Source organism: Ptychodera flava, chromosome 16, assembly GCF_041260155.1.
Source record: "Ptychodera flava strain L36383 chromosome 16, AS_Pfla_20210202, whole genome shotgun sequence".
In the NCBI taxonomy this organism is placed as follows: domain Eukaryota; kingdom Metazoa; phylum Hemichordata; class Enteropneusta; family Ptychoderidae; genus Ptychodera; species Ptychodera flava.
The window spans coordinates 2,389,533-2,533,711 of record NC_091943.1 but is presented as its reverse complement, the minus strand read 5'-3'; the positions used below and the strand labels follow the sequence as shown (position 1 = coordinate 2,533,711).

The following is a 144,179-nucleotide window of genomic DNA, read 5'->3' as shown; positions in this document are numbered from 1 at the left end:
CAATATGTTGATTATTCCAGATGAACTCGTTCTCATCAGTGATATGTCTTATTGCAGACCAAGCTGAAAATACATCTCTATAGCAACTTTGGAGATTACACCCCAAGGTATTGACATTATAGTAACAATGAACCAGGAAATTAGCATTCCCTATGTTGTTGAGATAATAACTTAAGAAAAGTTTCCATCCACTTTGATTAGATTGAAAATACCTTATAAGCCATTTTACTCTCGAAACCAAAACCATATTTCTTAAATGAGGTGCATTAAGACCACCTTTACTAATTCTACCAACAAGAGTACTTAGTCTAACTCTCTCATTTTTACCGTTCCATATAAAATTAAAAATAAGTGTATTAATATGTTTCAGATATTTTTCTGGCAAGTTGGTGAGAGATGCAACATAAAGGAACTTTGAGACAATAAATGTTTTAACTATTTGAATCTTTCCCATTATAGTAAGATTTCTTATCTTCCATAGATTAAGACACTGTTTTGCAGACTTTATTTTCTCCCCATAATTAATTTCGTTTGCTTTTTCTGTCTCATAAGATAGACAAATTCCGAGAATACGAATTGGACCACTTGGCCATGAAATTCCTAATGGCTTGTTCTGACAATATCTATTACTACCTAACCATAGTGCTTCAGTCTTTTCCTTGTTAATCTTCAGGCCAGAGATGTTGCCGAATGACTCAACCATTCTGAGAAATTCTTTGGCAGATTTCAGATCTGATAAATGCCAGTGGTGTCATCTGCATAGTGTGCAATTTTTAACTCATTTTGGCAGACTTGAATCCCCTTAATTGCTTTGTTATGACGAACGGCGATGGACAAAATTTCTAAAACAACTACAAACAGATAAGGTGAAAGAGGATCGCCTTGTTTTGAACCTCTGTTAACTGGAAAGTTACTAGAGGTGACACAATTATTAATTACACAAATGGAAATATTACAGTATAAAACTTTGACCAATTGAATAAAAGATTCACAAAAATTAAATTTCTTTAAAGCAAATTAAAGGAAAGGCCACTCGATAGAGTCAAATGCCTCGGCAAAATCAACACATTGAGTCTAAAATTGTGCGAACAGCGTCGCCGATGTAGCGACCTATTACATAAGCAGCTTGATTTGGGTGAATTATTTCCAGCAAAATCCTTGAAATACGAATTGAAAGGGCCCTGGCAGCAATTTTGTAATCAAAATTTAAAAGAGAAATAGGTCTCCAGTTTTTCAGCTGAAGTCGATATTTTCCTTTTTCGTCAATCAAAGTAATGATTGCTTGTCTTTGGGAAATTGACAACTCTCCATGGACGTGTGCATAGCGGAAACTCTCTACAATTAAATTACCAAACCAGGGCCAGAAACACCTGTAGAATTCAACACTAAGGCCATCGTTCCCCGGGCTCTTACTATTAGACATGTTTTTCAAAGCTAAGTAGCACTCTTCGAGACTCAAATAACCACCATGAATATTTTTCTGAAATTCTGACAGGAACATACAAATCGCCGGTGAACTCCTCTGCTTTTTCTTCAGAAAAACAATGTGAAGTCTGGTATAAATTTCGATAAACTCTTTCTGTGTGTTTAAAATTTCGTTTAAATCTGTAGTAACAGTACCAGTAGATGTTTGAAGTTTACGCATGTGCTTTTTGTAATGATTTCTCTTTTCAAGCTTCAAAAAATAAGCATTACTTCTTTCACCAAGCTCATGCCATCTGACTCTGGCACGTTGAATAATACCTTGTGCTTTGACTTCGTAATATCATGTAAGGCCCTCTGAACTTCAACAATATCTTTCCTTGTTTTCTCTATTTCACTTTCTGTATTTAACATGCCTAACTTAATTTCGAGGTCCTTTTTGTTGCTCCAGCTTTTTTCCTTGTTTCTCTGATACTTAGTCCGTTGTTTTGCTGTATTTTATACAGACGTCATTTTGACCACAATTAACCTGCCGCTCATGCATTTATGGATTGCACCTTTGCAGTTGAAGCTTGAAAGTTTTCCAATGAAAATCTTAGAGTTACAAAAAACAGCTGAAGATACTGAATAGGTTTTTTCTGTTTGTTGAAATGAACATGCAACTGCGTCATCCATCTTTAAATTCCCAATACATCGAAGAAGCTACAATCTAGTGCAGGTCCTTGACTCCGTGTCACTTAATTTGTCCGTTTTCCTGAAAGGCACCAAAGCAAACTTTTTGGCCTGTCGAAGTTCTTTCATTTTCTTTATCTGAGGATCTGTCTCTTTTCTCTTACTCTTTGGCTCACGTCGTCCGATATGTAGATTTTCGTGCCATAATATTCCTTCCCTCGCAATTTTTTACCAGCCGACTTCAGGATATCTTTTCTGTCACTCTAGGATATCTCTTCTGTCTCTCCAGTGTAGTATTCTTGACACTATTTGTCTTGCTTTTCCACTTTCAAGCTGATAAAACAAAAAGGGGTTCTTAATGAGCTCGTTCTACCTGTATCATGTCACCGTTGTCTCTCTTTATACCGACAAAATCTCTCAGAAAAAGGTGAACAATAGACTCACAGGCAGCGGCGTCTTCTTCGGATTTTTCAGGCACAGTAAAGATGACAATATTGTTTCGTCTAAGACGATATAAATTTCCATATCGTCAATTTGTTCAAGAACTTTTCTCAGGTCTTCCACCTTTGCTTTCTTGTCACATTCACCCGATACTTCGTCAACACTCTTACCTAAACATTCTGTACCAGCTTCCAATTCTTCTTGGTCTCTCTGGCTTTTAAGTGTAGATTCAATGTTGCCGAATCTAATTTCTATTTTAGCCGCGCTCTCTTCCAGGACGCTCAGCTTTGAGAAAACTAGATTGAGCTTTTCGTCCATCGTAGATGGCAATGGTTCGTACGATGTGTCACTTTGTCGGTCGCCATCTTTGTCATCTTTGTCTCTGCCACGCTGTTCACTGCCAGACTTGTTCGCTTTTTCGATGTTTGGCGTGTTACCACAGCTTGTTTTGACATGTCGGTAATCCAATGTAACTTTTCTACTTGGAGAGATAAAAACTTGCTTCTGTTTCCACCTGAAAAGTGGGAAATTCTACTAACACAGCAGAGCGTGCCGAAACGACGTCTTACCTGTAGCTCGTCATGTCACCGACTCTTGACGGCTTGAGTTAATGAGCTCTCCAGCAGTTTCAATTTGCTAGATCAGCGTAAAAATAATCACTTGAATTCATTCGCTACTAGCAGTGGGAACTGAAGGCTTGAACGGTCTGCTGATTGATCATTGAGGGGATAAAATTTGTGTGAGATTATGAGAGGATCACAAAAGTGTCGCAGTCTGCTGGTTTTCTGCTGTCTGTTGGTTTTCCGTTTGAATTCCGTTAAAGCACCAATAGCTACAAATGTGTAATAAACCGATCTCAAAATATCCTCTCTTTTCCAATAAATTTCTTTGAATAAGACCTATTAAAGACTGTGTATAATACGGGCATAAGTGTCAAAAGTGGCAAGTAAATTCAAATGAATTAACATCGTTTTAGTTTTCCCGTCGTTTTCAAAAATTAATCACGTGGCAGAGAAAATAAAGATTACAAAAACAAACGTTGACGATCGTGTGTTATGCATCCAAGTAAATGGTTTTATGCTTCTTTCTTGTATGATGCTGCAAATACTGTAATTTTTGTAGTTTCTCGTGGGGACGCCATTTTATGAGTGCGGCACCCGTTTATAATTTAACCTTTTAAAACGCAGGCATGGTTCAAACCAGCGAGTAGTGATACCTCGATACATGTCCTTCAGTCAGCACATTTACACGAACCAACTTTGGTGTGAAAATAAAATCATGAAAATAATGTATAAAATTTGCAGCTACTGGGGTTTTAACGCTTGACTTAAATATAATGGTGTTTTGATAAGAACACACGTGCTATCAAAACATGTGTTATCATTAATCTTGAAAGAATGCAAATGAGTCATTATTCTATTGATTGACAAATTTTGCTATTTTAAAATGTTTTTATAGACGATAATAATAATAATGATTTATTGTTATATATACATACGCTATTGCACATACAATGAAATACATTCTTGGTTTTGCGACACCAAAAGGACAGACAGTTAGATCAAAAAAAAGGGAATAAAAGAGCAATACACAAAATATAACAAACAGAATAAAAAAACATGTTAAAGTAAAAGCGCCGACTTCAGATGTACAAAGTGTAGGAACTATGAGAGACGAGATGTGTGAGCTCTCACAGTACTCGATTTACATTCATTTAACATGCGGACTGCTGTAGGGTGAACACTGTCTAGGGACCGATTTGAACTTGACTTGATGGAACGGTAACGTTCGCCAGAACCCATAAGCTTAAGTTTAAACAAATTGTGTGCAGGATGGTACTGATCATTAACAATGGAGACAGACTTTTTGAGAACATGGTCCTTGTAAAGAGTGTCTAACGATGGAAGATTACAACCAATAATCTTGCTAGCGGTACTGACAATCCGGTTGAGTCGTTTCCAGTCGTTCATTGTGATATTACCATATTAGACAGTGATAGCGAATGTCAAGACACTCTCAATCATTCCGCGATAGAACCTAATCAGCAAGTTCTGACTAACACGAAAACTCTTCAACCTCCTCAGAAAGAACAAGCGTTGCTGTTTTTTCTTGATTATGAAATCAGTATTGGTTTCCCATCTCAAGTCAGCATATAATAGACACCAAGAAATTTGAAAAAATTAACTATTTCCACTTCGGTACCATTTATAGCAAGAGGCGTAATTTCTGATGGATTTTTGCGAAAGTCCACTATTATTTCCTTCGTTTTCTTGACATTCAGTTCCAAGTTGTTATTGGAACACCATTTAACTGTGTCGTCCACTTGTTTCCTTTATGATGATTCATCAGATTCAATAAAACCGCCAAGGGTGGTGTCATCGGCGAATTTTACTATGAAATTGTTCTCCTCAGAACTCACAGCACAATCATGTTTTAACAAAGAATAGAGGATCGGTGACAGGTTACAACCCTTGGGTGTACCGGTGTTTAGGACGATAGAGTTTGAAAAGTTACTGCCAATTTTCACGACTTGGCAGCGATTCAACAAGAAATCTAGAATCCATTTACAAATCGAGGGATTATCTGTTACAAACATCATTTTGTAAGAAGTTACCAAAAATCAAACATCACGTTGCTGTGTCTAATACAGACTAGTATGACATCAGTGTGTTCGGACTAACTGGGACCCTGTCAGTGTCCTGTTTAATCAATAAAATATCACGATGCTTTCAAAGTGTCTAAACGACATGGGAAGGTGTTGGGAAATGTGACAGATGTTTTATTGTTTATGAAATCGATTCAAACAAACTATGGATAAATATAGTCATGCCATGCAGCTAAGGCCAAGAAAAATATAAAAACTATTTGTTTCTCATCCTAGACATATAAAAAAATGATGCGGTGCCGCGGGTTTTTGTTCTCATTTTTTTATTCTTCAACCAACAAGAACGCGCTCAACCCCCCCCCCCCCCCAAAAAAAAAAAAAAAAAATCATCATGAAAACAACATAGGTATGCACACAGAGATAAATGCACAGCAGTGTTGCTTTAGTGTTTTTGTATAGCAACAGTTCTGTGGTTTGGTTTTTAGTGCAGCAATGCACAGTTTTGACTGTGAAATATGTGTACAGTTCTGAATGGAATGTTAGTGTCGATTATTTTGTTTACAGTTCTATTTTATACAGAACTGTGTTATGCACTATCGTCGCGTATTTTTGCGGGATTTTTCATTTTATTTCCCAGTGAGCAGAACAAAATGTTGACGCGTCGGGTCTGAATTGACGCGCGCGAGGATGAGAAACACACTTTTTATTTTTCTTGGCCTTATCGAAGATTGGAAGCCAATCTGTAAGCTGACGGATATCCTGTGGTTTGTAAACGCCATGAAGATATTGCGAACACATATTTTCAACACATCTCTGTTACTATGTTAATTCATAAAAACCAAAAAAGCGTGGATTTTGACACCAAAGGTATCTATGAAGATAATCAGAAAAGTGATGCTTATCCATTGGTCCGTGAAAAGACTGGGTGCGAGGCCGAAAATACTTGCAATTTAAATGCGCATTCATCTATACTTTGTCATGTCAGCATTGTGCCAACCATCAGTATTCTCATCGTAACAGACAACCAGTTGAGTCTGAGATCAGTGAAACCTTTCAGCGATGACGTCATCACAATACGCTTGAAGACATTCGCAATAGCAGCTTGCAATTTGAAAGTTAATTAATAATTCTTTAACTATTGTGGCTCCATACCCGAGCAAATATCTGTGACATGCTACTTTCCGAATTTCAGGTTTCTAGACGTAACGGCAAGAATGTCTTTTTAGCTTCTGATGTCTGTTTGGGAGGTCGTGCGCTGGCATGAATTCAAAAATGTGCAGACTAGACTGTCATGCAATAGGCGGACACACAGACATGATGGCATGGTATAAATATAAATACTGACAGATACAGACAACGGAGAGCAGTCTAGGCTACATAAAAGTATAATGTGAAAGGTGGAGCAGTTTTACAAATTAGTACTTAAAGACGGGCAAGTTGAGCCCTAGACATAGACTAACTCACCAGTGGTTTGGCGTTTGGCGTTAGCAGTACTGGATGGTGGCTGGCTCGCCAATATCAGAGGGTTTCGCGATCACCTCACCAATAACGCGACAATCTGTTGAAGTTTACTTTTTTCAATTTACTCTGTTTATAGAAGCCAGTTTACTCCAAAGAGAGACCTTACCAAAATTGCATAACAAAAAAGAAGAACACATTTACTTCCATCTATTCCTATGTAAATGCGCCTCAGGGACACATTTTCGACTTGTCCAGACACATTTTGAAGCTCAAAGGGTAGATAACATTTTCACCGGCTTATTCTTGTGAAAATTGAAACTTATTGTTTCCCCATAGAGTAAAGATAATAACATAGGGATGGCGGCCATTTTGAGTTTTAAGTGTCAAGTTCAATGTTGGATGATTTGTTTTCTCTAGTCCAAATTTTACACGATGCCTCCTCATTTATATACTTTTCCCAGTAAAAATGCATGCCAGCGCTATCCAATAGAATGAATACATTCTATAAACTTTGTAGTTTTTAAATGTCACACTTGCTCTGTCTTCGATTCAAGCGCGTAGGGTCTACAGTTCAAGGTAGTCATATCTGGATGATAAACCTATACGATTACCAGAATAGCTGAAGTAAGGGGAGATCTTGCAACTCAGTGGATGCAAACAGCAGGTGCTACCTACATTCTTTTGACTTTGTGCAATTGTGTACATGACCTTTGTGTTATTGTTGAAGTTGACATTGCGGCTAAAACTTGACCATCAAGAGCTGATACACCTATTGTCTGCTTGCTGGTACCAGGTCAACGACATCATAGAACGAGCTAGCTTTTTAGTTTAGGAATGCACGTCTACAAATATGGAGGTCAAAGCACAGCTATCGATGTGAGCTGCACTGAATTTGAAGGGCGCAGGAGTTTGCATGAAGCCTCGACATTGCTCAGACGACAATATCGAATATATCTCGCCTCTGGTATCAAGATTCGAAAATATTGATACCATGATGAGAGCACCACTATTGTCAATGACATGTTAAGCACGAAAAATACCTGATATTGCCGATTATATCGTCTGGTTAACTGACTAGAGCACCGCGATCGTCTATGATGTAAACCACGAAAAATATTACTTGGATGCTATCGATAAAATCGTCGGGCATCATTTAGTTTATCCATGGCGGCATATGCTTGTACCTCCATGGTTTGACTAGAGACCCGTGTCGCCTCTGACTTATAAAAAAACAAAAATTATCCGATAGTATCGGATACTATCTATAATATCGTCAATTATCGTCTAATTAATTTCACCACGGACCCATGTCGCCTGTGACTTGTCAAACTAAGAACAATATCCAATAGTATCGGATACTATCGATGTCGAATGCTGGATACGGATATGGATTTCGTAGAGTTTGACTTTTGATTTTCGTCAGTAGTTCCACAAAATTTCTTTTGAATACTGCCAGTATACCATGTCTTTTTCTTAAATATTAGTACGTGAAAAGAAATTTTATCTTATTTATGTGTTTCTACGGTAAAATGATCGACGACATGGCTTATCTCTCATCTTTCCACTTTTTCATGGAACTAGTGTAAAATTTATGAGGTGCGATATTGTCAGGATCCAGCTGAAGAAGTAACAAGCGACCTAACGGCCGATATAGCTGCGCTGTGTTTATGTAGAGAATAACTATTTTTGACACATGTTAATGAAGAAGGTGGAAATCTTTGATAGCTCATTTCAGTGGCCAGAAAAAAGAGGCTAAAATAGCTGCAAAAATACACAATTGAAGATTTAATAATTTGAATATATCACATTGGATCATCATCCCTAAGAACATGTCAACCAGAAAGCTATCTGACGATGAGTTTTTTGAGAATGGAATTTTCTGACCAAAAAAGGCAAAAATTGCCCCAAAAGTAAAAATTGCAGATTTCACCATAGTTTCAATGTATCATACATTCAAATAATCCCTTGGAACCAGTCTACCAAATATCAAAGCTATCGACTTGCAGTTTTTGAGAAACAATTTTTTTTATCCAGAAACGGCAGAAGTTGCCCCAAAAATACAAATTACAGATTTCATCATCATTTCAAAATATCACATTTCCTTCATCTGTAGGAACCTGCATATCGAATTTAAAAGCTATCAGACCAGTACTTTTTTGAGAAATACATTATTTGACCAAAATTGGAAAAAATTGCCCCAAAAATACAAAATTGCAGATTTCATCATTAATTTTATAAATATCATTAAGATCATCTGTAGGAACCCGTATACCGAATTTCAAAGTTATCAGATGAGTAGTTTTGTAAATACACATTTTTGACCAAAAATGGCAAAAATTGCCTTAAAAATGCAAATTTGTATATTTCTGCACAATTTGAACAATTCTGAAATAGATCATCCCTAGGGACCTATGTACCAAATATCGAAGCTATCTGACTGGCAGTTTTGAAGAAGAAGATTTTTAAAGATTTTTTTACCAAAAATGGCAAAAATTGGCCCGAAATACAAATATGCAAATTTCTCCACGATTTCAACAAACCTAACTGAAGTCACCCTAAGTAAACTGCATATCAAATTTCAAAGCAATCGGACAAACGCTTTCAGAGAAGAAGATTTTTTACCCAAAAAATACAAATATGCAAATTTCACCACGATTTGAACAAACTGAAGTGAGGTCACCTTAAGTGAACTGCATATAAAATTTCAAAGCATTCGGACTTGCGGTTTCAGAGGAGAAGGCAATTGTTGACGGACGTCGGACGACGACGACGAACCACGGACGATGACGGACGACGATGGAAAATCAACCTATTTGATAAGCTCCGCGTCGCTGACAGCGGAGCTAAAAAAACTCGCCATCGTCTCGTTTAAAAGCCTCGACGATACTAGACGATATTAGCGATAGTATCCGATACTATCAGATATTTTTGAGGTGCGACATTATCGGGATCCATCCAAGGATGTAAAGATATCATCTAGTTTTAAAACCTAGACGATAATAAACGATACAACTGGATATTTTTGAGGTGCAACATTGTTAAAAGGATGTAAAAATATTGTTTACTAGACGTTGTAAAGCCTAAACAATACTGGACGATTCAAACCCTGGTATCGATCTCTACAGTATAGATACTCGGCGGCATGTATGTCCGATATCACAGACACGGTATGCCTATGATGTATTTTCAAGCATAGATCCTCAACAAAGACACCTATGAAAGCATAGATCAAGAGACAAAAGCAGCGCATTTACTCAGGTAGTTACGCAACATTGCGTCAACCCATGGACGGTCGTTTCGCTACCGCTGTCCATGATCATGGAGACCCTAGAAATGGTCTAGGCTACTGTATGATCAACAGGACTAATAATCTATATGGGGGAAAAAGACCGAAACGAAATAGAAACATCAAATAATATTGAATGGAACGGAATCGAACAAATGATTTGTCCAGAAACCCGATGGATATGCATCTAGCCTGTCATAAGGTCGGTTTGACACGATCAAAATTGTTGCAGAATCGTACAAAATCAAAGAGGTAGCACACAATGTGCAATTTCTATCATGCATCAAGTAAGTTCAGCCACCATAAAATACAAATAGGAAGTCCTCCAGTTTATCCCTCCGCCGATAGAGCTACCTCAACCAGGCCCAATGAATACGATGTTCTGTGATCACGACAAAATGGACGTCAAACGGTCTGAACGGTGTTATACAATGGAACGATTTGTGGAAGGACTTTGAGTTGAACGATCGATCCCAGGAAAGATGACTCGCAGGGAGTAGCTGTGAAATGTCATGAATTCACAAGGGCCCCATTCGACCTTAGGTGAGGGTTGCAGATAAAATTTCGGATTCTGTCTGCCGACGCATAGAAGACATCATAAATGCATTGCTCTGTGCACAGCGCCGTCCTATTGATAACGTTGCCCGTGATAGTAAGACAGTAAACTCATGATCAGTATACCAACTCACCTCTTTTGATTAATATTAAGCCAGGCAGATGTGAGTGATGCTCTTAGACGCTTGTAAGTGAAAGTAACTCATCTACCGGCACTTAACCTTTGAAAGAGAAGAAACCTTTGAAAGAGAAACAGTTGGGTGTGCCGTGTTGCCAAACTGTAAATTTGGTTACTACAATCAGAAGACTTGTCTTTCGCACGTTTAATTGTTATGCAAATCAACTACTAGTATGTCATCAGTAAGTTACTGGTCAGTTTCTTCGGTCGAGGGGGAGGGGTGTAGTATGTATGTATGTATGTATGTATGTATGTATGTATGTATGTATGTATGTATGTATGTATGTATGTATGTATGTATGTATGTATGTATGTATGTATGTATGTATGTATGTATGTATGCATGCGAGCGCACACCTCCAACTTTCACTGAAGTGAACACAGAACACTCACCAGGGTGGAGCTAGGGACACGCACTTACACATGAGGGTGAGTGAGCCACTGCGTTCGCAACCAAAAATCATTCGTATTTTCTCTAAATTGAAGATTAACAGGTAAAAAGTGCAAAACAAACCGAAGGTCACCGGAGTAGCTTTGTGATAGTTATAGTGACTTGAAATGCGTTCACTTTGTACACCAAAACAATTGTGATGGAAATTTGGACACCGTACCAATAAAGCATTCTATACAAGGTGACATTCCACATGTATCTACATGTATCAAACACTTCTCTGATGGTTAAAATCTTTTACTTTTATCTCGGTCATGTATAACGATACGTCAAGTTTTGGAAAGTTTTCATGGATGAACTGAAAACTTGATTTTCTTTTTTGCAATTTATGTCCTCTCCGCTGACGACAGGCACATTTGCGTTAATTCCAATCTCCGATTCTGTCAATAAACTTCTTTGTCAAGGATATCGAGCACACTTTCCGTCCAACTCCAAACTATTTACGCACCACACCGGGTTGCCTGCAGGGTATGTTAATGCATGGGCATAGGCTTACTTACATGTAAAATCAGTTTGAACACACTTTTTAATCAGACCTGGTCAGAAAATTGTGAAAATTGCCAAAAATATGTTTCGCATTTGATTAAGTTGAAATTTATCATAATATATTACGTAAGTCAGGTCACGTGACTAAAATCTGTTATTTTCCCCGCCAAAATTGCATATTGCAAATAACTGAACAATCCAACCATTAAACATCAAAATATTTAAAATATTATTACCAATTAATGTATAATGGGATAGAAACTTGTGTTAAAACTACTGGCAGATGCAAAATTATTGAACTTTGAATAGCATTTCTTCACAAAAAACAACAAATACAATATTTTTGACGTTTTACATGAATGTTTTGAATGTCAGAAAGAAGTATAGATAGAATTTCATGAGTGCCATGTATTTTTGAAAGAATGTGATCGATGTTGTTTCCAAAAGTGCAGAGAAAATCCAGAAAATTTAACGGGTTACGGTTGGAATATTAAAATTAATAAAGACGTGAATTTTGGCGGGAAAATATCAGATTTGGTCACGTGACTCAACTCGTCAAGATTTAGGCAGACATTCTTTTAAAGAATTTAATAAATTCAATGATTTGGCCAAATATCGATCAAATCTGGTGGTTTTTAAAGATAATTGATCATTTTCTTACTTTTTGGCTTGATGGGTACAAACACCCATGCATTAACTTACTCTCTGCCAATTTCAACTTCAAACCAGAATAATTTTACTTTTTTGAGATACGAGTGTCCTGTGCAAAATACTGTTGAACTATTTACGGGGGTGGGGGTGAAGTCTGGACTAAACAATGATCTTAATGGCTGAAAGTTCACTTTCTGAGAATATCAGGACTGTAAAACTTGAAATATCATCGGTCTTTGTATTTTTGCAGGCAGCTCTGGTAGCAAATTATGTTAGGACGTATTTCAATAAATTTCGAGGTTTTCTCTTACAGCCAAGCCAAGTTAGGCTGCGTTCACAACAAATTGTGGTGAGGGAGTCTGGAGGAATTCAGAGGTGACTCGGAAATTTGGGGTTAGTTTTGCTCTGCCTGGAAGGGAGGGGGAGGCTGAAAATATTTTGTTTCCCGACATTTTGATATCATCAATTGGTTCTAAAATTAACAATGAATAACAAAATCTATAACCATTTTGTCGCTTTTAATCTAAAAATGTACTGTATGCAATTAAATTTTCGCAAAATCAATACGGTTGCCTTGTAACGGGACAGAACTGAGCTGCAACTGTTGATAATTTTTTCAATATTTCTATCATGTGATCTATCAAATACAGTTTCTTGCTGTCTCTCTACGATATGTTGAAACAAACAATATTCAGTTTGTCAACAAAGCCTGTATATTGGTGATTATTGAATTAGAGTCCAAGCAGTGTCACTGTCACTGCATATACTGGCAGTGACGACAGTGATAGTTTCTGACTCTGATGTAGTTGAAGAAGGGTTTGAGTCTTGTACACAAGATCAGGCCAGAGAGCAACACATGGAAGACCAGGAGACTTAACAGTTTGAATTCTGGCTTATGAGAATAATCAAATATAAGAGCGAAAAGATGGTCACCGTACTTGATTTTCTACAAATGTACGATAAAAAAATCACTGTTTTTCATGAAAATCACTTCAAGCTTAAAATCAATATATAACACCATTCATTTCAAGTTCATGCAGTGAATGAAATTTTCACATCTTATCGTACAATAACACAAAAGTTAAACTTTGAAGAGTAGGGACTCTAATCTCAATGAAAAAAATGTGTGATTAAATAGAATTACGTATTTTTTACCAAATTTGCCATTATTACACCCAAAATTTCTGAGATTATAACGTTTATTTGATGGAATATTTTAACCTTACACTATTGGCAATTTTGTAAACATTTATAAGTAGCATCAAAGTCGTATTCATATCTTTTAGTTTTGAAAAAAAAAATTTTTTTCGGAGGGTCACTTTGGTTAGTTTTTCACAATTTGGCAAAATGTAGCCAGAAATTCACAATTTGCATATTCTCTCATGATTGTCATTTTGCGTGCTCTTCAGCAGGTGCCACTGACCGCCAGGCTTGGATTTACTCACGTTGGTTTAGGCTGCATTCACAGACACTTCTGGGGAGAATTCACCGGGGGAGGGGGGACTTGAAAATATCCAGGGTATGTTGGGGCACTTGAAAAAAGGGACTTAATGGGGAACTCAAAACAAAACTGTTTCTGATTGATATGAAATATGTGTTGGGTTGTCGTTTGGCTAACTTTTGGGTGGTTTTCAGTTGTTTTGTGTATCCACTGCAGTTTCTTGTTCTACTCCCTGAAGCGTGATGAAAGTCCAGCACAGTCATATGTGTACAGTCAGCATTGTTATTGTTCAAAATTGAATTCAAGTCCGAACCAAGTAGAATTAATTTGTCATCAATAACAAAGATTATTACATAAGTACCACAGATTATTGCAGTCCATGACTGCAAAATAACATTGGTATTTTTCAATAGAGATCTTACAATGGAAAAAATAATCCCTCCCAACAATATGCATCTTCGAAAACTTACAGGTAAATGTCTAGTTCATGTATAGTGAACGTTATCTATGAAATCATAAATAAAATGTTTTGTACAAATGTACTTTTTACCTTCCATTTCAAGCAAAGTACATTTACATGAATTATCAAACATCTATAAATCTACTGATATAGCTTGTTCTTGATGGGAGAAATGTTAGTAGTTTGCCCAATAGACTCCAATGCATTATTGATATTTTTGAACAAAGCACTATATTGGTCACATTTTACTTCCTTTGCGGGGAGGGGGGACTTCAAAATTATGGTAATTCAGAAGGGGGACTTGAATGCATCGTGACTTTGTTAGGGGGCATTTGAAAGATCACTTTTTTTGAAACCCCCCTCCCCGAGGTGTTTGTGAATGCAGCCTTAGACTATTAAATCCAAAAGGTCAGCTTATGCATTTAAAAATTAATCACTTTCTTACCTTAGCAATATGGCTCAACAAACTTCTGATGATACGTAGACCTGATAAGCTGATAAGACGTAGTGTGGAACATCTTTGAGCGGAATATAAACTTATGTTTATTTTTTCTCTGCGTGCATTCCCAATACATATGTGGCTATATGATAATTTGGGAAGACTTAAATATTTTTGATCATATAGACAGGGGACTTCAAATTTTTGAGGGTATTGAGGGGAATCTGAAAAGTTAGATTCGATAATTTGCAGGACATTATTCAATAAAGGTGGGGAGAAATTATCGGGAAACCTCCAACTCATACGTAAGTCAGTCACTTCACATCATCGGAACACTGGCGCGTTTTCGCATCCTTGTTTTCCCTGGACATCAGTGACAGTTTAACATGTATACAAGCAGAAGCCATAATTGTATGTCCTGATATTTCAAGGGTTTGACAAACTAAACGGAGATGTGAAACGGTAGCTATAGCACAGGGGCCTCAGTCTCCGATGTTTTCTCGTTGTTTGCTTCTTTTTTTGTTTATTCGTTTATTTATTTGTCCTTTGTTTGTTTGTTTGCGTGTTTACAACTACATAGGTAGCTAAATAACAATAACATGACGATGTGTTTGAAGGAAAGCAATAAACAAAGCATAAAATGTAAAATTAAAGTCAGAATAGCGAGCACACTCTGCCCGAACAGTTACTCTGCCCGGACAAATACATAACTTTCTTATAGCTGAAAGCCGGGCAACCTATTTTAACTCACGAAATGAAAACAACCTGTTATTTACTACCGACTACAACAAAATGGGCGTTTAGTGAACTACTATTAAATATATTCTCGCATTTTGAGCCCTATAACTTTCCTATCGTTCTTCAACATCGCCGAAAAACTGAGATTTTCGACGAGTCGTACTACGTCGCGAACCAAATTTCAAGTCAGGTGCCTTTTCCTAGGCCAGGGTCTATGACAAAACCAAGTAAACTTTTTTTTCAAAAAAAAAAAAAATTTAAATTTAAATTGCACATCATAGATCTTCAGACTTATGGCAAACTGAGCAGACTTCAGTTCACTGCGGGAGATTTAAGTTAGGTTGAACGTGATGCAACCATGAGCTACGAACGTTGATAGCATGGACTATCTTTTTATTTCGCTGTCCGTTTAATACATTTCTAGTGTGAATGACGTGGGTTTATGCGCTTTTGGCGTTATAATAGTGCCCCTCTGTATCATACAATATAGATCTACAATGGCGATCATGGATCGATAGATACAACCAAATGCTATCCGAACGACATCTTTGCATCCGGGTGTTTTTTCAAATCACACTAACGTGCACCATATATCAGGTGTTGCCTGTCTAGTGACAGTGTATACGGTGTCTGTGTATAAAGTCAAAGGGTATAAAGATGAACGTTCCAATACACAAAGCAAACGACAACAGCCACTGTACGTGTAAAAGATAAAATATATCAATTATTACATTAAAAGAATGCGCCCAGGGCGCATCATACCTGAAAGTTTCATAAGGCTTGAAAACTCAACCATGAAATCATTGACAAAGTTTGCTCATTATTCTATAAATAAAAGTGCAACGTATTCATCCATCAGGATAAATAGCATTTCAGTTGCATTAAATTAGGACTGAAGATAAATCTTAATCCAATAAAGAATGATGAATTTCTCCCGTTTTAAATTGTGTATTTCACACAGGGAGTGGTGCAGTTTGTAACAATCGACGCCTTCTGTTACGCATCTTTTAACATCGGTGTTGCTGTTGACATTATGTTGCCAAAAAAAAGAAATACATCCTTACCAAATTCATGTACATATTTGCACTCAAATGAGGTGTGTATTAGGGTTCATCTAGGCCACAAAAACTAGTATAACATTTCCCATGACTTTGATCATGAAAACTTTTGGCAGCGCTTTCTGTGATTAGGCCTCTGTGCAATGTTTACTATGTTGCATACGATTCTTGTTGAATTGTTGAATGAGAGCGACTGAATAAAGAAGGGAAAGTAAGGTCTTCAGTCCGCTTTTCGGGTCAGTTTTACCTTTGACTTCATGACATTTCTTATCAACAAGTTTCCAGCACGGTGGCTTGGGCATCACTCTTTGTTAGACCGTAGTTCTTTGAGTCGAGGATGCCAGAACTTTTCTCATTTTGTATTCGTTTCTACGAGTCTGGAAATAGAATTTAGTACTGGTGTTGTATAATCTGTCTTAAAGTTCTAAGACAGTTCTCTGGCGGTTAATAAGCTCAGAACCCCCGTACATCATACATTTTCTAAAAGCCTAGAAATAGGGGAACATTTTGGTAACCAAAGGTTAACTAATATTTACATAACTATCACGTGACAGGTAATTTTCATAACCTTTCAAAAATAGGCTTTCCCTATATTTTGTCTCAATACTATAGAAATAACGGACGACGCGCTGACGTTTATTTATGGGCAAGGGCGACAGGAAAGCCAATTAACGGGCTCGGCGTTAATTTCTGGCTTTCCTCTCGCCCTTGCCCATGAATAAACGTCTGTTATTTCAATTATATTATCCACGAACCCCGAAAACCGTCAAAATTTACGAAAATTTTCCGTGCGAACGACAACGGGGCCCCAAAACCTGTCAGTGAGAAGTGCGCGCGCTGCAAAAATTTTGCAAATCCGGAGATTTGTTTGAAAAAAAGCGTCTAAACATGGCCCACAAATGCTCTATTTTATTTTGTGGTTGATTATGATCTTTGTACAAATCACAATTTTCGTTTTAGCCGTAAAGTTACTATGTTTACGATATTATTCATATTCACGGGCATGAAAACAAACCATATTATTACTGTGTATTTGTGGGCAGTCACGTGGTGCAGCTCGACCAATTAAAACGCAATGGACAGAGCATGATAATATAATTCAAAATATCTTACTCAAACTTGCTGAAATGCAAGCTGTCACAACGCTCTTCCAAAGAATATCTTAAAGCTTTTATATCTTGCCCAGTTTCTTTTGGAGCACAATTTTAAAGAAATCAACTAGGGTTAAATTCACCGCTCTGGCTGTGTTTCTAGCATAAAAATTGTTTCAGACAGTTTAAAAGAGTCTGAGACACGCTTTGGAAGATCCTTACAACATCTTGCACTCATACAAATTTCAGCCACACATATCGCAATTCATTGAAACAAACATAGGGAAAACCGATTTTTGAAAGGTTATGCAAATTACCCGTCACGTGGTAGTTATGTAAACAATGATGGCACTATAGTAACCAAAATGTTCCCCTATATCTAGACTTTCCAAAAATATATAATTTACAGGGGCTCTGAACTTATTTACTGACAGAGAATTGTTAGCTTAAAAAGGTCAATTTCTTGTCTTGGAAGCTTAAGTTCCGTCCTGGCCTCTTGTGTAAGTCTACTTGTACCTCTAATTTTTAAAATGATTTCCCATTCTTCAAGTCACGCATTTCTGTTATCATCCCAGCTGTCCTCAATCCGTATGATATTACTTGTCGACCATTTTTCATGAAAGAGGACACTTCCTGCATTCTTCATAGTATCGTTGTACCACAGAACTTCACTCAGAAGGTTAAGTTTTGATGTTGGCAGAGTCACTCTCGGGAGTCCTAGTGAAATCCAGTTATTCAAAAAATCACCACATACCATTGAGATCCGTCCCATGATGTAACCACAATTGTATGAGTTGCAGATTGTCCAAATCACTTTCTGCATCCAATTTTTCACTCCAGCATGAATGTTACTGTCAACATTGAAGAGTATTGATCTAAAACTGTTTAAATCTGCTGTATAACCTTTCTTTAGACTGAGAGATCCAGTCTAGACAATGGTTCAAGTCTGTGATTTGTGAAGGTATGAGTAGGGTGAACTCGATGAGTAGGGTGTTCTACATTGCAAATGATTTTACTTTTTAAAAATTCACCAACTTGATCAAGTCTGGATCCAGTCATGTATGGGTCTCTATCAAAAAACATCCAAAAATCTTCTTGGCAGCATAGCGCCCTCGGTGTCAGCGTAGACCCTTGACTTCTCAACGAAGAGCTAGGCAAAATACCACTGTGTGGCGCACCTTTTTGTTGAGGCAATGTATAACACAATCTAAGGTTTTGGTTGTTTGTTTAAGACCTTACGGGTCAAGTAAAAGTTCAATATTTCGACAAGGCCACACTCTACAATTCTACAACAGTCACACCGGAAGCTTCTGTAGAATTCTACTAAAAGAGGCCATAAGAGCCTGGTGACTTATTGCTGGTTCTTGTCTTTACATGTAACATAAGTGCGTCTTCGAGTGTATTTTTGACTTTCACAACTTCGTTCATCATGCTTACACGAAGCAATCTAATAATTTGCTGTTTAGCATGGTTCGACATTCTCCTGTTTGTAAAGATCCTCATAAAATTCTGCTTGTAAGTCTAATATAGAAGCTACATCTGCAACAATTTTACCATTTTTGTCCCTAACCTCTTTGAACAACTGCTCTTGCGAAGTTGTCTCTGCTCTGAGTCACAGACAAATAGTATAGACTGTCTATGTTTCTCTATGTCTGAGTATTGTATCCTTGGTAGCATAGCGCCCTCGGTGTCAGCATAGACCTGGTGCTGTTGCACAAAGACTTGGTGGTGGTGTACGTCAGTCAAGAAAAAGTTGCTCCAGCTAGCAGCTAAGGGCCGACCGAGTGGCGCCAGCCATGAAAATGTCGTTGATTCAGTGGCCTCCATATACCATCTCAGTCTCCGAGGACCAATACAATACAGCCTTAGGCTGTATTGAATTTTGTAGTACATGTGTATAGTTAGGCTGTATTGAATTTGCAGTGCAAACTTTGTTCTCTTCTGCAAATGCTATCAACAATAACAACAACAATAACAATAACTATAACACCACCACCAACAAATTTACTGAGTCAAAATATATTTTTATCTTTCTTCATTTTTAAATATTTAATCATCATCATCATCATCGGACACTGAGGACCCTATGCATATACGCGTAACAGCCTGTTATAGCATGTGTGATAACTCAATCTATTATCCCTTTTGGGCTTAAAACCCCTATATGTAGGGGTAGCTCTGGTAAGTTACCAGAAAGTCAGGCCTGAAAGGATTAATTTATCTGTGTTTAAAATATTGAGGCATTTAAGAGCGCTGCTATTGCTAATAATTGCCAAGGAGTTTTAGAACTCACAATTCCCATTTCAGAGTTTACCTGTTTTTACTCCATTTTCCTTGTTACCATGGTGATTCCCGGATCCCAGTGCGGTGTTCTTGTCCTATGAGTTTCGTTTTTGAAAACGAGGCCGAATTGACACATGCCAGGCCGTCGCGTTGTTGCGCTTATACGTATTACCGCATGCGTACATAGACAGTAGAGCCCCTCTGCCGTCTCTAGGGTTTGACACTAACGAGACAGGAGATGCCGTTATGGTCAGTCTTGGCTGTAGTTCACTGTCAAATGAAGCTTTCGAAAGACTTCAGGAAACAGGGAGAGTATACGAATAGGTTTGTGTTGATGTTTACCATAGTAAAATGATGTAGCTAGGTAGCAATGGGCCAGCTGTCTATTATGTGTACCGCTATAAAGCCTACACGAGCAGTGCAGCGCACGGCCCGAGGGGTATAATTACTGCAGCTATAACTACCCCAGTACACCGACAATGCAGCTTCGTACGTATTCACAGTCATACATACAACGACATACAGATAAATTGCTAGCCCCTGCGTGCGATGCTGTGTGTTCCGCTACAGCTAATAGCCCCGCTCACCACAGTGAGCGGGGCGGTTAGCTGTAGCGGAACACACAGCATCGTACGCAGGGCTAATAAATTGTATGCTGTCACGGGGGTCATGTCGTGCCGCGAAGGGTGATCGACTGGACCTTCCGGTGTTTATTCTTAGATTCGTAGAACAGGCCTAGGTGACTTTCCCGGTGCCATCGGGCTAGCCACAGACAAACATAGACTCTCTCTGTTTGTCTGTGGGCTAGCACACATGTCACAGTAGATGTACAGTCGACACGTGAACAGTTGTGTGATCCATGGTCGGCGTGTACGGACAATGGGTAGGCTCTAGAAGTTGACGAAGATGGGGTTAGATTTAACTAAACTAAAACTTCATTGAGCCACGGTCCCTCTGATAGAGGGACCGTGATTGAGCTAAGGAGGGCATTCGCTCGTACTTCACCTTCATTATAATATTATACCATGGAATGGATGTACAAAAATCTATTTTTGTATTTTTGTTTACATCCATGATTAAACCATGGTCTTGTCGTCAATGGAAGAATTCAGTGATTATCATGCACTCGTCGTTTGCAAACATCCGACACAGTTCATGGCCGGACGCGTTCGTTATGCAAGCTCCCGCGGCCCGTCTGTCAAATCTCCCACTTCCCCGCAGGGAGCATCACCCTGAGATAATTCGCACTCTGATATCATGCGATACTACATGATGACGCAAAGATGTGCTGTTGTTGCAATGGTATAGTGACCCCAGCTCTGCGTGGAAGGGCTGTGTGACGTGTGTTAACTGTTGTAGCTCCTATAGCCAGTAATAACAGCCCCTTTCCCAGAACGCAGAGCTATCGTGACCCCAACGTCTGTGTATCACGAGAGAAGCCGAGATTCACGCTAACACGCCCCGACTATTGACGATCAAACTGCCAACAGTGTGCATATATGATATACAAAATTTCTTTGTGATATTATATATATATATATATATATATATATATATATATATATATATATATAGATGTATTAGGCCTATATCATAAATGTTTCTTTGTGATAATATATATGTGTGTGTGTGTTCATCGTGTTCTATATTTTTTTGTATTTCTAAATTTTCTACATCCTTACGTAGATTCCATTTCTTTTCATTTTTTCAGTCCCCTTTATAAGTAACATAAATGAGTGTCCCAGTGGTTAGACCGATCACATGTAAATTTTGTCACTTGTAATAATGCAGTTAATCGGTTCGCCACCACTTGTTTGAGATTTGCCAGTCGTGTTTCTGATGCTTTTACCATTTAGGCTATAAATACATACATATTGTCAAATTAACTTTAAAAAGCTGACCCAGATCTAGATCGATCTGTGCCTGACCGCCCCCCTTCATTTCCAGGTCACAGTGTCGCTATTGTTGATAAATGGGACGTCCTACTGACATAGATCACCGTTTCTTAGGAAAGGGTTGTTCCTTCTTCAAGGTTGAGAAAATATGTGGATACGTCTTCATGAAGTTTGATACAAATTCCCTTTTCCTGTACACAATAGTGACCACTCTGATTTATTGCCAATTACTTGTGACCCACCCTAGTGTGTATGACAGTTCAGAGTAAAGATACGAAGCTCCGAACATCTTGAGGCTAAAACCACAGTCACTCGTGATCTATTCAGCTCTGGGACTATTCGCCCCATAAACGTGTGTACATTTGCGAGAAAAACCCCGCAAATGTACACACGTCTAATGGGCGAATAGTCCCAGAGCTGAATTGATCACGAGTGACTGTGCTAAAACCATTGCAGTACGGTATATCGAGGGTTTATTGCTTAAATAGACCATATTATGCTGGATTTTTTTCGTTTTATATCACTGAGTTTACGCTCTCCCATTTGCCTCCCGTTGAGGCGTAGTTCTAACCATGGAGGTAGCAGTGTTCTAACCATAGCGATATAGATCTCGAAGCAGAATGAGTGCCTGGTTGACCACAGTGTAGTGTCTGATAAAGCCTATCAGACAAATAAAGTCTGTCTATCACCACTTAGCTTTATCTACATCTGTAAACAATGATAAAGATTATTTGCACACAAACAATGTCCCCTCCCTGATGGCTGCAAAGCCCACCTTTAGGCTGTCGTTCAGTGCAGTGGCGGTTTAATGTCTGGCTACTTTTGCAAATTTTGCTCAGCCGTTGGTTTACATGTAGTGTGCAAACACATTTGTTCAGAGTTTACCATTGTCAAAATCTTTCGTTGGATCAACTCAAAATCCTTCCTCGGAATGTTTACAGAGGAAATGCAGAGAAACGCTTATGCAAGGAGAGGAAGTGCCATTCCTGGAAAAAAGAACAAGGAAGAAAAGATAATCAGTGGTGGAATATTATGTTTCTCAAGAAGGATCAAGACAATCTGATGATATGGACCATACCAATCTTACAGAGGGGTGGTCTGTATGATTAGTGTGGGTTACATTTGCTCAAGCGGGGTAAGTTTATATCATGTAATGTTCTTTGTATCGTTAGCTGTCGTATTTTACTAGCTGGTTTGATTGACATCAGTTTCTTCGTACTGCGTTGTAAATTTGTGACACCCTTCTCGCTGCGATGTGTGCCCAACCCCTATCTTGAAGAATGATCGATTGCCCCTTTGTTCTTATTTCCTGTTTACGGAGACACATGTTATAAAAGTTGGGTATCTTATCACAGGTCGCAATACTGGCCAGCAGTTGCCCTTGCGAACGCACTGTGACCAGAGCACTAATTTGCAGAAGCTGTGATTTGAAGTTGAACGACAAGAAGCACTTTGCGCACCAGACATGGGTGTTTTCACGCTTACAGGGTGTCTTCTACTGTTTGTTACCCTGGCAGCAGCCCAGAATGGGTAAGTCTCGTCTCTTTTATCATTTTGAGGTGTCCCAATAGTATTCGTATAAACTTGCACACATTTTTACTACGGTCAAAATGACTGGATTGGCGCATGCATCAGTGCATCTCAATAAACAGTTGACGGTTGCTGAAAGAAATGCACCTTGAACTTTGAATTTCAGATCATGGGCATAATCAATTGCAACGCGTAGTACATTAGCCACGGTCCCTCTACAGAGGAAACTTGGTGATGCAGTAAGCCGACCAAGCATAGTATCTACCGTCCAACTCTGATAATATCATTCGCAGTATTTTCATAAATGCGTTCCATCCAGAACTGAACACCGTCCCTCGGAGGGACCGTGATTTCACCTCTCAGCTCACTGTGAAGTGACTGCTACGCACATGTGCCTGGAGTTGCCAGTGTCGTATACATAAAGAGACGGCCCCTTCTCTTTTAATATGTATATTACACCATGGATCTATTTTTTTACATCCATGATTACACTGACAACTCCAGGCACCTGTGCTGTTACGTATCAATGTAAGGCGTACACGATAGTTGTGATATGTAGCAGTATTGAGACTCGAGATTGTTGGTCTTCAATGTGTCTCCTGCGCAGTATTATGTCTGTTGATGAGGAGAGTCTCAGAAGTTCTGTTCATCACTTCTGTGCAATTTTGTTTTTCTCGGGCCGTTTTTTTCTTGGGTGATGAGTTGGCAAAACTCTGTCCCGGCCCTGTCACAGGTGCTCATATCAACCAGTGATCACGAAGCCCCCTGTACGTTTACAGGGGCTTCGCGATCACTGGTTGATTTGAGCACCTGCGGGCCCGGTGGAGGGGGGGGGAGTATAACATTGAACTTGCCGGATGCCCGTCCGTCCGTTCCCCATCATCAAACAGAACCCCAAACCTCAAAGAAACTTCTTTGTCAACTTTGAGTTGCCTTTCACATCCACAGCGTGTACAGGTGCGCAGATTCGATCGGCCTTGAGAAACAGGAAATCTTTGACAAAAACTTTTACTCAGAGTGACTTGTGTACAATATGTCACAGCAATTAACCCCTCTTTTCTGAGAATGCCAGATTTTATGCTGAAAAACAGGATAACCTGAAAGTGTCAATATCCTCTGTACAATTGCTACATGTGAGTCATATCTGACCCCTAGAATGGTTATGATACCAATGACAAGCATTGCCACAAGCCATGCTGCTGTACGTAGTTCTCGATGCTTTCACCAACACGCTTTTGTTATAATCCCTACCTTTTTCATTAGGATTTGTGCATACATGGAAAGGGTAAACGATTGCAATTTCAAAGGAAAACAAAACGCACAAACACCTCATAATCTTCGGGGGGGGGGGGGGGGGGGTTTCCAGCCCTTTTCAAGCCAGGTCAACATCCAGATCTGTGCACTTGCAAATTACCATTGGTTTTATCTTGTCTCTTGATCAGCCTATTGTTATGTAGGTCATTTCCCCACACTCATCATGACCTGAGTTCAATTAGTCTAGAACATTCTCAAGGTCACTGCCCTTAATGACCTCACAACCTTGAATTCAATTAGTCATGTTTGGAATGTTCTGGAAAGTTGATTAGTTGTGTAAGAGAGATAATTTTAGAACAGTAATTAGCATGTCAATAAAAGTTCTAGATTGTTCTTATATGCCTTTATAAAAGGGACGTGCACAGCTTCCAGTCAGACTTTTGGGATCGTGTCTCTTGTGTGTTACTAAACTCCAGCAGTAGTCATTCTCAAGACTTTTCAAGACCTTCACTGTCAACGCTGGATTTATACTGTGGACTTTGTGCAGCTTCAAGCCTGCAAGCCAAAGGACTGTTCATTCATCCGACTGACTGTTACAACTCTGAGACTGGAGCTTTGCCGTCCCAGCTGAGATAAGTAGTCTGTACACTTTTAAAGCTTGTACTCTATCCCTGACTTAGCAATTAGTTTTATTTTCGTAATAAATTTGTTTAAACGTTAACTGCTGAGTTCACCCTTTTGTTCGTTTTCTCTGCACGTAACAAATTGGGGCTCGTCCGGGATACGAACATTTTGAGCCGTTTGACAACATTTTGCCAGCCTTTTCAAAACTACTGTATACTGTGAACTCAGCGAAATTTAATCATGGCGGAATTTAAACCAGAGGAAATGGATGACCTTGATCAGGACACATTTGATTCCCTCAGAAAAGACGACCTCATAGCACTGGCCAATTTCCTTAAAGTAGAAGTCAAAAGATCTATGCGCAAGAGGGAAATACAGTACCGTATTGCAAAACATTTAGTTGATTTAGGCCAATTTGAGGAATCCACCTTGAAAGATTATGAGCCCGAGTCTACTTTTGAACTAAGAAACTAGAAATACAGGCAGATTTGGAAATAAGAAAATGGAATTACAAATGAAAGAAAAAGAAAGGCAGGAAAGATTAGAAATGGAAGAAAGACAGAGAGAAAAAGAATTGCGATTAGAAGAACAGCGATTGCAGTAGAAATAAAACGTTTAGAGCTTGGACAGTCAGGAAAATTCTTCCCTTCAGACAAGTTTGACATCACTAAGCATTTCAGGTTAGTTCCCCCTTTCCAAGAAAGGATGTTGATAAATATTTCCTACATTTGAGAAAATTGCTCAGAGTCTGAACTGGCCTAAGGAGTCCTGGTCTATGCTTTTGCAGAGTGCTTTGGTGGTAAAGCCAGAGAAATTTACATTCAGTTGTCAGTAGAGCAGGCTTCAAGATTATGATTCTGTGAAGGAATTAATTCTCAAGGCTATGAGTTGGTGCCTGAAGCTTACCGTCAGAAATTTAGGGATTGTGAGAAGGTGAAGGATCAAACTTATGTTGAATTTGCTCGAACAAAAGAACAACTGTTTGATCGTTGGTGTTCTTCTGAAAAGGTCAGTCAGAATTATGACAAATTACGACAGCTTGTTTTGATTGAGGAATTTAAAAGGTGCATCCGGAGTGACATCAAGACGTTTTATCAATGAACAAAGGCAGATACATTGGAGGTTGCTGCACGTTTGGCCGATGATTATTCATTGACCCACAAATCTTCATTTCTCAGCAAACCATCCCAGTCCTTTCCATACAGAAACAATGCAGGTAAATTTAACTCCTCCTTTTCATCCAAGAATTTTTCAAAGGAGAGTAGGAAATCAAATGACAACAGTTCACAAAATTCAAGTAACACTTCCACATCATCAGATCCCAAGTCTCAATCTCCTTCTGACAAACAGTTCGGTACACTTTCTTGTAATTATTGTAAGAAAGACGGCCATTTAATGTCAGATTGTTTCAAATTGAAAAGAAAACGTGAAGGTCAAAGTGGTCAAAGTGGATCTAAGCCCACCGGCTTTATTTCTTCATCAACTCAATTAGAGTCTAATAATGTGTGCAACACATTTCTGAGGTTAAACCCCTCTATCCCCAATTAATGAGGTCAAGGTCAATTCTTCTCAAGATAGCATTATGGGTATTTTCGAACCATTTATTCATGATGGTTTTATATCACTTTCTAGTGATTTCTCTTCCGCTACCCCTGTCAAAATTTTAAGAGATACCGGGGCTTCCCAGTCTCTTTTGTTGGCAGATACCCTGCCGTTTTCTGAAAATCATTTTCAGGTTCTAAAGTTCTTATTAAGGGGGTAGATTGTAATGACTACATTCCTGTTCCTCTCCATAATGTCTATTTGTCTTCGGACTTTGTTTCTGGACCTGTGGCTTTAGGTATTAGGCCTTTTTTGCCTTTTGAAGGGATTCACCTTCTTCTTGGAAACGACCTTGCTGGGGACAAGGTCATTACTAATCCACTTGTGACTGATAATCCTAGTTTAGATCAGGATCCAGAGCCAATTGAACAAGAGATACCCGATTTATTTCCTTCATGTGCCATTACTCGAGCCATGTCAAACTTCCGAGAATCAAATACTCTCAAAATAATGTCACAGATGTTGACTTAAATGACACCTTTCTCAGTCAGGTGTTTGACACGGATCATTCCGTTATCCCTCGTGGATTTGAAACTTCCAGTAAAACTTCTGCTGACCAAAGTCAGACATTTTCTAGATCAAATCTCATTGCAGAACAACACAAAGACCCAGATATTTTGTCTTTGTTTGACAGGGTAGATGATGAAGGTAAAACTTCAGATAGCTCTGTTTCCTATTATACAAAATCTGGTATTCTCATGCGTAAATGGAGACCTCCAGATGTTTTGGTTGATGACGATTGGGCTATAAAACATCAAATTGTGGTTCCAAAGCCCTACCGTGCTGAAATATTGCGCCTGGCCCATGAAACGCCCTGGGCTGGTCACTTAGGAGTCAGGAAAACTTATCATAAAATTCTCAGTCACTTTTATTGGCCTAATCTCAGGCAGGATGTAGCACATTTCTGTAAAACTTGTCACACATGTCAAATGGTAGGAAAGCCGAATCAGACCATTCCAAAGGCCCCTTTACAGCCAATTCCTGCATTTCAAGAACCATTTAGTAGGATACTAATAGACTGTGTTGGGCCCTACCAAAACAAGATCAGGAAATGAGTACATGCTGACAATTATGTGTACATCAACTCGGTTCCCAGAAGCCATACCACTGAGAAATATAAAGACAAAGACTATAGTGAGAGCTTTAGTCAAATTTTTCACTTTATTTGGCCTCCCTAAATGTGTCCAGTCCGATCAAGGCTCCAACTTTATGTCTGGAATTTTTCAACAAGTAATGGATCAGCTAGGCATTAAACAGTATAGGTCATCCGCCTATCATCCAGAAAGTCAGGGTGCTCTTGAGCGATTTCATCAAACTTTGAAAAACATGATTAGGACCTACTGTTTTGACACAGAGAAGCAGTGGGATGAAGGAATTCATTTTCTGCTCTTTGCTGTTAGAGAGTCAATTCAAGAGTCTCTTGGTTTTTAGCCCATTTGAGCTTGTATTTGGACATACAGTCCGTGGCCCACTTAAGCTCGTTAAAGAGAAATTCCTATCAGACGATGATGATTGTCTGAATATTTTGCAATATGTGTCAGATTTTCGTACGAAAACTCTCTAAAGCATGTGAATTAGCCAGACAAAATCTTGAGTCATCTCAGCAGTCAATGAAAATCAAATATGATAAAACACCTCAAAACGGAAGTTTGAACCAGGTCAAAAAGTTCTTGTTCTACTTCCAATTCCTGGCAAACCACTCCATGCTCGTTACTTTGGGCCATATCTAATCGATAAGAAATTGAGTGATTTAAATTACATCATAATAACACCTGACAGGCGAAAACAAAAACAGCTATGTCACATAAATATGCTTAAGCCATATTTGGATAGGGATAATCCTACTAAAACAAAGCCTGTCAGTACAGTCAGTTCTGGCCATTATGAAGATAGTGATACTGAAACTGACTTGAGTGAAAATACTCTAAACTCAAAGCTGGGCTCGGTCAAGCTTCAGAACTCAGAAATCCTGGAGAAGCTGGAGTCTACAAAGTTGGCACACCTCCAGCCAGAACAACAACAACAGGTGAAAGAACTGCTCCATGAATATAAACACCTGTTTCAAGATGTTCCAACGAGGACAAACGTCATCTATCACGACGTTGATGTTGGGGACAGTAAGCCTGTAAAACAACATCCATACAGACTGAATCCAACAAAAGCGAAATATCTCCAGGAAGAAGTCAAATACCTGCTGGACAATGACTTATTGAACCCAGTAAAAGTAACTGGAGTTCGCCGTGCATACTTGTTCCCAAATCAGACCACAGTTATCGTATGTGCACGGACTTTAGGAAGGTCAACACTTTAACAAAGACAGACACTTTCCCAATCCCGAGGATTGATGACTGCATCGACCGAGTGGGAAAAGCCAAGTATGTGACAAATTTGACCTACTGAAGGGATTTTGGCAAGTCCCTCTGACGGATCGTGCTCGTGAAATATCCGCCTTTGTTACACCAGACGGATTGTTCCAGTACAAGGTGATGCCATTCGGAATGAAGAACTCTCCGGCAACGTTCCAACGGATGATCAACGACGTCATATCCGGGCTAGACGGGTGTGCAGCTTACGTTGACGACGTCGTCCTGTATAGTGACACCTGGGAGGAACACATCAAGCTCATGCGGAAGTTCTTTGAGAGACTGAGCAAAGCAATGTTGACTGTCAACCTTGCAAATCTGAGTTTGGTTGGGCTAGGGTAACTTACCTCGGACATACTGTAGGACAGGGTGAGGTAAACCTGTTGATGCCAAAATCAGTGCCATTTCAAGTTTTCCCATACCAAACTGCAAACGACAACTGATGCGCTTTCTCGGTATGGCTGGTTACTACAGAAAATTCTGTCCAAATTTCTCCACAATTACTGAGCCTTTGACTAACTTACTTAAAAAGAAAGTAAAGTTTGTTTGGTCAGAGCAATGCCAACAGGCATTTGATACACTTAAAGCCATACTGCAAAGTGCCCCAGTGTTGTCTGCACCAGATTTCACTTTGCCATTCAAATTAGCTGTAGATGCTAGTGATACGGCTGCTGGTGCTGTTTTATTGCAAGAGGATAGTCATGGTGTAGATCATCCTGTTTGCTATTTTTCACGCAAATTTAACAAATCCCAGAGAACTACTCTACAATTGAAAAAGAGTGTTTATCTTTGATATTAGCTTTACAGCATTTTGAAGTTTATGTTACTTCTTCAAATCAGCCAATAGTGGTTTATATTGATCACAACCCTCTTGTTTTTCTGCAGAAATTTAAAGGCAAAAATCAGAGATTGCTAAGATGGAGTTTAATGTTACAGGAGTTTAATCTTGACATTAGACATATCAAAGGCAGAGACAATTTAATTGCAGACTGTCTCTCTCGTATTTAGAGTTTATTGTTGTTCACTTTCAAGAAATTTTACTTTAGAGTAAAACAAAATTTGAGTACTTAAATCCTTTTCAAGATTACATTTGTAAAAGAAAGATTTTTCTTTGAAAAATTTTCTTTTTTGAAGAGGGGTGTGTTATGTAGGTCATTTCCCCACACTCATCATGACCTGAGTTCAATTAGTCTAGAACATTCTCAAGGTCACTGCCCTTAATGACCTCACAACCTTGAATTCAATTAGTCATGTTTGGAATGTTCTGGAAAGTTGATTAGTTGTGTAAGAGAGATAATTTTAGAACAGTAATTAGCATGTCAATAAAAGTTCTAGATTGTTCTTATATGCCTTTATAAAAGGGACGTGCACAGCTTCCAGTCAGACTTTTGGGATCGTGTCTCTTGTGTGTTACTAAACTCCAGCAGTAGTCATTCTCAAGACTTTTCAAGACCTTCACTGTCAACGCTGGATTTATACTGTGGACTTTGTGCAGCTTCAAGCCTGCAAGCCAAAGGACTGTTCATTCATCCGACTGACTGTTACAACTCTGAGACTGGAGCTTTGCCGTCCCAGCTGAGATAAGTAGTCTGTACACTTTTAAAGCTTGTACTCTATCCCTGACTTAGCAATTAGTTTTATTTTCGTAATAAATTTTGTTTAAACGTTAACTGCTGAGTTCACCCTTTTGTTCGTTTTCTCTGCACGTAACACTATATATAGTATTAGTGCTGTCAAATAATTGGTGATAAACAACCAAACTAAACATCCAAATGTTTACCAGTGTGATCTGAGCCCCTTACAGCTCCAGGTTCTCTGTACAGAGCAATGGACGTCCACTATATATGAGCATGGATGTTGGAATGATACAACTGAACACCTACTGGCAGTCTGACATGTTTAGAAGTCAGGGTGCATTGTATTTTTGTGTGCGTGTGTCTGTGTGTTCGTCTGTCTGTCTGTTCTAAAAACCTTCACAACCACTGCATTTTATATTGCTCTCTGAGGCTCATATCTGATGTATACTCAGTACTAGACTTGGTTCAAGTCTGTGATTTGTGAATGTTTTGAGTGGGGTAAACGCGATGATTTGTGTTCTTATCTGCTTTAATGTGACAATGTGAGTTAGGTGAGTGTGATGAGTGGGGTCAACACTATACAGGGGAGTTTCTTCCGGAATCCGGCGGAAACTACTGCGCAGACTCAAAGGTAACGCATTCAATCGCTAGGAAAACCTGGCCTGGGCTGCCAAATTCCAAATAGGTTTGTATGAAAAAAGAGAGACACATGAGAAACTACTGCAAACAATTTTATTTTTAGAAATTCACCGACTTGAACCAAGTCTAACTCATTACCTTTGGTGGTTTAGATGTGTCACTGGTTGAAGATAGGATTTTATTTAAATTAAACTATAGTTACCTATGCACTGAAAAATACTATGAAATCTAATAACAATGTGAAGCTGATGGGAAAAAACAAAACTCAGAATATTCTGTAAGTTTGGAGGTACAATACTTTTAGAAGGGTTATTGATACATTGCATGGTGACATTTGGAAATTTCAGTGATGGCTGCAATGTTGGATATATATATTTTCAGATTTATTGTCCTGTATTTACATGTTTTGGTGTATATAACTTTTTCAAAATCTCTTCACCCAATTGCTTTTTATGTACACTTCTTACTGTAAACAAGTAAAATACTCTTGTCTAAACTGAACAATATATTTCTGTCCCATCCACATAGCTGTCCATGTTAATGAAGCCACTTCAAAGTGAACAATTTTGTCAGTCACCTAAGGATTTAGTTAAACAGTTTTACTTTACTTTTAACATTTTTTCTAAGCGTAGACGTTGAGAAAGACTTGTCTGTCTGTTTTATGTAGTTAGCAATGTCATATTGTGTGTGATTACTTGAAATTCATTGTGTAGTTTCTTGAGGAATTTTCTTACTCAGATTTGTTAAAATAAAGATGAAATTACCAATTTTATACTACGAAAGTTATCATCAATTTGATGTGAAAACATTTTCCAATAAAACTTAACTGATTGTAATGAAAAGTGAGTGGTAACTTCTTAGGGTTGTTCTGTGTTAGATTTGCACATGGTATGGCAAAATTATGAGATCCATATTTCAAAAAATATTTGTCCCATGTTTTGGTTTATTAGTAAGGCTTCAGAGACTTATGATATCAGTGTGTTGTATTGTCTTGCCATTATGAAGTCATTTCTTGAAAACATCACAGCAAGCATTTTGTCAATTGAAATTCACACTGTGCATTTCACTGGAAGCATTGTAAAGAGCGCATCTATGACATTAATGGAAATTTAAGCGGAAAAGTGGCCGGTCATAAATTTGCAGATCCGGGTATACTTAGGTTAGAGTTTCAGCCACAGCGAATTTGATACTTGAACCCTGGAACTACATTCTTCCAGTGAATAAGAGAAACAAGCTATGATCGTATATCTAGGTCTGTGTGACAGTCTGCATTTTTTTGGTTGAAAAATCTTTGGAGATGCCACGTAAATACATGTAGCTCATCTGAAGGCTTTGAAAGTGCATGATGTGCTTGTGTCGTCATGTGGTGATGTTCTCATTAATATTGATTCATGAAGTTAAGAAATTTGATGTACTGTACTTCATCAGTATATTTTTGTCATCTTGGAAAAAGTACATGTACTACCATGATTACTGTGAAGGAATGTTCTCATGAAGATTGGCACAAATGATGAAATTATTTGTATTGTGTTATATTATATAGGATATTTCATCTACAAGTATGTATATCGTCAAAAAAATCTTTCCAGAAATGCTCTTCAACTGACAGTAAAACTATTATCTCTGGTATTTCTTGAGATGAACTGTTTACCAGTTCTTGGAATGTATTTGACTCATTAGTATTTTATAATGGCAAAAACTAGTACTTCATATTTCCAATGGTCACGGTTCGTCTTTTGGGGGGAGGGAGGGGGACGAATAGATGTCTTCATTAACTGTACACCTCATCGCAGTTTTTCTCCCTTAAAATCAATTCTCAAAAGTATCACACAGCATGGTAACAACCTTCACACTCTGAAAGTTCATGCTGTGGTTTTCTCTTGAAGCCTGTTTGAGGGTATCTGTGGCACAGTTTTTGGAAAATGAAAATTTAGCAGTGGTCATAATATGTTGATCCCGGATGTCATGAGGGATAGGATTTCAATTTCACAGAATTTGATGCTTGTATGGTCCAGCCAGGGCTAAAGGGTCAGCTTTTGCTGTGAAAAAGATAGGCCATTATAATAATATACCGGTAATCTCATTGGTCAATGAAGACTGGAGAGAAATCTGCTAGTCTGTTATCTATCAAAAAACCACTCAGATTTCACATTTGGCCCAGTTCTCATATGGTAGACCTTTGGTGATTTTAATTGTCTACAGTTGTCAGGTAGAAGTTTGACTCCCATCTCAAGTATTTGCAGTTAAATGTAACATTGGGCTGCACTGTGTACTTGCTAAGATATCATCAGGTCTGTAAATTGTACTTGTTGGTTGATGCCATTATATTCCCCATGCCCTTATCAGTCTCTAGTTTTCTAGATTACCAGGGTAGCTTCAGATACCAAATCCAGGGTCCTGAATTTCATTGACTCTTATTAGCCAATCACAGGCCCTGTAAATCATGCACTGTCAACTCAGACTGTGTACATGCACGGTCCCTGTATCACCACCAAACCACAAAGTCAACTTGGTGATCCTGTAAACTTCAGAGCATATATATCTGTGTCAATAATCACGATCAATATCACCTCCAGATTCTCTCTCTGTCCATTGTTCGCTACAGCCACTCTTTCTAAGCTAGCAAGACTCAAATGAGGTGACTATAAGGTCACAACCTTTGTGGTTAAAGAGGAATGTCGCAGGAAGTAACTACTTAATAGCCGGTGATTTATGGCTTCTAACAGGGCACCAGAGCTGCAATGTACATCCTATGTGATTGTAATGATTGTTATTGTGAGGGGTGTGAGGGGATCCCACCCATTAAACATTGATTCTTCTTATTCACTCTGACCAAAATGAATGACCTTTGGAGGCAGTTAGGTTTGATTGGAGTTGGATGAAACTTATCCTCTGTGGGCTGTGCCTTGTACATTTGAATTTTGAGGATCCTGCACAGTATACGCAGGACTTTGCTTTGAAAGTTACTTGAGTCTACCTAGACCAGTAGTACATGCCATGTATAAATGTCAGACTTCGGAAAAACTTGGGGGCATTCAACAGAGGGAAACATTAAAAACATGTTGCTTCTGGTCCTTGCACATTGTGGTATAGTTTTCGTCCAATTTGGAACAAGGAAACAATTGAAGTCAGGATGTTCCATGGGAACGCGGAAATTGTAACATGATATTTTTGTTTGTTGGCTGTGTTGGAAATAAAAAGTGCTGAGGTTGATGAATCGCTGCAAGGAAATCAGACCAAGGACATATGCCTGTAAATGCAAACTGGATCATTGTGAGGAAAAGGTTTCATCTTTCTTGCATGTGAAATTGAAAAGCAGGATAATTGTGTGACTCAGTCAGTAGATAGAAAAATGACGTTTTTTTATGGGAGAAGCTGTCCTGCAGTCACCCCTCTGTACATGTAATGAGGATTCCTTTTATACATGTAGCTGCAGTTACTCCTGCTTTTTCACTATTTTTGTTTTTAATTGTCAACTTATAGCCTGTACAATACATGTATGAATTGCATTGTCATTGTGGACAAGTGAATTCTGGTCTGGAGTCCATGTAGAATTCAAACATAAACATTAACAGTGCATATTCTACATGTGTGTTCATGATGTGTTGACAAGCTAATTCCTTTCTGTTTTCTGATGAACACCTGGGGTCACTTTGCTGATCATGTAGACTTTGTAGATAGACAGGTTTGATACGTACAGGGATGTACTTTAGGGGTGGTGTATGCTGTGATGTGGAGGAACTTTTGACTTAGAAATTTATTGTGAATGAATTAACTCTCTGTTCGGTCTTTAGATATTGTGTTGTCATATCACATTGGTAATATACTGCTATTGTGTAAAATATGCTAAAATCGTTTGGATCATGCTTTTCCATCAGTACTTTCTGGTTAAATAATTATTGCATGATTATTGCATGATGTATGGGAGTAGATGTATGCTTTCAATTTGGGATGAGTGCCATTGAATGTGTGTGCATAGACCAAGGTGAATGTCATGATTGACTTTTTCTCACCAGAATGTACAATGTTATGGATCTGACCCTTGCACAGTCTGGTACCAAACCCTTTGTAAGTCTTGTGGTCTGTTGAAATCTGTAAATTGTCTTTTCAAGGAAATTAGGATGACAGGGTATCCACAATTGCCCAATGGACCCAACTATGTTACACCTATTACATGTATGCTGATAAAGAATTTCACAACATCCCTTCACGTTCACTACAGTGTAGGTCGATTTTTTAAAGAGCCAACTTTTGCATATTCATGCACGCCTTTCTCTGTTTCCTTCAATTTTTCAGAGCAACTTATTTCATCTCTGCGCCGAATGTCTTCCGTCTCGGTGTGGACGAGACAGTGTCTGTTACTATCTTCAATGTCAACAACCCAGTAACCGTGAGGTTGTACCTTCAAGACTATCCCAACAGACAGAAGACTTTTGCTGAAGTACAGGGTGAATTTGTGAAAGGTACGCAAAAACAGTTACTTCTATCAGAAATTGTGTGCAATGGCCAATTCTGAAAGGTCTTGAGAGGGCGCCCTCTCATACATCTAAGGACCAATGAAGCTTCCTCTATTCAAGCCTGATTTTCCATTAACACTGTTAGCTTTGAATAAAATGGACATGGCAATGTGGGTTGAATCAGAATGAGTGGAAATATCTGTTCAATAGTTTCCCAATTACGGATACATCTATTCAACATCATGTTCAATTTATAATTAAAATGCAGTCATAATCAAGAAAGTGACAATCTTTCCAGATTAGCGTAATGATAAATATTTCTAAGCATCTACATGCCAAATGGCCATAAACGAACTGTAAAATAAGCTTTGCATGTAACTCCGTCAGCAATGTATTATTCACAAAAATTTTTTTCCTGAAAGTAATGAATAAATTTGATAATATTTCATTTGGTTATGTCTAGAAATCTAACCAACACGATTAATGTAGCATATACAAGCCCTTTCACATGTAGGCTTTGGTATGTGCTTGTTGCTCTCAATAGCATTAGTGGAGCCATGTACATTGTAAAGTGGTAAAATTGTTTTGTTGATTTCATATACATGGTTTATAAATTCTATTCCTAAGAAATTGACAAGTAGATCCAGTGAGCTATCTGCAATATAAGCTCTCTGACTCGATGTGACAGATCATAACCTCAATGAAGTTCTAAACCCCACTTTATTTGATTGTTTTATGTGTTTAGATGTACCCCAAAGTCTGAAAATGAAAATGAATTACGAGGACCTGCCGGAGAGGAAGTCGCATGAGGAAGTTGGTACCAAGAAGTACGTCTATCTGGTCGCCAAGTCCGATTCCCCCGAGTTGACCTTTCAGAAGGAGGAGGTCATCCTGGTCAGCTTCAGAAGTGGCTATGTGTTCATCCAGACAGACAAGCCAATCTACACTCCGGAACAGGAAGGTGGGAAAAATTCACCCTCAATTTAGATTAGAGTTTTCATCATTAGCTCTTGTATATGTCGTACCTGTGTGTATCACCCAAAGCTACATGTATTTAAACTTACATTCCAATGCATTGGAGGTGTTGATTGACAGATTTAAACTAACAATGTATCCAACATTTCCAATTTTCTGATTGGTAGCGATTATTACCCCAAGCATTGCAGCATGTTAGGATGGAGAATGCTAAAGCAGAATATCTCACTCGTAACCATCTCTAAAATAACTTTTCCAATTACCAAGAAACCTTCACAGCAAATTTTAGATTGAATATTTTCTTTAAAAGAGGGCTCCTCGTACCTATATTCAGCTGAAACCTGATATTGAATTCTTTTTTCTGCCTGGGTTTATGTCAAGTGCAGTCCTGCTAAATCAGTAAAAGAATAGTATTAAAACCTATTTAGTTTGTCTTATACAGAAAATTGTAATGCAATTGTGGTCAGCGTAGCAGTTTGAGCTCCTTAGAAACTCCACCCAAACATGGCAGGCGTCACTTCAATTGCTGACTGTTATATCGAGACATAATACTGAATTTCAAGAATTTTGGGTTTAATATTTGTTTGTAAATAAGCAGACAATAAATAAGCAGACGAAAAGGTGCCCAATTAATAGGACCACAACCAATGAAAGCCAATTGATTGAGGCAAAAAGTGTTGAAATGGTGAAATTATGACATACTGTACAAGTTGGTCATTATAGCTCATGCATTATCTTGTGTAATTTTCTCAGTGGGACTCAAGGAAAGATTTCCAGGACCATGATGTGATGTGCAGGATCATATTCTAGTTTCCTTTCCATTTGAAATAAGTATCCCTTATTACTTTTTTCTCTCTTTTTCAGTGAAAATGAGGGTTTTGCCTCTGAACAGTAACATGAGACCCAGTGAAGACCCAGTAAGTACATGCATGTAGTGTGATTCTTATACATGTAGCTCTTGATACTTCCGGTATGTTGTTTTGCAATTTTCTGCCACTTTTACATTTATGTGTCAAACATTGTGTCTGCATAATACCATGACAACTTATTTCATGACTGATATGCATATGTCTGATGGTCTATAGCATCCCACGCACATTGCGAAATTGACCATTTGTTTTGCTCTAAAGTATAACAGTTCCTCGGAAACTATTGGAGTGAGTCTGAGCCCATCTCATGAACCTCTTTCATAAACTTTACAGGTGGCTTAACCTCTTTACAACCATGATTTAGTCCAAGCCCATTGTTTTCAGTGGTGTTTACATTTTCAAATTTGAGAAATCAGTACCTAAACCATCTAATCCTTTTTGAATATGTATTGACACCTCTGTTTGCTCATGTTCATACACTTTCTTAGGTCCGTCTTGAAATCCTGAACCCGCAAGGCACCATTGTCGAAAGGCGAAATGAACTTCAAACAGATACCGGAATGATTGTCGAAACTTTTCTGTTCCCACTGTATCCGTTGTTCGGAAATTGGACTGTGAATGTGTTCTTTGGAGCTGAGGTAAATATACAGTATACTTCTCTCTGTGAAAAGATCTCTGTTTTTGGAAGCCAACACGTGAGATCTTTACACAATTTCTTTTTGATTGTACACTAATTAGAGTTCGATGTGTACATGTACCTCATATTGCTGTATGTACAGTATGAGAAAAATTGGTTGAGAAAGCTTTGCCATTGTTGATGTAGCAATTACGAATGAGTAATTTTGTGTTGCAATTTTTAAGAGTAGGCAATCAAAATAACCTGTGGATTAATTGAGATTGCTCTTTGAATAGTGGAAGAATATGTATACAAATTCATTATAAAATTTTCCTAGCTTCTAGAATGTTTACACAGAAGGAGAATTATCAGGTATTTTTTGTAGTTTGATAAACCCTGCCATTGCATTGAACTTTGAGGAACTCTGTCTGTTGACTGACTTGAAGATCCGTCACTTGGGTCAGTCCCTTTTAAAGAGAAAACAAGTGATGTGGAGCCCAGTAGCTCATACATGTATGACAAATCTTCTAGTCTGAATGGCCTGCAACACTTGATGTGTGAAGTAAATACTGATAACTGACTTTTGCCCAAATGTGATTTCACAGACAGAATGCGGCAAAATACAACAAATATTTGAGGCTCACTGCAACTGTCTTTTGTTTCTTTCCACAGTATGCGCTGAATGCATCTGTTCAGTTTGAAGTCAGAGAATATGGTATGTTCATACCTTACCGATTTTCTTTGCCTTTTTTTTTCTTTGGTCAAGTAAGTTTTTAAATTTCTCTTCACAGCTCCATTGACTTACCACCATTTATGGCAATACTCTTCTACAACTTATCATCCAAAAGGTTTTCATGATTACTGCAGTTAAAGCAATAAAAGCTGTGTCAGTACTGATATAACAGTCTGTCATGACATGATACCAGAATATGTGTAGGAAACGGTGGGCATGTCTCTATGTCATAGAATAAATGTAATAAAAGGGTCCCATTAAGTGCTATCATTTTTTCTAAAGGGCAAAGCTACCAAATAGAAAAAAACACTTTGATATCTATGTTTTGGAATTCTTTGGTCTTTATTATTTAATTTAGGTATATTAATTGTGTATATATGTTTATTTTTATCGTTCCAGTGTTGCCAACTTACTCAATAAAGATTCATGCCCCTCAGTATATATTACCACAAGCTCAGCGAGTTGAAGGCAGTGTTGAAGCAATGTAGGTGGAACACTAAACTTATTAACCCCTCCATTGCTATGGTTGGATTGGCCCAAACCCATTATTATTGCTGGTGATTTTGGACCTGTTTACTAGGAATAGGGGTGAACAGGTTCAAAGGCCAGCAGCTGGAACTTTAGAGGATTTTTGTGTATCAATTGCAAGTTCTTGTTCTACTTCTTCTGTTGAGAAACCCAGTATTTTACCTGTGAACTCAGCATCTATTTGTGTAAAATGCACTGTTTATAGCTTACATTTGAATTCTAGTCCTGACCAGAATTTACGTGTCAACAATAACAGTGCAATTTACACATGTACAGGCTGAGTTGACAAGCTGAATACTGTGCATCTCAACATGGTTTGGGGAGCAGAGCAAGAAATTGTGGTTACCATTAAAAACAAAAACAGTGAAAAACAAATCAAAAGTGATTATCAGGAGTACTGACCCTTCAAGTGGCATGAAATTCATTTGAAGTAATTCTTTATTGTTGATTTCATACAATTGTATTGATACTGTAAAATAATTATACCATATTTACTTCTCCATCACCTGTGATCAATTCTTATAAAGCAGTGACCTTGAAAAGTACAGAATATGTAAACAATCCCACATACCAGGGAAAGGCTATTACAAAAAGTGAAAACTCAGGGTAAATAAGATGGAAAATATACAATATTCCTGACCGTGCCAAAGTTGGGTGGTAAAAAATGTCCATGATGCATAAGGCTTATTTTCATCCTCTAAGTTGTTCATTTTGAGCAGTTTGACATTGTTAAGGGAGGGGTGAATTATTCAATTTGCCATCTTCATTTGACAGGTATGTTTATGGGAAGCCAGTAACTGGTTCTCTGTACATGAGATTTGGAGTGCAGGATGGACCACATACTGTGAGGATAGTCAGAGAACTTTCTTCAGGGGTGAGTTGAGTAAATATATATTGTGAGGGACTTCACCGGTAGGAGGAAAAAATCCACTTTGCTGTTTGAGAATATCTTGCCGATTCAAAATCTTAACATTTATTATAATTTTGAATGGTTAAAGTAAAATATGGATGTTTGTATTACTGCTGTTGAAGCTAAGCATGATTGTTTCAGTGCTCAATCAAACCAAAATTCATCAATTTTATGCTCATGTGCTCTGTTTTCTGTGACAGTATTCTTGCTTTGAATGTTTAACCCTTTGACCACTATGGTTTGACCAAAACCTATCGGTATCAATGGTGACTTAGACCTGTGTACTGGGAAATTAGGTCAAACAGGTTGAATTTCCTGATTTTAATGTAGAGCCAAGTCATCGACACTGGCCAGTTTTACCTGTTCATGTAATTGGCCATGGTGGGGCAGCTTCGTTCTCAGATTTCCAGCTGATTGTTTTCTATAGTGGTGAAAATGATTTCTTGTCTGCTCCAGAGTTTATGGAGTTTTCAGACACCGCTCAGCCCAACTTTTGACAAAAGTTGGCTTTCTAATCTTCTCTTCTCATTTCTGCTTGCCCATTTGTTTAGCCCTTTGAGTGCTGTATTTTTTCCCACCAAAATTTTAGTGCAACATTTTACTAATTTTTATGAACTTTTGTGTAATTTTTCTGATAATTGTAAACCAAATGAACACATTTCATAGGCCACAGTTTTTTATCAAAATTTTGGTTACAAAAATTGACTGAGGTATATTTTATAAGGGTGACAAAAATTGACTCTGACACTCAAAGGGGTAAATATCATCTTGCATCACATCTTAAATGGCAGTTTTAAAGAGGCAATCAGATTTTGCCAAGAAAATTTCACAGCATATTAATTTCAGGAGATAAATGTAGGGCAAAATGTTACACACACTGTATTGCCTGCAGATTCATCAAATGCCATAAATAATATGTGTGTGAATCCTTTTAGGTTCGTGAAGGCCATGGCTTCTTTGATTTTGACACAGCTGACCTTGGAGACAATTGGTTTGAAGACAATGAAGGCAAACGCCTGTATATTGAAGCATCCATTACAGAGGATGCCACCGGACTCATGGAAAATATGACGGATAACTCTCCAGTCTTTGCCAAATCACCATACAAGTTCCGATTCGACAAAACAGTGAAGAACTTTAAGCCAGGCTTGCCATACAGAATGAAGGTGGGTTGTTAGAGAAGTTTCATGTTTTCCTGAAAATTTTTCCTGAAAATAGTGCTACAGGACCTGTAGCTGTGCAACAAGCCAGGTATATCTGTCTCAATGAATATGGCATAAATAATTGTCACAAATTCCATTGTTTTTAGCCAGGGACCAGTGAATATTCTAACTATTAAATAATTGTTACAAATTCCATTGTTTTTAGCCAGGGACCAGTGAATATTCTAACTACATATTAGCACATAATTTTAATTTGTTTATTGCTTGGATCTATTTGTATAAGATTGTGCTTTTAGTAAAGGAAGTACGCACCTCGGAAGTGAGAGACTTAAACTTTTGCTCAGACTTTCCTCAATGAAACTTTTAACCATTGTCATACCAAATCAAGAATACAAATCAGGGGTCATCGTGCAAAGTTTGATGCTAGAGAAACAAATTACCACATATACACTGTGGTCAGATATTTTGAATTCAAAATGGCTACCATCCGTGCGTTCCCTTACGAAAGTTACCTGCTTGTAACAAACTTTAGACAAGTTATGTTTTCAACTTTGTGACAAGTGTACAGACCATATGACTCTCCACCTTGTCACATCCGTGTTAACAAGCTTGTCAACACGCTTGACATGAAACTTACAAAAGCGTGGGACAAGTTTGAATCTTACAAGCTTGTAACAATTCAAAAGGTTCAGGAAAGTGGAAGGTTGAGAATTACAAGCTTTTAACAAGGTTGTGGAACACTATGTGTGTCTGCTGGTATATTCATCTATCGAAGGTTGTATCAAGGTTGTATATTACCCATAAGCCTTTGCTTCATTGCCAGCATTATTGCTGACCGTTGCCATAGGCAACTATATTGAGCCCAGTTGGGGTCATCATGCCACAGGCACTCAGTGCCACATTTGCGGGATATTAAACAGATTTGACTGATTTGATAACACAGTGACTTCATTATTTATTAAAAGAACCAATATTGTATGTGTTAAGAGTGCAGGTTTGGCAATCAAGAATGAGACAACAACATGCTAGAGAGTATGTGTACACAAAGTATGTCCTCAATTATGGCTGGAATATGGCTCTCATCACCAAACCTCTATTTGAACTACCCTACCCAAAATCCAAAGTACATCGTTGGACTTAAAACTTACCTCTTACATCAACAGATCTCAATTTCAATTACCTTACCAAAATTTTAGGCCTCTTTCAAACTATTACTGCAAATTTGCCGCAAGCTTTGCAGTAAATTTGCAGCAAACTTTTTTCTGCAAATAAGCCGGCGATTCATTTTTCAGATGCAATTTAGGTTTCTTGTGAACTTGCTGCAAATATGCAGCAAACTCCCTGCTGCAATGTTGCTGCAAATTCTTTGCAGCAAATTTGCGGCACAATCCTTGCAGCAACTTCCGCCAAATTAATTTTAATGTTACTGAAAATTAGCCGCAAACTCCATACAGCACATTATTTTCCATGTTACTGCAAATTTGCTGCAAATTACACATGCAAAATTGCCTTCAAAAGTTGGTATAATTCCACAACAGTCAGCTCTGGATCAGTAATAGTAAGAAAACTGAATACATATTGAAAACCAAAGAAGCGACACAATTAAGAGGCAGCAAAATTTCTTGTATTGTACCACAAGTTTCAAAATTTTTATCTTCTGCAAAAATATAATAAGTTCAGCTCAGATGTGTACACACAGTTGTAAAATCACTTGTAGACATGGCCAATGAAAACCTGACAAATCTTAAGACAGACTGTGGACAGCACAAGATGTGTTTTATCAAACTAAGCTCTGAAATATCAGTTTCACGAGAAACAATGGTCAGCGCAAATAGTTATTATTTAATAAAAAGACAACAGAGAAATAAAAAGGTTAAATTCAAATTGTGGTACTTTTTTATATGCCATGTTCATTTCATGCCACATAAGTGTCTTCAAGATATTTTCTTTTGGCTTGAGAAGTTTCATTATATTTACATTACTGTCAAAGGCTGCGATTTGGCTTTCTGTTCTCTGAATTTCTTGTCCCTTTTAGGCTTTAATTAGAGAACCAGCAATGCATTCTGAAAAATACAAATCGTTCAGGGAAGAGTGTAAGTCTTTTACCGTTTGACCAAACATTGTAAATTTCATGAAAGAAATCAATAATTATTTGAAAATGAGACAGAGTCAAGTTGAAAAATTGATGCAGAAAAATGCATAAATATTCACGATCGTTTAATGATTTAATGTCCGACAACGGACAACTCGCCGTATGTTGTTTACATACACGACGGCGACAATCTGCAAAAATCTCGGCACTTAGTTACTGCATGGAGGTAGTACCACTTCCATGGTTACTGTAACTGTTGTGAAACGACAGTGAATTCAGTATGAATCAGTTCTCAACGAAAATTTATCTGTAGGTAAACATAGGAATGCAAGGATTACAGAACATAATAGCGATGTACAGACGGACGGTACATTGACTTACATTTGTGAACGGCTCGCAGACGCTGGAAGATTTTCGGTTGCAGGTCTCCCGTCACGGTCGACGGTCCCTCCACGACGACCGTGGCTGTACATACAAATATAGTCAGCATCTTTACTGCTTTTCGTGTTCACAAAATTAGAACTCCGTCTGTCCCTGGTACTGTATACACGTTTTTCCAGCACTGTGATATCATTTGGCTGGCGATTCCATAGAAAGATCACGAAATTGTCCACTAGATAGCTCCCTGATCACAAGTACACAGCCGATGGTACCAAAATCTAACTTCGCGCCGATCAAGCCTGATGACGTTAACGGAAGTGATATCTATATATCATTACGCGATTGATAATGTAGTTCCGATTTTAAACGCTGGAATTGACTCTACATCTGCACCAATCCGTTATATATCATACTTAATATAGCATTTAATTTATTAGTTTAATGAAAATAGTTATTTTTACCACAGAAAGACTAAAAAGAGAGTACAAATTCTTTCAGCATGAAGAATCAATATCAATACGCGAACTGAACTTAATGAACCGTGACCTCAGAGTGTAAACATGTCGGCTGGGCTCCTCGTCGCTGGATACACAGGACGTGTTTGACGTTGCAAGTAGCGCATTTGATTTGTGTACAGCGGCTCGGGATGGAGTGTAATCCTAAACCTCAAATTTGTGCTCGGCAATATAATTCTAACGCTGAACACATGGACAAAAGCCTTTTACCTCAATTCATGTCATCAGAAGGCGAGATTTTGTTAGCGACATCGATGGGACCATGGATGTAAAAATCTATTTTTTACATCCATGGTTATGGTCTGTACGGACACGTCGTAAACTTTTGTATACTGCAAATCTGTACCTTAAAAATATCGACTAATGAGAACTTTTCATTATTAGAAACAGACAAGTAAATGTCAATGCATTCAATGTTTGGTATAAGCAAGGACCCGCTACTCCCTCCAAGCAGAGTAGTGGCTGTGCTCGAAGCTAGCTAAATATCACATCATAGTAGGCCTATGCCATGCATGGTACGTACATTCAGTCCCTCTATCCACAGTGTGTGTCCCATCATGGATGTAAAAAATAGATAACAGACGCACATTTCGTTCGAAACTGCTTGCATTTTGGTATCATTCGTAGAACATACAAGGTGTAACTTGCAAGACAGACAAGTCCCTGTTTTAAAATTTTTTTTTCCAAAAAATTCAGTTGTCGATCCAAGCATGATTTACCCAATCGGATTGTCAAAGGGCACTATTATTAATGTCACTACGGTATACTATAGATGCGCTCTTATATCCATGCAATGTTGCCGAGTTATGCCAGCTTAACTGAAGTGTCAATTATATACCAGTTATTATTATTTTAACAAGAGGATTGTCTGTTACGAAAATAAATGAATATCAAATACAAATGAAAAATCAATTTTGTGTTGCTTGCATATGACAGGTCACGAAGTGCAATGGTACACACTATACTCCCTGGTAATGAAATAGTGGGCAATCTGTCAATCATGAGTTGCTGCATATTTGCAGCAATAACCTGGCTTGACTGAAGTGCTTGTGAAGTGCTTGTGACACACTTGAAGTTACAAACCTTGCAATTTAATTATCACAAGCGTGGTACAAGATTGTAAGTTTTCACTGTGATGTCTTACAACCTTGTCAAACCTTGAAACAAGTTAAGGTCTTGCCTTTAAAACTTGTGTGAAGGTTGTCGCAAAGTTGTACAAGCATGGCACAAGATGATATCTTTGGCAAGGGTACCTCCATGGGGAAAAGAAAAAAATTTCAATTTTTGAAAAAGTGAACTGTAACAAGTATGGGTCATCATGCAAACTTTGGTACTAGCAAAAAAATTACGGGTCACCACATAAATTTTTGTATGAGGGAGACAAATTACTTAACATTTACCAATAACATATGACATTTAAAATGGCTGCCATCCTTTTGTGAACTCTCTCTATGGGAAAGTTTAAGTTTCTATTTCCACAAACAATAAGACGTTGAAAACTTCACTTGCTCCACAAGCTATTAGCCCACACAAGCCGTACACAAGAAAAGTTATATAAAAATTTTGAGTCAGAATATATGTTTCTGAGGCACATATTCTACCGTATTTCGAATAGCATGGATTGCCTCTCAAGTGACGTTTGGTGAAGTGTACTGTGTCGCATTTTTTCCCCATGTGTTTGTCATCTACCTTCATGAATATTCATCAGTTATGGCACCAAATGATGATGAAATCGTCAAGCATCAGCAATAGAAAGTGATTCAAAATTGACTTTTTTCAAATGCCCATTACTTGCAGATTGATGTATTGTATGCAAATAACAAACCTGTCCGTGGCATCCCCGTGGTCATCAACACAAGAGCCATTACCCCTGGGGGAGAAATCGACCTTCTCGCCGGAGGTCAAAACAACAATGACAATGACATCAGCAATTCTGATGGTGAGACCAGCTTTGCTTTAGACATTCCTAGAGATGCTCAAAGCATCAGAGTTACGGTGAGTGTTATTCTGTCATACCAGTGTGCTAGAAATGCCAATACATTTGCCATGACACTAAACAGTCTTACATGGCCTGAAAGTTGAATATCTTCATTTCCCTGAACAACTTCCAATAGAAGAAGAATGACCAAGCTAAAGCCTAGATTGGTATGTCCTTACAGCGACTTTTTGGCACATCTTTCAAAGTGACCAGACCTTACAGGAATCTTTCATACCTCGGTTAAACTCAGTGATCCCACCACATCTTGTACTTCACACACACTTTTAATTCTAGTTTCATCAACAAGGTAACAGAGATAAAAATACTACTGTAATACTCTCTCTGTTATATTACAGGGTTTGAATTATCGCAGCTTTTGTTCCTAGTGTTATGAATCAAAGCAAAATGCTGTAACAGGAATGCTGTATAATTTGTATGTTGCATGAAACAAAAAAACTGGCCAGTAAACAAACTTTGAATGGACATACGACATGATGTTTGTTGAAAGCATCAAACCAGCTTTCCTATTGCATCAATTGGTATTGTTCTTGGGCCATTTATGTCAAAATACTTCACTGAATTATTCAAAAATTATTTGTGATAATGGATCTCAAAAGAGACTAGAAAGTTGAAGGTACAGCGCCCTCAACGAGTGCCTGCTTATTGTTATTGTGTTTTTTTCTACATCAGGCAAAGACCGGGGATGAGACAATTCTGCCAGAGCAGAATGCCGAAGCTGTTTTTATTGGCCAGCCTTATCAGTCCGCGAGCAACAGCTATCTTCTCATTAATTTAGAAGCTCAAGAGATCTTTGTAAGTTGTATCAATTGTTGGAACAGTGTATCCACAAATATTTATCAGGGTTGTGTATGCATCTGTGCACTAAAGTACAATCCCACATTAAGCAATTTTGGTATCAGATTTACAAATTGGCGCACTGGTATCTGTGCAAGTCATTGCTCATGCGCTCCAGTCTCAAGAAATAATGGCACAGTTTCTTTGACTGGCTGTTGTCTTTGGTCAGGAAAACATTTCAATAGTACTAGCAATATTGAAGCCTTTCACATCCAACAGAGCCAACAGTGAGAACCCATAGCTATGATTTTTGTCACTGCACAATGGAACAGCCAAGGCTATCCACAATTACCTATTTCAATTTTCCCACCTACTTCTGAAGTTAGCATCTGGAAAGTGACCATTAAACACTTGGCACCTATTTTGTATTTTGTTTATTGTCCTTTTTTGCCCACTCACGTAAATGTGTTGAATGTGTCCATTTATTTCCAGAAAGTGTCTGTTTATGATTACATCTTTAAATCTTTGAGCATTGTAGCTATGTGTGTTCTGCAATATGCCGTGTTTGTCATTTTCCATTAGGTTGGTGAGAATTTGGTTGCAAATGCAGTGGTCACCAAGGCAGAAGATGTTTCCAGAATTAATTACATGGTAATGATTTGCACTTGCGTTAAAATGACAATTCAGCACCTACAAATGTCATGTCCAGATGAACTGATTTATCGCAAAGTTGGCAAGAGAGAGTTTCACCACAATTATCACATTGTACCCTTTCCATTTCTTTCACCAATTAAACCATATGCTATAGAAGGCCAGCATGATATGTGTACATGTAGCGTCTACAATGTAATTGATTTGGTTTGAAATGAGTTCCAATATGGCTCACAAATGGTCACTTGTTCATTATCTTGATGTTCAGATATTCCAAACGTACCAATAATTCTTTGCCATGAGTTATCCAAACGAGTCAAATTACCTAACATGTATATCATAGAAAATAGGTAAAGGATTATACATTCCGATTTCTTTTCAATTGTTTTCTAGCCTTAATTTTTCTTCTCTCTTTTCAATGAAATAGGTTGTAACTCGCGGAAAGATAACCCACCAGGCGACCGTTGTCAAGGAGGCTGGAGTTATCTCCACGCTGTCGTTCCGTGTGACGTCTGAAATGTCACCATCATCAAGGCTGATAGTGTATTACATAAACCGACAGAATGAAGTCGTGGCTGATGCCCTCTGGCTGGACATTGAAGATGTCTGTGAAAATAGAGTGAGTGAGAAACAACTGAGCTGAATTATGTACATATAACTGTAGATACACATCATGCAAGTATAGTTGCAGCTGCTTTGTCCAAAAAGACTTGCCCATGTGAAGTATCCACTTTCCATATGCTTTCACCAGATAATTTTCATTCCCTGAAATACAATTTTGCAATATAAGTGAGTTAAAAAAGTCTCAGGCGGTTGATCTTTTTTTAAATATGAGATTTTTAAAGGTAAAACAGTTAAGATAATTTATGTGGAAGTAAGTTTAAGTTTATACAAGGAATTCACACCAAAAATTCCTGATAAGATTAAGAGATGCATGAGTTTCTCTAGTGTTAATAACAAACAGAACTTCCTGCCATGAATCCAATAATATTTTTGCTGTCATGAGTTAACTTTTAACCCAAATGCATTTCAATATTCTTTAGTTTGCCCCCCCCCCCCCCCCCCCCCCCCCAGCACAAGAAGAAGCTCTTTGCATTAGCGAGAAATGCCAATAAATTACAGTGGTATTTGCAACTCTCTCAATCATACTTTTAGCAATTATTCTATAATGCCAGTTCTTTTCTCAAGTATGTTGATACTCAGATCACATCCTGAAATTCCTATTTTTGTGCTACTTTGCAGATGGTGGTCACCGCCAATCATGCCCAGAGAAAACCTGGTGACGAAGCAAAGATCACGGTCGACGCAGACCCACACACTCTGGTTGGCTTGCTGGCTGTAGACAAGGCAGTGTACCTGTTGAACAATGCAAACAGGTTGACACGCCAAAAGGTGAGCATGGTTAACAGATTCTTCTCAATGCTACCATTTTTGATGCTTGCCTGTGACAGAAAATTCATTTGACTGGGCATTAACATAAAAACTTGAAGCCATCATTTCTGAAATTGTACTTTTGTTAAATTTCACAATTATAGTCACAGAATGAACGTACCCATATGAAATGTATCATTGACATGCTATCCTATTCAATTTTTCAGATGTTCCAATCCATGGATAAGTTTGATCTCGGTTGTGGACCAGGTGGTGGCCAAGACAGCAAGCAAGTTTTTGAGGTTGGTTTTCTCAATTTTCCACCATCGTGAGCAAATTTTGTGCGACTCTTTAAATCAACTTTGAATTCAAGTAACATCCATGTATCACACAGTGAGTGTTTAGTATAAACTGAAAGTGGACTGTACTAGATGCCAAGTTCTGCAGTTTGTGAGAGCCGCCATCAGTAGCTCATCAATGTTGTGGTGTATTTCTTTGGTGCATATCAAAAATAGCGTCGCAGTACTTCTGTCAGACATCTTATCTGTACACAGAGCAGAGGGCAACACTTGTCAACCACATCTTTCTGCAGAATTTAACTGTGTTGCGTAGCATTACTTTCCTGTACCTCTAAAATAATACAAATCAAACAAATGTGATACTCCAAGACTCAACATCGCCACTTTAAAAGTGACTTACTTTCTGTACCTCTGACTCAATAACATCAAGTCATTGCTCTTTTCGTCATCAGGACTCAGGTATTATGGTGTTGACCAATGCTGGCATAGACATGGAAAAGAGAGAAGGTAACAGTTATCTTTGAAGTCAATATTCCGGTTGTTTTTAAATAAATTAATTTTAACCTCCATGTTCTGTAATATATATGAACTGACTTTGTTCAACATTATCAACACTTTCATATCATGCTCAACAGTGGGTGATTGTATGCACTGTACCAGGATCATTTTCAACATTGTTCAGTGGGTCTTAAAATCCCAGCCATTCTTTAATTTTACATAGTTTCCATGGTAACAATGTTGCATGCAGATTTTTTGATACATAGAACATGTCTAATATAGTCCCTTGGTTTCTTATAATTTGTACATAGCATATGGTTGTATTGCTGCCGCTGCTGCTCGGAGGAGGCGTAGGGATCTCAGTGACTTGGTACGTACATATACAATGTCTTTACAAAATAGCTCTGACATTCATCATTTCTCTTGATGCATATATAGTGTACAGTATACACACAATTTCTTATGTTAGGATCGTCAGTCACTTAAAGCTGCATCTGCATACTTCAGTGAGGTGAAAAAGAGGCACAGAATCAAAGAAAGTAGACTTGTTGCTTCAGCAACAGTTTCCAAATTCACTCAATGTAGTATGTTCCTCAAAACTGGAAGACCTTAAAACTTATTATTATTATAATACTTCCCACTCAAAATCAAGAATAAAATTGGGGTCGCCATCTTCTTCGTGGAAAAACTTGAGTTTCTTTCTCAAAAATCTAAGATTGTGAAAACACTACTAAGCACTTTAAATTGACCCCACAAAAGTGGTAGTCCAGGAAAGCATTGTAAAAATTTGACAATATGAATATCTGCCCCTGAGGTACAATATTCCACCGTAATATATCAACAAGTTATCCAAAACATAGTGTACTCAGTTTTATTAGATTATTATTATGTATCAGAAATGTTTAAAATCAGTGTTACTGGTTTGTTCCTCTTTTTAAGGCCCAGTTTGTTGACAGTTGTAATTACTGTATGGAATATTTTTTTTACGGGAGAAGATGGTGATTTTAATTAGTGATTTTGAAATCCAACAAAGAACTTAGGAGAACAATGTAATCACCTCCAAAAATTTGGCCTGAATGTTTTTAATGTGACTGATATTGTTTTCCAGCTAACAGTTACGAAGGAGAAGAGAGAGATTACTGCATTCGTGGTCAGGAGCCTGACCCAGATCAGACAAACTGTGACAACAGAGCTAGGAGAATCATGGATCAACTACAGACCTCCGAGGAAGACGACAGGATTGCAGCATTCCTTCGTTGCTGCAAAGAAACTTTTGAACCTGACAGAATTGGCCGTATTGGTGGTTTTGAGGATGAGTGGACCAATCCAGACAACATTTTTGAAGACGAGTCTGATATACAAGTCCGATCTGACTTTCCAGAGACATGGATATTCGAGGATCATGTGGTGGAGTAAGTGAAACTCCATGACATTTTTAGTCCCCACCGACGACACGTCCGGGGGGACTTATAGGTTTGGTCATGTCCGTGCGTGTGTGCGTGCGTCCGTCTGTGCCGTCCGTCAGTCCGTTCACGCAGATATCTCAGATACGCCTCGAGCGATTTCATTCAAACTTGGTACATAGATTACTTCATATGTCATACATATGCACGTCGATTTGTTTTTTGATACGATCCAATATGGCCGCCAGGCGGCCATTTTATTACGATTTTTTCATGTACAGAGCCATTACTCAGGCATATCGAAACCGATTTTATTCAAATTTGGTACAAGGACATTGACCTATGTCATACATATGCACGTCGATTTGTTTCGTGATACGATCCAATATGGCCGCCAGGCGGCCATTTTATTACGATTTTTTCATGTACAGAGCCATAACTCAGGCATATCTCAACTGATTTTTATTCAAAGTTGGTACAAGGACATTGACCAATGTCATAGATATGCACGTCAATTTGTTTTGTGATACGATCCAATATGGCTGCCGTGTGGCCATTTTGTTATGATTTTTTCATGTACAGAGCCATAACTCGGGCATATCTCAACCGATTTTATTCAAAGTTGGTACAAGGACATTAACCTATGTCATACATATGTAAGTCAATTTGTTTCATGATATGATCCAATATGGCTGCATGGCAGCCATTTTGTTACAATTTTTTCATGTCCTTAGCCAAAACTAGTCTCAACCGATGTCATTCACACGATTTTATTCAAACTTAGTAAAGGACTCAGACCAAATTCATGAAGAGGACTCTATCCTCTCTGAGGACTTGTAATCAAAGTACCCTTAACAAGTGGGGACTGTGTCATCTACGATGACATTTTTCTCAATGGTAAAAAAAAGCTGATCGGCCATAATATCCAATGAGCAAAATGACTGTGACATCAATACAATCACCACATTGTCAGTACACAGCTTAACATACAATTTGGCTGCTGTAAAGTGTACAGTACCATGATAATTAGACTCATTTTCAATCTCATTTGCATCATGCAAAAGATTTTTGAAGTTGCATTTAGATTGGACCATTTTCAATCAAAAATGTTATCAGGCCATTTACAAGCGTACTCATTCAAATTAGTTCAAATGGCTTGTAATATATTGTTATTTGAATATTTGTTTTTCTTTCATGACATTTTCTGTCTGATATGTTCAAGTGTAATTTCCACATTAGAGTTTAAAACATGAAACATTGAACAAGTTTATCTCACGTCATTCTGATTGTGTTGCAGTGCAACCGGACAATTCTCTCTTGATGTGACAGTACCTAGCAGTCTAACCACATGGGTTATTCAGGCCGTGGGTGTTTCAAGGGAGTCCGGCATGTGCGTTGCTGAGCCCTTCGAAATGACTGCATTCAAAGAATTCTTCATAGCCCTTAACCTGCCATATTCTGTGGTTCGCGGTGAACAGGTGGAGATCCAAGCAGCCGTTTTCAATTACGGTGATAATGAACTAGTGGTAAGTTTGCATGCATATCCTTTGAAAAAACTTATCGGCAGTTCACAGATATTTTATCGGTCAATGCAAAGAACTCAAAAGTGAGAAATCATCCAAACAAAAGTGAAAAGACGACCATGTTGAATTAAGTCTCCTCTCATTGATCATAAAAAGTTTTGTTCCTCATCCTCTCATGTGTCAGTCTACATGTAGATGAGCCATGTCTCAGCCTTTTTGTATACACTCACTTAAAAAATTAATTGTAAAATAATTACGGTGTGCTACGCAAAACGGAAAATGTGACATTGTCAGTAGAATTTCTTGTGTGCTCTGTGTAGTTCTGAACAGAGAAGTTATCACCATCATTGTTATACTGCCTGTTAGAATTATGCTGGTGCTTGGAGCTTGTCAGCTCAACATATAAAAAAAACCAAGAAGATACAATGAAAAACCATGGATGGCAGGATCACTTTTGCAGGAGACCTGGAATGAAAAGAATTGACCTTTGTCCTTGTTTGGCCTGATTTTCCAATTTTGCACTGGACTTTTCAAGAATTTACATTGCAATAAATTGAGGCGAGAGTTGGGACAGTCCGAGTACCTTAGAGTTGTTTTTATGTGCATTATATGTTTTGGGTGTGAGCTAATTTGTGAGGTTTCTGTATTCAAAGGTACGTGTCTACTTACAAGGAGTTGAAGGACTGTGTGCTGGTGCCCGACCTGGTGAACAGAGCCAAAGAAAACAATTCAATGTCCCCGGCAACGATGCAACATCAGTCACTTTCCCTGTCATTCCCATGGAAGTTGGAGAAATCCCCATCCGCATCAAGGCATTCAGTCCTGCTGGAGGAGATATTGTGGAAAAACTGCTTAGAGTTGTGGTAGGTAGAAGAGATGCTTTTATAGGTATTCAGTCACCTGTTTTTCAATAGCCAATCACAGATTTTATGCGGGTGGCTGCTTTTCGAAAAAGGGCGGCCCCATACGACGAGTCATGGCATACTAATAACAGTGTCGTCTGCATGTTCTTTGACGTATCAAATATGGAGGACAGACAGCTATAGTGCTACAAGCCCGGCCCCTTTACAATATATGGAATATGCAAATTTATGGTGACCGTGTACCTTTAAATCTGTTATGTTTATGTGCCCACACCAATTAGGAACAGTGACAGTTGCCTTGGCGATATGGACCGACAGCAGATCACATATCACAGGCTGTTTGGACAAGCCAAATACTAGTTATTTGGAATGTAGGAAGTGGGCAGTGTAAAACAGCTGTCAATATGCTCACGGAGTAAAAATATTTAAAAAGTTGTCAAAAGTTACTGTCATTTAGGCTGAAGGCTACTCTTGAGAATTTAACTCAGTACAGGATTTACAGTACCTGTCATTATAGCAACCAAATTTATTGCACAGGAAGTTCATATGCACTTATGTTGGTGGTGCATATGTTCATACTAATGAAAATGTAACAAGTGGACATTTCTGCCAATTCCTAGTAGAGCATGACTATACACATCTAATGATTGACAGCTGTATGTATGCTTTTGTCAACAAATACCCTAGTGTTTCCTCAATCTCAACAATATCACATTTTTTTAACTATACTGAACGTTTTCAGATATCATTGTAGCTCATCGTTTTATTAAGTATTTTTAGTCCTCATGACCGTATTTCTCACCCTTTGTGTGTGTGTGTAGCCTGAAGGACAAGAGAAAACGTTTGTCCATTCAGTCGTCTTGGATCCTGCCGGTCAGATGTGCGAGGCAGGCAACGATAAGTGCGGCAACGGTCAACCACCCAATGCAGATAACGCCATTCAAAGCGATGGTGAGTACTAGATTGCAGTCAAGTCTGTATACAATGACATTTCACTCCAGACTCCGTGTTGACGTCTTTCAACAGCTCAGTTCGTGTTGTGGTTTAATTCATGTTGAATGGTTCAGGGACAGTAGTCCCCTGGGTTGTTTACCCTCTGAACACACACCCAAATCCATTACCTTTAAGCTATTTCTGGGTGGTAACCATCCAGGGGTGACTATCCTGATACAAGTCTAATGTAAAAAAGAACTCCTGGAGATTATTGCAGAAGGCAATGGAAGGTATTTGTAAATTTTACATGTAATTCTCTCAGTGGTGGCGGCGTCCATCAAGTTTTCAAATTCTCAGCTGCTTTTCAAAAACACTCGTCTGATTGCTTTCAAATTGAAAAAGGCAGGTTCCTTGGGTTGACTTTTATTAGGGTAATTTAAATTTTTGGTCAAACAATCTCCGTTTAAACCACATTTACTCTTTGTTGATTTTCAGAGTTCCGGGTAAAGGAAGACCAACTCCAGATAAATCTGTTGGATATTAGGTTGCCTGATGAGGTCGTCCCAGGGTCCGCAAAATGTGGCGTCAACGTGATTGGTAAGTAATCCTGGGCCCATGGAATGTGGCTGTACATTTCAACAGAATCATGATACATTACAGCATCTGTTATGTTTCAAAGTTAGTGTTCTGCTTTCCTTGCAAGTCTAGGGTGTATATGATACTTGTGTGATGTGTGTCTCTTTGCTCAGCTACAGAACGGGTCATTTGATACGGATATTATTTATAGGTATCTGTAAATTAACTTTCACATGTATGCTGAAATTTGCTGTAAGTTGTAAAGACCACGCCATACAATATTGTATTTTCCGTAAAAAATCACATAGTGCGATGCCGTGTTTTCAATTAAATATCAAAAGTTTTAATGTTGAATATGGATGTTCTGTTGATCTCACCAACACAACTTATTTTGTCACCTACATTTCATTCACAGGCAGCTTAATGGGTCCAACAGTGAAGGCTGTCATTGAAGGAAATGGGTTGCACTCATTACTGAGACAACCAACTGGATGCGGAGAACAGACTCTACTTGGCTTGGCTCCAGATATCTATGTCCTGTTATACTTGTCAAGAACTAACCAAGTCACCGAAGACATAGAAAAGAAAGCTTTTAAGTTCATCAGAGATGGTAAATAAGTGCAATGTATTCAATGAATGATGGCTTTTGAACTTACTAAAACCTTGATTGTGCTAAGCTCTACATAATTGTGTAGTCAGTCACGTGGTTGTAAACTGTTCCGTTGGAACCATTACAGAGAAACAGAGTTCACCCCCATCTGTGCAGGCCCATACTTGCCAACTGTTTGGTTGGAACCAAGTGTAAACTCAAACAGGGGTGCAGTCCCATTATAAGTTGGCAATATTTTGCTTTAGAGCAAGTACAACACAATTAGGGAGTACCATGTATCTATATAATAAAAGATTCATCAAATTAGCTTGTTGTTTACGTTACAAACATAAGACATCAGCTGGTATCAACCAATTGAGAAATGTATGAATGCCCTTATTGGTTCATATAGGAATACAAACATTGCGTGTGTACAAGTACAAACAGTCACAACAGCCAGTCTGGTGGAATGTGTGAATTTGTTTGGAACATTTTCGATTCCCTTTGACCACAAGTGTTTTACAACGTGAACTGTTGATCACATGAACTGGCAAGATAACACGCTGCTATGTTAGCATTGGCTTGCAAGTAGTAGACATACATGTAGATGACTAAGATTACAGGTGCTTCAGGTACAACTGAATATTATTTTCCGTCTCTCTTGCAGGATACAATCGTGAATTGACCTACCGTAATAAGGACACTGGTTGCTTCTCTGTCTGGGCGGGCAGGGCTTGCAGTACCTGGTAAATGCTAGTCTTCTCATTGGATCATACTGCAGTCACACGCAGAAAGAAACACGTCTCAGAGCCCACATGCACTGATAAAATCAAACAAGTTGCACTCAAGGAAACAGAACTGCCTTTGTAAAGAAAGTGTACATGCATATACCAAAATGATTATACGCGTTAAACCTTTATTTATTCTCTGTTCAAAGAAATTTTTAAAAATATTAAACTTTCTTTCTCAGTCATCACATAGATATAAGCAGTCATTATGCAAATAAATTGATGAGACATTTACACTCAACCCAAATTTGCAAAAAAAAATATTTGAAATTCAGGACATCATTCTGTATGTTTGCACTCTTTTGAGACAACCCTGAATATTCAATTTTGTGTGAATGTGGTACGAAATAGTGTGATCTCTTGTCTTGTATCCGGAAAGTATTGACAGAGTTGCAGTGGCAAAAGTCTGACGTCCCTGAGGTATATGTGCATTTAGCTGAGCATATTCTTATCATACAGCAACTGGCTAACTGATCTCTGCTACCACAGGTTGACGGCCTTTTCCATGAAGATTTTCTGCCAAGCCAAAGAGTTCATCTTCGTCGACCAGCAAGTCATATGTCAGGCCACTCGCTGGCTCTTGACAATGCAGAATGAAGATGGATCATTCAGGGAAAACTACATGGTGCACCACAAAGAAATGACAGTGAGTTACATTCCCATCTTTTAAGGTAGAATGCATTTAGGTGACAGATTTTCCAACTCTCAAACAATTCTTTTCTGATCTAACTCTGATGGGAACTCCTTCTAAAGCTCTTGGAGTGGGAAAAATGTTCACCATCTTAGTTTTTCAAAAACCAAAATCATTTTTCTCCTTGCAGTTAAGAGAGAGATGGTGGCCAATTTTAATTTCAAATATGCGCAAATGTTTGGTAATTTGTTCCTCTGGGACCATATTTGCAAAGTGACACTGGATTTTTATTTTTCATCTGATAGGAGAATAGTTGATCACATTTAGGAAAGTGTGAGCAACAGTTCTCTGACTCTCAAGGCACATACTACCTTAACAAATGTTTTTTTGTGATCTTGCTCCATTCTAGCCATTGGAACTTTCCTCTCTCATGCCTCTTGTAAATGTAGACATGTACATGAATGTATACCCAAGAAATTAGCCAATGATGGAACACAAGGGTCATTTTAAGTTTTCAATTGGTATTTTCTTTACACTTTGAGTCAACCTAGGAATTTCTTAGGATTTCCTTTAGTTAGCACCATACAATATGTGTAAAATGTTCTAAAGTCAAGGAGACTTCTAACAAAAAATTCTTAAATTTACTCTTACTTGGTAATTGACTTTAAACAGAATAGATTGTTTCTTTTGACTCTGTGTAGTTGATGTTTACTGGTAGATAGCTGCTGGTTTGATGAATGGATACATGTTTTCATAGTTATCATTAAAAGTTAAAATAAAATCTACAAAGATAGCTTTATGAGTTGCCAGGTTATGAGCTTTGACTACAAAGTGTCCAACAGTTACATGTATAAACACAGAGGAACTGATTGGTCGGTCAAATGACCAATCAGAGCCCGAGTAAGCTGAACACAAATCCTGCCACCTTCAAACTTTGCAAAAAAACACAATACAATATTTTAGTTCTCATTTTGATCTTGGTTTCATATTGTATGTATATTTCACTGTTTGTAGGGTGGTGTCCATGGAGCTCCATCTTTCACTGCCTTTGTACTGATTGCCTTGGAAGAGTGTGACTGTGATGCTGGGGTAAGTCGGTCATATATTTCTCTTTTATGCGACACATACTTGGGAATGTCCTGCTAGGGAAGTTCCCCTTGATATTTTCTTTTTAGGCATTCATTTATAAAGCGCAACACTGGGCTACAAATGATAGAAACCAGAAGCTGTCTAAGGATTCTTTTAGTGGTGAATACATGCAAACGAACCCCCCAAGTTAATGTTGAACAGTATTGCTGCATTGCATAGGCCAAGTATAATATACTTTTGCCGTGATGTTAAATGGCGTGAAAATAAAAGATGCAATATGGGCCTCTACACTTGTAAGTCTATTGCAAATGCCATAACTATTGTGGATTCAGTTAATGTCATCTAGGTTTCTTTTTGACAAGCAATGTATGCATGCCTGGCATCTATTAATATCACAATGATAAGGATTAACATTAGTGTATTTCGAGAGCCTTCGCTCTCGGTCCGTCTTCCAAATTTCAGTTTATAAAGAATGTCTCACCTGCCTCAACCAAAACTACACAGCACATCAAATGTACTTCATGTATTACAACAGAGTTGTGAGGTCGGTAGATCTCAAGGAATTCAGGTTACCTTTACCCAAACATCTTTGCTTTGCCCCCAGTAGAGAGATCATACTTAAAGGTATACTGTCACCTGTTCCAATTTTGCCACAGTTACCATGGAAAGAGAAAATCTAGCCAATCACAAATTTTAAGCGGGTGGCTGCTTTTTAAAAACAGCACCCTCACTTGGGCATTTTGAATACCAAGGAATGCCCCTTTGACCGTATATGGGCATATCTAGATTATAGGCAACTGTATGCCTCTAAAGAAGAGAGTTCAACAATTTTATGAATATCATAGTGCATGTTTCAGACAACTTTTGTTCTGATCTGTCCATCCTAGGAGATGACCACAGCTAAGCTGGGTGCCAAGAGCTACTTAGAACGAGAACTTCCTAACCTACAAAGACCGTACACAGTGGCAATAGTGACATACGCGTTAGCCCTGACTAACAGTGAAAAGGCAGGAGAAGCCAATCAGATGTTGAAAAACCTTGCTGTGTTTGATGAAGGTGAGTGCTTAAGGTGGAGCAGCATGTTGCCAACAGTTTTTTCAAAGCAATATTTCTCATCAAAGATGACAAGGAAAACCCCTCACACTATATATTTTCAAAAATCAGAGACTCTAAAGTTTAGTATGGTCAGTAGTTTAGTCAAAAGATGAAATGGGTGTATATTTGGGGTAAAAAACCTCAATTTTGGTATATTAATGATAGAAGTTAATTTAAGTCAAAAACTTGACGCTATTTTCTGAAATGTAATATTTCACTTGGAAGAAGAGTATATGTAGAAAAAAACAACTTTCTTGTGCATTATTTATCCTCATTCTAAAATGGCAAAGGTTTAAAGACTGACACTCAAAAAAATTGATTAAAATCAAGGTAAGCATAATTAAAATGCCTCTTATTTGAAATGTAATAACTTTATTGCCAAACATAATTGTCTTATTGTTATATAGTATTTAAAGAACATAATGTGAAAATTTCAGAAAATTTGACCCAGCCAGAGTGGAGTTAAATTCTTTAGAAATTTCGAAATTGGGAGGAAAAATAAGCCAGAAAATCGGGTGATTAGCATACGTTTGCATCAATTAACACTTCTTGATCACGTAACTTTAGAATGCTTGACAAGCTACAAGGTGAACCCAACCAATATTTTAATCTTGAGTTAACAAATAAATTAAAATTGAATAGATATTTGCAAAAAAGTGATTTTTGAGCAAAATATGCTGTGTTGGGTGCAGCGCCCTCTTAAAACATGGAATACTTGACTGCAATGTTATAAGAGTTCAGCAACATTCAACTGTTTAAGAAAATTGGGGGGTTTTTTGGCACATGAAAATAAAAACAAAGTAGACCAAAAGTTTCTTTGCTGATGGCACTCCCTGCATTCCCACCTGAGAGGTCTTTCTTTACCTCCATTCCCCTCCCTTTTGTAATACCCCTCCAAAGAATACACCTCTGTGGGATCTTATCAGGATCCTCTACAGATTTGGGCTGGTGTAGGGGGTTGAGTTGGAGTTTCCTTGAGCTAACGATCTTGAGACTCACACATGTTTGACAGGTGCCCACACATTTTGCCCTGAGTTTTGATGTTAAATTCTACCAAACTGATGTACCAATCAAAATTACTGTGAGTAAAGTTACACAAAACACATGAAATTCCACTGCGAGGGCAGTAGGAGACAAATAGCGTGCAAATAAGCCTTGACAGGAACACTGTGCAGAACCACATCCATGTCAATGGTAATTAAGAGATGTCTGACTTTGTATCTCAGTTCCAAATTTGAAAATTTGTTTATTTCACAGCCAAGAACATGAGATACTGGAACACAGACGATTCCAGCTTTGGCAGCGGTAACAAGCCTTACTGGTACTCCAGAAAACCATCGGCCATCGCCGTGGAGACAACAAGCTATGCTTTGCTGGCTCAGCTGAAACTCGGTGACATCAGTTACAGCAACCCCATCGTTGTATGGTTGACCAAGCAGAGAAATTCACAGGGTGGTTTTGTATCAACTCAGGTTGGTATTCGACCTTCATTTTTCTATGCTAACTGAAAGATTTGTGAGAAATTTTCACGTAAAAAAATCACCTTGTCCATCTCATATAACCACACAACTCCACAGACATAAAGGAATAAACAGCTGAAACTATGGCTTGTACTATAATGAGTTCACAGTGAGTAAAAGTCAATGGACCTCTCAAGACCAAACTGACAATTCTTTGCCGACATTCTTGACATCTCTGCCATGCAATTATTTTTTTTCTATAGGACACTGTAATGGCACTGCAAGCATTAGCTCAGTACACTGCCCAAACAGACACTCCTGAACTTGATCTTCAGTGTGAGGTCAAATCTTCAAAGGATCCAAATTTCGTGCGAAATTTCCTGATTCAGAATGACAATGCACTGATCGAGCAACACAGTCAGGTAAGCCTGGAGAGGAAAATTTAAGTTCTTTATTCCCCCCCTGGTAGTTTCAGTGAAAGAAAGATATCCAATTCACAGTAAGTGCATAGAGTATTTATGTTAATTGCAGTCTTAATTTGCTATCTTCAGTGCAAAGGTTAATGTTTAATAGTATATATATCGTATTCAAATAAAACTGTCTGGATTAGGATTTCCTGCAAAAGTGGGTTCTTATGTAAGCTGATACTGGCTGTAACACGATGTCAACATTGATTTGCATTCATTATTCATTGCCACTCCCGGACCCTGGGATCAAGAACTTATTATGAATGTTCAATCGTGACCTCACCCTTTCACATTTCACAACAAACCAATGTGATAATGGTGTATTTCAACATCATTCTAATTTCCGCAGCCAGTTTGAAATTGTTTTACAGGTAATACAGGCCTCGGATCAGAGAGCTTAAAACTGTTCCTCAAACTTTCCCAGAGGACACTGGGGCCTCTAGTACATTGTAAGTCAACAGATTGTCTACAGTGCATACATGAAAGTCGAACTCCTTTATTTTTTATAGGTTCCCCTAATCGGACAACTCCAAATTGACACAAGAGGTACTGGTACTGGACAACTGCAAGTTGAAGTGCGTTACAATGTCCCTCGAACAGACATAGAGCAGTGTGCATTTGACATTGACATACAAGCAGTAGAGCCAAGAGTAGGCCGCATTCTGGACTTAGGGGGTATTCTTGGTCGCTCAAGAGTTGGTCGACAGGCTGGTGACGGTCGCAGTAATTATGTCGTCAATATTGAAGTGTGCGCAAGGTAGGACATGCAAGTTTATCAAAAACACACATTCACATCAACAGTATACTGCTATTTTTCCCAAGCTCACAGTTGATGCGTCTCGGCGAAGTGATTTTTTTTCTGTCACTTTAGATATCTGGCTGTTAGTCCCATCTTCTGGTTCAATGACTGAAAAAAACAGCAAAGTCGATTAGATGAACCGTATGGCTGACATGAAATACAGGTACTTTATTACTGTAGTTCATCAATCCAGTCGGCTCCTTCTGTTTGGTGTCGGTTCTCAGAACCAGCTTGATCGCTCATTGAAACCTTGAATTTCTGCTCATTTGTCATTGCAGATACAAGAGAGAAGGCAAAACTAGCATGGCAATCATGGATGTAGGTCTGTTCACTGGATTTAAACCCATCAAGGAAGATCTGGAAAAGGTATGTGGAATTTCGACTAGCATAGTTTCTCAGCTTCACTGCACCCTAACAAGACCTTTGTCTTTGTTGTGCCACTGTTGATCGTGTGTGATGTTAATGGAACTTGAGCAGTGTTTGTAATACGGATTGTGGTCTTGTACTTACTATGGAGTGTGAAAGAGGCCCATTAAAGTAGGTACACAGAGGGGTTAGGGGCTGTCGATAATAAAAACTGATGCACAAGAAACGTAATTCCTTCGTTTTACTTGAAACCCCCTCCCTCCCCTTCAAAACCAAAGTTCTTATGCGAAGTCTATTTCGTATTATGATGCCGTTTCTGACAAACCCACACGCTCCTCTCCAATCCGTACTCCTGTGAAAAAATACCGGAAGTGCACATTAATTAATAAACCTCCACTTTATGTGTTTCACTTTTCAAGACACAGGACATGTTAATGTATTTCGCACGTAGGAAAATGTTTCACGTACATGTTTCACAATGAAAAAGCATACAAGTGTTTATTTCACATTTATGTCTTTTCGTTGTCTTTTCTGTCTCCGTATTTTGTGGTCATTTTGTTCTCAATGAAGGCAAAGGTAGTATTGCGTTCTCACTGCAAAGTCACACTTCGAAAACAATAGACGAAAATCCTTATGCGCAATTTTTATGCACACACAACAAAATGAGCTTTTACCCCTCCACCCCCCATGAAAGAATTACTTTTGTCATGCGTCAGCTTTTATTATCAACGGTCCCTTATGATACTAAGGACAATGCATCCATGATGATGGCAGCTGTTCCTATATGCATGGCACACAGCTTGAAATAATGTGTCAAGTTCTGTACAGCTTCTGATGTACTTAGTGAGATTAAAATATTCAAAATGCAAATAGATCAGCGGTGAAAGTGAATTTGAAGCATGTAAGAAATCAATTGTATTTATGATGGATCATGGTGTGTGCCATTTTGCATGGTGTAAATTGAGTCAGTACTCAAATGTATGTGTCCCGTAAGTGATCTTTTTATCTCTTTTCCTCAGATTCTGAATGATGTTGACTCGCCGGTGCAGAGATATGAGATAACAGACAGATCGGTGATCTTCTATGTTGATGAGGTAAGTTTTTGCAGGTTGGAATTTGAGCGTACCTTTATGTCTAGCTCCTTTAGACTTAAGAAGCTGTTTCTATCTCAACTTAGGAAAGCAAATTTGAATCTGGACTAACCTGCACAACTAATGTCTGTTGCAAACAGTGGCGATACTGGTGTCATGAAATGCAGTGAATATCATGTTATAATATGTTCAAAAAATATTAGGGCCATGGTATATAGTCCAGTAAATTCAGAGCTACATTGTAAAACAGTTTGAAAGAGTGGGCGCGCCCTGCAAAGATTACATTGAAATTGAGAACCCAAAGTTGTTGAATATCAAGAAAAGTGCCATTTTGTTCTCAATGATATTTCTTATCTCCATGGTCAGATTGTGAAGTACTCAATAAGATACAAACTTTCTCTCGTTTTTCTCTGAATCAGATATCTTCAGATGAAAATGAGAAGGTGTGTGTCAAGTTCAATGCCAAGCAGGAATACAAGGTCGGCCAAATCCAGCCAGTCGCTGTCAACGTCTACGACTACTACTCGCCTGATAATGAATGCACTAAGTTCTATCATGCGGCCCAGGGAAGTCCCCTATTGAGTACACTGTGTGTCGGTGAACTCTGCGTCTGTGCTGAAGGTATTGCGACTCCATGCTACTTTTTTTTTTCAATCATTGAAGGGACAAGAACTGTCTGTTTGATTACATTTGCATTATGTTTTATTCTTTAAAAAAAACACAAATGCCAGCTGTAAATTTTGTCAATCTTCTCAACAAAGTATATCTGCATGCAAAGTAATACCCTTGCAAACACAACTCGTTTTGCAGAGCATCCATTGTTGTTTTTACAAATGAAGTCCAATCCAAAACAAAATTTACGATATAGTGAACAAAAGATTACCTTATGCATTGTCAGGATTTTCATACACCAGTGAGTCACAAATACAACACCAGAATTTCATTGATGACCTTAGCATTGCAAAGAATAAAACATATGCCAGGACAATTTACCATCAACTATGCAAATGCAAAATTATAATAATAACATTCCGCAAAATATCAGACAAATTGCTTGTAGTAAGCAGTTCAAACAGGAGTTCAAATTGATTACAGACACAAAATATTGGAATACATACAAAATATTCATTTGTAAAGAGAATCAGCCAATTTTAGAATGGTTGTTAATATCTTATCCTGAGTGTGGAAGTCGGCCAGATCAGTTGTTTACAAACAGCAAATTTCCAACTTCATTTCAATCATTAAAGTAAACTTTATTATATTGAATAAATTATTACTGTTATTAGTATTATTATAACCTCAGATGTCCATGATAATATTGAGTATACATACAGTCAGTGTTGAGAAAGTGAACACGGTATTTTAACATTATTGGAAAAATGGAACAAAAGACTGTGTTTAACAAACAGGAAGATAAAATACGTCAAAATAGATCAATTATCTTTATACGTGCCGAAAAATGCAAATGAATTTACAAAACACAAAAGAGGCATGTGCTATTAAATATTAGTTTTATATGACATGACAGATTCAATATGCAGATATTTTGTAAATTTTGTTCACAGGAAAGTGCGGGGAACCAAGTGATGATAACTACTTGTCTCACAATGAGTTGACAAGAACGGCTTGCGACGAGGCTGACTATGGTATGTGTCAAGGCATTCATTTAATTTATTCATGTATGCACGGTTTTAATAATAAGCAAAGTTCAAGAAAGCCAATCATGATACATTATCAGTGAAGACTGATTATTCAGTGGTCTAAAATTGCACAGACTTTCCTTTTCCATTGCTATTTTCTACCTTGTCAACTACTTTAGTCTTGCTCAAATCTTGCAATTTGTACTGCTTTCAAACAATAGGGGGCAATGAAGCTGATAGTGCACTAAGACCAAAACAGGTCACGAAAACCAAAATTATGCATGAGTTTTTGACATTGTAGAATTTAGTCCAGTCGACCAAAACTCTGTCCTCTCTCAGACTTTCTTTTGTGCGTGAGATTTTTCATGCTTGTCAGAGTCATTGAATAATTTTTTGTTTTCCCTCAGTGTTTGACATCGAAGTTGCTGATATTGTCAAAGAGGGCAGCTTTGATGTAATCAGCGCAGTTGTGGACCGTCCTGTGAAAATTGGTAAGTAATTACTTGCAAATCCCTTGAATCTTAGTGCACTTCATGCAAAGATTATGTTCATAGCTTATTATGAACCATGAATATTCATATACTGCACATAAAAATTCACTCTTTCTCTGAAAGGTGTGACTGCACTCTGCATCTTTTGTAGTTTCCTGACAATGTTGTCATGCGCTCATGGCTTTAACAACGTTTCCTGTCATTTCAAAGGTCTGGATGAAGTCCTCCCCAATGAAGTTAGAAAGTTCTGGAAGAGATCTTCGTGTCGTAATCCAAATCTCCGGGTAGGAGAGAGATACCTGATCATGGGAGTGGATGGCATTGCCTCAGTCAATGAGAACGGAGTAGAAAGGTTGGTCCAAATTCTTTGCTAATCTTCTTTTTCTTTCCTCCTACATATGTTGTACTATAGTGATTTTTAGTCCCCACGGACACCGTCCGGGGGGACTTATAGGTTTGGTCGTGTCCGTGCGTGTGTGCGTGCGTGCGTGCGTCCGTCCGTGCGTGCGTCCGTCCGTTCACGCAGATATCTCAGAGATGCCCGAAGCGATTTCATTCAAACTTGGTACAAGGATTACTTCATATGTCATACAGATGCACGTCGATTTGTTTTGTGATACGATCCAATATGGCTGCCAGGCGGCCATTTTATTACGATTTTTTCATGTACAGAGCCATAATTCAGGCATGTTTCAACTGATTTTATTCAAAGTTGGTACAAGGACATTGACCAATGTCATAGATATGCACGTCAATTTTTTTGTGATACGATCCAATATGGCCGCCGTGCGGCCATTTTGTTACGATTTTTTCATGTACAGAGCCATAACTCAGGCATATCTCAACCGATTATATTCAAACTTGGTACAAGGACATTGACCTATGTCATACATATGCACATGAATTTGTTTTGTGATACGATCCAATATGGCCGCCAGGCGGCCATTTTATTACGATTTTTTCATGTACAGAGCCATAACTCAGGCATGTTTCTACAGATTTTATTCAAAGTTGGTACAAGGACATTGACCAATGTCATAGCTATGCACATCAATTTTTTTTGTGATACGATCCATATGGCCGCCAGGGCGGCCATTTTGTTACGATTTTTTCATGTACAGAGCCATTACTCAGGCATATCTCAACCAATTTTATTCAAAGTTGGTACAAGGACATCAACCTATGTCATACACATGCACATTGACTTGTTTTGTGATATGATCCAATATGGCCGCCGTGTGGCCATTTTATTACGTTTTTTCATGTCCAGAACCATAACTCAGACATGTATCAAGCAAATTTATTCAAAGTTGGTACAAGGAGATTGACCAATGTCATACATATGCATGTTAATTTGTTTTGTGATACGATCCAATATGGCTGCTGTGCGGCCATTTTGTTATGATTTTTTCATGTACAAAGCCATAACTCAGGCATATTTCAACCAATTTTAATCAAAGTTGGTACAAGGACATTGACCTACCGTATGTCATACATATGCACATTGATTTGTTTTGTAATTCGATCCATATGGCCACCATGTGGCCATTTTATTACGATTTTTTTATGTCCTGAACTCAACTCAGACATGTATCAAGCGAATTTATTCAAAAGTATTTTTATCACAGACCTAATGAAGAGGACTCTATCCTCTCTGAGGACCTGTAATCAAAGCACCCATTAACAAGTGGGGACTGTGCTAACGATGACTTTGTTTTCAAAATAATGGCTCCCAGAAACAAGTATATAGAGTGAACAGAACACTGTATCTTTCCATGTACTTTCGGTACCATAGACACCCTTTTTCATGTACTACTCCGTGCATAGAGAGAATAGCATAAAATCTTGATAATATTACTGATTCTGCATTTCCTGAAATACACATGATGTGATATATTTAAAATGTCATAAAATGGAACTGTGGTATTGTAACCATGCATTGAAAATATTCCTGAAGAGAAAAACTGCATACTTTACATTGAGTAACTACAATGATACTGCTTTAATAGATTGTTCCAAATTCAGGATGAACAAAGTTTTCAAGTGAGCAGCTGTAAATGCTCTGTTCATTGATAGATGCTTCATTGTCAGCTGTTGGATCTCTGCACCCCCTGCCCCTGTGCTTTCAGATATAGCCATAAATGCTTCCATGACATAATTGATGTCATCAGCACATTAACCCTTTGAGCACCAAAGTCAATTTTTGTCGTCTGTATAAAATATACCCCAGGCAAATTTTTTGTAATTTTCGCGAGAATTTCGGTAAAAATCTGTAGAAAATGAATTGTGATGTCCATTTGTTCCAAAAGTATAAAAAAATTGCAGAAAAATTCATGAAATTGGTAAAATGTTGCACTGAAATTTTGGCAGGAAAAATTACAGTGCTCAGAGGGTTAACATGGTATGTGTATACACAAGGTGTGAGTAGGGCTCTGATGATTATTAATTTAACGTTTGAGTGAGCATAACAACAAAAACTTCTCACATGAGATTAAAATATCCCAAATAATTTGAAAAGATAGAAACTTTGTCCCTTTAAACAAATACTGTATAGAAGTTTCTGTTCCTTTTGATGTTGATAATCTTCCTCTGTCTTCACTTCAGTCTGAAATACATCATCGATGAGGAAACGCACGTTGAGTGGTACCCATCCGGTGACAAACTGAGACGTAGAAAGTGGAAGAAGATTGCCCAGCGAATGACCACTTTCGGTGACAGACTGCTACAACAAGGATGTATCCACTAAAGGAAAGAGTCAAAAAGTTTTTACTCAAGCGCGTTGCAAGAAGTAATTTTCCAGAACGTCAGCTCCTGAACTATGAAACTACTGTGTAAGATAACACAATCTTCTCCACATTGAAAACATATTTTTGTACCAGATGATGCAATATATTTCTGGAGGGCCTCCAGAACCACTCTATGAAAATGTTGGTTTGCTCAAATTCTGTAGACCTCTTTTGAAAACTCTATAGCTTAGTTAAAGGGCCAGTAGCTTTAAAGGCCCTGTTTGCGATCCCTGGGATCACCTTTGTTCTATTCTGTAAGAGGATTATGAAGGTGTGACAGCCTTTTGTTTTCCATTGAAATTGTAATCTAGCGGACAAATTTTCTGATGAGATAATCTGGTGCCAACACAGGCTTTTACGTTTTTATGTTTTCATTATTTAAAAAAAATATTAACTACACTTTCTTGTTTTACTCCTCAAAGCATATTGAGATATAGTGTGTGTTGAGCTTGTCAAAACAGCCTGTTCATGTGCAAACTGTATTGTCATTGTAGAGAAGTGAATTCTTGTCAAGGCTAGAATTCAAACCAAATATTTTTGTTGCAGCTTGCTTTAAGGAGTGGAACAAAAAACTTGCACTTGACATCAAAAATGTCAAAAAAAAACATCAAAAGTTACAGCTACTGGCCCTTTATAATTTGTTAATCCAAGTCAAGGCACTTTATTGACCTTTAAATTTTAACAACAAGTAGTATGGACCATGCAGAATTTCCTTTTCAAAGCAGTAAAACATTTTGAGAAGGAGAGTTATGAAACTTGATCTTAAATTGACATACCTATATATTAGAATAATTTTCTTTATCAACATAAATTTTTAAATTCCTATTTACAGAGGTGGCAATGAATCAGAGATGAATTTTTAGTTTTAGTCGGTACATCAACAATTTTAGTTGAAAAAAATTCAAGAAAGGGAGAAGAAACTCCGTAGACCAAGATGGCAACAATCAAAAATATTTACAAACTTGTGAATGATATATTTGTACTACTTTACTATTCGCAAAAGCAGTATTATTAGAGTATTGGCCATGTTGATCTTCTTATTGATGTTTCTGTGTTATTTTGTCAAAAGAAGTCAGTCGGCTAACTTTTAGAGTTATACATGTAATCACTGGTGGAATATCATTGTCTCTATTAACATACTGGTCAATGATTTGACCAGTTCAGTACTTGTAGACAATGTGACAAATTCAAGTATAGGCTGTGATGTTCTATATCTGCTTATTTCTTTCTTTCAACTTTGTCATCGCTCAACTTATATTTTTGTCCATGAATTTAGATGTTTTACTTGTTTTCAATTGTCCAAGCCGTGAGGTTTTATAGCATCACTTTTATCATCTGACTTTCAATTTGTGTAATTTTTCAACGTTATGAGAGTTACACGTAAAGCTTGTTTGCGCTGTCACATCCTTGGAATTTCTGGAAGAATGATCCTTTCTTCAACAAGTTGCAACATTTTCTGTCACTTGCTGACAATATTCGCAACATTTTCTGTCACTTGCTGACAATATTCAGCTGGTTGGCAGTCAATTACTCGATCAGAGACCATGTAACATTTTAAAGTCTGTGTCTGCTTTTGACTTTGTAAAGAGCCGAAACTTCCACACTGATAAGTTGGTGCTTATATTTTGCTTGAAAAAAATTGTGTCAGCAATCATAGACAGTAGAATTGTGACCTACTGTCTATCATCATTGTAGTGTATATGTTTTCTAGTGTGTCAAAGACCATTGATATTTTTATATACACAGTTTGCATGAAATGGTGCATGCTACATCCAAGCATTATTTCATCACCGTTTGATTTTTCAAGAAATAAAAATATTTTGTTTTCTGTATAAAGTCAAAGAAGCGTAGATTTTGTTTTTTTTAACCCTTTTGCCACAATGGTTTAGCTCAGACCCATTTTATGAACAGTGATGGTCGACAGTGTACGGGGGCATTGGGACAATACATACAGGTGACGGGTAAGTCTCATATTGCCCTTGTTTCTGCAACTTAACAGACTACCATAATGTCTACACAGAAGCGACTGCAGTCCCTTGTTTTCCTTGAGGGCGTTTTCTGTGACAGATTTCTCTCCAGGGGATATTGTGATCTCATTTCTGAGTGATGTATTTCTTCAATTATATAATTGCATTCAGGTGAAGAATGTCAAAGTAGCCACAACATGTCAAATTATTATAGAAGACAATTTATAATAATTTTGATTCCCCCTTGACAATTTGCATTGTGACACCAACACAACACTTTACATTGGTGAAGAATGTAAAATGATTGCCCCTTAACTCTGTGGAAATTCTGATCACCTCAGAGGGTAACACACATTTACCTTGCAGGATACTTTGTTAGTACATTCGTCTTTTATATTTATGACATTACAATAGTATTTGTTAGATTATTCACACCTAGAGAGCATGTCATTACTGACAAGGATATCTGAAATGCCATTTATAATAAGATGGATGGCATGTATTTTGTGTACCGAAGAGACATGCGGAAAACATTCCAAGTCTAATTTGGAACTGATGAGGGCGTATAGTGTCAGTGAGTATCCCAATAGAGAAGATGCAATCAATTGAATTTTCACGACCACGCTCAGGAAAGAAGTTTATACACAAAGTAAGCCTTTGGCCAATATGACCGCTCTTTTTTTCCATCTTGTTGGCATGGTGTAAATAATTACATATTTTTGACGCAGGCAGATGTTGCTAAGAACTCTCAAAACTGCCTGTTTTTACCCAAACAGTCTTTTCTCCCCAAGATGAAATGGCGACCAATAACCCCAGGTGCCTTCGTTTCCGCCATCACTTCATTTGTGTCTGATCAAAGATTTCAACCATCCACATTTAGAAAGGCTCGGAATGCAAAATTTTGAAGTCTGCAAAATCATCCGATGTTATTCCCTGTTTTAGCAGCATGCTGGATTATAAAGAAGGGCTAATTTGATTGGCAGACGCACTCCTTTGAGTCAGCCTTGCAAGCCGATCCGTAGTTATATACAGATGAAACGAATAGAGGTAATATATCTGAAAAAGAAGACTTTGTTGGGAAGTAAAAGTCCGGCTGTCCAGACTGTGTATAAGGGCCGTCTGTGCAAATTTTCCTAAATTGATACCAAAAAACCCCCAGAGGGATAAAATTTCTGTCGTGCTTTTTGCAGGGTTCGTACGGTCCTGGAAAACCCTGGAATTTTATTTTAGCCCTGGAAAACCCTGGAAAAATGTGATTTAGCCCTGAAAAACCCTGGAAAATGAAGATACTTGAGACTGATGTAATTGAACTTAACAAAGTTGATAATAAATATTCCAAGAAAGCTAAATCTGCAGGGAAATGTCTTCAGTCGCAAAGTTAAATAGTCTTAGAAGGAGTACAAATTCTAAGACTGCAAAAGAGAAAAACAAACTGAAATACAATCAGTAGCTATACAGTTAGAAGAAAAAGCTCAGGAATTAAAGCAGTAGACAGGTACGGTGTGTCGATAGAAGTCGAGTATAAATTTGTTTTCATGGTCAAGAGCCCTGGAAAATTACTTGATTTTAGTTGAAATAGTCCTGGAAAACTGGTCAAAAAACCCTGGAATTTTATTTGTCCCAAGGTGTACGAACCCTGTTTTTGGTTTCCATATATTTACCAAGATTGCATGGACGTGTATAAACTACACGCTTCCGGACTCACAATTGCCATATATGAACACGGTCCCTCCAACTAGTACAGAAATTTGCGAGAAATGGACACTTTCTCGTTTTTTAGCGAGAAGTAAGCGAGAATACATATTTTCTCGCAATAACTTGGCAAGAATTTAATTTTCTCGCAATCAGCTGGCGAGAACTGTCTTTTCTCACTCAGCATCTGTGAGAAACTGAATTCTCGCAATCGATAAGCGAGAAATTTGTTTTCTCGCTCTGCATCTGCGAGAAATTGTATTCTTCTGTGTAAGCATTTCACAAAAAATTCACAATTTCTCGCAGATGCAGAGCGAGAAAACATAGTTCTCGCTGATTGATTGCGAGAATTCAATTTCTCGCAGATGCATGCGAGAAAGCACAGTTCTCGCAGCTTGATCGCGAGAAAGTATGTATTCTGGCTTACTTCTCGCAATACAGCAAGAGAGTGTCCATTTCTCACAAATTTCTCGCAAATTTCTGTATTAGTGTCCACACACGGTCCCTCCACAAAACAAAACAAAACAGTTTTTGTGGAGGGACCGTTTTGTGGAGGTACTGTACATGATATTTCCTAAAGGGTTCTACTTCCAGCAATTATAATACAACGTTGTTTCTATGTTACCTCGGGTTTAGTTCTTTTCTGCACTTGTCTTTTTAATCAACCAGTATGTAGACATGTAGCCTTTTCCCTGTAAAAAAATGACGTAACTTTCCATGAACTTGAACCTCGAGAAAAGGTGACATAAGCGATTGAGCCACTACATGCACGTTGCCAGCTTCCAACAAAACGGTGGCGACTTTCCGTTTAAGTGGTAGCGCCTCAAAATTGCAAGAATTGAACTTTTGCCCAACCTTTCCTCAGGGTAACTTAGAACTACCCCCTTACGGAGTAAAGAATAAAAATTTGGTCACCATGCAAAATTTGGTACAAGAGAATTTACAATTTAAATTATGTACAGAAACAATTTGTACGACACTTGAAATTTGACATGTCCACCATCCCTGTGTTAACGCTATGGAAAAATATGAAATTTAGTCCATAAAAGTTTATCAGCCCTATCCGAATATCTGCCCCTGACACGCATTTTACCTCGGAGATCTCGTTGTGTAGATACACCTTCGATTTCACGGCTACTTTTGCCCGACAACAGTGTCGTATGTGCTTTGTAAAACCTTCAAAACAGCTTACCTTTATCTCGATTTCCCCTCTCCGTTTGAATACGTATCTACCGGATTCGGAAATGATACTGTGGGTACTCTGACTGCAATGAATTTTGAACGCTGTAAAAATAATTTAAAAGGTGTTTTATCATTTTGAAGGCTGAAGGACAATGCACTATGATTTGCTGCATACACTACCACACCGTGATCATCCCTATCACTTGTCATCATCATCATCATCGTCCGTCGTCGTCTTCGTCGTCGTGTTGCTTAAGATGTTACTCTGCATAGTGTAACACGCGAATGAAGAAATAATTTCTGTGTATCAGAAATTCATGCTTTTTCGATTTTGCTAGCTGCCATAAATAAAAGCACTGACAAAACCAGCTGGCTGGAATTAGAGATACAGTTGTAGAATGTATACCTTCGCTGTGGCTTTGCATTCGTGATGCTACATTGACGGTGTCGCCGAACACACAGTATCTGGGCATCGCCATTCCAATAACACCAGCGGCACACGGACCGCTGTGAATGCCGATGCGCAGTTCCACTTTCTTTCCGGGCCAGTGCTTTATTTGAAAAGTAGACGCGCATTTTAGCATATTCAACGACATATCGGCTATCTCCTCTGCATGCCGGGAACCATTCGGTTTTGGTAGCCCCGATGCTACCAGGTACGCATCGTTGACGGTTTCAACCTAAGGATAACAACCAGTGATGAAAGACTGCATTTGACATTTTACCAAATTTCGTAAAAAGAAGTTACCAAACTGTCAATAGAATGACTGAAAACTGCAGCTTCTCACAATGACTACAGTTTGAATATAAAAAGATGATCGTTGTGCACATTCATGTAATAATTATATCATACCAGTATATTGCTCAAATGCAGCGATCTGATCGGTCAAGACGCGAAGGTTATCGTAGCATATTCGCGATGTACCACAGTTGGCACACGCACGAGCTCTCGGGAAGAGCAAAAATCCTATTTTGACGTTCAATGCTAGAATTTCAACTTGAAGATACTGTATGGTATAACAGCAATAAATTACACCCAACGACGATATACCATTCGGTTTTGACCAGTTTACTTCATATATGCACTTGCTATTCACTCGTGCGTATATGTTGTGAACTGGTCAGAGTCAAAATCTCGTGGTATACCGTCGCTGGGTGTGCTTTATAGCTTAAATATTTTTATACCGTTACGTGTGGTTTACATTGTTTGCTATTTGGTACAGTGTCTCATCTAACTCGTCTACTTAATGCCAAATACGAAATTCAAGCTATAACAAGATTGAAATGAATGGGCTACCTTGTAAACGTCGTGCTTTTTCGATGATCTCATCAAAACATGAGTACACGTCATTCAGCAGATCGACAACCTGAAACACATACGAGATAAAAACAAAAAAAAAAAAAAAAAACCAAAACGATATCACTAAAACGGAAACAAACCAAAATAAGGGTGGGCTATATGAAAAGAATGCCAAAATGCTGTTTGCTTTGATGAACGAGAGTCTCAGGCATGGTCGCAAATGAGGGCGCATTTAGTATCATCTCCAAAGTGAGAATCTCAGATTTTTGCTCACTTCCCCTATAAGGGGTCTTAGATACCTGAATCTTGACCGGGGGCGAATTTGAGTAAAGTTCGCCTCAAATTAATCCGCCAAGCCCCCTCCATAAACGACGATCAAAAGGTCCACCCCTTACTGTTTTCGCAGACTCCAGAACCTAGAGTCGCCCTTTGACATAAATAGACAGTGATCTTAATTTATTCTGATATAATTTCATATCTATCGGTTAGACTGCATTTACAAACACTTCTGGAGCAGTAGGGACGGGAGAATTGACGGGGGATTTGGAAATACCGAGGTGTATGCTGGGGCTTCTGAAGGGGTTTGGGGACTTAAAGAAGGGCTGGAAACAAAACTGCCTCTGATTGATACGAAATGTGTGTTGGGTTTGTTTGGTGGTTTCTTTTGTGCGCCTACTGCCCAGTTTTTAACTTATGTGTACAGTCAGCATTGTTATTGTTTAAAATTGAATTCAAGACCAGACTAGACTTCATTTGTCGTCAATAACAACTATACGGTCTTTACACAGAGTATTTTGCCAAACAGAATATTTATTATTCTAGCATGTTGTGGGGAGTAAAACATAAAACTGCAGTTGATACCCAGCACTGCACAGGCGAAAATGTGAGCAGGTTCTGAGTCAGTTTAAATAAATGGATTGACACTCGGATCAGCGTCCAACCGCCTTATCAACAGGAACTCAACTAAAACTAAACTAGTGAACTGTAACCAGGTGCAGCCAACGAAGCAATTCATTGAAAAAGCTATTCCAGGAGCAATTTTTGAGAGCAGGGGAATTTTTAATTTTGCTAGGGCAGGGGACATATTTTTAGGTGTCTGGGGAACAAATTAAAGGTTTTTTGTCGGACAGGGCAGATATCGGTTGATTGTCCCAGGGACAGGGCTTGGCGAAAAACGAGGAGAGAGGGGAAGCTACTTTTGAAACGGGGACAGGGGAAGTTGAGCCGTGGTGTTTCCGGTAGAAGGCCACTGCAGTATGTGTCTGTGCATAGGAATGTTAATTTTCAGGGGAAAATTTTTCACAGGTTTTTTCATCTCCGGGTAGGGTAGCTTCATGTCTGCAGGGGAAATGGCATGACAAATATTTGAGGGGAATTTTTTCGAGGTTAGGGGAAATCGGCAAGGTTTTATTGCCACAGGACAAGGGAGCTTCAACAATTGACAGTGGGAAGGGGAAACAGGCAAAAATAAGTGGGGAGTGGGTAAAAATGAAGTTTGAGTGCAGGAGGGTAAGTCGAAAAATTTTCAGTGGATGGGCAAATTATGAACAGCTAATTAATTACCCTCATGACTTAAAATTAGTCAGTTCACATTACTTGTCATGCACAAGATATTTTGTCGTAGTAAAGACCCCTTTAAAAGTGCATTGTTCGTTGGCTGCACCTGTGTAACAACCAGAACGTTAGTTACAAGCTTTTAGAAACCCGAGACAAAATAAGCTAATAAACTTATATTGAGAGAAACTGCGGTTTATTTTTGTACCTGGACTGGCGAGCTGCCAGAGGCGATATCACCGAAATGGCAGATGTCCGAGAAGAAAATGGTCACCTCTTCATAAGCCTCGGGATCCACTTGTAGACCGGCCTTCAGTTTGTCAGCGACTAACCTACGAGTGTGACAGACAGAGAGATACGTGAAAACAGCAATGTTAGAAGGCCGATACTAAAACAGTGTGTAAATTTAACACACTGGGCTACCTACAGGCATATTTTGGCATACTTGCTGCATACCTTTACATTTGTACGTAGTCATCCCTATTTGCTGATACTATTCAAACTGTGTGTTTAATTTTTGCTCCTGACCTATTGTAGGTTAACGTAAAAGGGTCAGTAATGCTAATTTTTGGTAATTTTTTCACTATTTTTGTTTTAATGTCAACCATAATTTCTTCTTGCACTTCGCAAAATCATGTTTAAATACACAGTATTCAGCTTGACAACTCGGCCTGTACATGTGTAAAGTGCATTGTTATTGTTGACGATTGAGTTGTCCGGACCAGATTTCAAATGTAGACAATAGCAGACTGAGAGCATTTTATCACAGTCCCTCCATGTAGACGATATGTTGACAAGCTAAATAGTGGCTGCTTCAACGTTCTTTTGAAAGTAGAATAAGAACTTGCAATTGACACATAAATTAAGATTAATGAAAAGAAATTATCAGAAATTAGCATTGCTGGCCCTCTAACATTCACAACTTGAACTTGTTGAAACAATACTAGTTTTTAAATCTTGTTTCGTGTACATTTCTGTGTACCCCGGTATTCTGGATAATATGAGTTGTTGAGATTGTAAACCTGATGTTTGGTGCATTCCATTTCGAAAATGTGTAAACATTATGTGTACATGGAGAACATTCGTGAAAAATAATTAAATGGGCCCGACTGGGACCTATGTCGATAATTATTGAAATGTACGTAACTCAAGAAATATCGTCGTAGAGGGCGCCATCTCTTGTAACAACGGTATGTAATATACTGTGAGTAAATTTCCAATACGTACTGCGGAAGCATGCGGTATAACAGTAAATCCGTCTTCTTCTTCTCTTGAATAAATTGTTGCGTTCTGTCCTCGACCAACTCTTCAAGATTGTCGTTGTACTTTTCCATTTTAGCTAACATATTTTCTAATACCTTCGGCTTTCTGAAAGAAAAGAGGTATGTGTCAGTTGTGACTCAAACTTACTTCCACTTGAATGACCTAAAGTCCATGTTTTACTCTGAAGTCACACTTCAGGAAATTGATGATCACTTACTCGCCATTGTTAATATTTATGCACTTCTTTTTCAAGCTGGCGAATGTAGGCCTCTCCTCAGGGTTCTCATTCAAACAGTTCAAGATCATAGCGTACCACTGCGGTTCGCACAGTGTTGGTAGAAGCAATGGCCGAAAGGGGGGCGTTTCTCCGCTTCGCACCCTGTTCACAATGTCTGTGGAAGTAACCATGAAAATGGGGAATTATGTTCGAATGCAACTTTCTTTTTTCAAAATGAAATGCGTCATGACCTATTGGTGAAAAGTTGTGTAGTTTAATTAAGAGTCATATTCATGCGTCAGTGAATTACAACATTGTGAGAACAGAGATCACCTCTGGCCTTTGTGGAACTCTTCTGGTTTTAAAATTGACTCCATCCTCGCTTAGAATCGTAACCTTGAATGGTATTAAAGGGAAGGGTTTCCCGTCTGCGGCTGCGCGTCTTTCTTGTTGGTAAACAATGCCCTTTTACGGAAGTTGGCGATGAACGTTGAAGAAATGTGAAGCGAGTTCAGCCTTTGATGTATGTTCATAGTTCACTAGTTTTGTAGCTTTCCAATCACTGCAAGACTTTGCCAAATACAAATAAACTTTGGTTGTGTCCCTTCGTTCATGAGAAACTGCTTCGGACACGTTCACCAGTATCGACCGGGTGCAGCTGCCATTTTAAAATTTTCGATATGCACAAGGGATGTTGGAATATGTTGTGAATAGTAACAAACCCGTTGTATTGGTCCCTTGTGCACAGCCGCAGACGGGACGACCCCATCCCCTTAACACAATGGCAAGGGGAGGGAGCGAGTTCAAGATTAATGTTTATTGAAAGTAAACAGTTGAATAAACATGACGTGAGGTTGTTCCTAGAGCAAGACATTGAAACAAGGTATCACTTGGATCGAATGGACCATGATGAGTATGATGTCAAGTAGAATACGCCTAGGGGACAGATATTTGGAGAATTGAATTTTTACAATTATTTTCAGATCTACCATTTGTGGGAACTCATTTTAGAGCTTCGGTTTTCGAAAATTGAAAATTTTTATTTTTCCCTATTGACTAAACATAGGGATAGCATCCATTTTGAAATTCAAATATTGGGTTTCTCTATTACCAAGTTTTGTGCGGTGACCCCTGATTTTTATTCTTGATTTAGTAAGAGAATGGTTGAAAGTTTCATTCAAAGTTTCAAATTGTTTCTTTGAACAACAGGTTGGTTTTCATTTTCGGGCGCATACTACCTTAACAAAGAAATGATGGAATGCCCTAAAAAGTGTTCCTGTTCAAAATTTCCGAAATGAAAAGAATGAAAAGACAACTCGCCTACCCTTTGCTAGAATGCCTTCAGTTGAGAGAGGAAAAGCACCTTTCCTCTGTATGATTTCCTGTAGAATTATACCAAAACTATAGACATCGCCGCCCGGGGTTCCATGGACAGAGCGGTTCGACATGCGAAGTATCTCTGGTGCCGTCCATAACAGTTCTGTAGGGTAGAATTGAGCTAATAATCATTTCAAGTTTGAGCCAAGAACAGTCGCGGAAGGGACATTACTCAGAAAATTTAGTCAACACTCATTTTGAAATAAATTTGTTTCTCTAATACTAGGTTTTTGCGAGGCGACTCCTGATATTTCATGTATTCTTGACCATGGAAGAAAACAGTTGAAAGTTTCTCTGGGAAAAATTCAACATAACAAAATTGGGACGTTAGACATGACACATATACTGACTTACAGACAAGCCTATATCTACTTTTCGACATATTTTTTTTGAGAAGAACAAGAAATTGTATTCTACCAACAGAATACAAATATTATTAAATGTACATCAAAGGGTAAACTTACGTAGCATTGAAACTTCATACGGGCTTAACGTGGTAAACACAAAAGCATAGAAAAATAATGTAAGAAGAACGTAAATAATGTTACGATTTCTCTAATTACTTGTCCATGTTTCTTGATCGACTCGGTCTTGCTGAGGATCAATGGCTTCCGCTGCGTTCTTCGAGTTTGAGCTTGACGGCGAGTATCGGAAACCGTAGCCAGTTATCTTCAAAACCCAAGTCTTATCGATGACGCAGGTCGTTGACTTTAGGTTGCCATGGGAAGCTAGGTCACTGTTGTGTATGTACTGCATTCCCTTGTTTGTGAATGAACGAATGAATGAAAGAATGAAAGTCCGTGCAGGTAAGAACTCTGAACAGATGTGCTGCTTACGAAGTATCGATTCGAGGGTTTGTGAAACGTGGTGAAAAGATGACGTTTCTTTGATATATTGCGAAATCTGAGCACGAACTGGAAGCACAAATTGATTTTACATTATTCACCCGCAAAAAGTAAATTCCGCGGGAAACAGTTTCTATCACGCTCGTCAAAATTTAGCTCAGTGCTCATCGATTGAAAAGTGCGGAAAATGTCAGTCGTTACTTCATGGGGTTAAATCAAAGGATATTCAAAAAATAATAAAACATATTTACAGGACATGCCCTCAAATTCAACATCTTGCGCGCTCTTAAAACAAAGTTTGCCTGCATTCGTGATGTGACAACAGTTTTGTTGGGCATCTATCTCTCTTTTAGAAAAGAGTCTTTAGTAAAGAGACTTTTTCTCAATTTGAAATAATGTGAACCTCATAGTATCGTTACCTTTGGTATGAAAGGTGTGTAAACATTTTTACGAGCTATTCCGTTACTGGTGTAAGACCAAAAAGTTGGAAAAAAATATTAAAGGACCAAACCCTGATAAACAGCCATAAAAAACTAATTCTTACCTCGATTAAATCGAAAATGAAGGAACTTTTGAAGAGCCAATCGAGACGGATATCATCGTTTTCTAAAATGTCCTGTAAGTGAGATATTACAAACTATTTCAATTACACACACATGCATGGGGGCGGATCCCATTTCAAGTCCCGACACAGACAAATAGAGAGACAGTCCTCTATTTGTCTGTGGTCCTGAATATCGTAATGTAGACACGGTATACAGTACCCCTGCCAACCCTTCTCGTTTGCGTATTAACACATGTTGTCTGATAATCATTATGGAGCATGAATGAACTGCAATCAGTTGTTATATTCGCTCTCTCTGGGGCAAAGGCGATTTAACAAGATCAGAGTAGCTGGGAACGTAGAGGCGGTTAACAATGGTGCACGTGGTTGACAATGTCTAGAGCACACTGCATTTTGTCACAGACAAACGTACAACCATTTCCATCGAAATAACCCGAATATGATGCTACATATGAAAATAGTGATTAAATGCACGTTGTCCAACAATTTTCAATCACGTTGTCTTCATGTGTTTAATCAGCAGGGCCGATAAAGATATCGCATCTTAAATTTACACTGGGTGTCGCTGTACCTGCTGTTTTTATCGTTGTCTTTTTTAGCGCGATTTTGATGAGAAGTGTCTGATATCTGTACGAACTGAATAATGTACTTGTTGTATACAAAAACATCAAATGATAAGACGTGAGGGTTATCCTGAAAAATGCTTTCAATGCAATTACGTAAAAATGTATCCGCGAACGTATGTATCCGCGTATGTATACTTTTAACGGAGGTTAAGCAATCTGTAAGGAGTGCAGACTATATTTTTCATTAAAATGGCCAACATGACAGCGGTAAATCGCCTGTTGAATTTCTAATTGTCGAAAAGTATAATTGCCAATATTTAATCATAAATGGAGGTCAGAGGTCATGGTATCAGGTTTGCCTGTCAGCCGATGACTCGAAGGTACAGGATATATAAGCGCATTAATCAAGTTAATCAATTTTAACGAGCTTCACACTTTTGTAATTTCCACTTGATGTAGCCAAACGTAAGGTTTCTCCAAGATTAATTTGGGAGAGTTTCACTACTAGAGCCGATAGTTTTTCTCTTTTCTTTTGTAAAGTACAGTATTTTGAGCGAACATTGCGCGCGCGTGCTCTCTCTCTCTCTCTCTCTCTCTCTCTCTCTCTCTCTCTCTCTCTCTCTCTCTCTCGTACGCACACACACAAACACACACACAAAAAGATAATGATTAAAAAATTTACCTATACTTAAATGGAGCATCTTTAGGACACTTACCGCGAGACAACCTTTGCCACAATACGCCGAAAGTGACACATTGTTTCCGGGAACCAGACAGAGACCAATAAACTTGTTGACGTTGTCATGGTTAAGTCTCAGCATCTGAAGAGACACGAACACAGATTCATGTAAAATCTAGTTGCTTAAACATAATTGTAATTGTATAGTCACTGAGATATGTGTGTCTATGCTTATCTAACGACACTATTTGCGGAGAAGTTTGCCTAAAGACTTTCTTGCCATGCTTCCTGTAGTCCTTTGACCCCCTCCAATCACCCATCCCCACTCCTACTCACCGCCCCTCCGCAAAGCCCAGTGAAAGCCGATACTGATCACCAGTATTTGAATGATGTCTTTACCTCTGCTAATAATAGCAAGCCACGTTGACGGACACGTACACAACTAAGCTTATGGGTTACAGCACAAGCATCACCTTACTTTTTTCAGCAAATCTATGTCGTCATTGTGGAGGTTGACATGGTGAGCGTCTATCTTCTTAACTACACACAACGTTCCCCGACACCATGCCAACTCATCGGTAGACTGCTTAGGTGCCGTCGAAGAAGGTGCAAGTGATATTTTCTCGCTGAAAGAGGACAGCGTTGCCCTCACTTGACTCTGTGATAAAAACGCGAAGGAAATTAGTGTGGAAACAGAAAGACACTTTTTAAGCCTGATTAGTAATTTTTTCTCCAATAATGTTCAAAAATATCATATTTTATTACTCTTACCCCATTTGTAAGTTTACAGGGTCTTATTTCATTCTGCTCAACAAGCCAAAGAAAGATTCCCTTCTCTCGCAATCGTCGACTGAAAAATAAACATAGAAAACCTTGATGAAAATCGTCAAATGTTACTTAGCGCATCCTTCGCCACAAAAAAGCAGGAAAAAACCACGAAGAAAAGTGATAATGTCGTGCAATGATTTGCATAGAAACACCATGTGACGATGAAGTTTGTGAAATATGCGTAGCCACGTAACGGTACATGTATAGGTACATTTCGAAATTGCAGGGTCGTTGTGACGTCACTCACCAGTGAAAGTAGACTCCTGCCGAACCAGCGATGAGTGCAATGGCGACTGCTAAACTCACCCCGACAATGATGGATTTGTTGTCTGAAAAAAAATCATCGGTGTCTATAAGCATTCCAAATTCAAGCTACAATCATAGTTTCAAAAAAGGTACCTGTGATAACATTTCTAGGATATTATGGTGCGAGATACGTAACATTCAGCTCGATTTATCGACAGGTTAAGAGTGATTCGTGATTTGAAATGCTAAGATGTTACATTAAACCATAGACTCTCGAGAGTCTATGATTAAACTTCTATACATGAAACTTTTCATTGGACACAGCTCAATTTCATCTACACGCACATATCAAACAAATAAAACTAAAAAGGGTACTAACATTTTCTTTCCTTTTTGTAAAATCTACAGCGACCCGTAAATTACAAAAAAGAAAAGAAAAAATAGAGTACCTATCCACTAAGAAGGATATGACACAAACGCTTTGGCAACTATATTTTCACTTAAAGCATATCATAAAAATGTCTCATCACCTGAGCCTTTACAAGCTTGAAAAAATCCACAGGCAGGCATATCTGATGGCGGATTAAGTATCGAACCTTTGCCCCAGACTGGTTGCAATATTGAGTGGAACGCGTGCTGAAAACGACAAATTCAATAAAACATAATGTCAACACATGCATTAATTGCTTTTTGATTATGCCATAACGTAATGGGAATTTGTGATTATACGATGTTAGGGTCGAAAATGCTGAAAATCGTTCTGGTCACTGTGTTTCATTTTATCATAATAATAGGACACTAAATACTAAAAATGATGTTTCATGAATTTAAAACAGTACATAATGATTACTATAGGTATCACTCAACTTTCTAGTGATGAGATCGTTCAGACAGCCGGTAACAGCAGTGTCATTGAAGTAGTATGCACCTCGAAAGTGCAAGACTTAAACTTTTGCTCAAACTTTCCTCAATGAAATCAACCATTCTCTCACCCGATGAAAAATAAAAGTCAGGGATCACTGTGGAACAAATTACCTAACATTTACCGATATTTGAAATAAATTCAAAATGGCCGCCATCCCTTCTTAACTATAGGATTATTTTTACGAAAGTAAGTCGGTGAAAAGTTTACTACCCCTTCAAAATGAGCCGCCACAAGTTCAGAGAAAAATTGTAAAAAATTGAGAGTCCGAATTTCTGTGCCCGTCGCATATTCTACTTAAAACGACAACACATTTGTAGTTTTTGTATTCTGTCTGTACTCTAACTGCAGCAAATCCAGCAGATCAATAAACCCTTCCAAGCATTTGTTAACATCATAAAACCGTAAAATACTCCTACTCGAGAATGGCGAACTTGACTCTGGTGAAGTACAACAATTGAACAGAAAATCAAAATATTTCAATTGATTGTATTGCAAGCACACGAAAAACATGGTAAAATGTCTATTTACCCCGTGGAAAAAACAGCAATTATTCAGTTACATGTATAGAGTTGCTCGCTGGAAATGTATAGTAACAAAAGTAGTTCTTCTATCGCATGGAATATTTTGTGAAAAGAAACTCAAGAAATAAGGTTTTCGAAAAAAAATGTGAAACTACTCTTACAGTTCCGGTGTCAGAATTCAAAATTTCAGCGCATATTTCCATATGTCCCGAGGGTCGCAGATCGAGCATTAAGTAGTCAGGTTCCCGGTCGCCGTTTTCATCCATCACGACGGACCCAGTCATTCCTGTCATCATTTTAAAATAAAATAGTTATCTTCAACTCGCTGTTTTATCAAGGAATGTGCATGTTACAGTACCTCGATCGTGGCTTTCTAAAATCAAGAGAAACATTTAAATACTACACATATTGGAATAAGTGGATAGGTTTTTCGCAAGTTCAGATTTTACGATTAAACTAGCTTCAAGTTTTTTACCTAAGCCTAGCAAAGTGCCGATCTGTCCCCACCTACTGTGCTTGTCAAGCCAACCAAGGTTTATTTTGCCAGTTTGTCACGCTTATAGTCGGTCAGTGTATGTGTTTATAACACACCACATGCTTATTCCGTGTTGCGATTCGCCAGAATACGTCACATGATGAGAAAATCGACACGTCTAGTCACTTCTAAATTAGACAAAAGTCACGTTAGAGGGTATATTCATAGACCCTCGAGAAACGAGGGTCTATGGTATATTTGAAAGACTATTTCCCTGGAAAAAAAAGGGATTTTAGCCAAATTTGGAAAAGTGTCCTGTCACGTGACCATGCGTGTAGTGTCGTCTGCAGCTTTTGAAACAATGGCGGGTGACTAGAGCGTCCGGGATGAGCGACGAGCCTCTCTCTAAAACAGCAAGATTTTCATTCGATCAGCGTTAGAACTTGAATAGCTCATCGACGACGAAGATTCAAGTGCAACAATGATTTTGCTTAGGTATGCTTAGGATATTTTTGTGAAGAAATTGGTACTACTAGCACCGTGAAAATTGCCAAGTAAACTTGTCACAATGGATTGTTGCAGTGAATAATATCAAAACACATTAAAAACTATAACATAAAACAACATGAGTGTGTGGCGTGTTATGGAACACCTAGTACCTATAACCTGTGGGTTATAGCGCCCGTTTATTCCCCGAGGGGCCATGCGTTGCTGGCACGTCGTTATACCCTGAGGCCGCTATAGCCCTCAGGGCCAGGTAATATAAGTGATAATTTTAATTCACTTGTCTGTTGTCTACTACCTCTCTGTTAGTCTGCCTGCCTGCCTGTTTTAAATTTCGTTCTCCATCTTCATCTCTACCTATTCCTCTGTCATAAAGTTCGGATCACCTTCATTTAAGTCAAAACTGCTGAGCGAGGTTCCGATCGTGTAAAAACCTGCTTGAATGAGGGTTACGCGTGTGCTTACCTTCAAACCTCAGACCTTTAACATTCTCAAACCACGCTTCACCGTCCCTGGGAGAGTTACCTTGGGCGAGGCTTCGATTCAGTGCTATGGCGTAAAGAATGACTGCATCGTGTAACCATGGCGAATAGATATTGCCCTGTCGCATGCAAGAGATACTTTTTACTGAGTTTATACTTTCGTATATTGGTCAAAGGGGCAGTCCTTTCTGCGATTTCTTTGAAGACACATCACATTTGCTCTTAAAAGCAAAGACTAGTGCGATGTATACATTTAATGAACATACAGAAAATAGAAAAGACAAACACTCTCTGTGAAATTGAAATTGAAATTGAAAATTACACTTTAGGACAACCATATTCAAACATTCGCAAACATCAGCCCAGTTTACCCCACACCTCACAATCGTTATAATTCAATTCGTTAACTTGGAATTTCTCTATAGCGGGCATTTATCAAGTAAAGCGTTGGATAGCAGAGTAGAGTGATTGTCACAAGAGTTTGTGCAATAATGTATTGTAATTTATTATAAATGTCTAGCTGGTTCTTTTTTACGGCTTTAACGATCGTCACTATGCAAAATACACCCACGTGACTAAAAGTATACGACTGCAAAACTTTGTCTCATCATCTTGTTGGTTTTGTAAATTTTTTGTTTTAGTTTTTATCTACGCAATAATCCCAAACTTACTTTTCATTTCTCTGATAGCACGATTTAAATGGTGTTAAAATAGGGCAAGATATGATTCACCCTAGGCTTGTAACCATGCAACACATATTATTTCTTATCCATCGGCACATGTAATAAATTGTTCCTGAAGCCAAGGCGTCTTTCCAAACGACTTAAAAGTCGCCAAAGTCATAGCAGTCTATAAAAAGGGCTCTGTTACGAATGTTGGAAATTATCGGCCTATCTCTGTTTTACCAGTCTTCAGTAAAATAGTTGAATCTGTTGTTAAAAACCAACTCATCACTTACCTGGAGAAGTATGATATTCTTCTCAAGACTCAATTTGGTTTTTTTTCAAAAAACATAGAACAAAACTTGCCTTGGCCGATTTGATCTCTGATATAATGGAAAAACTTGACGATGGTTTCACAACTTTTGGGATTTTTATAGACCTTAGAAAGGCTTTTGATACAATTAATCATGACATTATGTTACAAAATTTAGACTATTATGGTATAAGGGGGTTGCCTTTACACTGGTTCAAAAGCTATCTTTCAGAACGTAAACAAACCGTCAATATAAGCAATGTATTTTCGTCATATAGGTCAATTGAATGTGGGGTTCCACAAGGGTCTATTCTTGGACCTACTTTATTTTTGTTATATATAAATGATATTGTAAATTCTACTGATATATTCGATATTCGTCTATTTGCAGACGATACAAATATGTTCAAATTTATTAAAAACACAAGTGTCATCAACCTTGACCAGATTAATGTTGACTTTCAGAAGGCCTGTGACTGGTGCAGTGCAAACAAGCTCACTGTTAATGTAGAAAAAAACAAATTTTATGTTAATTAAAACACCCCAGAGGCTGGTAAATACAGAGGGCAGCTTGAGTGTTGATGGAAATATGGTCGCGACTGTCTCGTTAACAAATTATCTGGGGGTAATTTTAGACCAGCACTTGACTTGGAAGGCTCAGATTGATGACGTTAGGAAATTAATCGCCCCGATGGTTGGAATTATTTCTAAAATTCGTCATATCGTCCCAAAAGAAATTTTGCTTTTGCTTTATAATTCCATGATTTTACCCCATATTTGTTACTGTATTGAGATTTGGGGGAATACATATAGTTCTTTACTCCAACCTATCCTAATTTTACAGAAAAAGGTTGTCCGCCTTATCACATTCTCTGCTGCGCGAGCTCATACCGCCCCTCTATTTCAGCAACTGGGAATTCTCAATGTCCATATAAGCAATGTGAATTTAATACTTGTACTTTTATCTTTGACCTTAAAAATAGTCATTTCTCACATTCGGTATATCGTTACCTCGATCCAGTGCCTCATAGTTATTCAACACGTCTTAAAACTGGTGAAAACTTCTATATTCCTAAGGTTAATCTTACTTTGAGCCAACATAATTTGAAATATGCTGCAACTATGCTATGGAACAAACTTCCAGATTCTATAAAAATGTTAAGTGAAAGAAAGCATTTCAAACATCATTTAAAAGACTGGCTACTTGCCTGTTGATACTATTTTCCCCAAAAGTCGTGGGGTTTTCTGGTCACGTTGTCTTGTTGTTTTCTGATCTGTCTCATATCATGTTTCCCGTAATATATTTTTTGATCTGTACCTGATATGAAATATAGTTTGCAATTATTGCTATAGATATTTCTGTCCATATCCGCAGATGTACACTTTATGTTATCTATATAGTATAAACATTGGGGGCCACAACTCGACTAGTTCAGTAGAACTATATTGTGGTCCCCGCTAGGAATACCTGCTAAATTATAGAACATAAATTTAGTAATTGTACCAATTTCTCTATCTTTTTTTCCATGTGTCTTTTGAGCGAATGTAAGTTTATATTTCTAGCGAAATAAACTGAAACTGAAACTGAAACTTACCTTGGTCTCGATGGAAGTGTGTGGTTGAACGGTAAGGTTTACCTTGTGGAAGTGTGTAGTTGAACGGTAAGGCTTACCTGGTCCAGGGTAGAAGTTTGTTGTTGAACGGTAGCACTTACCTTGGTCCCGGGTGGAAGTGTGTGGTTGAAGGGCGGCTCAGCCATCTTCACTGGTATGAGATTTCGGAAAGCATCGATCTCTTCGTTGCTGACGGTTTTCACAGTAATCTAACGTCAAGACAAAAGTTGATGGAAATGATAACTAACTTTGAGATGAAAAGTGGGGAAAGCTTCTATATTTTCGGGGAAAAGATCTTGTACGTCAAAATAACTTTTTACATTATATTTCAAAATAGTATCACAACCTTAATATTTCATATATGAATAGAATAAAAAAATCTTTAGAGTGAACAATGATTTGAACAATGCTATTGACATTATATACGATAAAAGACAGAAAATACTAGCTTTTTAGCTATAAAATTTGCACCTTCATGTTAATTTCCTCAAGTTTCAGAACTTGCCCCTATATGGTGTCAGGTTTCAATCAATACGAAGTCTTTGCACAACAGAAGACTCTGAGTCAATGGTTCCGCACAAGGTGCGTTTTCATCTGATGTAGATCGCGCCTCGTCATTATTAGACTTAAACTTTTGCCCAAACTTTCATAAAGGAAACTTTAAACCACCCCCTTTCTAAGTAGTGGTACAAGTGGTACATAAAAAAATTATAGTAAAAGTTCTTTAGAGTGCGAATATATGTCTCCGAGGCGTATTCTCAGCTCTCCTGGGATTGATGCTCTGGCTGTCAACGTTGTACTGTATATACATTTTAATTTTGAGGCGCGTAATACCTTAACGTTGGGGCAAACATGAACAAAAGAAAAATGAAAAAATAAAACAAAACAAGCGGGTACTTCTAATATAAAGTGCCTATCCCTTTGTACAATACCTACGGCAAGAACGGTCTCATATGCGATGTAGCAATCATCATCACGGCCGTCGTTCCCAACCCAGGGTGTGTCCGTATCGAGAACGTCCGAGAAAAGACGATTGAGACTGAGGAAGGCGTAGTCCCCGTCGATCATTCCATGATCGAAGGCTTCCAGCATGAACTGTCTTTCTTCATGCAGATTTTTGTTGCAAATAATAACGACTGTGGAAGAAGGTATACGTCTTAGAAAATATCGTTTGTCAAAAAGCTTCAAATATACATTGGTAGATTTTACACCAACAGTAATTACAGAATAGTGAAGCTGCCTCATCGTCAGCTTTAAGTCTCCACCAATTTCCTACTCATCCGAACCTACATAAATACATGTACATAGAAATTACGATCATTATGTTGGGTCGTAAACATATACCGTATTTATAAAACATGATTGATTGGTGCAGTGTCGTTCTCTGCTTTCGATAAATATTCCATAATGAAGTACAAATTCTCGATTAACTGGAATTAGTCTTGTCACACGTTTTGAGCATATATCAAAGAGAAAATTCTGCATAATTTAAGCTAGCAAATAAAGTTAATAGAGCCCTGCTGTTAAATGTGATCGAAAATAATCATTTGAACTTAATTTCCTACTGGTTTTTGAAAAGGGAGCTTCCCTTGTCAGGAAAAAAACACTGTCGAGTAGGATTTGTGGTAGATAACATTTTTATTTCACGCAATCCGTGACAAAGTAGTCAAAATGGCCGCCTCCATGTAAAGAATGGAAGTGTTCTCTTTTCAAATTCGAAGGTATAGATATTCCATTTCAAAATACATTGTACACACATTATTCAAAGTGCTGGCTATCGGCCAGCCTCGCTGCGCTTGCAATCAGTTGTGTGTTTTTTTTTCTGCTGCAAGACATTAAACTATGTACGGCACAATTTCGTTGTATCGATCACAATTTTGAAGTTGTTTTCATTTAAATATCGGAGGAAAATTAATGAGTTTTGAAAACAATTTTCGTCAGCGCAGGGGTACAATAGACGACAGGATAAACACCTCTGTGGGTATAGGTGTGAAGGACTCCCTAGCCAAAAGTTATACTGCTAATGTAATTGAAATATTGTATGTAATATATCTATATCTGTTGAAGATATTCACTTTCTGTAATTTTTTGTGCGATTTTAAATGCCTTATAGAAAGTAAATTGATTGTTTTGACGTTGAAATGCCCATATATGGTCAAAGGGGCGTTCCTTGGTATTCAGAATGCCCACGTGAGGGTGCTGTTTTTAAAAAGCGGCCACCCGCTTAAAATCTGTGATTGGTTAGATTTTCTCTTTCCATGGCAAATGTGGGAAAATTGGAACAGGTGACAGTATACCTCTAAAGGAATCTGAGTCTGTTCACTAATTTATCAATCAAGTATTTGATTATTGACTGATTGATCGATTTATTTGACTGTTTGTTCGTTCATCAATGTTTTACATGCACCGTTCATTGGCCAGATGCATATATTGCAGACCGCGGACTAATTTCATAAGTAAAGATGGCGCTATGTTTTTGCGAGAGACACAGGAGTCGATTGGGATATACTTGTCTGACTTGCACATTCAAAACAATCTAAATACACTCACTTCTCGCTCTTTGTTTAATTTTCTCAATGGCTTCATCAACCTGCCCGGAAACGTATTGAGTTGCGTCCAGAGTCACTTGCTCCCCGACTGTGATATTGTTATCCTGGAACGAGGACAAAATGGCGCTGGCGGCAAAGCCGCAGACATCACGGTCCCTCGATGAGACTATGGCAGCAAGTTTCCAGCTGTAATGGTTAAAAATCTATGCAAGACACAAAATATCTGTCAAATCTTCAGTGAAGCAAGTAGAAAGTATATGGTTATGGTTGACTGATTGAGCGACAGGGTATATAAAACTGGATTTGCCTGTTTCCTTAATCAAGCAAATAGCTTAATATTAACACGATTGAACTAATTTGGGAGAATTGGATCTTCATATTTTTTGAATATCTCAAAAGTGTTAGGTGTCTTATAGCTGAATGTTGCAATATTACAAGTTACTCATGAAAACAAGTGTATAACGTAGAAAGAAAAACAGATGAGCTTACATTTGCAGATTAAACCGAATATACAATCCAATTATCCCAAATTTATATTAAGTCCATGTACGTCTACATCTGAAGCTGTGAGAGCTTTAGAGGACTTAACCTGCTCATCAATTAAAATTGCTATTTTAAAATTTAATCGTCATCTTTTGGAGATCACTTCTTCTTTGTGTAGAATCCTCACAAGGTGTTGTTGGTTGACATGCAAGGAGAACGATGGATAGACAAAAAGCAGTGTGATGAACAGTGGAAAAGATTGTGCGACAAACTAAATGGGGTGATTGCATAGGAAAGAACCCCGGTGTGTTCTGTGCAAGCCCCCATAGGCAAATTCGCAATGTGGTACAACATACTGAAAAGCGAACCAGACTCAAAAGACATATTTCGATGTGGCGCAGTGAATAAATAGGAAAACAGACAACGGGAGAATATGGAAGACAGTATCCCGTTATCAAGAGTTAGTTTCTCGGGATTTATTTCGAGTCAGTGTCTCGAGATGTTTTTTATTTCTTGCCTTATAAATGATTTGACTGGACTTTTATAGGAGAGTGACTTTACGAACAAACTGTAAATATCGTGGAGGTGTTAAGATTATTATCAAAGGAGATATGTTATGTTCCCGAAAGATAGGTGGAGGGACTGAGTGTCCAGTGGCTAAACAGTTTCCAAACGTATCAACGGATCATTTGCCCCTGTTCGCCTACGTGAAGTAGGCGGATTGCGCACAAGATGGTTTTGTTTGAGCAAGGAGGTAGATTTAAGCGTTGCCTGACCACAGTACCAAATTTGTAATAACGCTGACATGAGGTTAGATAAAGCCACTGTACAGTCCATGAAACACACCACTGATTGTGAAAGATGCGCAACGACATGTTTGTAACTCTTGAATTTAACCCTCAGGAAATGTACTTCGAGGTTTACAGCGTATTGACTGAACAAAAATGACGCTTGAATAGAGTGTTCATCACAAATGGTCCCTTTTAATGTTAATACACATTCCGATACGTTTAGACTTGAGCTGAGAATATTTCTTTTTATGAAAAACATTTAGTGCACTATTGAGCGTATATAAACCAAATAGTAGCTTGGTGATGCTTTAAACGGTGTTGTTGGAGGGAAAATTTTCCCACAAACAATTACACATTCACAGACGCAAAAACATTTTTTCGACACACATAAATCTAGTATCTCCTCCATTATCAATTCAAAACAAATTGAAAGATACCAATTTTAGATACAAATGGTTCAGAGGTTCAAGGGTACGAATTGCGATTTCATTCGTTCATTTACTGAAAGCCAATCTTCACCGGTTGTTGGTTTAAACGTGTATATTGCGAATTAAGGGGGCACTGCACCCAACATGGCGATTGTTGTTCAAAAATCACTTTTTTGCAAATATCCATTCAATTTTAATTAATTTGTTAACCCAAGATTAAAATATTTGTTGGGTTCACCTTTCAGCTTGACAAGCAGACGTAAGTTTCGTGATAAAGAAATGTTAATTTACGCAAATGTATGCGAATCATCCGATTTCCTGGCTTCTTTTTCCTCCCAATTTCAAAATTTCCAAAGAATTTAACTCCACTCTGGCTGGGTCAAACTTTCTGAAATTTTCACACTGTGTTCTTAAAATGCTATATAAAAACGACTGTTTTGTTTGGCAATCAAGTTCTGACATTTTGAATGAGAGGCATTTTAATTTTGTTTATCATCTATTTAATTTTTTTTTAAGTGTCAGTCTTTAAACCCTTGCCATTTTCGAATGAGGATAGATAATGCGAAATAAAATACTCTTCTTTCGAGTGAAATATTATATTTCAGAAAATATCATCAAGTTTTTGACTTAAACTAATTTTTATCGTTAATAACAAAATTGAGGTTTTCTACCCCAAATAAAGACTCACTTCATCCTTCGAGTAAAATACTGCTACCATACTAAACTTTAGAGTCTCTTTTTTTTGAGAATATATAGTATCAGGGGGTTTCCTCGTCATCTTTGTTGAAAAATATTACTTTGAAAAAAACTGTGTTGGCAACATGCAGCATGATGTATGTATGTATGTATGTATGTATGTATGTATGTATGTATGTATGTATGTATGTATGTATGTATGTATGTATATGTATATATATATATATATATATATATATATATATATATATATATATATATATATATATATATATATATATATATATATATATATATATATATACCTCTCATTCAAAATGTCATGTACTTTAGATCCAAAAGTATTATTGTATTACATCATCTTATTCTTAAATTACCTCAACAGCTGCTTTCCCGACTTTGTTCAGAGGTCCCATTATTCGAGCCATGGTTGTAAAGACAGACTTGTCCGCCAGTGTTGGATCACGTGACACCCAGGCTACGAACGGCATGTTCCAGTAGGAGGCGAGTCGACCAGCTGGTACGGCAACTGTGGATAGGAAAATGTAGAAAGCGGGAAAGTTGCGGATAACATTGAACATTAGTATCGAGACATAAGTAGTGCATCCACTCACGGATAGAAAATTTACACTCGCACCGAATTTCGCTGATTCTTAAGATAACTGCTGCATGCCAGAAGTAACTGGACAAGCGCAAATATTAAAAAAATAAAATTCATGATGACCAGTTTGGTAAGAAAATAAAAGCTATCAAGGAAGAGATCTGACATTCGATGTATCTTTTAATGCCGTTAGTATCAAAAGTTGTCAAGTATTAAATGATGTATCTTTCAATTGGGAAGAATTTTTGTTTTTACGAACACTGAAACTCCGTATAGAGTTTTGACGTACGTTCCTCTACCGCAAAGCCATGCACGTGGAATGAAATCACAGCACAGGGATACCTCAAAAACATACTACAGTCAACTGATTCTCTTTCTTCTGAAAAAGTTCATTGTACCGAAACGTGCGATTTCGAATAAAGATGAACAGGAGAAAATATAAACTGAGAATTTTTAACAGCGCCTTCTTTTAAGTATAAAGGCAAAAATTTTGCAAAGCCTATTAAAAAGAAGAAAGAAGGTACGTAAGGCTCTGACTCAAGATAAATTCAGCTCGTCGCAGTAACCATAGTAACATGCAACTCGAGTCTTTCCCTACACATGTATGAAAAGATACAAAAAAATTTGATGGTTGTGACCTAGGTCATAAACCGCGGGTGACTTCACCAGTCTTCAGTAAGGTGACACTGTCCCGAATATATTAAACTCTGTATCGACAAGTATTCCAAACATTTCGAAAACAGGGCAAGTTTTTCTATATTCAACTGAGCCTATTCAATTCCTTCCAACGTAAGAAGAATACTTAATAGTAGCATGAAATACAACGACAGCTATAAGTGGACCGAAAACTAAACATTTCGTTGTCAGTGGATAGTTCGACGTTACTTACAGACGTCGGTATTATTAAAGACATTTCGGTGAATCGCCATCTAACATGAGTAACCCCTTTCAGTAATTACAAAATCCAAATTTTTCATATAAAAGAATTTCATGACCTTTCACATATCTTTAATGCATTGCGGTAGTGACTTGAAGTCTGGACGGAACATACAAGTGATTAGCATCTGTAAAAAGTGTCCCACCTTATCATACATACAATAACAATGATACTAAACTCATATATGAAAAAGGCTGATAGTACAAAAAATACTAAAGATGAATATACTAACCGAAGTGATTAAAACAAAAACAAAAATATGTTTTTGAAACTTATTATTTACTCTATGATCCTAATGGCGAGAACCCATTTACAGGATGAAGGACCCATAACCCAAATATGATCTGAACATATTATACACAGTAAAAAACAACATATAAATAATATATGACCCTCTCCATACGACGTATAAAGTATGACATGACCATTGTCCAACCCGGAAAAGTTACAAAACTAACTGTCGAATTGCGTCATGAGTTTGGTACGTGACGCGGATTTTATGCTTTCAACTTACCGAGAGAGCATGGCGCCCCGATGAACATATCTACGTTCTCCTCGTAGCGTAGATCAACTGTCATTCCCGTGCCAATTCGAGGGTTGCAGTTTGCCATCACCCACACAACACTGGGCAAGTAAAATACCAACATTATCAAGATAAGTAAATAATAACTTGTAAATTAACTTTGAAAGCGATATTTTACTTCCAATTATATATGTAATTGACTATTTGCAAGTTATCAATCCGTTTTAGAAGTCTTATGTGTACACGAATTTAAAAAGGACAGGGTACAGTAACTGCAACTTTTCACGGTAATTACATTATTTTTCTTTTGGAAAACATTTATACATTCTTCTTCCTTCTCATGTTGAAATACAACCATTTTCAGTAATAGAGCGCGAAGCCACTGCAGTGAACTGCAATAAAACTGCTCACACTAATTAGTTTCAGCTGTAGCCAGCTTTCAAAGTCGACAACATTGTATGTCCCATGCAGACAGTTTGTCTGGGGAAGTTGAAATAAAAAAGATTTGTACAATGACCAGTGCATGGTAATGTTACATTGTATCTTAATCTTGAACACAGGGTGCCAATCGTAAACTCTCATTTACAACTCGAGCCTCAGACAGAGCTAGTTTTGCCTTTGTACAAGCAGACTTTTTGGTCTTTATCAAGTAACCTTGTTCAACACCAAAGTGGCCACGGCTACAGCTGAAACTAATTAGTGTAAGCAGTTTTATTGCAGTTCACTGCAGTGGCTTCGCGCTCTATTACTGAAAATGGTTGTACAAACATAGTTTCCCTGTGAATGCAGCGTAATGTATACTGATGCATTCGCTACAAATTATCAAGAATTCAGTTTACAACAATAGCACTTGATATCACTTTACAAAGAAGCTGTGTAACAATATAAAAATATTTGCCCGGTAAACACATTTTGTCGTATATAAGATGCGATGGTAGTTTTAACAAATGAATTCCCTTATTAGAAATTCAATTTTTAACAATGGCATTTGATATCACTCACAAATTGAAGAAGCTGTGTTGATAAGATGAATGATGGGTATTTTGAAATGATTTTGGCAGTAGAACAAGAAATTGTATGTTACAAAGAGAATAAAAAGAATTGTACATTATGCCTCGAAAGTTACAACTAATTCATGGAGTTTCAGACCATAACCAATCACAAGATGTGATAAAAACTAATGTATCGTCTTAAACCCGTACTCTGCTGATCACGATCGCTGAATTGATGTCGTGCGGCCTGTCTGTTTGTTTGTTTTAATCACTCAAGTACACTTGCATTACCAAGTACATCAGCTGCCATTTCCACAGGAACGGTAACTGCCTGTCTGAGTGAATTTTCATCCCAATTCTCAAATTTCCAATTCCATGTCCTTCGCTGCCCAAGGCACAATCTCGTCCCTCTCAGCTTTCTGCACAATGAACTTGCCGACTAATGGAGTTATTAAGAAAAGTAATAATACCCACAATGACGAGTTGTATTGGATATTTTACCCCTACACTGCACTACAATAAGGGTTTCTACCTTTCCAAATAGTAATGAAGGCCCTAATCACACGAATTTACCGCTTCATGAGGAAATGAACCTTTTCATGGCCGACGGTTATCCGTAATTTGGCCGTATAACCTATTCGGATTACTTTCAGTTGTATGAGGGATGATGAGAACGGAACAAATTCCACCAGGTTTTTGGTGAATAAAGGTAATTGAGCACGCTTTTCATCTCAATAGATCCATTTCCCGATTTTCGGACACGTTTTAACATACAGCTACAGTTTCAGTCCTGCAAGGGGGCTTTGAAGTTAGACATTCGTCAATCAGCGTTTCTTGCAGCAATCTTTAATTAAACCACAAAATAGTACGTCTATTCATTCGACAATTACGCTGTCCTCCATAACAACACTAAACTGTCATTTCTCTAACTTTTTCTTCAAGCTGTATCGGCGAGCGACTTTTGATGAATTTGAGAATTTTCGATCTTATTTTACAATACAGGCCCTTGTTCTACTCCCAAAACGTGAAGAAATACCAGTGTTGACATTGTGAACACATTCTGTATGCATTTAACGTCCACTGTTGCTATTGTTTGAATTTTGTACAAAATACATGAGGTTAGCAGGATTTTTATTTTGTAATGTGACATGCATTTGAGTGTGGAAATGTACGTACGCGGAATATAAAAAAACTCGTTAAAATATTACAAAAAATTGCAAATATTGCCCATGTACAGGAAGATTTAAAGACGGAAAGATATGTGCATGTATAGAATTTAAACAAAACTCACTATCACACATAAAAATCAATGGACCCCTCTATGCTTTCCCCACCCCTCAATTTAATGTATGTATGTATAGTATGTATGTATGTATGTATGTATGTATGTATGTATGTATGTATGTATGTATGTATGTATGTATGTATGTATGTATGTATGTATGTATGTATGTATGTATGTATGTATGTATGTATGTATGTATGTATGTATGTATGTGTGTGTGTGTGTGTGTGTGTGTGCGTGTGTGTGTGTGCGTGCGTGCGTGCGTGCGTGTGTGCGTTCGTGCGTTCGTGCGTGCGTGCGTGCGTATGTATGTATGTATGTATGTATGTATCTATCTATCTATCTATCTATCTATCTATCTATCTATCTATCTATCTATCTAGCTAGCTATCTACCTAGCTAGCTAGCTGGCTATCTAGCCACCTAGCTATGTTGTATGTAGCTATGTATCTCTATGTATGATACTCGTATGCGGAAACGTATATTACCATTGCGTATTAATCGGGTTGAAATATTAAAAGGTATTTTAATGTCTTTAAACAAGTCCTTCAGCGCCAGTTCTTAATGTGATATTGGTACAACATTGCACATTAAGGCTTTCAATATATCTTCGATAGGAAAATGTTATATGATTACTTCATCGGCTAGAACGGTGAGTATGGTCTAGCTGAGTGTCTATGAGCACACGAGAGGGGAAGTCACAATAGCTCCGTCAGGGTGCTGCCAGGGAAGGCCAATAAGCTGCTTGTTCTCGCGAATTTACTCGCAACAACAATAACATGGGAAAACAAATAAAAAAAAAACAAGAAAGATCGTTGATTTGAGTTTTCATGTAGCATGGTGATTTCAGCTATTGCGTTGGCGAAAAGAGAATGGACTTAATTATAATGTACGGAATGTTTTTAGAATAGTGAAAGCAGTTTTTAAAAAAATATCATCACAATCTTAATCTGTATTGACTCTGATGGTAGGTGTTTGTGCACTTTACTAACACTATGCTAAACGGACATGTGTATCATGGCGTCGAAACAGTATTGGTGTTCGAGGTCTTATATCTTAATTCTTGTATTTTAATTCTTATATTTTAATCATACATTTACACTTCCATATAAAGCTGTTCTAACGGGAAATCTCTTAAAAATACTCAAGTTCTTTACAATGTAAATTAAATCATGCAATCACCTTTACTGCGTAACATCGCAGGATACAAAACACGATGTTGTCTGATTAGAAATACGACGCAATCCTTGTAGAACTTCAAATTTAATCAGATAATTTGTTGATTGTGATTCAAATATCTAACAAGGCCCTCATGTATGTTGTTTTTGCTAAGCGTATACGTGATGATTAAGGAGAGAAGCGCTAGAAAATCATTTTCAGTATACAGAAACAAACTGGTGCAGAACAACATCACGATTTAATCACGGATAAGGGAGCCTTCATTAATTACAGGGGGTGGGTCGGGGGAAATCCAGTGCACACCTGTAATGTAAAATGTGATCCGCTTCTATCCTCAAATCTAAAGTGTGACCCTCCCACCTGTCCAAAATTCTAAAACGTGATCCGTCCAAACGACTGCTGTATTCTTCCAATGAATTTCTGAAACAGCATCAGCTATTAAATGTACATAACAATTGGTTTAATTGTTATGTAAGTTAGGGACAGAAATTGTATTGGGACTGGCGTTGTAAGAGGGAGGGTCGCAATTTATCACGCAAGTATTTTTTAAGGGACATGATATGTCATGCATGCATTTGCGGGAGGTCACCATTTTTTTGCAACTATAAGAAGTATATAAATATATCCAATCATAGGGAATATATCAGGCAAACTGTTGACAGTTTTCCCCACAAAACAAGCTATATCTTTACATTTTACATGTTTATATGTTTGATAATATAATGAAGCTGGAAGTAAAACGCACATTTGTGTACAAGAAGTTGAATTTTAAATAAATTTTGGATTTCATCGAAAATGATTCACTAAACATCGTAGTCTATGAGGAAACTATGAACATTTTTTCCAGTAAAAAACTAGCTAAATCTGTGCATTTATAGACGTTCGATAATTCTTTTTAATGTACTTGATTAGACTATAGGGTGGTTACAAGTGGATGTGTGTGCAAGAAATTTGATTTTGGAATTACACCGAAATGTTGATTCACTACACATTGTAGTCTATGAGAGAACTGTGAACAATTGTTTTCCGAATATAAAACTAACCATATCTGTGAATTTATAGACGTTTAATAATTGATATGCATTTGTCACCTGTGCCGTATATTTTTATCTCTTGTCTGTTATCAGTTTTAACCGTTCAAGGTGTTTAATGTTACAGTAGGATACCACTGCATCTTCATCGCACGATAATGTGCACGTATTTAAAAGAATCTGTATATTTCGTCGGTGATTTCCTATTTAGGAAATATCACATGGACAATCAAAGGTAAGGCTGTAAAATCAGCTTCTGTTAAAAGTGACCCTCCACCAATTACAAAAAGTGACACTCTCTTTGGACAGTTTTCTAAAAAGTAACCCTCCCAAATTACTGAATAATTACTGAAGGCTCCCTATAAAGTACGGCGCGCCAAATGTTTCAAAAATATTTATCGTCATAGAGTAAAAATAAACTGTCAAATTTTCTTTGTAAACAAAGTCTTAAACGTGTATGATTAATAAAGAAAAAATTTCTTTCGTCCATATCATTGTATTTTATTAATGTACTTTTTCACAAAAATAACATTCATTTGAAAATATGTGTCATTAAATATTTGAATGTGTCTGTGCAGATAAAGATGACGTGCAACCGTCGTTCTCGATTGAAATAAAAATTCGATGGAATTACGGAGGAAAATAAACGAGAAAAGTATTATTGCAAAAAAGGGGAGAATGCTATGTAATTCTTAATTGTAAAATACCCTTTAAACCGTAATGAGAAGATTAACTGTTTGCAAAAATTTGAAAATACCACAATCCCATACTTATTGACGTACATACACGTGTATTTGATATAAAGGTGCAATGAATGTTGATTATAAGGAAAAAAAGCAAAAAAAAATCAAGCACACACACAAACAATATTGAAATGCTTAGAAACAAAACCAAATATAGTACTTTCATTACTACAAAAAAACAAAGCGAACCACCATCAGGTCTGACTACAAAAAGAAAGAAAATCACAACTGAAAAGTCGACCGAGATTGCGCTGGTGTTGAGGCTGAAAAGAAACCAAAACGAGGTCAGCTTGGAAAAAAAACCAAAACGAGGTTACAAAAAAAAAAAACGAAAACGAGGTTACAAAAAAAAAAAACAGTAGAAAAAAAGAGGCCCGTTCGAGAAAAGAAAACAGAGTGGGACACCCCGCAGAAAAAGCCCAACATGTAAATTAAATAATTTTCAATCTGATTGTTAGAGTTTAGTGCCAGAGGGTTTTGGATCATCAACACTCGGATGTTGGACAAGATATTTTGGGTATTTCAGCGATAACTCTCAGCTTCTAGTCTTCAATATCATCTCATGTACGTCCAAGTTACCGACAAGTCCCATTGTATATTAAACAGTTACAAGTGGACAAAACATTCGTGGTGGTTCGTCGGCTGCCAGCGGTCCCCTCGCTCATGGCGTGCCCACAGTCGCTCGAGAGCTATTCAGCTCTGGGACTATTCGCCCCATAGACGAGTATACAGAAGCGAGAAATACCCCAAGTCAGGAAACAGAATGGCTATAAAAACCGCGCCATGTAACATTCCGTGTCCGATTTCACTGTGAAAATTAGCAAGTTCATCTATCATGCAACCGTCGATCGTTCCCTATCATTCTAAAAGTTCATACCTGATACTTTATCTGATTCAAAAACGCTCGTTTCGTGTAATTTTCGGCCGAATTCGACGGACACCTCGCCAAAACCTGGGGGTGAGCAACATTCCGGTCACCTCTTGGGTACCTCCACTTTACTGACATTGGCGCCGCCTACCCATGAGGGATGACTGGAATGTTGCTCACGCTTATGTTTTGGCCAGGTGTCTCTCGAACTCGGCCGAAAATCACAGGAAATGAGCATTTTGTAAGCAGATGAAGTATCAGGTATGAATTTTCGTGTGATTTTCGGCCCAGTTCAGAAGACACGTCGCCAAAACATAAGGCATGAACAACCTTCCAGTCACCCCTCATGGGTACGCGGCGCTAACGTCAGTAAAGTGGAGGTGCCCAACGTCCACTGTAAGGTGACCGGAATGTTGCTCACGCTTATGTTTTAGCGACGTGTCCGTCGAATTCGGCCGAAAATCACACGAAACGAGCGTTTGTGAAGCAAATCAAGTACCGGGTATGAATTTTGAGAATGATAGGGAACGGTCGACGGTACATGATAGATGAACTTGCAACATTTCATGGTAAAATCGAACGTCGAAGATGACATGGTGGCACAATCCCTATACGAAATAGCCATTTCATGTTTAGTCCAGTCAATTTAGGGTTTAACCTAGGACTAATTGCAACAGAAATTATTTCTTCACCATGACCTTTGGAAAGGTCTCACTAATGACATATTAAAAGTATAGGAAAATATAAGGGGTGCAAATTGGTTAAATTTGCATATATTCAAATTAGCTATATATCGCCTTTAAAATGACTGCTATACTCACATTTTGGGCATGTAAACTGAATTCAAGTGACTTTTTTCATTGCAACACAATTTAGTAAGGTTCAATAAGTTATTTTCTAAATGTCTTGAACAATATAAAATATGCAAATTAAGTAATTTGCATATATTCACAGTTTTTCCACTATTTCAGACAAAATGAATGTTTAAGCTCATATTTAAACAATTTTTTTCTCTATGAAATTGTTAAGGTTTTGCAAGAATTACCTAAAACAAAAGAGGTTGACCTTATTTGTATGCATTATTTGCATATTTTAATACAAAAGGCTAATTTGCATAATTGACACAAACGGTCTTCTGTATACAATAAGCCTACAATAGCTTCCATTGACATTTTCTGGTTATTCAGAAATGCAATGAATAAAGAGAAGAGTTTCAGAGAATTACTATTTAACTAAAAGGAATCTGAATTCTTTCTTTGGATATTCTTCTTTTTTTACTACGATAAGGTTATTCATAAAAAATCATTGGACGTGCTCAAGTTTTTGACATCAATTGTCATTTTAAGTCATTTTCTCCTACAACATGTTCGATTGCAGTAAAATTTTTGAAGGAATATTTTATGCTTTTGGTCACTATCTTCAATGACGATGGAAATATTCAGTTACTGATAAATGGATCACCACACTTAACAGTTGTGCCTGTGAATCATCCTTCTAATTATTAAACTATCATTAGTATAAATACGAACATCATTTGAATCACCATGATGGTAGTGGTGATGACAATTATTATGATGGTCATTATCATATCAAATTTCTTCCTCTTCCTCTCTGTTTACATCTTCCTCTAGGTGGTTCATTTGTTTACAGCCAGAATCCTTTCATTGACAACAGAAAGTCTAGATTTTGCTTTCTGTTGGGGTTATTCATGCTGCTGCAGTTCATTGTAGAACCCATAAGTATGGGAAGGATAACTCAATGAAAAATGTGAAGCATAGGATGATATAATTGTACTGCGTATCATATCAGATCTTAGATGTGCAAGTATCACTCATTGGGCTGTTATGTAATGGACTTCCCATTTGCAGATTATTAAACTTTTGTATTATTACCATAAGATCGATCACTCAAGGAATTGAGAATCTGGCCAATCTGAGGTGAGACTTCCATAAGGTTCAAAATACAGGATAACCAATTTTATGATAATTTGATGTCAAAATTTGATATCCTAATTGACAAACTCGTTAACGGCAGCTTCTGTGATGCAAATCCCTTCACATCTTGGTTTTCTTGTTTCACGGTCATGAAATTTGAAAGAGCAGCTAGACCATGTAACATTATGAAAAGTATCTAGATTTGCTTTTACCAGTGATTTAGATTATCATGATTCAGTCAACAGATTTTTTCAGTTTTTCCTCAAATGCTATGACTGTGTACGGTAAGATTTAACAGGAAATCTCTCTCTTCAGTCCACTATATGACTTTATATTAATTTTCAATTGTTGTCTTCAAGAAATTTCAAAATTTTGAGAAATGCAGTGTCCTTTGACTATTGTAATGTATTTCAGCTGATAAAGGAACAGCTTTCCTAATCCATATTTCATGATAATTGGCAGTATAGTATAACAATTGTACCTCTATATCATCATGATCATTATAATTTATTTATCATTATTATCATAAATTTCTGTATGTGGCATGAACAGGCAAGTTGCACACAGTCAAAAGTATATCTGATTACCAGTGACCACACAACCTGGTCTTTAATTACATTTTATCCACACTTAATCTATATTAGTAATACGGTAAGGGTGAAAATAAAAGAAAATAGAGCTGAACACAAATTTTCTTCAGCCTCCTTAGTACAAAGTGTTGGTTATTTGGCCAAGCATTTTGGTATGCATTAAGAAAATCTAAATCTTCCAGTAAGTTCCCAATGTTATTGACATTATGCAAATTCTCTAGATAATTGAAACGAACTATACGAATCAATCATTGTTTATTTTTACAGGGCTTTTCATTCTGTAGGCCCTATTAGTATATAATCATTAAAATGAGTTAAAATACACAGAAAATAAATAACCATGTCAATTTCTTTGTACTGAGCAAAATGTTCATTCAAGTTATGAAATAGACATCTTTCGATAGGAAGAATTTATATTATTAATAACTTAAACAAGTAGAGTCTCTTAATGTAACTTCTCATTTTACGGATAACATAATTAATTGAAATAAGTTGACGTCAATTTGAAAAATTAAAGAAAATTATTTTAATGATCATCATATATGATTTATGCACATGAGGAGTCGCTCAAATTAGGTAAAATATATTTAGCAATGTTAGTGAAAACTTCCAATCTCTCTTTATGATATTGTAAAACCTTTCAGTTTCAATTATTACATTTAGTACAGTGTAGGCATTTCCTATAAAATCTTTTAAAATTAGTCCTTTGCACAATGTAGATTGTATTAGGCTTTGAATATACCATTCTTGGACTCTTAAGTATTTAAGGTGAAGAAATAATTCATGTTCCAATTAGAAAAAGGAAGTGACATGGTTGACTTATTGGACAAATGCAAATAAGAATTTTTTTTATCGCTGTAAGATATATTTGAAAACATTCCCTGAACTAAAAACAAGAAAATGATGTTACGTAGTCATTACAATGTCAGCTTATCTCTTAAATCACTTTCGTAAATAGATTATCAGCACCAGGTTTGTATAGCATCTATGACCCATTTAGCATTTGGGTAAATTAGCTGTCTTATGCACAACTTCATTAAATGCACTTTTTGCGACCCCTGGGATAGCCTTCGTTCTAGTCTGTAAGAGAATGATTGAGGTGTAAGAGCCTTTTGTTTTCCATTGAAATTGTAATCTTGTGGGTAAATTTTCTGATGAGAAAATCTGGTGCCAACACAGGCCTTTAAACTTGCGATATGTAACTTCCATGACCCTACTAAAATTTAGTTCTAATGATCTCCGTTGTTTTTTAACATTATATATAGTCATTTACTTTAGGTCAAAAAAGGGAAAAGTAAAGTGGTAGGAGGGGCACATTGCAGTTATGTAAAATGAGGAATCTTAAATGATTTTATGCATTGCCTAGAAACACAAAAAGTACATTAAATAATAAAATTGCTTGAATTAAATATCAATTTGCTGAATATATTTTTAAGAAATCTATTAACAGCAACGATTTTGTTCCCTTTTCTAAGTTTTATATTTATTCAAATTATGCACTGTCTCCCCTCTTAACAGTCATTTTGTTTGTCATTCTATACATTCAATACAGAGTGGAAACAAAACTACTACTTGTTGTATAGATTAAATATACTTTTTAAGTGAAATACAGTGGTAGCCATACTTGATTTAGGCAAATTAGGAATATTTCTCGGGCGATAAAATGTATTCAAAAATATTGCCTGGACAAAATTAAGATAAATGCATACATTACTTGAACATAATGTCGCATTTTTCTCAATTCAATATGCATATTTCTTTTATCAGTGAATGTATTGCTCCCATATTCCGTTTATATCTATACAAATAAGGTAATGTTATAAATCTTAGATTGTATTGGCCTTTTAGTATGTCATTCTAGGACCTCTCTAAAGTACACAAAGAAAATTTAATTCTATTGCAGTCAGAAGTAGCTTGTATAGTTATTAATTAGGGACATACAAAGAAAAACGAAGTGTTGTGTCGGCCATATTGGATTTATGCAAATAAGGAATATTTCTATGACGACAAAATATTTTAATCAACATTGCTGAACCAAAAACAATGCAAATAAGCCCAAAACCCGCATATATCATGTTTAGCCAAATATTTTTAGTAGCAACATTCTATCAGCACCTAGTTTGAACCATAATCTTTTTACATATATGCAAATTAGGCATTGTTTACATTTTTAGATTGTACGAGGCTTTTAGTTTGTCATTGTAGGGCTTCTCTGAAATACACAGTGGATAAATAATTCTATTGCTGTCAGAAGTAGCATAAAAATAGTTATTAATTGGGAAAAATACAAAGAAAGGTGAAGGTTGTGGCGGCCATATTAGATTTATGCAAATTAAGAATATTTCTATGAAGACTAGATATTTCCATCAACATTACCTAACCAAAAACAAGGCAAATAAGCCAAAAACCTGCATAACATATCATGTTTAGCCAATTATTTTTAGCAGAAACATTCTATCAGCACTTAGTTTGTACCCATAATCTTTTTACATCTATGCAAATTAGGCACTGTTTACAATTCTAGATTGTACTAGGCTTTTAGTATGTTATTCTAGGACTTGTTTAAAATACAATGTGAAAAAATTATTCTATTGCTGTCAGTAGTAGCTTAAAAATAGTTATTAATTCGAGAAAAACTAAGAAAAGTGAAGTGTTGTGGCGGCCATATTGGATTTATGCAAATGAGGAATATTTGTATGACGACAAAATATTTTCAACAACATTGCCTAGACCAAAAGGAGGCAAATAAGCCAAAAACCCTAATCAAAAGCATGTTTAGCCACATATTTTAAGTAGAAACCGTCTATAAGCGACAATTTTATACCCATGAGCCCCCTTTACATTTATGCAAATTAGGCACTGTTGCACCCCTTAGATTTTATTATACTTTTAGTATGTCATTTCTAGGACCTTTCCAAAATGCATGGTGAAGAAATAATTTCTGTTGCAATTAGTCCTAGGTTTACCCCTTTTTGGCTTAGATTGACTGGACTATTCCTGACTTGGGGTATTTCTCGCTTCTGTATACTCGTCTATGGGGCGAATAGTCCCAGTGCTGAATAGCTCTCGAGCGACTGTGGGCGTGCCTTATTGAGGTGGTAAGCCAGCGGCCGGCGGTCCCGTCGCTAGCACGCCGCGCCGGCGACCAGTGATCCCCTCGCTGTACAGTGTAGGGCCGCCTCTCCCAAACTATAGACAGTCTGTGCCAAAACCATGGAGTCCTACCCCAACAAAACGAAGGCTAGCCGCTAGCCCACGGTTACGTGTGTGGTTCGATACATAGCGGCCGCCGTGTGGGTATACATAGTAAAATTGCATACCACGCGGCGGCCGCTATGTATCGAACCATACGTAACCGTGGGTTTAGCCTCTGAACAGAGTGTGGCAAATGAAAAAATACTCAGGCTAAAACACTCCGTTTAGATTCGAGGCAACGTTTCCAGTAGTACATGTAGAACGCGAACGCACCCAACTTGACAAACACTGATCAAGCAGCTGCTATTTGTGGCAGGGCTGTGAGTTACCGGCGTTACACGGCCAGACCGTATAACGCCGGTAACTCACCGCCCTGGCACCCAGAGCTATTAGGCTACTGCACAAATATCGTAGCTCCATATATTGGACTGTGTCGAAATAAAGCTTTCTGCAATGGGGATCGACATGTCGTGTATGTGCCGGTCTAGCCCTGCGAGTATAATGAGAGTGTCTGGCGTTGCGAAGGCCGGACACTCTCGCCATACTCGTTAGGCTTGTGCCGGTCCTGAGGAATCGCGGTTGCATCATAGTGCGTGTTTATAGTTGCGTCGCTCGTCTTGTCGAACACGGAAAACGATGGACGTTCTCTCAACACGCGGCAGATTTCTTCAAAACTATTCATTTTTTAATGATTTGTGTGATCTTTGAGGATAGACGAGTAATTACCAAACAACGAGGTGGTTTATTATCATTGTATTTGAATTCATTCCATCGTAGAAATCCACGGTTACATGTGGTTCGATAGCGGCCGCACGCGGTGGCCGCCGGCCGCTATATCGAACCACATGTAACCGTGTAGAAATCATATAACAGCGATGGCAGAGCGGCACGGTGGAAGACCTGCATGTGAGCCCCCTGCCGTACCGCACCTAAGGCATCCATTTGATCGCAGTGTTGCTATGAAGGGACATGGGTTATACGTCTCGCTCGTGGTCTAAACTGTGGACTGTCTCAAATTGGCTCAGTTAACTTGACTCTCTGGAACTATTCACTGATAACCTGGACGTTCTTTAGGTGATATTGCACTTCACTTCATCAAGTACGGTTTCAAGTTGCTCTGCGTGGCAGGGCCCAGCCAAACAGAGCTAGGATTCAAGATGTCAAAGTTATCACTGAAATGCTCAATTAATATTTCGTCAAACATTTGAGTATGTGGTGATCGGATTCCCGGCTGTTGGGGATTCATCGATCGAAGGAAACGTGAACCATGAGTTTTTTGAATAAATTAATTGTAATTTCGCGCGTTTGGTTTTTTTTTTGTGGCGAGCGCTCGTTTTTTTTTTCGTTTTGTTTTTTTGTTTTTTTCCTTTTTTTTTTTTGCTGTGGCGAGTGCTCATTTGTTTTTTCTTTCCACAGGCCCGCGCGTTTTTTTGTATTTGCTTTGTCCATCGCATTTTTTATTTTTTTATTTTTATTTTATTTTATTTATGTATTTATTTTAAGTAGATGATGTCCACTTTTGTCTAGAGCCATCACTGCCGATTTTTTTCTGTGATTTTCTCTCTTTACTGTTAAAGCGGCTGGTGGTTCATATTTAATTTTCGATTATCTACAATACGTTTTTTATGAGACGTACTGCTTTTCAATTTTCTTAAGTACATAAATAATTTTATGTATACATGGCTGTTTTTGTCTGATTCTTTTATAATAATTTTCTGTATGTGGTTCACATTTTAATTTTTTGTAATATTTTTTCCGAGTGGTAGTAGTTTTTTTTAGTGATTTTCTTGTGATTTTTGTGTACGTACCACTATAAACATATTTTACTTTTTTTGTAAAATCAGCACTCATTGCACCTTTTACGCGAACTATTATACGTGTACGTATGTCGGTAGGTATGGATGTATGACTTTTTCATATCATTTAAAATTGTTTATTTCCTAATTACGCTTTAAAGAATATTCTCAAGTTAAAATGAAGTATTAAATGACATTTCTGTCTTTTGGTTTTTAATTATACTTTTCTTACTTATTTCCTTCCGTAATGACACCTAATTAGTCCCCACGGACACCGTCCGGGGGGACTTATAGGTTTGGTCATGTCCGTGCGTGTGTGCGTGCGTCCGTGCGTGCGTCCGTGCGTTCGTGCGTCCGTCCGTTCACGCAGATATCTCAGAGATGCCTGAAGCAATTTCATTCAAACTTAGTACAAGGATTACTTCATATGTCATACAGATGCACGTTGATTTGTTTTGTGATACGATCCAATATGGCTGCCAGGCGGCCATTTTATTACGATTTTTTCATGTACAGAGCCATAATTCAGGCATGTTTCAACTGATTTTATTCAAAGTTGGTACAAGGACATTGACCAATGTCATAGATATGCACGTCAATTCTTTTTGTGATACGATCCAATATGGCCGCCGTGCGGCCATTTTGTTACGATTTTTTCATGTACAGAGCCATAACTCAGGCATATCTCAACCGATTTTATTCAAAATTGGTACAAGGACATTGACATATGTCGTACATATGCACGTCAATTTGTTTTGTGATACGATCCAATATGGCCGCCAGGCGGCCATTTTATTACGATTTTTTCATGTACAGAGCCATTACTCAGGCATGTTTCTACAGATTTTATTCAAAGTTGGTACAAGGACATTGACCAATGTCATAGCTATGCACATCAATCTGTTTTGTGATATGATCCAATATGGCCGCCGTGCGGCCATTTTGTTACGATTTTTTCATGTACAGAGCCATAACTCAGGCATATGTCAACCAATTTTATTCAAACTTGGTACAAGGACATCGACCAATGTCATACATATGCACATTGACTTGTTTTGTGATACAATCCAATATGGCCGCCGTGTGGCCAGTTTATTACGTTTTTTCATGTCCAGAACCATAACTCAGACATGTATCAAGCAAATTTATTCAAAGTTGGTACAAGCAGATTGACCAATGTCATACATATGCATCTTAATTTGTTTTGTGATACGATCCAATATGGCTGCTGTGCGGCCATTTTGTTATGATTTTTTCATGTACAAAGCCATAACTCAGGCATATTTCAACCGATTTTAATCAAAGTTGGTACAAGGACATTGACCTGTGTCATACATATGCACATTGATTTGTTTTGTGATTCGATCCAATATGGCCACCATGTGGCCATTTTATTACGATTTTTTCATGTCCTGAACTACAACTCAGACATGTATCAAGCGAATTTATTCAAAAGTATTTTTATCACAGACCTAATGAAGAGGACTCTATCCTCTCTGAGGACCTGTAATCAAAGCACCCATTAACAAGTGGGGACTGTGTCATCAACGATGACTTGTTTTTATTTCAATCGAGAAAGACAGTTTATTTTTGCACTGAATCGATAAATATTTTTGAAACATTTGGCGCGCCGTAATAATGGCACTCCGGTGGATAAGTTCTAGACTGGACCACCAAGTACGTCATCAGTTATTAATAATTTAATAAGCAAGAACCTGTGACGATTATACCAAACATCAAGCAAAGATCATGCTAACTTCAAAGATTTTAGAAGTCTTTAGCAATTGCCGTGTGTGTAGATAAATGAAACAGTTTTAGTTCGGATGTCTCTTTGTCTGTTATATAATTACTGATTTCTCTATCTGTTATATATCTCTTACATTAATTATTTCAACAGTTTGATTTCTTATTCTTGGTCTTATTAGTTACAAACCCATTGGAAGGATTCTGGTTGACCTAAAGGACTTGATAATTCTGGTCCGGAATAGAATTCTAATGTAAAGAATGAAAGTTTCCCCCCAGGAAACATCTTTCTGCGAGAACTCCTACTTACCTGTCACTATTACTTTTGGGTTATCTCATTTGCTGCCTTCCAGAACGAGGCAAAAATTTAAATACACGTGATCTCATCCCAGGCGGAAACCGCCATGAGATTCCATATTCAAACAGTTCTCAACCTCCATAATAGACTATCAAAATAGTGGGGAGGAGGGAGGGAGGAGTGACAGGTAAGTAGGAGTTCTCGCAGAAAGATGTTTCCTGGGGGGAAACTTTCATTCTGCTTCATCCTCCTACTTACCTGTCACTATTACTTTTGGGTTACACAGAATCCAAAGCTTAATTGGAGGAGGGTATGTCAAACAAATACTCCCAACCTAGGTAGAACCACACCTCAAAGAACCTAAAGCAAAACTAGCTTCCATAGGCACATCCTTGAGGTAAAAGTTAATAAAGGTATTTGGAGAAGCCCAAAACCAGCTTTACAAATGTCATCCACTGACACTCCTTTAAACAAAGCCCACGAGGCAGCCATAGCTCGCGTATCATGTGCTCTGATGGAATGTACAAGTCTACAATGGCCATCGGAAGAATCATAGGCAAGTTGGATTGTATCCCTTAACCATCTAGAAATAGTGTCCTTGGATGCTGGACCATGTTGACCTGGAGACACCTTAATAAACAACTGTTCTGTATTACCACGAAGGTGTGCAGTCATCTTAATGTAGTAACGAAGAGCCCTACAAGGACAAATAAGTTTATCCTGAGGATCACTTGAAATATTTCAAGACTCGGAATGAATATCTCTGTATCAACACGAGATACAGATTCATTCTTTGCAGAAAACCTGCTCTAGGCAACAATCTAACACCTGTAGGCTCCCATCTGAGATAAGCACTGTTGATAGACAAAGCGTGAATCTCACTACGTCTACGCCCAGACGCCACAGCTATGAGAAAAACAGTCTTCATAGTTAAATACTTCAAACCAGATTCACTAATAGGCTCGTAAGGAGCTGGCCTTAATGAGTCTAACACTAAAGGAAGACTCCAAGAAGGCAAAAGTCTCCTCTGAGGAGACGCTTAACAAAAACCCTTTCATCAGACTATCCAAAAGAGGATGCTGACCTACACTATGTTCACCATAACTAGGAAGGAAAGAACTCAACGCTGCACGATATGTTAAATAGTTTGGGGCTTTAGACCTCTAGCCTCAAAAAGAAAAACCAGAAAATCACCCACAGAACTTAGAGGTGGATGCATGGGATCGACATCATGTTCTTTGCACCAATCACTGAATACTCTGAACCTGTAATTGTATGATTTAATGGTTGATGATCTACGAGAGTTCGCTGCATATTCTGCAGCTCTCGCTGAAAATCCCTCTGAGCAAAAACGTTTCTTGACAGTTTCCAAGCAGTCAACTGGAGGACTGATGGATCTGGGTGAAGAAAACCCGACAACGGTTGGCTCAGAATGTCTGGGGTCTCTGGTAGCTTTATTGGAATCTCTATTAGCAACTCCAGCAATCGAGGAAACCACGGTTGTCTTGGCCAATTCGGCGCTATCAGAATGACAACACACTCCTCGTGTCTCATCTTGCTTAGTACTCTTGGAATCAGAGACACTGGAGGAAACGCGTATGCGAACATGTTTGTCCAGGGAACTGAAAAGGCATCCACTGCCTCTGCTCTTTGGTCTGGAACTGGAGAACAATACACCTGCAGGTGGGCATTGTGTGCGGTTGCAAACAGATCTATGTGAGGCCTGTCTAACACCTTGAAAAGGGACTCTACCACCTGATGTTTTAACATCCACTCTGTTGGGATAGGTCGTCTCCTGGACAGAGCATCTGCTATCAGATTGCACCTGCCTGGTATGTGAGCTGCCCTGATCCTGATATTTCTGATAATGCACCAATTCATTAGATGCAAGTGAGGATGCAGAGAGATGGAGACCGTGTTCCCCCTTGCCTGTTCAAATATGATACTACGGTTGAATTGTCTGACCTTACAAGAACCAATCTCCCTAAGATATGACGGACGAAGGCCTTTAAACTTTCCATACTGCCTGAAGCTCGAGAAAGTTTATGTGCTCTTGTCTCTGGGCTACTGACCAGACTCCTGAAATGGTAAAATCTCCCATATGAGCCCCCAACTTTTGCATTGAAGCATCCGTGGTTATTGTAACCTCTGGGGGCTCCAGGGACAGTGAAACTCCCTTGAAAAAATTGACTCTGTTGGTCCATCAATGAAGATGCTGTATTAACAGGGCGTCTACCCTTATAGGATGACTTAGAGGATTCTGATGTGGTCTCCATTGAGACAGAAGGAATATTTGCACTGGCCTCATGTTCAACCTTGCCAATGGTATGAGCTGAACGCAAGATGCCATAAGACCTAGGAGGCGAAGAAAATGCCGCGCCGTCTGAAAACTGCCGGGCAAGAGATGACTTACCATTTCGCAAATAGCTAGAAAATGCTCTGGAATTGGAGTAGCAATTCCTTCCTCCAAATCTACTTCCCTCTGACTGGGGCAAAGTTCTGACTTCTTTTCGTTTGGTAGCCAACCTAGACTGACAGCTGTCCTTAAAATACGTGCTGTATCCCGCTGCAATAACCTGATCTGCGTCTGCCTGGCTAGCCAATCGTCCAGATACATGTGGACATAAATTTGTTGCTTTCGAAGAAAGGCACCCAAAACTGCTGTGACCTTGGTAAACACACGGGGTGCTGACGACAGACCGAAAGGCAGTGTCCGAAACTGAAACACCTTGCCCTGCACTGCAAACCTGAGAAAATGTCTGCAGTCTGGGTGAATAAGGATATGTTGATAAGCGTCTGTTAGATCGATTGAAACTGCATAATCCCCTTTTGCAGATCCGATAATACGGAACGTAGAGTTTCCATCTTGAAGTGTTTCTTTTTGAGAAAATGGTTTAACGGGCGGAGATTTAAAATTGGTCTCCAACCCCCTGATCTCTTTGGAATTAGAAACATTGAGCTGTAAAAACCTTTTGATCTGTCTGTGACAGGCTCGATAGCCCTCTTTGAGATTAATGAATCTATTTCCTGAAGGATAGCATTCTCTTCCTAAACCCGACGGAAGAGGAAAATTTATAACCTTGCTTGTAAGAGGGGGAACTTGAAGAAATTCCAATCGATAACCTTCTGAAACTACCCCTAACACCCACGGGTCGTTGGTTATCTTGGCCCAGTGCTGACTGAAAAGAGATAATCTTCCCCCTACTGGCACCTCCGGAAATGGAATTTGAATTAACTGTGCTAGATTTACACACTGAGCCCCTGGCAAACCGTCATTGTTTAAAAGAATGGTCTCTGGGCTTATCCGGAAAGGGCGGCACTGGTGGTCTAAAGCCCTTATTATCCCTTTTACCCTTAAAGTAATTACTAGGTGTAGCAGAAACAGACTTCTTTGCAGAAAGTCTGTTTAGTTTAGCGGAAGGCTGCGACTTTGGCTGAAAAGAAGCAGGTCGCTTAACTCCCTGACGTGGTCTAGAAAGGGAGACTATTTCCCTAACATCTCTAGCTGCTTCAGCTTCCTGGTGAAAAATATCTGAGACTTCTCCATGGAAGAGTTTATCACCCCGAATAGGAAGCTTAGTCAAACGATTTCGAGTTGATCTAGCAGGAAAATCCATCTGATCAAGGAATAATTCTCTTCTGGCAGAAACTGACAAAGCAATGGCACGCAAGAGTTGATCTGCTGAAAAAGTTGGAGAAAACTTCAAAAATTCCAAACCCTTACACAATTGGTCATCAGGAATATTAGAGCCTGGCGAAACTGCCGTATGTACAAAAGCAGTTGCCAACAATGAATGTGAAATGCATCTCAGTAAAACTCTCAGAGCTTTATCTACCATAAGATGTCCAGATCAGCCTTATTGGTAAAACTTCTCAAATCCTTAGCTGAAAAATGTTTCTTATCAGCCGCCAATTTAGTGTGGACAAAACTTTCTACACTAGGCGCTCTGGCAAACTCCTCAAAGTCTTTCTCAAGGAACCTGAAATTCTTGTCTACAGACTTTGTGTACTTAGACACTCTGGGCAAACTCTTCTCAATAGCTGTCCATCTTTGTACAATCAGTCCCTCAATGGGCAAACGAGCACCTGTAACTGTACTATCTCCACCAAGTAAAAAGACTGACGTTGACTATGATTGCTATCATCTTTTGTACAGCCAAGCACATTGCCAATAATGTTAATAATGTCATGCCATTTCCCAGACAAAGCTTCTGACATGTCAGCATCAGTAGTAGAAATTTCTGAATGAGTATCAGAATGAGCAATGTCACTTCGCACATAATCCTGTGACTTAGACATAGAATGACCGTCTCCATCTGCGCTCTCATCAAGATCACTCGGAGCAAACAAAGAAACAGAATCAGGATCTCTATACTTGTAGGACGGCTGTGGAACAACTCCCGACACAGTTGCCGTCTCCCGATTACTTATCACCTCTGTAGGGTCCACATGTAAATCCCTATTCAGACTGTGCTTTTGGTGTTGGGGCTCCACATAATTGCCCTCTGCTACACCAGCACTCTGAGATTGAGCAAGAAAACCAGCCAACAAAGAAGAAACCTTCTCCGAAAATTGCTCAAATCTAGTGTCCAGAATACCCTCAATCTCGTCCTTAGAAACATACGACTCGTCAGAGGGCAAACTAGCAGCTGCACTACTAGCCGACTTCCTGGACTTGTCCTTCTGAGACTTACCTTTTGAAGTTTGCCTACCTTGCAGCAATTCAGGATTATGTAAAATGCGCCATAGTTCATCCGACCAATCCTTGCAAATATCACAAGGCTTAGCCTTTGAACACTTGCGACATGCAAGACACTTGTCATGGCTGTCATCAGCAGGAATAATCTTCCTACATCTAGCTGCAGCGCAAACCTTAGAACCGTCACTCACAGGAACATCACATAGGTCCATGATACAAGCAGAACCGGTAAACCTACAGTACACAAAAACCAGCGCGATAAATTACCATAAGTACAATACACAATGCACGAGAAAATGGCTCGCACAGCTGCAGACTGACCAAACACGTCACTGCATTCAAGAGCGTGGAAAGCAAACAATAGCAACACACACTTGCTACAGAAACTCAAAGCAGAACTTCAAACGGCCTGAAAAACTACCGTCAAACCAAACTGACTGCTAAAAGAGAGCAAATAAACAGGAAATAATAGACGATACCGTAACTCACGCTCCCAGGAAGGAACAGTAGAGCAAAAACGGACGTCAAAAAACCATATACTGGAAGGCTGAAACACGGTGTGTTTTCACACACCGAGGCAAATGAGAACTGTTTGAATATGGAATCTCATGGCGGTTTCCGCCTGGGATGAGATCACGTGTATTTAAATTTTTGCCTCGTTCTGGAAGGCAGCAAATGAGATAACCCAAAAGTAATAGTGACAGGTAAGTAGGAGGATGAAGCAGAATAACAGTGCATTTTACACTTATAAATGCTGCGTTGACAAGATAAATAGTAGGGGTTATACACATGTTTTGGGAGTAGAACAAGAACATGCAATAACATACGAAACTATTGAAATATTTAAAAAATCACTAAAAATAAATATTGAAAAAATCATCAAAAGTTACAGCGACTTGCCATTTAATCGAAAGTTGTTGTGACTCCAACGTCCAACTCGATACTGCACAGAACCAAAGATTGCCTAAGGCTAGCAATGCCCTGGTGGGCCTGCACGGATATCAATTCCACCGGGGTTATTTTCACCACAGTGTAGGACGAACTCAAGGCTTAGATACGACCATAACTGCTGATACGACATGTTAACACCTAGATAACATTTTCTAATCTCATTTTTTCCGATTGACTTTACTGTTACAATGTAAGATCAGAACGTTCGGTATGGTGATATGCATAAATTTAAATCACTCGGGACATTTAGAAACGAGGGAGATAAGAGTGATTTTTGTCTAACAAGTATGCTATACTTTTCATTCCTTAAAAGATATCGGTAGAACAGTGACAGTTCTTTGTGATGGTTTATATTTTGTCAATGTACTTTGGATAGACGCGGGACACATGTGATACGCTTTAAAGTCTAGAAGAGAGCAAACAAGACTTGAATAGCTCGGTATCGCCGGTCTGTTCCTGCGTATCGGCCAGATATGAGGGTGACCGGACTCTCTGTGGGGTTTACATTGTCGTGACAAAAACCAGCAACGTTATGTGTGAACTTGCAGGCGAGGTACAAATGTTGTATTATGAGAGACTTTGTCGATCAATCCAAGACACTATACTCAGAGTAAAAATTAGACACAGAAAACAGCTAAACACAACTGGATTTCATTACTCATGGGGATAGTCTATTGCTTAAATTCGTTTTTTGTTATAAACGTTTTTAAAGATTTATCAAATCATGTTTTGCACCGAAGGTGAAAGTACCAAGACAACAATGACATGATGCAAATCAAATGTATTGAATCGTCTACCATCGTTAAATACAGGAAATGTATGCAGAAAAGTGATTGTAACGAAGTAATTAAAGGTGACATTCAAGTGAAAACCAAATATACATTAAAAAGTCGAAAGAAAATAATGAAATGTTTCTATTTCAACGTGATAAGATTTAGCTGTATTCACTTTGCATTTTCATTCACCTTCAACACATTCTCGGATAAAGTTATTTTTGAACATAGTCTTACAAGGACGACAAAGATTTCCTCGGCGAATTTTTTGTACGTATTTTTCATAAACTGCAATGACAAAGCTGGTACCTATTCCATTCTGTCTCGTAGATATTGATTGGTGGAGCAAATCAGAGATGATTTCATTCTATTTTATGCAGACTCGACGTTCTCGAATGCGTTTTCAGCTTTCATCTACGAGTGTTCAAAGATCCATGCATGTTTAATCGTTCCTTCTCGTTATCTCTAACGTGACACAGCAACGTACAAGATTTCTAAACCATTATGCTAGCACACTTCTCAAAACTTACTGTTGCCCAAACTTTCCTTAAAGAAACTTTTAACCATTCGCTTTCCAAATCAAGAATAAAAGTCATGGGTCACTGTGCAGCTTTTAGTACAATAGAAATATTACCCACTACTTTCCTACATTTGAAATTCAAATTGGCTGCTATCGCTGTGTCAACTTTATAGGAAAAAATTAACTTTTACGAAGTTGTACAAATAAATAATTCAGCTATGGCGAATACTAAAAATATATTTTGTTTGACATTAAAACAAAAATAGTGGAAAAAGTAATCAAAAGTTACAGCTTCTGACCATTTAAACTTCAAAGAAAGGCGACCATCTGAGTCATATTCGAGAAATACATGTAGATACGGAGAAAAGTCGATATGACAGTCACATGGCCGTCTGTCGTATGCGCATGCGTTGCGAAGTAATTTTGCCCTGCGGAAGTAACGATCATTGTTGTACAATTGTTGTACAAGAATGAAGTGTTCAATCTCATTTAAATCGGGATACTCCGAAATTAACTGAAGGGTGGAACGGGCGTTTGATTTCATCCTCTAAATTTTCAAAAACCACTGACAAGGTCGACGTGCTACATGTTCTCTTTGACCTTCACAAAGTGTCATCAGATTACCTTTTAGGGGAGTGTTCTACTACGGCGCGCCAAATGTTTCACAAAATATTTATCGATTCAGTGCAAAAATAAACTGTCTTTCTCAATTGAAATAAAAATTCGGTCTCATTAGGAGGAAATAAGTAGAAAAGTATAATTAAAAAACAAAAGACGGAAATGTCATTAATACTTCATTTTAACTTGAGAAAAAATCTTTTAAGCGTAATTAGGAAATAAACAATTTTCAACGATTTGAAAAAGTCATACATCCATACTTACCGACATACATACACGTATATAAGTTCGCGAAAAAGGTGCAATGAGTGCTGATTTTACAAAAAGAAAAAGAAAAATATGTTATACAGTGATACGTCCACAAAATTCACAAGAAAATCACTAAAAATCACTACTACCACTTTGAAAAAAGTACAAAAAATAAAAACGTGAACCACATACAGAAAATAATTGTAAAGAATCAGACAAAAAAAGCCATGCATACATAAAATTATTTATGTACTTCAGAAAATTAATAAGCACTACGTCTCATAATAAACGTATTATACATAATCAAAAATATAATATGAATCACCAGCCGCTTTGACAGTAAAGAGAGAAAATCAGAGAAAAAATTCGGCAGTGATGGCTCTAGACAAAAGTGGATCTCATCTACAAAAAAATAAAATAAAATAAAATAAAAACGAAAAAATAAAAAAAATGCCATGAACAGAGATACAAAAAAACGCGTAGGCCTGTGGAAAGAAAAAAATAAATGAGGACTCGCCACAGCAAAAAAAAAAAAAAAAAAGAAAAAAGAAAAAACAAGAAAAAAACAAGCACTCGCCACAGAAAAAAAACAAGCCCGAAATTACAATTATTTTATTCAAAAAACTCATGGTTCACGTTTCCTTCGATCAATGAATCCCCAACAGCGGGGAATCCGATCACCACATACTCCAATGTTTGACGAAATATTAATGGAGCCTTTCAGTGATAACGTGACATCTTGAAACCTAGCTCTGTTTGGCTGGGCCCTGCTCTACTTGAAACCATACTTGATGAAATGAAGTGGGCAATATCACCTAAAGAACGTCCAAGTTAACAGTGAATAGTTCCAGAGAGTCAAGTTAACTGAGCCAATTTCAGGCAGTCCACAGGTCAGATCACGAGCGAGACGTACAACCCATGACCCTTCATAGCAACACTGCGAACATATCGATGCCTTAAGCGCGGTATGGCAGGGAGCCCACTGCAGGCCTTCCACCGAGCCGCACTGTCATCGCCGTTTGGCCTACATGATTTCTACATAGTTTTATACGTATGGTTCGATACATCGGGTTCAAATACCATGATAATAAACCATCTCGTTGTTTGCTAATTCCTCGTCTATCCTCAAAGATCACATAAATCATGATAAAATGAATAGTTTTGAAGAAATCTGCCGCGTGTTGAGAGAACGTCCATCGCTTTCCGTGTTCGACAAGACAAGCGACACAACTGTACAAGCCTTACCTTACGACTACGAGTATGGCGAGAGTGTCCGGCCTTCGCAACGCCAGACACTCTCACTATACTCGCAGGGCTAGACAGGCACATACACGACATGTCGATCCCCATTGCAGAAATCTTTATATCCACACAGTCCAATATATGGCGCTACGATATTTGTGCAGTAGCCTATACATAGCTCTTGGTGGCAGGGCAGGGCTGTGAGTTACCGGCGTTATACGGCCTGGCCGTATAACGCCGGTGTTATACGGCCTGGCCGTATAACGCCGGTAACTCACAGCCCGGCCTTGCTGCGGTTCCGTAGCCCTACCACTCCCTTTGCTGGTTGTGTTGAGCTATGAGCTACAGTGTACAGAGAAATAGCGGCTGCTTGATCAGTGTTTGTCAAGTCGGGCGCGTTCGCGTTCTACAGGTACTAGTGAAAACGTTGCCTCGAATTTAAACGGAGTGTTTTAGCCCGAGTATTTTTGCCTTTGCCACACTCCGTTTAGAAGCTAAACCCACGGGATACGTTTGTGGTTCGATACATAGCGGCCGCTGCTAGCTTTGCATGGCAGGCTGTGTACGTGTTACCGGCGTTATACGGGAGGCCGTGTCAGGCCGGTAACACGCAGCCCTGCCATGCAGAACTAGCCGCAGCGTGCTGCGTGGTATGCAATTTTACTATGCATACCCACACGGCGGCCGCTGTGTATCGAACCACACGTAACCGTGGGCTAGCGGCAAGCCATCGTTTTGTTGGGGTTTGGGCACAGACTGTCTATGGTTTGGGAGAGGCGGTCCTACACTTTACAGCGAGGGGATCGCTGGTTGCCGGCGTGTAGGCCCACTGTACTATCGATGGGACCGCCGGCCGCTGGCTTACCTCGAGTGTACATTGGAACGAGGGGACCGCTGGCAGCCGACGAACCACAACGAGTTTTTGTCCACTTTTAACCAAAACTGGTAACTGTTTAATATAGAATGGGACGTGTCGGTAACTTGGACGTCCATGAGATGATATTGAAGACTAGAAGCTGAGAGTTATCGCTGAAATACCCCAAATATCATGTCCAACATCCGAGTGTGATGATCCCAAACCCTTTGGCATTAAACTGTAACAATCATGACGTTGACAATTATTCAATTTTCATGTTGGGCTTTTTCTGCGGGGTGTTCCACTCTGTTTTCTTTTCTCGAACGGGCCTCTTTTTTTTCTACTGATTTTTTTTTTTTTTTTTTTTTTGGTAAGCTCTTTTTTTTTTTTTTTTTTTTTTTTTTTTTTTTTTTTTTTTTTTTTGTAACCTCGCTTTGGTTTTTTTTTCCAAGCTGACCTCGTTTTGGTTTCTTTACAGCCTCAACGCCGGCGCGATCTCGGTCGACTTTTCAATTGTGATTCTCTTTCTTTTTTTAGTCAGACCTGATGGTGGTTCGTTTTGTTTATTGTAGTAGTGCAAGTACTATTTGTGGTTTTGTTTTAATCATTTCAATATTTTTTGTGTGTGCTTGATTTTTTTCTTTTTTTCCCTTATAATCAGCATTCATTGCACCTTTATATCAAATACACGTGTATGTGTACGTCAATAAGTATGGGAGTATGGTATTTCCAAATTTTTGAAAAGTTTATCTTCTCATTACGGTTTAAAGAATATTTTACAATTAAGCATTACATAACATTCTGCCCTTTTTTTGCAATAATACTTTTCTCGTTTATATTCTTCTGTAATTCCATCGAATTTTTATTTCAATCAAAAAAGACGGTTGCACGTCATCTTTCTCTGTACAGGCACATTCAAATATTTAATGACACGTATTTTCAAATGAATGCTATTTTTATGAAAAGGTACATTAATAAAATGCAATGATATGGACGAAAGAACTTTTTTCTTATTATTCATACACTTTAAGACTTGTTTTTAGAAAGAAAATTTGACAGTTTATTTTTACTCTATGACGATAAATATTTTTGAAACATTTGGCGCGCCGTACTTCTACAATACTGAAAGCGAGATTACCATGCCGTGTGGCTGTGAGTGTCACATTTCTTCGACGTTTGAAGTTTAGTGTGAAATCGGGCAAAAAGGCCAATTTACTACTTTATGATTAACATATTTTTTCTCAGCAATCTTTGCTGATCAAGATTTTACAATGGTATGTACCATGATCTAATGTTTTTCCGCTTCATGGCTGTAGACTATGGAGGTAGAAAACGGGTGATCGATATATTTTTATTTGAAAATTACATCAGTCAAAGTAAAGAATTGATGGCACTAACATAAGTCTACTTTCACTTTTAAAGTTTTAAAAAGAGCAATCAATCACATGCGAATGAGGCGCTTACTGTGATCTTTCTTGTTTAAAAATTCAAATTTTGTTTGAATCTTATCAAGCTTGAGTCTAAACCCCCCCCCCCCCCCCCCAACAACAACAACAAATCCAATCCATGGAACGTTTCTCACGGAACAGGTTAAATAGTTGCAATTTTTTCTCACGGAACAGGTTCAATAGTCGCAATCTTCCATTAAAATAGTTTCGTCACCATAAAGGTTGAACAACTGAATACTAGTAACTCGATTTCGATCGACACGACTCACGATTTCTGTTCATTCTGATTTCGCAATACCTGGCAAGACATGCGTTATCACCGACATCGCTCACAACTTGGTTAGTAATGCTGAGCGGTGGACGCTCATGCTCAGCGTTGTTATCGTCTTGTCATAGTCACAACCACGTTATACAGGGGATAAATAGAGCCTAGTTGCCAAGACAATACTCAAAATTATTCAGAATTTGAAATTATTTCAACAGGAACCGAAGATGTTTCCGATTTTCCTCTCGCTTAAAGTGTTTGATGCGCAATCGTGGTCAACAACGATGATGTCGAAAACAAGATTTAACGACACTGAAAGCTTGAGATTGAGTGTATGTTACATATTTTTTCTATCGAATTCGCGTTTTACATGCCCTCGGCAAACAGTACATTAGGCGATGCGATTTTCTTTTTCTCTCACTTAAAGTATTGACGTGAGGGGCGATAGAAATACGAGGCATATTTCAAATGCTGTTGAATGACCAAGCTGTATCACAGGATTCACAAAAGGACGGCTTTTTAATGTGACTGACCTGAATGTATGCCCGACTAGAAGTGATGGATCTGCCGTTATTTTCTCGATTGCTATCGTTGTGGCACTTGCGCCGGTCTCCCATGCGAACGACTGCTCAAATGCGGGGCCTGTGGGCACGATCATTCCCATCTTGAAATTGGCAGCCTCTGCTCCCGATGATTGACGAGAAACAGCGAGTGAGTGAATCACGAAGACTCTCATAAGAATCTGAGGGTTCATTTTCTTCTTCTCGTAGTAGACGCCGACAAATGGAGAGACTGCACTTTGACGAGCAGGCGTTGTTCCGTTATGCCAGCAACGAGGTAGAGTAGTTGATAGCATACAACGGCGTACGAACCTGTGATGACGTACCAGGTGATTCGTCTCGGGTTATCGTCCATTTTTGTCTCCGCACCTGGCGTGACGTCACAAACTTATCTGATGTCGTTTTAAACATTTACCAGCCCTGCCTCCGCCGTCATGAGTATTTTTTTTAAATCATGTTGGTGTCAAATTTATGGACATCATGATCATCAAAGTTAAAGTTCCATTAGCTGTATCTTCTGGAGATTTTTCCGTTAGTTTTGATTGAAATGATCACTGGCTCATGTTGAATAGCCTGTCAAATAACATAGAATCGCATATTGTTCGGAAACATTACATGCCCTACAACTAAATAACATGTGATTTTACAACGAAAATTTCAATTTTTGTCCGGACAGAAATACAAACTCTGTTGACACGCGGATTGCAACATAGGCATTCTTCTGCACCTGCGCGAGCCATTTACAGCAATTTCAAAATAAATATTCACTACTTATGCCCGGTACTTACGTCGTAGTCCATTGTCCGAGCACATTGCGTAGCCAGATGTCTGCCTTCAACGACGCAATGTTGTTTTGATCCCGCAATAAACGTGAACTTGTACATATCGCGTGATCGCGGCGTCAACATTATCTTTGTTCTCCCCAGCACGCTGAGCATGCCAGACGTCAACAAACGAGCTCGGAAGGGCAACACGTTTAAACAAAATTAGCAGTTTTATGTGGCTATAACATCACTAATCATGTTTGTTTCTTCGTAAAACAACATTTTGCAACAAATATGAGCCTCCGACAAGTTACAAATAATGGCCCTTTAAGACATGATTATAAGATCCGAAATTTTTATCTCGGTAATCACAGTTGTGCTCGCTTTGAAAGAGAGAGCGAGGTATTTGCTTATCGCTCAATTTTTAAGATAATTCACAATCTCAGTGAAGTCAATCGACCAGTTTAAGCGTGATATTTTCATGGCTTGATCAAGGTCAAAATCACAATCTCTGTCTGAACGAATTTAATATCTACAAGGAGTCTCATTTTCTTGGTGTGAGATCTCGCCTTCACTATGTACTTTTGTTGGAGGTACAAGTTACCCGATTATTTATAATATTTATAATCATCTATTACTTGTAAAAAAACGCTTTGTTTACGCATTGACAGTGATAATAGTAAGCCATCATTTTCTCTGTCTTTGCTGCGAAGTAAACACAGCTACCAATTCAGGCTTAAGAAAACAATCGTGCGTTTCTGTTGTCAAGCCCTCACTGGTAGGAAATAGACTAGTGTAGGTCGGCTTGAAACTTTCTTAATTTTTGAATTTTTTATTTCAGTGTGATCCATCAAAAACCAGCAAAATTCGGCAAAATTGTGCATGATTTTTGAAATGAGAAATAAGTTTAGGGTCGGAGGATTATAAATAGGGTTAGTCGGGTCAACAGAGACACATTTGATTTTGCCTCAGAGTATGGAATAGCAAATTAGAGATTCATTGTCTTAAATGGAATACTGCCGATGATAAACGATAATTCAGAACTGTGCTATTACATGTTTCTGACAAGCGCTGTAACCCTTCTCTACTGTTACCTGTAAAACATCTTCAAATACAAAAAAATCACCTGACATGACAGGAGCTGTTTGTTAATGAGGCATACAAATGTGTTGATGTCTGATCAATTTCTTTAAGCGTCAGAAATCAAAGTCTAATGTAGCTTATTTTATAGTCAGCGCTTCATAACGAAGGTATCCGGGTTAAACCACTCTACCACTCTGAGTCTTATATATACTGCTTCATTAAGTGTTGCCACTGACAGTGAATGTATATCCCCGAGGAAATTTAACAAGTAAGCCGACGGCCGCTTTCGGCAATTCAAAGAGGTAGAAAGCGCTTTAGGTTCTTAAAGGGCCTGCAGTTGTAACTTTGGATGATTTTTTCACTAAGTTTTCACTACTTTTTACCTTTTTAACCGCAGTTTCTTGTTCTATTTCCATTATTAGCACGTTGAGGTCCATAGAGTTGGGCTAGTCAGCCCAATCGGTACATATGTAGATCGCATGCTATTGTTGACAAGTTAATGCTTATACGTATTACAATTCAATTGTAAACAATATATACATCGTGTTGACAAGCTAAAACTATTATACTGGTTTGAAAATTCAAATTCAATCTCATTCTTTTTTTAGATGTTGTGGAAATAAAATTCATGAAATGCGATAAAACGGTTCAAGTTAATCATTTGTAATTAGAACTGTTGTATTACATAAAATGTTATTCATTTTTTATTGGATTACCTACCAAACTATGCTATGAGCAGACGATATGTGTTTTGTAACACACCTCCTTCAACTATCTAACCAAAATTGAGAAGTGTATCACTACTTGTCTCAGTCGCATACGACACTGCCATCTTCTCTATGCGTTCTAGAATGCGCATGCGTAGACGGCACCTGCAACAGTTTTGGAAACTGTTGACTGGTAACTTGCTCTTTGCATTTATCAGTATCACAATGATGCATACAACGTGACCACGTGACCGTCAATCACGACACGCTTGGACGAGGTGTTTTACAAATCCTGTACGTATACATAACGAGAAGGACCTAGCAAAGTTCAGTGTATGCTGGGACCTAATGTTCACGGTCATATTACCCAAGAAAATTATCTAGTCGCCGCCGACGGGTAAAAATGTTTCGCAGTACGGGCCTTCTGTATCTGCATCGTTCCTTTCAGCAAAAGCGGTTCGTATGATTCTTCTATATCACAAAGGGAGACTGCATTAACTTTCTTTAAGAAGTATCTTCACTCATTCATTCATTTATTAAAGAGAGAAACACCGACAAACTTTACGATCGTCATCTTCTTGTATGATATTTCTTTATAACAAAGGAGGGTTTAAAATGATTCTGTAGACAATGATACTAAACACAATCTCTCCTCTAGCATTCCGCTTATTTTTACATCTATTTATCTCATGTGCGAGAATGACGGGCATTTTGTGCTGGAGGTAAATTTAGTCTTCGCAACGTGTAAGTTTACACAGAGATAGGCCGAGTGATCATTTCATTAGGGCCGTGCTGAGTGAGATATCGTCTTACAGTTTTGATCTAATCCTTTTATCCGATGTGGCAAGGTATGTGTGAGAGAAAGAAACGAAAACAAAGGCGAGTTGTCAAGTTGCAACATCCTTGAGAAAACGGTGTTTCTATAAGCGATCTCTGTCTTTCATGTTTGTCTGTAAAAGTACAGCACTTGATCTGCCGTACCCACTTTATGCTTAGCTGGCGCGCCTGTCGTAAAAACAGTAGGTATGCTCGGGGCTAGTAAATAAGCATACTTTAATGTCAGCTGTCATATACACTCAAAATACCATCCTTCCAAAAATTATCGAAATGGGATTTGTGACAGAAGGACTTTCAAAATCGCCCCTCCTAAAATATCATGTTATATGTGACGTCACCGTGTTAAAAACGATTCCTCGACCGTGGAAATTGATTATACTATACGCATTACGTTTATTTTCTGAATTATCATTAGTATCCTCAATTATAGGGTCTATGCTTATATATCGATCTAATCTGGATGTCAGAGAAAGATTCAGTGAACAGGGTCAATTTAGTCTTTTAAGCGGCGATATTTTCACTAGTAAATTGTCTTTTTTATGGTGCTTTCATTAGTGTTGTCAGTTGATATTTCCGCCGTTGATTTCCGGACTGCTTGTCATCCAGTGAATTGATAATGTTGTTTCGCCAACCGGTAAATTTCATGAATTTCGCAAAATCATCACAAAACATGCTTTGAAGGCTGATATACCGATTTTTCGTATTTTTGACCTTGACCCAAAATTTGAATGGGGAAAGTAGAGCTGTTCGTAACTACCCTCCCACTGGCATACACGGAAAATATGCCCTCCCACTGAATTTTGATGCCCGCTGCCCTCCAGTACCTATAGTCTGCCCGCTCCCCACTCCCCACAACATTTCAAGCTCCCCTCTGCCCCCTCGCCACTACTGAAATTTCCCATTGCCAACTAAATGCCTACTAGGCAACCCAGATCAACGCAAACCGTGGGAGCAGCTGGCAGTACAGCTTGGAACATAGCTCCCCTCTAAGTTAGACGCTGATTCTCCCCTCAAGTTCTATCAACCACGCCGCTTTCCCCTCCCTCTACGTATCTTCCGGTGCCCACTGTCAAAATTTTTTCCCCGCCCACTGAAAATAGTAAAATTTCTTCCCCGCCCACAGTAAATATAGATTTTTTCTCCCCGCCCGCTGATTAGTTTTGAAATTTGCCCGCCCGCTGAAAAACTTCGCACGAACACCTTTTCGCACGAACACATTTTTGCATGAACAGCTAAGTTGGCGGCACCTGACCATTCCTGCATGGAGACAGAATCTTATTCCGCGAATATGTCAAGTGCGTGATCCTATAATATTAACTTTCTTCCATACTCTGTTTTAGAATATGCGACGATAAAATCTACCATACGTTTTGATATTCCATAAAATCAATGACGTAATCCACTCCCTGTCTCTCTGCGACAATAGAGATGATTTGACAAAACCTCACTGATTTAGGCTTAGTTAAACCCATGCTATAACGAAAGAAATATGATTAAACAGAGTTGGGCATTTACAGTGGCCTAAGTACTCTTTGTTCAATTTCCATGTCTCTAATCGTATTAGAGATTACAATTGCGAAATCAAGACAGTTTACACTATTTTAGTACACGTGCTCAATTATCTACTTCCCGACTTTGAGTTTCTCATGCCACGAATAAAAGAATCTCGTCTCACTTGCAGATAAGATACAGAATATTGAGTCATCAATGATCATTTATACAAAGTTCTTTGATAGGTATTTAGTCTGAGGTATGTCATCTTATTTACTATAAAACTCCTTCGCGTTATATGCTGATCAAAGTGTCAACCATGATGTGAGCAACAGTAAAAATCAATCTACGTTCATTCTCCAAAGTTGATAAACTATCTTTAATAAAGTAAATAACAATAGCATTTTCTCTAATTGATCATAATCATGATCTTAAGGGAAGCCGACATTAATCATGTATGGTCATTTATTTATTTATTATTTATTTATTTATTTATTTATTTATTTATTTATTTATTTATTTATTTATTATTTATTTGATTCTATTGACTTATTTACTTAAACCCGTGGCCACTTAATTGTTGATCAAGCCCGCTTGATGAAGTCAGGGTCTAGGAATTATATATGAACAATGAGATTCTACGACTGAGTTCATGACTGAGATACCATTATCATTCATAAAACTGGTCCTTGTAAAACTGTCTAGTTGAGAAAACCTTTCTGTCGTATCTAAACAATAACCAAAAGAAAAACCCGGTCTCACTGTAACTTACGGATTGTAATGAATTTTCTTGTGTATATTCACAGTGTCTCTTTAGGTTTAGGAAAATCTGTGCAGCTGATTTCAGTTCCCCAAAATACAACTGCACGAAGCACACAGGTTTATGTGACGCTGATAGCAGTGCACCCATGTGGTGTTGCTTCTACTAAATGAATAAATTAGGAATAGATGCAGTTGGACATTTACAGTTAATTAGTGAGTAGAGGATATATGGAAGTGGTATCTTGTGTCTTGATATTGAACACAGGGTGCCAATTGTAAACTCTCATTAACAACCCTTGGGAGCGGAATTTCTAACTGCATCAAGTAGGCTTAATCCACGGTTACTTGTTAGTGGCCACGGGTGCATTTACTTAAATTCGTTTGTCTGTTAGTTTATGTTCGGCATGTGTTTTTAAGGTAGAAGGCACCTCGGGGACAGACATTCGGACTCTCAAACTTTTACAATTCTTTTCTGATGTACTACATGTGGGGGTTCATTTTAAACCTCTTGGTGACAGAAATCTTTTCACCGGCCTAGTTTTTCGAAATTCGAAAATTTTTATTTTTCTCCATAGAGTTAGAACTGGGATGACGGCCATTTTGAATTCTAATATCGGTAAATCTTGGGTAATTTGTTTCTCTAGTACCAAAATTTGCACGGTTACCCCCTATTTTTATTCTTGATTTTGAAAGAGAATGATTGAAAGATCCCCTGAGGAAAGTTAGAGCAAAGTTTAAGTCTTTCACTTTCGAGGTGCATATTACCTTTAATGATTTATTAGTCATTTACTCATGCATTTATTTATTCTTATTTTTCGTTCGTTCGTTCGCTCGATTATTTATTTTTTTACTCCTTTTTGCTTAGGAAAAAATATTTTGTTTTGCGTGGTTTAGAGAAATATCATCGTGGAAGGAGATTGTAAATTTCAAGATACAAGAACACGCAATTAGATTTATATTGCAGCAGTTTTGCTAATTTCATGAAAGTTGTGACAAGAAAAATGAAAAGTTTCTATCATTGTGTAACATCTGTGTACCAATGAACTAGATGCATAACCGTCTACATGGGTTGTCAGACCTCTCAATGAATAAGAGATGCTGCATATTATAAGAGAATTGCGTCAGGCAGACACAGAGGAATGAAAAATAATTTGCAATACCAACTGTAAGGACTGATAACGCATTTACACAATATTGAATGGATCTTCACCTTTTGAAGAACCCGGTTAGGATGTCTAGGATTTGTCGATTGTGCTTAAAAGGTTAACGAAGGCTTGAGCAGGTCACCCTGGGCAAAGGCGATTTAACAAGATTAGACTCGCTTAGCTCGGAAAGTGGAATTGACGTGGTTGACAATGTCTTGAGCATACTGCATATTGTCACAGACAAAGTTACAACCATTTTCATCGAAACAGCCCCATTAAGCTGCCACGTATAAGAATAGCGATTAAATGCACGTTGTCTGCATGCGGTTAATCAGTCTACACCCAATTCGTCGCTTACGGCGTAAGCGACAAATAGGGTCTAGGCAAGCGGTTAATGAGCAGGGCCGATAAAGCTAGGGCTTCTTACATATTACACTGGGTTACGCTGTAACTACTTCTTTTATTTGTACTTTCGCGTTATTTTGGTAAGAAGTGTCTCATATCTGTAACAGCTGAATAATGTACCCGTTGTAAACTAAACAAGTCAAATATAAAGATGTACACGAGGTTTTTCATGCAAAGTGCTTTTTAATGCAATTACACAAATGTATCATAAAATCCACGAAAGCATACTTTGACGGAGACTAAGAAAGTAATAAGGAGTGCAAAAGGTGGCAGCAGAAAATCGCCTGTTGAATTGTTAATTCTTGAAAATTATAATTGCGCAATATTTAATCATCAATGCAGGTCAGAGGTCATGGTATCAGGTTTGTCTGTCAGCCGATGACTCGAAGGTATAGGATAAGCTCATTAATCAAGTTAATCAATTTTAATGATTTTCTCACTTTTGTAATTTCCACTTGATGTAACCGAATATAAGATTTCTCCGAGATTAATTGCGAAAAGTTTCATTATTGCAGCCAACAGTTAGTCTTTTGAAAAGGTAAATCTCTCTCTCTCTCTCTCTCTCTCTCTCTCTCTCTCTCTTATTGTCGAAAAATTGTCAAGAGTTGACCAAAGGACAAACAGAGATTCGTTTAAGGCCCATCAAAGTGATTCAAACTTCTCAATGTGACATTGGTCAATTTTTTTGCTTTTCAAATAAACCCGAACATCGACTCATTCCAAACCTAGCAGGAAATTATTCTTTATAGACGGTAAATGGAACCAGCGAATAACAACGCCTCCTATTTCAAATGCTCGGATTCAACCGCCTTCACAATTCTGTTTGAATGGTATTAAACAATCACAGGAATGTCAAGCCTGTCGTATTCTCATTTTACTCTGTCCGAACTTGCTGGTTATTTTACTATATGAACTTTCTCATGAGACAACTAAAACGAATACAGTTTATTCGCTTTACATGAGGAAATCCGAGATCTTCCGCTATCCCCCCCCCCGACAGATTCGCACTGTTCGATTATCTCCGACTGCCCTTAAGTCAGACAATTCGACGATGGCAAATTGAACGAGACTGCCACTGTATCGTCCCCTTATATCCCCCCCCACACACACACACACGGCCGACAATCCTCTTTAAACTTGGCAACATCACAATTTGCAGAGTTGCTATATACTTCTGTCGAGCAATCTACTGCCAGTGTAAATGTATTGAACATCAATAACTGCAAAACTTGCACCTGTTGATTGTGGGCCATGCGTTTCAGTCTAATCTGCAAGCTAGAGCTTCAACAATTTATTTTCAGTTAGACTAACTGCAGATGTACAATAAAATGATCAACTATTTACAGTTACGATGTGAAAGCCTATCTCTACATTTGCTAAACGTACAAGGCTTTGCTTTTTTATTTTTCCGCAAAGCCATTGAGGGATAAATTTTAGATTCTTCTTAGGAAATTTTGCAACTCAGATAAGACACTGAATACTTTGAAAGTTTAAGTTATTACAGTAACAACAGTTGTTGTACATATCGATTTGCACTTAGAGTAAGGGTTTCCAGTGAGTGATATACGTCGATTATTTAGTCCTACCTGTCCACATTATTATGTTGTCTTTAAGCTAGAACCCACCTCGGGGACAGATGTTCGGACTCTCAAATTTCTAAAATTCTTTTCTGATCTACAGCTGATGAGGGCTCATTTTAAAGCTCTTGAAGAAAGAAAAACTTTCACCGGCCTACTTTTTCGAAAAATTTAATTTCCCCTGTGAGTTAACAATGGGATGGCGGCCATTTTGAATTTTGACTCATTTTGAATATCGTAAAATTATGGGTAATTTGCTTTGTTGATATGATAAGAGAATAATTGAAAGTTTTATTTGGGAAAGTTTGAGCAAAAGTTTAAGTCTTTCACTTTCGAGGCGCATACCACCTTAGTAAAGATTGAGGAAATTATATACAAGAACGTGCTGATCAACCTCCTAAATATCCTATGTAAATGTACAAAGACAGATAGCCCATGTCACCGTATTTTCAACAATGTGTTGTATGTTTTCATCTTGTGTTTCGTTTTTATTTATGAGATGTGGGATAGAAAAAGCTACATGTCAATTAGCTCAAGTACTCACCAAATTGACATGAAAGGAAACCATTGCATGTGGTTTCGATTATGAAAAAATAATGCAGTTACAAACGAATGGCAATAATGTAAGATTAATATGTCAATTTACCGACAACTGCAATATATACTGGAACGCGGGAGCATTTACATTTCATATGTTGTGTTTTTTAAGTTTTGTGATCTAATGCTTGTTTATGTCTAGTTACCTCTGCTCATACTCTCTTGTGTTGTGTTGTGTTGTGTTGTGTTGTGTTGTGTTGTGTTGTGTTGTGTTGTGTTGTGTTGTGTTGTGTTGTGTTGTGTTGTGTTGTGTTGTGTTGTGTTGGTGACTTATTCAGGTCTCGAGTTCTGGGTCATTACGTTGTCTTTATCTCAAAGACCTAGGTGGGTTTTTCTGTTACGATAGACATAAGCATGTCCCCCGCTCTATCTGCAGCCCGGTTTTAGCTCACATGCCCACATATATACATACATACTAATTACGATCACTTATAAAATTACCGATGCTAATGTGACAACACGACACAACACAACACAACACAACACAACACAACACAACACAACACAACACAACACAACACAACACAAGAGAGAGAGAGAGAGAGAGAGAGAGAGAGAGAGAGAGAGAGAGAGAGAGAGAGAGAGAGATTTACCTTTTCAAAAGACTAACTGTTGACTGCAATAATGAAACTTTTCGCAATTAATCTTAGAGAAATCTTATATTCGGTTACATCAAGTGGAAATTACAAAAGTGAGAAAATCGTTAAAATTGATAAACTTGATTAATGAGCTTATCCTATACCTTCGAGTCATCGGCTGACAGACAAACCTGATACCATGACCTCTGACCTGCATTGATGATTAAATATTGCGCAATTATAATTTTCCAGAATTAACAATTCAACAGGCGATTTTCTGCTACCATCTTTGCTATTTAATGAAAAAATATAGTCTTGCACTCCTTATAACTTTCTTAGTCTCCGTCAAAGTATGCTTTCGTGGATTTTATGATACATTTGTGTAATTGCATTAAAAAGCACTTTGCATGAAAAACCTCGTGGACGGCGTGGAGGTATTTTAGTGAGGCTGCGTCGGCGTAACCACCGCCCCCGTTACCAAGTATCTTCTTAGCAAATGTTCGTTCTATTTGCGACAAAATTGATGAACTCAATTTTAGCGTACAAATTAGAAGAGATTTCAAAAACTGTTGCGTTTTCTGTTTTTCGGAAACGTGGCTTGATCCTACAATTCCTAACACCTGTAACACGGCTATTCAGCCACCTGGCTTCACAACATTCCGTTCCGACCGCTCTTTCAAGATTCCGAACAAGACAAAGGGAGATGGTGTTTGTTTTATGGTAAACAATTCATGGTGTATAGATGTCAAAGTGCTCAGTCAAACTTGCACTCCTGAACTTGAATCTATTATAATTAAATGCAGACCATTCTATCTACCAAGGGAATATTCCTCTGTCATTCTCACGGCGGTGTACATACCACCACAAGCAAATACTGTCACTGACATTAATCAATTGTCGGACATCGTAACTCAGAACGAAAATCAACATCCCGAATCCGTATCAATTATAGTCGGAGACTTCAACAAAGCCGATCTCAGAAAAGATCTTCCAAAATACTATCAACACGTGAATTGTGCAACTAGAGGCGCCACCACATTGGACCACTGCTACACGACAATAAAGAGTGCTTAGTACAGCTCAAGGCACCATTTTACAAGTGGTATAGCCACAAACTGATGACGTCAAAATCGCCGTACACAAAACACAGACGCCCCGTAATTGCGGCACTGACTAACTAATAAGGTTAAAATAATATAAATTTGCACTTTCTTCAAATCACTGTCACAATCTCCGACTGCTTAGTTTTTGTATCGGGTGAAGTACAGTGGGGGCCAGGAATTGGGGTTAGCTGACCAAATTTGGTCAGCTAACCCCAATTTCTGGCTCCCACTGTGCTTCACCCAACACAAAATCAAGCAAATGAAGACCATCACAGAGTTTTTAGGGTTAGGGTTAGTTAGTTCATGTGATCGCGGCAATAATTCCCTCTCATTCCGGGTACAATATGTCCCCTCTCACGTTTTATTCATCAAATTTGTTGTCATGTACAAACTGACCCCGACGGCAATGGCCATATTGACCCCTTTTCAATATAGCCGTTGCCAAAGACGGCACACAGTTACATAACAGAATTCAGAGTTCATTCAAATGCAAATAATAATCAATATGATGGCCAAAAATCTTTGTATGTTTTCATTTGCATTACTTCTTCTACAGACCGAAAATCACACCTGTACATTAGTTCAAACTCTGTTATTGATTGGTTTAATTTTTTGTCCACAAATTTGTTTCCTTTATCTTCGTGATATGCCTTCCAATAGATTTTAGCCAGGCTGTATTATGGAAATTTATGAATACACGGATGTAAACAAAAAAAATCTATATTGAATTCAAGTTCCGGAAGTCCAAATACAGCTTGAGTCGACACAGTGACAGACATTTGGTGATTGGAGTCATTGGTCGCGATATTTGTGCTTGCTTTTTAATTTCTGTTGACCGGCGTACGTAATGCCAATGCTTTATCGATTCGTCCTACAGGTTCCAATATTATTCCGATGAATGGTAGGGGGCTTATTCTTCGTTGTCCAAGTCTCCTCAGTTCTCTCATTTCACCGCTAATCATTGTCTTCATTTTGTGGATCCTCAAACCTTCGCCCACACCAACACCTTTGAAGGCATGTGGATGCATGCCATGCGAAATTGGATTGGCTTCACACCTTCAGACTTATTTCCAACTTATCTTTATGAGTTCATGTGGCGGAGGCGTTTCGGCGATAAAGATAAGGCGTGCTTGTTCAACATATTTCAATTCTCTGTCCTTCAAGTTTACAGTCCCCTTCATCGATTAATTGCAACTCTGCACAAAACACCATATTATGCCAAATGTTTTGAGACGGTCTGAAAACTAATATCACGCCTACATTGACAACTCAGGAGGCCACTGCTGCCGCTGATGTGTGACACTGGGAATGCACAAACCAGACCAAGTTTGTGCTAGTGACAATATACGCACCCTAAATCATTATATTGGCGGCGAATTTCGTTTGCTTCTGTACTTAATTCACTTCGTCGATCGGCGGAATTTTTATAATGTAATTTTCGTGGCATATCCAACGAATTGTTGTTCACGTTTTCATCTACAATAGCAATGAAATATCGCATTGCATACATGTTGAGTGACGAACCACTTTTATATAAAGTGTATCCTGTCAAAAACGGAACACACACCTTTCGTATTGTAAAAAAGGCAGCAAAGACAAATTCATTAATAAATGTCAAACACAAAGTTTTCATCATATAAAACATCCTAAACAAGTGACAATTTAATACTTTAACTGTGCAAATACAACAAATAATATGAAAATATTCAAAAAATAACAAATCTGCACAACAAACACGACAATGCAGAGAAAAAAAAAGACAAGGCAATAAAGAATCAATGCAGAGGCATAAATTTAATAAAAGAAGGAAAATGCGTAAAAGACTTTCAAATCATTACAAGTGAACATTATAAATTCATCAGTTCCTGCTTAGCATTATCATCCTAACGTTTATATGAAACATTGCATTCCTCTCTTGCAACTTGTTCTCGTGGAATACGGGTTATAGGTAGTGCTTCATATGCTGCAGGTGCTGGAGTTCGACCCCTGGTAGTGGTAATAGTTGTTGTGTAAAAAACGTAACTTAAAAATAACACTTTTCTCCCTTGTCATTATTCAACCGTTGCTTCCACATAGGTATCAGGCTGGCTGAAGAAGACATAAATAGAGTAATAGGATACTACAAAATGAGGGAAAGGAGTGAAGATAGTAAAAAATTGGGACCCTTCTTTTCAATCATTTCCCCCTAAGTTTCCAAGCCCCCATTCCTAACTCTTACCCCAAAATAATTTATCGCCCCTTTTAGAACGTAACCTTTGACCTCATTTCCATAAGTACGCACATCTTTGACGTCATCAGTTTGTGGCTATACCACTTGTAAAATGATGCCCAGCTGAATACCTCGTGCACCTCTCTGTAATTCAGATCATGATATGATTTATTTAGTTCCATCCTACAAACAACAACTGAAGATAAGTAAACCTGTTAAACGATCAGTTCGTCTGTGGACAGATGCCGCCATTGAAAGCCTGCGTGCGTGCTTCGAAGTTACCAATTGGGACATATTCCAGGAATCAGCGACTGACATTAATGAGTACACAGAGACGGTCATCGATTTCATAAAATTCTGCGAAGATATCTGCATTCCACTCAAATCATTTACTAAATATCCGAATGACAAACCCTGGTTTGGTAAGAATATCAGACATAAACTGAAAGCCAAGCATTTGGCTCACAAATCGGGTGACCAGCAAAGTTATAAGCAAGCTAAGTATGATGTCAAAAAAGCTATATTATCAGCTAAACGACACTATAGAGATAAACTCGAAAATGATTTAACAACAGGTAATCCCAGAGATCTGTGGCAAGGAATTCAAAGAATAGTTAATATCAGACCAACATCAAAATCAATAGCAACCGATAACAAGAGCCTCACAGATGAATTAAATGTTTTCTACAGGTGTTTCGACATCCCCGATAACGCTCTGAGAACTCAGGAAATCAATATTATTAATACAAATGCCACTACTGTTTTGTCAATATCTGTGCAAGATGTTACTCGTGTGTTTTCGAACATGAATGTAAGGAAAGCGAGTGGCCCAGACAACATATCACCACGTCTATTACGATCATGTTCTGATCAACTTTCGGAAGTTTTTGCTGGTATTTTTAATTGGTCTTTAAACATTTGTAAGGTCCCAAATATATTTAAGAAGTCAATCATCATACCAGTTCCTAAAAAAGCTACCATCACTCAGCTTAATGACTACAGACCTGTTGCGTTAACCTCTGTCATCATGAAAGCATTTGAACGTCTGGTTTTACATAAAGTCTGCTCTTCCTTCTTCATTGGACCCTTATCAATTTGCCTACCGCAGCAATCGTTGTGTTGAAGATGCTGTTTCTATTTCCCTTCACCATGTACTCAGTCATATTGAAAAGGCCAATTCTTATGCCAGAATGCTCTTTATCGATTACAGTTCGGCTTTTAACACTATAATACCTGTTAACCTTTACAATAAGTAACTTTGCCTTGGTCTTGATAACGCACTCTGTAAATGGATTTTAGATTTCTTGTCTAACCGGCCCCAAATGGTCAAAATGGGGTCGTTTCTTTCGGAATCTATCACTTTAAATACAGGCGCCCCTCAAGGATGTGTCCTATCCCCTATGTTATACTCGCTAGTCACGCACGATTGCGCCTCATCCAATGATAGTTCTCTGATTGTCAAATTCGCAGATGATACGACTGCTGCGGGTTTCATTCTCAATAATGATGAAGCAGCATACCGAGACCAGGTGGACGAGGTGGTTGATTGGTGCGATCATAATAATTTGCAATTGAATGTAAACAAGACAAAAGAGATGATATTTGACTTTAGAAAGAAGAATAAGATCGATCATATACCATTGAGGATTCTTGGCAAAGATGTTGAAATTGTTCACACATTTAAATTCCTGGGCACACTGCTATCAAACGACTTAAAGTGGGATAATAATGTCGACCAAATTGTCGAAAAAGCACAATAACGCCTCTATTTCCTTCGCCGTTTGAAAAGCTTCGGTGTGAACAAAATTATACTAAAGAAATTCTACCGCGCTGTTGTCGAGAGTGTCCTTACCTTTTCGATTACGGTTTGGTATAGTGGTACTACTCAAAAGGATCGCGCCAAACTAAATCGGATTGTTAAGACAGCAGCTAAAATCATCGATGATAATCTTCAGTCGCTTGAGTCGCTTTTTAAGACCTGCGCCTAGGAAATCAAATTCCATAATTAGAGACGTTACTCATCCAGCACATACATTATTTGATTTGCTACCGTCAGGCACTCGATATAGATCTATTAGGACAACCAGATATGAACTGTAAATGCTCACGTGTCTCATTATATATTGCAGTTATGTGTAAATTTGAACCTTTGCCACATGTTTGCAACTTCATTGAAAGTATTAAGATCAAGATAATGAACAATATTCACCACAGATTAACTCTATAGGTTATTAAGTATTCAAATATACAATTAGCTGAAATAAAAATAATTAATTTCTTTGACTGCTGTCATTGTATCACCACTTTACATAACAAGTGTAATTGCCTTTGGTCAAGTCCTTCAAACTATATATTCAAAACTTTGAAAGCTCATTAGATATGCAAACTATAAATTAGCTGAAATGAAAACTTAAGTGCAAAATGACTTCCAATACAGGTATAATCTTGTATAATTATCAATGTACATAGCAAGTTATGCCAAGTTTGATCAAATAAATCAAAGTATATATCCCTAATTAGGAAAGTTCATTAAATACACAAATTAGGAATTGGCTGAAGCAAAAATGCTTAATGCCTTTCAATAATGTTAGCCTACATAATAGTATCTTTAATGTACATAGCAAGTTTCATCAATTTTGGTCATGTAAATTCAAATACATATCCCTAATTTCAAAAATTCATTAAATATGCAAATTAGGAGCTGGATGAAGTAAAAATGCTCAATGACTTTCAATAATGTCGTATCCTAGTATCTTTAATGTACATAGCAAGTTTCGTCAACTTTGGTCTAGTCAATACAGATAAATATCCCTGATTATGAAAGTTCATTAAATATGCAAATAAGGAATTGGCTAAAGTTCAAATGCTTAATGACTTTCAATAATGTTCTATCATAGTATCTTTAATGTACATAGCCAGTTTCATCAACTTTGGTCTCGTCAATTCAGATCAATACCCCTAATTAGGAAAGTTCATAAAATATGCAAATTAGGAATTGGCAGATGTAAAAATGCTTAATGACATTTAATAATGTTCTATCATAGTATCTTTAATTTACATAGCAAGTTTCATCAATTTTTGTCTTGTAACTTCAAATATATATCTTTTATTTCAAAAGGTCATTAAATATGCAAATTAGGATTTGGATGAAGTAAAAATGCTTAATGACTTTCAATAATGTTAAATCATAGTATCTTCAATATGCATACCAAGATTCGTCAATTTTGATCAATTTAATTCAGATATATACTCCTCCTAATTAGGAAATTTCATTAAACATGCAAATTAGTAATTATCTTTCACGTCACCCCTTAATGTCTTTCAAAGCTGATATATCTTGGTGTGATCAACATTTGTAGCGAATCTCATCAAATTATGTGCAGTCGTTGTCAATATATATCAGTTTTTTCTAAAATCATTAATTATGCAAATGAGCAAAAAGTAAGCAAGCCACACCCACCAAAAACTAATTAGTTCTTAATTCTGATCTGATGAGCCGTTTTTGAGATATCGAGCACACAGACAGAAGACGGACAGACACACAGACACACAGACACACAGACACACAGACACACAGACATCGCTGCGACATATGCTCACGTGTGTTAACACGTGAGCAAAAAACCAACCCTTTCAAAAATAGTTTTTATCCAACAGCTGTTCGACTTTTAAACGATTTGTAGTGTTACTTTTGGTGTTTTTTTTAACTTGTCTGTGTGATATTATGTTATTTGTTGTTTTAATTTTGGCCTGAGCTCTGCAGATCCACCAAGAATTCCATTGTATTTTCGTTTTTATACACATGGTAATAAAGTGTTATTATTATTATAATATTATTATATTATTATTATTATTATTTGACGTTTTTAGTTTTCAACGGGTACATTATTCAGCTCTTACAGATATGAGACACTTCTTACCAAAATAACGCGAAAGTACAAATAAAAGAAGTAGTTACAGCGTAAGCCAGTGTAATATGTAAGAAGCCCTAGCTTTATCGACCCTGCTCATTAACGGCTTGCCTAGACCCTATTTGTCGCTTACGCTGTAAGCGACGAATTGGGTGTAGACTGATTAACCGCAAGCAGACAACGTGCATTTAATCGCTATTCTTATACGTGGCAGCTTAATGGGGCTGTTTCGATGGAAATGGTTGTAACTTTGTCTGTGACAATATGCAGTATGCTCAAGACATTGTCAACCACGTCAATTCCACTTTCCGAGCTAAGCGAGTCTAATCTTGTTAAATCGCCTTTGCCCAGGGTGACCTGCTCAAGCCTTCGTTAACCTTTTAAGCACAATCGACAAATCCTAGACATCCTAACCGGGTTCTTCAAAAGGTGAAGATCCATTCAATATTGTGTAAATGCGTTATCAGTCCTTACATTTGGTATTGCAAATTATTTTTCATTCTTTTGTGTCTGCCTGACGCAATTCTCTTATAATATGCAGCATCTCTTATTCATTGAGAGATCTGGCAACCCATGTAGACGGTTATGCAGCTAGTACATTGGTACACAGATGTACACAATTATAGAAAACTTTTCATTTTTCTTGTCATCAACGGTCATGAAATCAGCAAAACTGCTGCAATATAAATCTAATTGCGTGTTCTTGTATCTTGAAATTTACAATCTCCTTCCACGATGATATTTCTCTAAACCACGCAAAACAAAACATTTTTCCTAAGCAAAGGAGTAAAAAAATAAAAAATCGAGCGAACGAACGAAAAATAAAGAATAAATAAATGCATGAGTAAATGACTAATAAATCATTTAAAAACAAATGCCAAACATAAACTAACAGACAAACGAATTTAAGTAAATGCACCCGTGGCCACTAACAAGTAACCGTGGATTAAGCCTACTTGATGCAGGTAGAAATTCCGCTCCCAAGGGTTGTTAATGAGAGTTTACAATTGGCACCCTGTGTTCAATATCAAGACACAAGATACCACTTCCATATATCCTCTACTCACTAATTAACTGTAAATGTCCAACTGCATCTATTCTTAATTTATTCATTTAGTAGAAGCAACACCTTATGGGTGCACTGCTATTAGCGTCATATAAACTTGTGTGCTTTGTGCAGACACTGTATTTTGGGGAACTGAAATCAGCTGCATAGATTTTCCTAAACCTAAAGAGACACTGTGAATATACACAAAGAAAATTCATTACAATCTGTAAGTTACAGTGAGACCGGGTTTTTCTTTTGGTTATTGTTTAGATACGACAGAAAGGTTTTCTTAACTAGACAGTTTTACAAGGACCAGTTTTATGAATGGTAATGGTATCTCAGTCATGAACTCAGTCGTAGAATCTCATTGTTCATATATAATTCCTAGACCCTGACTTCATCAAGCGGGCTTGATCAACAATTAAGTGGCCACGGGTTTAAGTAAATAAGTCAATAGAATCAATTAATTAATTAATTAATTAATTAATTAATTAATTAATTAATTAATTAATTAATTAATTAATTATAATAATTATGAATAAATAAGTAAATAATAGATAAGTACATGACCATACATGATAAATGTCGACTTCCCTTAAGATCATGATTATGATCAATTAGAGAAAATGCTATTGTTATTTACTTTATTAAAGATAGTTTATCAACTTTGGAGAGTGAACGTAGATTGATTTTTACTGTTGCTCACATCATGGTTGACACTTTGATCAGCATATAACGCGAAGGAGTTTTATAGTAAATAAGATGACATACCTCAGACTAAATACCTATCAAAGAACTTTGTATAAATGATCATTGATGACTCAATATTCTGTATCTTATCTGCAAGTAAGACGAGATTCTTTTTTTCATGACATGAGAAACTCAAAGTCGGGAAGTAGATAATTGAGCACGTGTACTGAAATAGTGTAAACTGTCTTGATTTCGCAATTGTAATCTCTAATACGATTAGAGACATGGAAATTGAACAAAGAGTACTTAGGCCACTGTAAATGCCCAACTCTGTTTAATCATATTTCTTTCGTTATAGCATGGGTTTAACTAAGCCTAAATCAGTGTGGTTTTGTCAAATCATCTCTATTGTCGCAGAGAGACAGGGAGTGGATTACGTCATTTATTTTATGGAATATCAAAACGCATGGTAGATTTTATCGTCGCATATTCTAAAACAGAGTATGGAAGAAAGTTAATATTATAGGATCACGCACTGGACATATTCGCTGAATAAGATTTTGTCTCCATGCAGTAATGGTATATCAAACAACATTATCAATTCACTGGATGACAAGCAGTCCGGAAATCAATGGCTGAAATATCAACAGACAACACTAACTTGAATGAAAGCACCATAAAAAAGACAATTTACTAGTGAAAATATCGCCGGTTAAAAGGCTAAATTGACCCTGTTCACTGAATCTTTCTCTGACATCCAGATTGGATCGATATCATTTAAGCATAGACCCTATAATTGAAGATACTAACGATAATTCAGAAAATAAACGTAATGCGTATAGTATAATCAATTTCCACGGTCGAGGAATCGTTTTGAACACGGTGACGTCACATATAACATGATATTTTAGGAGGGGCGATTTTGAAAGTCCGTCTGTCACAAAACCCATTTCGATAATTTTTGGAAGGATGGTGTTTTGAGTGTATATGACAGCTGACATTAAAGTATGCTTATTTACTAGTCCCGAGCATACCTACTGTTTTTACGACAGGCGCGCCAGCTAAGCATAAAGTGGGTACGGCAGATCAAGTGCTGTACTTTTACAGACAAAAATGAAAGAAGAGATCGCTTATAGAAACACCGTTTTCTCAAGGATGTTGCAACTTGACAACTCGCCTGTGTTTTCGTTTCTTTCTCTCACACATACCTTGCCACATCGGATACAAAATTTAGATTCAAACCGTAAGAAGATATCTCACTCAGCACGCGCATGAACGAAATGATTACTCGGCCTATCTCTGTGTAAACTTACACGTTGCGAAGACTAAATTTACCTCCAGCACAAAATGCCCGTCATTCTCGCACATGAGATAAATAGATGTAAAAATAAGCGGAATGCTAGAGGAGAGATTGTGTTTAGTATCATTGTCTACAGAATCATTTTAAACCCTCCTTTGTTATAAAGAAATATCATACAAGAAGGTGACGATCGTAAAGTTTGTCGGTGTTTTTCTCTTTAATAAATGAATGACTGAGTGAAGATACTTCTTAAAGAAAGTTAATGCAGTCTTCCTTTGTGATACAGAAGAATCATACGATGCAGATACAGAAGGCCCGTACTGCGAAACATTTTTACCCGTCGGCGGCGACTAGATAATTTTCTTGGGTAATATGACCGTGAACGTTAGGTCCCAGCATACACTGAACTTTGCTAGGTCCTTCTCGTTATGTATACGTACAGGTTTTGTAAAACACCTCGTCCAAGCGTGTCGTGATTGACGGTCACGTGGTCACGTTGTATGCATCATTGTGATACTGATACATGCAAAGAGCAAGTTACCAGTCAACAGTTTCCAAAACTGTTGCAGGTGCCGTCTACGCATACACATTCTAGAACGCATAAAGAAGAGGGCAGTGTCTTATGAATAACCCCCGGGTATAGCAAAAGTGGTATACCCGTTGCTATGGCTCTGTTTACTAGTGTTACAGTACTGTAACATTATGTACAGATTCTGTATGTTGAGATTCT

At 38.0% G+C, this 144,179-nt stretch overlaps 5 protein-coding genes and 1 long non-coding RNA gene across 7 annotated transcripts in view; 1 reads left to right on the top strand and 5 right to left on the bottom strand.

The window, feature by feature from the left end:
• The window catches only part of LOC139152512 (uncharacterized), a 23,259-nt gene extending 12,508 nt beyond the window's left edge, over positions 1-10,751 (bottom strand). Inside the window, exon 1 of one of the 2 annotated variants that reach the window (XM_070725697.1) lies at positions 10,577-10,751. The gene's annotated coding sequence lies outside the window, so the exon portion shown is untranslated. Of the gene's footprint in view, positions 1-6,604; positions 6,747-10,576 lie in introns of those variants that run through there. The other variant, XM_070725698.1, reaches the window with a different exon arrangement.
• Positions 10,752-22,614: 11,863 nt separating this feature from the next.
• LOC139152517 (complement C3-like) lies at positions 22,615-70,468 on the top strand. The gene is made up of 38 exons (XM_070725704.1): positions 22,615-22,748; positions 22,969-23,143; positions 35,499-35,665; positions 36,405-36,620; positions 37,499-37,551; positions 37,992-38,141; positions 38,792-38,834; positions 39,252-39,336; positions 40,155-40,254; positions 41,226-41,456; positions 46,239-46,436; positions 47,110-47,232; positions 47,797-47,865; positions 48,293-48,484; positions 49,108-49,257; positions 49,464-49,538; positions 49,988-50,042; positions 50,345-50,404; positions 51,142-51,445; positions 52,734-52,962; positions 53,613-53,822; positions 54,644-54,773; positions 55,251-55,352; positions 55,747-55,941; positions 56,588-56,666; positions 57,198-57,354; positions 58,354-58,428; positions 59,316-59,484; positions 60,781-60,995; positions 61,247-61,405; positions 61,960-62,207; positions 62,528-62,615; positions 63,635-63,709; positions 64,126-64,327; positions 65,272-65,352; positions 65,754-65,837; positions 66,048-66,189; positions 68,442-70,468. The coding sequence occupies exons 2-38, from the start codon at positions 23,079-23,081 to the stop codon at positions 68,581-68,583; spliced, it is 5,118 nt and encodes a 1,705-aa protein (XP_070581805.1). The 5' UTR covers positions 22,615-22,748; positions 22,969-23,078; the 3' UTR covers positions 68,584-70,468.
• Positions 70,469-72,900: 2,432 nt separating this feature from the next.
• Positions 72,901-79,253, bottom strand: LOC139114853 (atrial natriuretic peptide receptor 1-like). The gene is made up of 8 exons (XM_070676795.1): positions 79,123-79,253; positions 77,799-77,973; positions 77,546-77,686; positions 76,527-76,650; positions 74,762-74,831; positions 73,871-74,144; positions 73,475-73,566; positions 72,901-72,974 (listed from the first exon to the last, which is right to left on the bottom strand). Exons 1-6 carry the CDS (start codon positions 79,244-79,246, stop codon positions 74,140-74,142), a joined length of 639 nt encoding a protein of 212 aa, XP_070532896.1. The 5' UTR covers positions 79,247-79,253; the 3' UTR covers positions 72,901-72,974; positions 73,475-73,566; positions 73,871-74,139.
• A 2,105-nt stretch (positions 79,254-81,358) lies between these two features.
• On the bottom strand, positions 81,359-83,018 carry LOC139114893 (resact receptor-like). The gene is made up of 5 exons (XM_070676824.1): positions 82,906-83,018; positions 82,602-82,680; positions 82,309-82,488; positions 81,868-81,972; positions 81,359-81,367 (listed from the first exon to the last, which is right to left on the bottom strand). The coding sequence occupies exons 1-5, from the start codon at positions 83,016-83,018 to the stop codon at positions 81,359-81,361; spliced, it is 486 nt and encodes a 161-aa protein (XP_070532925.1).
• Positions 83,019-83,475: 457 nt separating this feature from the next.
• Positions 83,476-86,026, bottom strand: LOC139114852 (uncharacterized). The gene is made up of 3 exons (XR_011547977.1): positions 85,795-86,026; positions 84,512-84,636; positions 83,476-83,540 (listed from the first exon to the last, which is right to left on the bottom strand). It is a non-coding gene; the product is annotated as an uncharacterized lncRNA (long non-coding RNA).
• A 2,201-nt stretch (positions 86,027-88,227) lies between these two features.
• LOC139114891 (receptor-type guanylate cyclase gcy-13-like) lies at positions 88,228-123,538 on the bottom strand. Its single transcript, XM_070676823.1, has 7 exons — positions 123,216-123,538; positions 95,399-95,508; positions 93,724-93,875; positions 90,950-91,151; positions 89,336-89,535; positions 88,501-88,608; positions 88,228-88,254 (listed from the first exon to the last, which is right to left on the bottom strand). Exons 1-7 carry the CDS (start codon positions 123,536-123,538, stop codon positions 88,228-88,230), a joined length of 1,122 nt encoding a protein of 373 aa, XP_070532924.1.
• Between the last annotated feature and the right edge of the window lie 20,641 nt (positions 123,539-144,179).

Bases quoted from the DNA above. Each gene is read 5' to 3' on its own strand.
- LOC139152517 (XM_070725704.1), top strand. From the start codon at position 23,079: ATGGGTGTTTTCACGCTTACAGGGTGTCTTCTACTGTTTGTTACCCTG. The intron at 38,142-38,791 runs GTAAATATACAG...TTCTTTCCACAG, and splicing joins ATGTGTTCTTTGGAGCTGAG to TATGCGCTGAATGCATCTGT. The intron at 59,485-60,780 runs GTGAGTGCTTAA...TTTATTTCACAG, and splicing joins CCTTGCTGTGTTTGATGAAG to CCAAGAACATGAGATACTGG.
- LOC139114853 (XM_070676795.1), bottom strand. From the start codon at position 79,246: ATGTCGAACCGCTCTGTCCATGGAACCCCGGGCGGCGATGTCTATAGT. The intron at 77,974-79,122 runs GTAGGCGAGTTG...TTACTTCCACAG, and splicing joins TGAAGGCATTCTAGCAAAGG to ACATTGTGAACAGGGTGCGA. The intron at 76,651-77,545 runs GTACGTATTGGA...TCACACTCGTAG, and splicing joins TTATACCGCATGCTTCCGCA to GTTAGTCGCTGACAAACTGA.
- LOC139114893 (XM_070676824.1), bottom strand. From the start codon at position 83,018: ATGCTTATAGACACCGATGATTTTTTTTCAGACAACAAATCCATCATT. The intron at 82,681-82,905 runs GTGAGTGACGTC...TTTATTTTTCAG, and splicing joins GCAGGAGTCTACTTTCACTG to TCGACGATTGCGAGAGAAGG. The intron at 82,489-82,601 runs GTAAGAGTAATA...TTTTTATCACAG, and splicing joins CCTGTAAACTTACAAATGGG to AGTCAAGTGAGGGCAACGCT.
- LOC139114891 (XM_070676823.1), bottom strand. From the start codon at position 123,538: ATGCTATCAACTACTCTACCTCGTTGCTGGCATAACGGAACAACGCCT. The intron at 88,609-89,335 runs GTAGGTATTGTA...TCTTGACGTTAG, and splicing joins CATATGAGACCGTTCTTGCC to ATTACTGTGAAAACCGTCAG. The intron at 88,255-88,500 runs GTAAGTGCTACC...ATAATTTAGCAG, and splicing joins CACTTCCACCCGGGACCAAG to GTATTCCTAGCGGGGACCAC.